This window comes from Strigops habroptila, chromosome 2 (genome assembly GCF_004027225.2).
Source record: "Strigops habroptila isolate Jane chromosome 2, bStrHab1.2.pri, whole genome shotgun sequence".
Classification (NCBI taxonomy): Eukaryota; Metazoa; Chordata; class Aves; order Psittaciformes; family Psittacidae; genus Strigops; species Strigops habroptila.
The window spans coordinates 16,105,726-16,249,904 of NC_044278.2; the positions used below are offsets into that span (position 1 = coordinate 16,105,726).

General features: G+C 38.5%; 1 protein-coding gene across 7 annotated transcripts; it reads right to left on the minus strand.

The window, feature by feature from the left end:
- Positions 1-13,211: 13,211 nt before the first annotated feature.
- On the minus strand, positions 13,212-81,163 carry NECTIN3 (nectin cell adhesion molecule 3). 7 transcript variants are annotated; one of them, XM_030471703.1, is made up of 9 exons: positions 80,825-81,162; positions 52,174-52,512; positions 45,087-45,383; positions 43,028-43,145; positions 38,062-38,213; positions 25,090-25,228; positions 23,634-23,715; positions 14,777-14,839; positions 13,212-14,258 (listed from the first exon to the last, which is right to left on the minus strand). In XM_030471703.1, the coding sequence occupies exons 1-9, from the start codon at positions 81,048-81,050 to the stop codon at positions 14,082-14,084; spliced, it is 1,593 nt and encodes a 530-aa protein (XP_030327563.1). In that variant the 5' UTR covers positions 81,051-81,162; the 3' UTR covers positions 13,212-14,081. The 7 variants fall into 7 exon arrangements, with proteins under 7 accessions (XP_030327563.1, XP_030327562.1, XP_030327564.1 ...); XM_030471702.1 differs by having other exon boundaries at positions 14,765-14,839; XM_030471704.1 differs by lacking the exon at positions 14,777-14,839.
- Between the last annotated feature and the right edge of the window lie 63,016 nt (positions 81,164-144,179).

Here is a 144,179-nt window from a genome sequence, read left to right on the forward strand (position 1 = left end):
GGTACTATAACAGCATTTCAAATAATTGAAGCCAGGTTAATTACTCTGCCAGCCACTGGGAACATTTACAATGCCACCACATGTGGCAAAGGAACCACATGAAGCTACGGAGCCCCATGCTGTTTCCCATGTGTCTGGATGGGGAAAGGAAAAAACCCCACTCTTCTACATTTTAGTAAATAACACTATTGAAACATGGATGTTACGTGTGGGATTTGATGGGGGATTTGGTATGCGGTTTGAAAGCCTAAGTAACAAGTGTTGACAACAATGCAGGACAGAAGGCGGCTCAGGAACTATTTGTCTCTTAGACAGTTACGTCCAATAGCCAGGCGTTACGGACAGAGTTCAGCTTTTTTAACCCAGCCCAGTAAAGGGCAATGGAGAAATACAGCTGCTGCATACAGATGCACTAAGAGGCAATAACCATGACACCAGAAAGGAAAAAATCAAACTGAAGACAATTCATCTTCAGTAAATAGGATGGATTTACTAAAAACACCTGTAAGCTGGAAACCAGGAAGTCCCCCACCAGCAAAGCTATCAGGTGTTTAAATAGTCTTTCACAAAACAATAGCTTCACAAATGAAGCAATGCCAGCCTGTGAAAGTGAATATAAGAGCAACTCGATGTGGTAGTGGGAGCTTACTTTCACAGCCTGAGGTATATATCCTTCTAGACCTACATTTAAGTTCTTAAGTACTCCATATGTCCCAGCAGATTTCACGGGGACATTTTTCACATACCCACCTCCCCCAGCGTCTCAGAGCTCAAGCATTTGTAAAAACAGGGAAATGATTCGTCTTCCAGGCTTTTGATCTAGCCATCATCTAAACCGGGAAGATGAAAGCATTTCAGCTCCCTGGGAAGCGTGGCCGCTAAAGTTTTCTACAGATAAAATATTTGGGACTACACAAAAAATTCAAAGTTGCACTAAGCATTTTATAAGACTTGAGAAGTACAATACTGTGAGATTGTTACACCTAAAGCAACAAGTAGCCTGTGTTCTCTCTGATTTCATTTGCAGCTTGGGTAATTCAGCAGCCGTGCTTTAATTTGCTGCTGTCAATTTAGACAGCATTTTTATCCAGGTTCACAAACATTACCTAAGTGAGGTTGCCGCAGAAGCCTGCTTGGACATTAGGATGTTTAACTAGCAATATAGAACTCACCCTTGTACCTCTTTCACTGTTCATCACATCATCTGAAAGCTTGTTTACACTGTCAGTTTCAGGCTGCCTTTGTAAAGTCTGGGCACAGCCATCTCCCACTGCTAGCACTACAGATGGGATCAAAGTGTCTGCTTCAGGCTCAGCCACTAGCCTGAAGTAGCAAACAGCACTTTTGAACTTTGTCTTTCCTTGCTGGTCAACACAGCAGAAGATCAAATCTTGTGTTTTCAGAAACAGCAGAGTGGATCAGCAGCTAAGAAAAGAATGAAAAGCACAGTTTAAAGCTATACAGTTCTGAAGTAGGCCATGCCTCCCCCTTGACGTATTTCTGAAGCCAAATAATACATGTTTGTTACCAAACCTCACCATGCTGCTTTCTGGGGTTGTTCTCAGGGAGCAGAGTATTTTTCGTTTGTTTTGGTTTTTAACTAAATCTGGCACACACAAAGAGGTACATCAGTGTTTGTTCTGACAAACAGCAAGCCATGTCCTTTCTCGCTCATAACCCTCAACCCTCAGCATGACTGCCTTTTCCATAATGCCTGAATGCCTGAATGATCACCCAAGCACCCAAAATCCCCCTGTGTCTTAACCTAAACCAGGTTACATTCAAGTTCTGCCAATAGGGAAGGATGCCTGCAGGACAGCAGAGAGAGTCCACTGTGTCAGGCTGCTTTCCCTTCCAAGTACCTCTCCCTTCCAGATCTGAACACAACAATCATCAAGAAGATTCAAGGACAGAAATATGAATGACGATTTCATTGCACAAGGAGTTTAATATGCCTACCAAGTTAGAGACAGCTTCCCCAAAACTGGGAAAAGTTCTGTAAAAGGTCTTCGTTACAAATTAGTTACCCCAAACCTGCAATACTGGTAAAAGACCAGTTAGATTAATATACATATTTATTAGAAGTTATCCCTTATGTTACAATAAACCACATTGTGATCACTCGCTAAAGTGATTCTGTCCTTACAACAGAATTTATGAAGAAACAGGGCCAAAAAGTGTGACTGCATCATTCCTTTTTCCTACCCACAAATATATATATACACACACAGATACATATATATATAAAAATACAGTATTTTAGCTGGAGCAGGTCTCCAAAGATGATAAAGTAGGATTAAAGTCACTATTAAGAGACTGAGCTCATCTCAAGCTGCACCTACCATAACTGCCTGGTTTGCCGGAAAACTTTGGTTCATTACTGTGGCAGCAAAGAGTGAACCATGTCCCTGCAGTTTGACAAGTAAACCGCAAAGCCACAGCGTGACCAAACACACAAAGCAAATTTTCACTTTATAAGAGAGTCAACGTTTTTATCAAGATCAAAACTTAGTGACCACTACCCATCTTACCTATATGCACAGTACACATGTATTAAACCATGTATGTAGCAGGATTCAATTCCTCAGTTACAGAAGCTTAACTTGATCCGTATGTTAAAAACAAACAGAACTGAGAAAGCAGAGAGCAAGTGTTGGCCTCTGCAGAAAAGAATCTAGGGACCCTGGTGAACAACAACTTACTTGGACATGAGTGAGCAGAGTGCCCTTGCAGTGATGAGCTGCCTACGGGGCCCTGTTAGTACGAGTGCAGTCAGCAGGTTGAGGGAAATAATTTCTCTCTGTATTTGTGAAGCCCCACATGGAGTACTCCGTTTAGTCTTGGCTCTCCCAGTACAAGACTGTGGTTGCCAAGTCTCTTGCAGTGACTAGGAGTGACAAAAAATTCCAGACTTCCAAACCGAAGCAAGCATACAGTTGAAGCTAAAGTAGGACACTTTTTTCAGAAAACCTTCCCATATGTAAATTCAGTCCATCAGTTCAGTCACCAGAGGCAATTCTGGCACCATATGTAATTCTATCCAAGTGCAGCATCCTATCAGCTTTTCCTGTGTTCACCATGATGATCTTCATTCTTTTTAAAGCAATTCCTCAAGTATTGAGGGCATTTTTAGTCACTTGGAATGGCAAGCAACTGCAAAAGAAGTAGTCCTTTAATTACATTTGCACTCCATATGGCTAGCTTCAAAGGCACAGAGGTGCTTTCAGGACTGACAGCCCATCTCAGTGCCTAGTAGGGACTTGAGGGATGAACAGTATGCATTCACTACAGCACACACTGGTAGCATACTAACCAAAAAGCACCTGCTATGCTATCAGTTTCATACAGAGGCACTTACTGGGTTGTCTGACAGCTACTATACCTGTGACAGACTACATCACACAGATGAGCATATCTCAATGCACAAAGAGTCAGTTGCGATACTATTCTCAGCTGCTGAAGGTGTCCCATACCGGTGCAAAAGGCTCATTTTCTTTCCCCAGTTCACCCTTGCATCCTAAGATGCACTCATACAAATGAATAGAGAGAAGCAGGATTATCAACAAATGTATAACTAAAGAGAGATCTATTATCTGGCTAGACCATCACTTCCATTTATCAGCAAAAAAGCCACTGAAATAAATCAAGAAAAAAATCTGGCTTATTAGGAAATATCACAGCTGAATGCATTTCTGAGACACAGCTATTAAAGGCAAAAGCACAAGTAAGGGAGGATACTGACGAAGAACACAAACCTAAAGCAGCATAGAAATAAAACTGAAAATTATTTCCCTTCTAGGACTTTTTCCCTTGTAATCTAATACACAGAATTTGCACAAAACTGTTGAGATGCAACTGGGCTTCACAATAAAACTGTGCATCTTCGGATTTCACAAAGGCTAAAAAGAAGCCAAGGTTCTCTTGAAAAAGTTTAATATCAGCTCAAATTAGAATTTCATCTGTGTTCTTCAAAGGTTTGCAATCTGCGAAACAAAAGGGTGTTTCAGTTTGGCCTAAGCACATTTGCAGTGCCTGCGATGTTCTCTCAAATGGGAAAAAGTACAGAAAAGCTAAGAGACCCTTGCACTTGAAAGGGTGCAGCAGCACTGCATCCTGATGGTTGTATCATTTTATACTCCTCTATACCTTATAACTGACTGCACAAATGGAAAATGAGTACTCAATAGTTACACCAGGAAATCACAGGCATAATATTGCTAATGTACCTGACAATAACTGTCAGCTTTTCTTTGTAACTGCCTGTAGAGGCCTACAGGCAAGGACACCATAACTTTGCCCTAGTATTTATTTAGTTTATTCCCTGACCATCTGACTTCCTATGGTGACTTTCTGGAATTCCAGCCTTAGTGGAAGAACAGCTGACCTTGCTGGCCTATAAGTTTGTATAAATATCCAGAACTTCTCATTCATCTGCATTTAAAAAATGTGTGCTTATGCTGGTATTAGAGTCCAGCAAGCATAAGAAATATCTGAGAGGACATATTTCTGTTTATTTATAGGAACATTCAGCATTGATGGCAGTTGACAGCTTTCTGAGGATTCAAGAACATTTCTAATGAAGAGAGGCAGATTATATTTTAATTATTTCCTGATACTAATCAGGGCAAGACACAAGCTCTTTGATAGAACTGAAGCTATCCTGAGATAGAGTGAGCGCTCTCTGGATGCACAGCAGTCCTCAATCACCATTCTCTTTAGCCTCACTTGTTTAGTGCTTCAGTAAAGCACAGTGGGGCTTCACCCACAGCCTTTAAAATGGGATTTTGACACTTGTATGGAAGTACATACCAGCTTCCCACTTGGTCAGTTTGTTTGGGTGCTTTTTCTTTTTCCTTCTTTTCAGTTTGCACCAAATATTGTATCATCACAGAATGGTTTGGGTTAGACCTTAAAGATCATCTAGTTCTGTCCGCCTGCCATGGGCAGGGACACCTTCCACTAGACCAGGTTGCTCAAAGCCCCATCCAACCTGCCCTTGAACACTGCCATGGACTGCAGTATCTTCAGAAAATAACATGCATGCCAGGAAGTCTAAATCAACTGTCATTCATACACAGACATCTAGAAAACACAAAGCTTAGTAAAAAGACTTCTGACTAAAGTCAGAAAAGGAAGGGGAGGGGTTATTAAAAAGCCCTAAACAGAGAGCTGTTGTTTAGGATTTCTTAATTATGTCAGTGAAGCATGGACAACAATGTCTGATCTTTCAAAATGAAATTCCCATCTCCAAGGAAATAAAACAATGCTTAGTTTAATACAGAGGAGCAGCGAGCCTATCTTTGTAAGAAGTAGTAGTAAATAAGTTTCGGGGAAATATTAAGAATATTTAGATTTCCTAGAGGATTCCAAAATTCCAGTTATAAAAGCCAGCAGATATTTCATGTTGGAGTGTGCTATTATTGATACAATTAAACTTGCAAAAAATGCAACGCTGGAGTTTGTGACAGTGAAGTGATGGTTTCCTGACCTACATCAACCAATGTGCACAAAGAAGCAAAGAATCTTGTGATATGCAAATCGTGCGTAGGAAGCTTAGGAGAATTTTCTTTCACTTATTTCCCCGCATCTTTAAAAAAGATTTATTACTGTGTGGTATCAGTGGATGCTGTGGATTATTTTTTGGACTACTTTTATTTGCATTAGCAGCAACTTGGCCAACTGGAGTTAAGGCGACTCCAAGGTACGTAATTTTAAAGAAGTGCCCTCCCACTTCTTGCTAAGTTTGGCATAGTTATACCTGGGCACATCATGGTAAGTTGCCAAGCTTCCCAGGCTCTTGCCTAAAATATCCAGAGAGTAGCTCAGTGAGCTCACATATAATCCACATTAACTAAATATAGCATTTAATGTGGCCATTTTGGATTCAATAATGTGTATCTCCTGGGTGGGTTTTTCCCCCCCACCTCTTTACTGGAAGTGTTTTCAGGAACCAGAAGACATGAATTGTACATATACAAATTAAGATACTGACTATTAACATTATGCTGTGAACTGTAATAAAATCAATAGCAGAAAAAACCCACTAATACCTTTATGACTCCGTGTGGTTTTGTATAGAAGCTCTCCTTTCTAAAGCAAGTCAAGACTATTTCAGATGGTATTTGACTAATAGTGCTGGAGTAGGTCCAAAGCAGTTCCAGACACTTTCAGGGCACCCATTAGTCTGCTAGTACATTATTCTATTTCCAGTTTACACAGATCCTTTAAACCACCATCTCAGAAGTGCACCAGTGTCAGTTCCTTTAACTCTAGAGCATTAGCATTAAAAAAACCTAACAAACCAAAATACTGCTAAACGTGTTGGAAGGGGATGGGGGCCAGAAGGGGAAAGGGAACAGGCAGAGAAAAGTCCAGAGTTAAATCTGGTACCAACTGCAACTGATGATGTCAAGAGAACCTGAATTGCAGCAGAAGCCCTTCTGCTGAAGTTACTCGGCAGCCTAGCAGAAAAGGAACAGATCGTTTATCAAGAGAGCTCAAAGTCAAAGGTGCAGTGAGCATCTATAACGTTCAGCCACTTACTCCATCTGTGCATCTCCCACTCCCCCAGCTTTGTCTTTAGACACAAGGCTGATGACTTTTTCAAACAAAGGCTTGCAAAGTTCTGAATCGTCTTCAGGTAAGATCATTTACATTCTTGCAAGAGAAAGACTTACCTGAAACCTGAAGTTTCCATCACAAGACGAGCCAATGTCACTACTTGCTACAGTTACTCAGTTGTGGTTTAAGTTGCTTTGTGCTTTAAGCTGCCACTTTGTGTGCTGGGATCTTGACTGCAGCTTCTTCTTCCCCCCATCTCCCGGTCTTGTTAAAGTGAACAGATTTTCTTAGTTAATTCAAAATTACTGAGTCATTTCCCAGTACAGTAACCCAACTACTTACTCTATAATCAACGCTTTTACAAGCGTACAAGTATCCACCAGGCATTTTATTTCACATAGATATCCATGGGGTCAATTACACTTGCTGTGCAAATCATGCACTCAATCCTGATCAGTGACACTAGAAATTCAATTATCTTTGGCTTTCTAGATGAATCTATTGACGGACTAGGGGACAACTATGCAGCTATTTAATTTGCATAAAGATCCGATCTTAAACAGATGGTGAAACTTGGATGTGATTTCATAGTAACACATTTGAAAGTGACAATTTTAAATCTCTCACTTTGTCTCAAAACTGTAGCTTTTGGATACCCTACAGTAACCTACAACAATCAGCTAAGTAGCATCAACATCCAAACTAACCAGATTCTTCCTGCTATTAGGACACACCTGACACTGAGGAGCTTTCTAGACAGTTGTTACCTTCGGTTTATTTAAAATTGTTTCAGAAAACTGAAAAGTCAGTCACTGCTTTGGCAGAGAATAGTATTTTTTTGTTGATTGGTAGCATTACTTTATTATACTAAAGGCATAGAGCTCATTTCTGCTATCAGGAGGTCAAGATATTTTACCATGAGATCCCACTACTGAACACGCGCTACCTCACACCATTACAGAACATGAAAGAGGTGAAAAAAAATATAATGATGCAACACAATCTCAACCATTTCTATAGAGTCAAAACTTAACTGTCCCAAGAGGCAGAGCAGCAGCAAGAGACAAATATGGTACAAAATAGAACCGATACTCCATCTTAGAAATTCATTAGATATTTTCTCCTTACTAAAACCCTAAGTAGATACATTAGTGGAAGATAATTAGCCAAGATTATCAAGAGAAAGGAAATCCTAGGGGAGAGACTGTTGCCTCTCCCTGCTGGAAAAAAGATGAGATATGAGATGACTGGGCAAAGAACCACCCTTTGGATGTAGAAGGAGCAAAGATGTAGGAAAGGGATAGGAGAGAGACAAGCTGCAGAATTAACAGAAACAAAACATGTTTTTTTAAGGTGTCTGATGCCTTTTCAATCTGAATTAGTTTAATTAATAACCCTGAATGGAACTGAACGAAATACACGGTGAATCTGTAAAGCTCCCTTTTAAAGAATATAAACGAGGCAGATCTACATTGCAGAGGGCAGGCAGAACTTGCAGGTTTTGGTTTATGTGAAGTCTAGTCCAGTCAGAGTACAAAGTCACAAGACACCAGGGCCCTTGCTGGCTTCTCAAATGAACAATCCCTCAGCGAGAGATTCTGTAAAGTCATCTTTCTGTTCAGACACAATCCTTGATAATGGCCACGTCTGTGCCACATGGCTTAAGGCATCGAGCCCAGTCAGGAAGAATTCCTGATCTCTAAGGTAAGGGGAAGTGTAAAGCAGATGGCTTGACTTTTTAGTTAAAAGTAGCAGGAAACTTTTAGGACCCGATTTTTTAGTAGCCAATTTTAAAAGTACTTGAAGAGCCAACACAAAACACACCCAAACACATGAGACTTTTTGCTTTACTCAATATTTGTTATTTTTTACTAATCCAGGTCTTCTATGAATATTCCTGGCCACAGGAAATGGATCCAGCTGACAGTGACACATTAAGCCAAGAAACAAAGCACCATACCCTGAAATGGTGCGAGTTTTCCTCCAGCAACCTTAAGTCTTTCGTCCATTTGCTTAGCCTACCTAGATGGACCAATCTACAAATGATGCCATCTAATCACTTTGGATTGTAAACCTATTTGGATCAATACAAAGGCATTTTATTTGCCCATAGTGATTTCTCTTTCCTCTCAATTCACATGAACTAAAGAAAGACCTGTTTTATTTGTGGGATTATAGTCAGGCACCTTCAGGTTTTTATGATTAATAGGAGCAGCCATAGAAGTAGCTGAATCTGGTCTTGAAAAGCCTATTTAGTCGGAAGACAAACCCAACTGCCCCATGTTTTCATCTACCATACAGATTATTCTTTTCATACAGATGCTAAAATGAAGTTACTTCGCAAGCATTTAGACCAAAGTCACTTGGCACTGGATTGGAACCAGAGGCAAAAGTGGCAGACAAGGATTTAGTCACAGACATCTAAATTATCAAGCTACCTTAAGAGCAGTGAAAGTATCTGAGATACTGTCACAGGCACCATAAAAAACTCAGAACTCACTAAAGTAGTTTTTTACCTGAACAAATTCAGGTGTGGTACAACAGAAAATGTTTAAACTTCTTCCTCCAGCAATCAGCATTAAAAAAGTTGTTTCTTGTAAATCTGTTCTCTTATAATTCTAATTTATCCCAGTGGAAGAGTACATTTCAAGTAGGAATATAATAAAACTGTGGCTGAATTAAAATGTCTTTTTATTATACACAGCATAGTCTATGCATTCTGTGTGCAGCCCTGCACAGTAAATTAAAATTCAGCTGGTGAGCAAGCTGGAGCCTACTTTGTCTCCAACTTGGTCTCAAAATAGTAAGCTAAATTCCAATTATACAGTCTTGATTACTAGTCACACAAAGGGTAGAAGAATCACAGCTTGTCTTGTAGGCTCCTAAGTAGAATTTATTTTCTACTGGCAATTGAAGGATCTAGATTTAGATACAGCATAAAATCAACTCAAGTAAGATCATAAGACTAGGAAAAGCTGCACTAAGGGGTTGCCAGTGCAGATTAAAATACCTAACACATCTTTACTTAGGTTTCACATTGTTTGAATAATTATTACTAAGATTCAAAAATCTTTTTTTGTGCATTTAATATCATTCAGTTACAAGTTAATTACCAAGAACAATGCCATACTTTTCAATAAATACAGAAACATCAAAACTTGATTCTCCGTCAGAAACAAATTCTGAGGTTTATTAGAGCTTTCAACCAGTACTTTGACAGGTAGGCTCGCTAACAAGTCCGGGTTTTGGCTAAGGCTCAAATCACAGGCCTCTACCTTTCAAAGCAGGTGGTGGTATTAGGCACACAGAGCTCAACAGCACAACCTAAAAGTTGCCTAAACTTCAAGAGCCAAAGTTCTTCCAGAAAGCACTCTCCACAGTTAGGTCCTTTCATAGATAGGTTTCTAAGAGAAATCACTCCTGCCTAGCAATTTTTCACTGCTCACAAATATTATCAAAATATGTATCAGTTACACAGCAAGACAAAAAAGGGGAAAAAAAAAAAAAGAAAAAAAAGAATGCAGGTTGGTAGGTTTTAATGCCACTGATTTTTCTAAGCCATCTACCTCCACAGGGGAATAAATTAAAAACTTTATTGTGTGCTATCCTACTGAGATTCAACCATTCTTCACCTTTTTTTTTTTCATTAGTTGTCACCACCTTAACAGTTTACCATAACTTTTACTTATCTTTTCATCACCTCATTAGAGCATAACTATCTTTAATTAACCACCTTCACAACAACTGGCCAGGTCATTTATGTCTTTTCACACCAAGCCAGTTAGGTTTCCCCAAGTATTCCAGAGATCTACACCACCAACTGGTTGCCCTCCCACTGGGTAACAAGGCAGTTGAGAACTACCAAGGCCGTTCTGGATTTTTTTGCCTGGAGCTTTAGCTCTGCCAGTCAGTAATCTCTGCAGTGACCTAAGCGGTCAAAACAATTTAGTATGTTCTGTTACTACTTGTTACTACAGCACTCATATGCAGAGCCTTCAAACACCACAGTGCATTCCTAAAGAGTAACTTCAGGCCTGTGGCATCCAAGAAGTTACTATACTATATTTTAAGCATTTATCTATACAACACCACAGCATTCTGCACCTGAATTTTTATCACTCAGAGAAGGCAGCAGTAACAGCAGTAACACTGCCAGAAAGCAGCTAAAGTTAAGAAATCTGAAGGAGAAAACCTTTCCTCCACTCTCTGTGAATCACACTTTTTTATTAGGCTTTCTTTCAGCTGAATACCCAATACATTAGATAAGTCTGGGACCTGACAGCAGTAGTCATTTAATAATCTTAAGTGTTTCCTTTTTTCTTTTTTACTTTAGTATATTTTCTTAGTTTTCCTTTCTATTACATCCACAAGCATTTTGGACATATGCCGAACATTAGATCTTATGTTTTCCATTATTAGAGTAGCTTGTATAAAGTAAAGATATTTGAGCAGATGACAATTTACATTTATCAAAGCTAGAGATGTCAATTCCTACTCTTCCCCTCCATTCCTACCTCCCTCAACAGTGATTTTGGGTGTTCAGTTAACAGACCCCTGTTAAATAAAAAAAAAGTTGAAAGGATATCTAATTTCAGCATCTGACATCACAGATATTCAAAAGTGGTACTGTTACAGAACACATGCTCTGCATATACACCAGAAAGGAGGAAACATATCACCAAGAAAATGGGTACATTTTCCATACGTTAAGCAATCTTAAATCTAAACATTATCAAAAGTTTGCATTTTAAATGTTTTTATTCAAATCAAAATACAAATACAAACATTTGAAAATGTACAAAAATACAAAAGGACATTTTCTACATCTTAAAAAAGCAGATTAAACTTCTATATGTGCAATCCTTTCTGTGGGAAACTCTAATCAGCAGACATTTAATGTTCTCTTTAGAGCATTCTATGCCAAATCCCCTCCCCCAAAATCCAGCCAGACTGAAGACTACAAACAACATTTCAAAAAACCCCTAACACACTAAATATCCCTGAATACATTACAAAGAAACCATTTCCCCCAGGTAATAAACATGATAATATATTTCCCTAATGACTTTAGGCTGATGGGTAGTTTGCAATTCAAGCTGTCTATAGTTTGTCGATACATAACTTGTGCAACACAGCTGGACTACATTTTTCTTTTTTGAACTATTTCTACAAATTCAGAAAAGCAATTATAGCTTTGTGGATAGCATTCTTCCTTCCTCCTTCCTCCAAAGTTTCAACTCTTCAAACAAAAATGTATTTGCAAATAAGAATAAAAAGCAGTAGAAGAGGTCTGAACCCCAAATAATTGGTTTTTACATCATCTGCCAACATAATAAGAACTGAAATTATCATCTGCTCAGTATCACATTGTACTAATGAATGTAGTGGAAGCATTATCACAATAACACTGTTTCGAATCACTATATATCCAAATATTTTTTGTATGAAGTTTTGCTCAGTGATATTATGAAGTTATCGCACACAGTATAGTTCACCTCAATATTCTATCATTCTATTTGCTTTAACATTTGTCCAAGACACTGTTTTGTTCTCATGTTCTGTCAGTAGATGACTTTTGCAGCTGCAGTAATGTAAGGACACGTTTGTGGTAGGGCAACGTTTGTGGAAAGAGGTAGCTGCTTAAAATGACATTATTGGAAAACATATTATGGGTCACACAATCCCTTCTTTACATCTCAAATACAGCAGGAGACTTTAAAGTTGAAAACAGTTGCTCAGTTTACAGGAACGTGCTCAGTCCCTAAGAGCAAAGCAAGCCGACAGTGGTTTGAATTAAGCTCATGAGAAGCAGGTTCCCTCTGATCTTTTTCTCTGCCATTCCTTCCACTGTCAACATCATCCACATCATGTAACAGAAAGTTGCTTAACAAAAGAATATGGGCACCTAACCCATAATCTAGCTGCTACCTGCAACAAACAAGAAATATTTACCTGGCCCTATTGTGGATAGGAATATCTCATTAACTTTTACTATTATGGTGATGAACGCAGGTTGAACACAGGTTTTATAATGGCATTCTGCCTGCAGCATACTTAACTATACCGGCTTTCAAGTCTAGCTTTCAATTCTATTGCTTCTACAGCTATGACTCTTCCCTCTGAAACTCCAACTACCTTCAGAGAAAACCCTAATATCACAGAAGTAATGTTTAATTATGTAACAATAGCTAGTTGAGTATGACATAGCCATTCTTCTCAACATTTTTTCAGATCATCTGACTGAAAATCATTATTCTGTACTAATATGTATAGAATACACAAGTCATTTAAGTTTCTCCAGCAAATTCTAGTCAGTGTCTTATTTCCTGGTGTCTTAAAATATGTTAAAATTGTCCTTGTAAGCTCATTTCAGAACTAATACATATTTTTTTACTTGTTAAACGTTTATTTTTTGCTCCAAAGGAAAACTTACTTTTATAAAAAGATTCTGAGCACATTTTTCAACCATCACCCCATACTCAAAAGTTTACATGGGATACTGTTAGCACTGGTAACACCAGGACATTCTCCAGTTACTGCACGCTACTAGTTAAGATTAAAGGACAGTGCTGAAAACTACTCGCAGTCTACTGAAGTTTTCCTTTTCTTGCTAAGATGTAAGAACACATCACAGGCAGTTTTATTGCAACTGAGAAGAAACCAAAGAATGTGAACTGTATTGATTACCAAGTCTGCAAGATTTAACATGGGAGTAATACTTAGAAAAATGGCTAAACAGCAATTTGTAGGTAAACTGCAGCTACACTTAAGACACTTTCAGGAAGCTTTGTCTGTCTAGTCATCTACTTCCTACAACTAAGTTTCATACAAGAGCTACTAAGAAACTAAAACCAGTAAGTACATTGAAAAACAGCCAGGATCAAGATAAACCAAAATAGTTTCTGATGTAAGGAAATTGCTTCACTTTTAACAAGGTGGGAAGACACACAACATATGTTACGAAACAAAATATGAGAGGTAGTCTAGTTGCTCATTTGACTGGGAGAGGTAGAGCTAGTTGAGAAATCAATAGCTAATGCCAGTCAAAATGATAATTATTCCAAGTTTTCTAAGATGCAAAGAGTGCTTATGTCACCACGGATTCAGCTGTCTTGCTCATATTTACTTACTTTTATATAGTTTTACATAGGTTATTGTAAAGTATCCATTCAGGGAGGGAATGCTCCCAGAAATAACCACGGAAACAGCTTAACTACATTTTGGTCTGTGTCAACCAATTCATCAAGTTTATACATCTTATGACTATAAGGGTTAATAAAGCTAAATGGCTCTCCTCTTTCGGCAGGCTGATATAACTACAAATGCATACGAAAGACTAAAAGCAAGTTAAGTCTCAAATTCCATAAGGTTTATCTATATAAAATTCTCCATGCAATTTGTTCCCACAGGAAAAAAAGATGACTTATTTTAGAGATGAAAGCCTACAGGACACATTGGGCATACAGTCAACAGGTATTAAACCCCTCATATCCTAAGAGTTATGACATCTGGGTACAGAATCATACATAATGTTCCCTTGGATTGATGTAGACTCTTCCAGGTCCTGAGTTTTCTGGGTATCTGCTGCTCCAATTTTTGTAGTATGTTTGCTGATAAACAGGATACATATGCTGAACACCTTCTTCTTCCTGTGGCTCTTCAGCCTCACAAGTAAGTTGTCTTCCATTCACAATTTTCTAAACACACACAAGAAGTAATCAGTTTCATAGTTCATGTATAGAATCTGCAGTTCCTATTTTTGTTAAAGTGTTAAGCAAAACAGAAGGTGCATGATCTCTAAAATGGCCCTATGAATCAAGAAATATGAACTTAAAAATTCCATTCACTAACAGACATGACAGAAGCATTAGTAACTAGTCAGAGTTAACCTCAAACGTTTGTTTCAAAGTCAGATTTTAAGGTTCAATAAATCTAAAAAGCAAATAAAAACTATGAAAACGTCTGTCGGCACTTCTGTGCTTTGTTATTTTATTCAACAAAAACTTCAGAGATATAGTGTTTATGTATTTAAATTAGTCAGCAGAACTACCTAGATACTTCCCACTTCATGGATAGAAAATCTACACATCCAACAGTTACCGACTAGCATGGACAAATATTTTGTTCTTTATGAAAGACATCCTTATAAGCTGCTTTTAAGGAACAAGATGAAATCAAAGCTTCCATCAGGAATTCAAGCCACCTTATTATTTACCATGTACTGCAAGTTTCCAGTATCCTTTTCTCTGTACTGGCTTTGCAAAGCAAAATGTTCTTTCTGAAATTAGAAAAGTTACAGTGGAAGTAAGTCAAAATTAGACACTGCAGAACAGCTTTAGTTTATAAAAAAATGCTACTCATCACAAAATACACTCTGCCTTGTGAAGTATCTTAACTGATTACTATTAGGAATACTTCTTACAAGCTAATCTCTGGTGGAAAAAAAAAGAACCTACTGTCAACTTAAGAAGTGTTATTTACACATTTAATTTTGCACTTTTTATTTAAGCATAAGCATGTTTGAGATAAAGTTAAAAAGCTTTATTTTAACATGACTGATTTTAGATAAGCCACAGCTTAAAAACCAAAGTAAAATCAAAAATCAGTTTATAAAGCATAAAGTTTTCACAAGCATTATATGGATAAATGCCAAGTCTGATATTGCACAGAAGTATTTAACAGAAAAGGAATTTACTTGTACACTATTGAGAGTAGAAGGGAGTACGTTTGTTTCTTAATTTGATAAAACTAAACAGAGTACTTCCCACTGAAAAATTAAAAATCTGTAATGAGAGTACCCTAAACAAATAAAAGTAATTGCTCTTCAGTACAATTAAACTAATTTTATTTTCCCCTTATTAATTAAAGCAGCATAGATTTACAGATTGTCTACCCAGGTTTGTATCGCTGATGGATTTTCCAACTGACAGTCCACATTTCCTAGATATTTTACCATTAACTTTTTCTGTGAGGCCTAAAATCTGTTCCTCTAAGTGTATCTCTCCAAAATATTGTTTTGGAGGTCCAGCAAGCCCTGATAGCTAGATGTACATCAGGAACTAACTGGCATTCTATCCACAGGACAGGATAAGAGCTAATATCAACCAAAATCCTCCCAGGCATATTGCATGAACACTCTACATCTTAATGTCAACTGCAAGTCTGCTCCTACTGTTCAGCATGGCTTGCTAATGAAAACATAGCCATATACACCAGGAAGTTCTTCTGCAACTCACATAGGAATCCATTGCTTGATTCATCAAGCCCATTAGTCTTTTGGAACATTGGCTATGCTAGCATAGGAAAAAACCCAACTTACCACCCAGCTGGGTCCTGCTACCCGATTCCCTCTCCTAAAGCAGTCTTAGAAAGTCAGTTTATTCTGCAGTTACTTGCCCTGTGTTAGTTCCCTAAGAACAGTCCCACCACCAAGATCAATACAGTTTTACTGAGTCCTTAACACTAAGTTTCAAAACTCATTAGCATCACACAGCTATTGGAGTAACAAAAGTCTTAAATCTAACAGCAGTCTAGTGATCAACAGCATTTGAGAGATCTCTACCACTTAACTCTTCAGTCAGGTCTTGCAGAAACTCCATAATAAAAAGCAATGTTCCCAGGTAGTCTCGGATGGTCATGGCTCTCTGCCCTACTTATACCTCATATTTTCAAACAAAACTGTGGCAGCTTTATGAGCTAATGCATTGAGCCTGAATGCACCAGCATTCCCAACAGCATGACTACGCTTTGGCTTGACAAAAATGCTTGTGTTAGCCCTCAATTTGAGAGAACAAATGCATATCAATAAAATTACAAGTATGTAAACGCAGACTATTGCAAATTTGGTAGCTGCTGAGTAATTCACCACACTGATCCAATGGGAGACAAGAGGCATCTAGATGTTGCCCAGATCTCTCCCTTGTGGGATCTTGGGACTTGCTTGACTCATGATCCACTAGCAGCATTTCTCAACTAAGTAGTTTCCCCCACCAACTTAAAGCTTATTTTGAAAAGCTCAAGACCTCCAATTCATTCTCCTCCCGCAGTCATCTTCCTTCTAAACGAAGAATCAACCCTCTGCAAACATTTGGGATTGGTTTGGAAAAAAAAGCAAAACTCATGGAAAACCAGTAATTCCCATTTAAGCTATGTAAAGAAGGTACGTATAAGAAGTTTTCTTCATAGTAACTTGCAACGAAGTATATCTGGGTCAAGAACAGGCAGTCCTCATTGACTAGGTATCAGATTTATTCAGAAAACAGACAGCTGCAGCTTAATACTGCTTGTTTTAGCTCCAGTCTGTCACTAGCCAATTTCATACCTCTACCGTTGCTTTGCCATCAGCAATCTCCAGGTGACCAAGTAGGCAAAAAACTGGAAATACCATTATAGCAGCTGAAGACAACAGGCTCTGGTATAGCCAAAAGGAACAAACATGTATCTTGGGGTTACATAGTCACTGGTCTAAGAAATATCAGAATGATGACTAGAAAGGTGCAGCTTTATTGACAAGTAGAACACAGCCTTAACAGTTATGAGAATATATGACAAAATGGAAGACAAAGAGTGGACAAACATATGGTGCCTGTAATTGTTTCCAAAAAGAGGACAACTGCACTGCATTAAGAGCAACAGCATGAAGAAAAATCATTGATCAAAGCTAGCAAAGACCCAATACATCAAGAAGAGTTCCTTCTGTAACTGGGTTCATATCAGAATTGAATACAAACAAGCTACATTTTATACAGTTCATAAATAACCCTATTCAGAGTAAGAATAGTCAGATATATTTTTTCTTCACTACTTAAGTCAAACAGGTCACCATTTTCATCACCTGCCTGCACACACAAATTGCTGAATTATTTCCATGCAATCAATAGTTACAGCACTGATTACCTTATATACTCACCTTGTACATACAAAATAAGTTAGAATTTGGCTAAGCAAAAGAGCCCAGGCCCAAACTGCCTCACCCGTTTTCCCCAAAACAACCTACCAAAGCACAAAACAAGAGCACAGCACTGTATCTGTAAGGAAGTTAACTTATTTACAAAATCATTAAAGAAAATAAAACTTTCCATTTTATGCATGTTTATATACTTACCTCTAATTTGATTATATCTGGGAAACAAATTTCTACTTATTTCATGAAGAAATGCTTCCTTGCCTTTCTTCAGAGCTCCATCTAATAAATACACTGCACACATTATGCAGAGCACGCTTGAATACATATTTTTCAAATCCCAAGGAAGTCAGTTCTTTATTAGACATTTATAGTTTTAAACTCTATAAAAAATGGTAGACAGTATCTAAATGTTCCACTTTCCCCCGTTCCCCTCCTCTTCTTAATCATGGTTTTGAAAAATAAAGACAGTATTGCAACTATACATTTACATCTCTGCAAATAAAGGTATTTTTTACAGGAAAGATTTAGCACAAACACACTTCCTTATCAGGAGTAAACCTTCCTGCAGTTGAGTCAGCTTGCTGTCAGAGGGGTCAGATTTGATCACAATTTTTAGATTAGAGAGAGCTATATATTATGTTGATTACAGTGTCAGTTACTTAACACAGAAGATTCAAACCCTCCCGTTTTTTAAAAGTAAAAAAAAATAAAATTAACTTTTGCACCGTTACGATGGAGTACTTTTGTTAGCGAAACAGGCTATTTCCAAACATGCAGTTAATCACCAACTGCCTGAGTTAAAGAATGGCCAATTTTAATCACACCAAGCAATGCTACCTGAGAATGATGATTTAGGATACAGCTTATGCTACAGAATCATCACTCCTAATTAAGTTTCTTCCCTCTATGCCACAGTTAGCTAATAGTATAGGGGCATAATAAGCTAAAGCAACGTCTTTTGCACAATTGTGTATTTGTTTGTTTTGTAATTCCTGCTTTTCCCAACAGTCTTACAGTGGTAGGAACAGCACAAAGTAGCCAAGTTGTTGGTCCTATAGCAGAAACTCCATCACCACCCAACAAGGGCTCATATAGGTAGGTAACATTTGCAGTGGTCATACACCCATGTTCTTACGCTCAAAAATGTTTTTAAGAAGAACTCAATCTCAGTAATGTTTCATTCTTTTCTCCTCCTTACCCTTAACTTTTTTACTTCTATACATTCATTTAGTTCAAGCTTTGAAGATTTCAAGTTATTTAAACATGACCTGAATATGCATTGTGAAACCAGCTAAAAAAAATAATCTCCACTTCTCCAGCAGTTCTTTTCCACCATCTTCACAGGCCTATGTTTCTAACTTTTGCTTGTCCTGCTTTCTCTCTTGTAATTCCATTTTCAAGTTTTATCTCCCCTGCCCTTAGTCATTCTGCTTTTGCTCCTCAAGTCTTAGAAGGCATTCTGCAGGCCAATTCTGAGAATATGTAATTTATTGCTTACCAGGAGACACTGGTCTTTCATACCTGAGCTAAGAGCATGACTTCACCACACAAGAAGGCAATACACATGGGGAAAAAGATCCTCCACATCATCACCAAAGGCGAATGTTCTGTGAGAAAAAAAATCTGCCTGCTCAAGAATTTCTACCGTCAGTGGATTTAAATGAGATTTAGGCAAACACTGGAAACTAGAACAAGGAAATTCCAGTAGGTTCATTTATTCAATTAAACATAAAGACAAAGGAAATCATCTCACATGGCATAAGAACACACCACCTTTTCTAGAGAAAGGTGTTTACTGCCATGGAGCAAATGACTGAACTAAAACCATCAGGTTCTGCCAAAGAAAACTGGTGGTCAGCTACAGTGTTTCTATGCAGGAAACTACAGTGTATTTGGGGGTTTGTGCTTTGAAACTTACAATAGTTTGCACTGTCTTACCTTTTACATTTTGCAGAGTTTCATAAAAGCATTGAGTTTTACTCTAAAGATGCTCCTTCTCAAACATTCATTTAAAAGCCTGAACCACTTACCTCACCAACATCTTCATTTTACATTGTCTCATCCATTCCAATTTAGAAACCCTATTACAAAAGTGTCCATTGACAAAAAGCTTGGGCCTCATTTTGATCCCTGTCTGGTTAATGTGTTTTTTGTGTGTGGGGGTTCCTTCCCCTTCTCCATCCCCAACCCCATAAGATCTTTTACCAATACTGATGAGCTTCCTTTCATTCAATTTTGTTTGCAGCTCTTCAGTCTAAGGCAAATTATAACAATAATGCTTCCTTTTTCATCAAGGAAGAGATGTTCCCAACTGTATTAGGACCATTAGGAAAAGAATTAGAAGAGTGCAAGACACCCATAATATAAAATGCATCAATATTATGCTAGGTTTAAGAGTACTGAGGGTGATCTTTTTAAATCTGTTTCAGAAATATCACCATTCAGTAAATGGCGGTATATGCTTTTAACTGTGCTAATACAATTTCACCACCATCTTTGTCCTAGTTTCAGATAAAGTTAATTTTCTTCCTAGTAGCTGGTGCGGTGCTGTGTTTTGGCTTTAGTGTGAGAACAATGCTGATAACACACCGATGGTTTAGTTGTTGCTCAGTAGTGTTTACCCTGATCAAGGACTTTTCAGTTTCCCATGCTCCGCCAGTGAGAAGGGGCACAAGAAGCCACGAGGAAGCAGAGACAGGACGCCTGACCCATACTAGCCAAAGGGGTATTCCATACCACAGCACGCCATGCACAGTATATAAACTGGGGGGAGTCACCTGGAAGGGACCAATTGCTGCTCAGGTTGGACTGGGTGCCGGTGAATGGGTGGTGAGCAATTTTATTGTGCATCACTTGTGTTTATGGTTTTTGTTCTCCTTTCCCCTTTAGTTTTATATCTCTCTGTTATTCCCCTTATTATTACAATATTGTACTTTATTTTCGTTATTAAACTGCTCTTATTTTAACCCACGGGTTTTACATTCTTTTGATTCTCCTCGCCATCCCACCCAGGGAGGAGAAAAGAGGCAGGGGGTGAGTGAGTGGCTGCATGGTACTTAGTTGCCATCTGGGTTTAAAACACAACATCTTTTCTGTTTTGAATAGGAATACAAATGTTACCATTAAAGATCTTTAGAATATGACAGGGTTGCTTAGCTAAATACGTAAGGTATTCTTACAAATCGCAAGTCTAAAGTCAGTCTTCTCACAGCTAGAATTACCTACTGGGCTGTACTTCTCAGTTAATGAAACTAATGATTCAAAGGATTGCCTGAATTAGTGCCTCGCCTTCCACTCCTTTTATAAATATTATGCAACAGAGGAATTCCTATTTAAGCCACTGGAATTGTTCCATTGTTCAGCTTCCTCTTGATTTGCCCCAGAACTCGGTTGCCAAGCAGAAATTCCGCTCTTAACAAAGACACAGCCTTCAGGCTGCTCACTGCTCTTTCATATAACATGCAAAAAGTAGTTCAGAGTAACAGAATAGTATTTCTATGACAGTGGTTATTAAAAACCCATCTGACAAAAGCTACAGATTTGTTACTGAAAAAATTGATAAAGATGAACCTACAATCTTCTAAAAATGAACCTACAATCTTGTAAAACAAAGTATTTACACTGCAATTTTTTCTTTGTTCCACTTAATATTCCTATGCTTTGGACTTCTGCCTCACTTTTAGGGCCATAAGTGAACCAGTTCTTCTCAATTCTTAAGTGATTCAATGAATACATAAATGGGCATCTGCAAATATCAGTACAGAGAAATTATTAGGAGTACTCAGGTGTGTGGTACTTTTACACACATGTAGCTTATGATTTAACATTAGCACATAAACATTAGCATATACTTAAAGTATACTTAAAGCTTCCAAGTTGGAAGGAGTAACTATAAATTACATCGGCTATCCAGTAATAGCAAATGTGTACGACATCCCCCTTCATTTTAATATCAACACCCATCTACTCACATATGGGTAAAATTTAGTTAAATATGGACTGCTGGGACAGGAGAATTTCAGCTTATTCAAGTTGCACCTGGAATATTTCACAAGAACCAAAAAAGCTACCGTGCATGATTTGAACAGTACCTGTACAGATGATTGGAATATTTGCACATTACATGTAACAACTTACCAGAATCAAATTAAATTTGATCAATCCACTTTCAACTCTCAGTTATTTGAGTATACAGAAGACACCATTTATAATAATTCCACTTTAACTTTACTTTGCACCTTTGTGCAGCCTATCATTTCCACTCAGGCTGAATTTGATCACCTATCGAGGGAAATGAGTATATGGTTCAGTCTGTTTAGGGTCTTTTCTCTATTTATAAAATATGTTTAGATAACAAATTTTATGTTCAACAAAGACTACAGTCTGCTTTAGCTCTTCTTAATTCTTAGGTACCCACTAACAGAAGTCACAGTAAGCAAAACCAAGAAAGAATTCAATGACAGCAGAGTTCCAAAGAAGAAAACAATAAGGTATACACTTCATGAGTAACCCAGTAAAGGATAACTAATTGCATTTTCTTTTGCTGTCATTTTGCCATACAGCAACATTACAGATGCACAATAACACAACAGTCCATATCTTCTGATTCTATGAGCAAGATAATCTTTTACCATAATAGCTAAAGCATAGGAATGTATTGGCAGAAGCACAATTCGTTGATACTGCACTTGTTGAGTACTGCAGTGACAGAAGAGTTACTACATAGCTAGCACAAGATGCCCAACCTGAGCACAAAAAAGCATTTTCTTTTGTGTTATCTAGGTGCTATACCACCTTCAAGATCAGAAAACAAAAACTTATTATACTTTTGGCCAACTAAATATTTTATACCTTCATAATGTTATAATTATCGTGTTGCTACTAAAAGCAGCAACAGATCTCAAAAGTTTGTTTCATTCAGCAACAATATAAGCAAGCATTACTCAATATAATATCTGTAATACACAATATTCTTTTCATGCATTACTTTCATGAGAAGGAGAAAGCTTTTATCAGCAACTGAGCTTTAGTAATCAGCAATCACATTAAGAAAATCTACAAGAATATTTTCAACATTATTAAGAACTCCATCAAAATCTGTCTTCAAGGTGGGTGAAGAATTTTTTTCCTACGGCATCCCTCTATCAGAAAAAAAAGGCTTCTATGGTCCATAAAGCTATGAAGGTGCACCTGTTTACTGGAAAACCAGTATTTATTATAAACAAATGATTGCCTGGATTATCTCAGTCTTTTAATTCAGCACAAGTAGTTAGAATTACATTATTTATACAAACTACTCAACGTGAAACAAACATCCCATTAAGAACAATTACAACCTAATTCTCAGTAATACTGATAGGTGATCAATGTTTCCTTCAGTGTAAGCAGAAATTAAAAAAAAAAAAGAAATCAGGCCGACTGATTTAATATATACAAACCCCCCCCCATTTTAGGGGCTACAGGCAGGATTGTAGTTTTCACAGCCAGACTGGTCTATTATATCAAGTGTAACAATCAATGCTGTTAACTGAAGCTGTCTCGCACAAACAGGTCTCTTCTGTGTTGTCTAATATAGAAGAAGCCTTATGAATTCACCTGGAGCTTTGCAAGCAGTACAATGCAGCACAAGACCATGCTGTAGCTAAGAAGGGCAGTCTTTTCCTTCCTTGTTCCCCACTTATTTCAACTTTCTCATTTGCCAGAATTAGCTTTCCAGTCTATCACCTCTATGATCCACACAAACCTTACAGCTTAAAAGAATGACAGTTGTTACTAGCAAAGAAGATGATGCTGCTGAAGTCACTTGTTAAGTTTACCAACTATATTTGTTCCCCCCATATGAAGAGTGTTTTAGAAAGCTATGTATATTCTTTTAATTGCAGAATTTAAACTACAGCTTTTTCTACTTCAAGAGGTGCACAGTCTGTCAAACACTATTAGAGATACACAAAGGATCTATCTACTAGTTTCCTGACCTTTAAGGACAACTAACATCAAGGATCTAAGATTCAGATATCACATAAGCAAGGAAATATCTTGGTTGCAAACCAATAATCAAAAGACTCCATACATGACTAGGAAAGCAAAATCAGACTAAACTAACACGATAAAGGAAAAGTAACACTTTACCTACCTCAATTTAAGATATATATAACCATTTACTCACCTGAAGCATGGCTTCTTTCTGTGGTACAGAGAATGCTCTCTCCTCATTTGAGGATGGTTTGTGAGTGGGTGGAAGATCAATCCTGTAACAAAGAATGATATATGACATGCCATGTTTGTGAAGTCCAATTGAATGGCCAGAGACTATTTATTTCAGCTGCCAGATCATCCAACAGACAACATTCAGGGACACACACCTTTCAGTCAGCAATGACACATACGAAATACTGTAATGTTAACACATCCACCACTGGCAATAATTCAGCTACATACTTTTTGTAGAAAAGCACTACCTGTAGTTTGTTATTTATCCTATGAGGTGTTAAGAAGACTGAACTTCCCCAACCTCCAAGCAGAATTAGGGACTACTGGTATCTATTATTATTTCTAGGTTATGAGACATAGCTTGACCAACATTTACTACTACACTCTTTCTTTGAAAAGCCTTCAAGAAAGCCTTAAAACTAAACACGACATGCAAGACTTCTGTATTGTAACTTTCTCGGGGAAAGCAAATGGCTCTAAAAGAATTAGAATGTTTAAGACTATTCACATAATTATGCTTCAGCTACAAAATATAAGAGAAACAAACAAGAAACCAGTATTTCTAACAATGTTAGAAATTACTCAGTTGTAGGAAAACACTTGACTCATCTTGCTAGCTCAAGAGATTCAAATGCTAAAACTTATTTTATGCTAACTGCTGTTATTTTATTATATGCTCCTCATTAAGTATATACATACTTAATGACAGACATTTTCTTCCTCATTCAGTTTAACTGTATACGGCATGTATGAAAAGACTTGTATTTACAGATATTCAAAGCCATTGCCTCTTCTTATGAACGTTCCAAACAGGGTCTAGACATCACCTACTTTAACTGATGAAACCTTTTCACTCTTTTTATTTACTTGGTTTTGTTTGACTATATTGGATGTTTAAAAAAGTAAACCACATGTCTGGTTCCACAGACTTCAAATAACAACCAACATACCAGAAAGCACATTGAGTCAGTCTTTTCTAAGCACAGATCTGTGGGTGCTTGCTTCATTTTACATATCTATCAGGATAAATCTTTGCAGACCTTCACTTCTGCAAAGCACAGTCAATCTGCTCCTACGTTAGACCTACTTCTATAATAAGCCAGTAGTCTGTGGCATCAGTCAAGATGACCTCTCCCGTGCCCTCCAATTCAATTGATGATCAGTTTTCTTTAAAAAAACCCAACAAACTTCTGAGGAGATACAGATTCGTATTACCTCTGAAGTAATTCCTAGCCTCATTATTTTTCAGAAATTTCTACTCCTAAAATACAGCCTGAAATTTTGACAGCTGAACAGCTGCTAAGTAAACTCAGACATTTAAAGCCCTGTATAGAACAAATGCTTTCTGATTATTGCTTTCAATTAAAAAAAAAAAAAAAAAAAAAGAAAAAGAAAATCCAACACATACTCACACTTTGTCAAGGTAAGATGGCCTTTTTTTCCATGGGGTCAGTAGCACTGTCACAAAGATGGTAATGATAAAAAGAGCAAGGACTGCTCCAATCACAGCCCCTGCTACAGCAACAGAAGATGTCTGCTTAAATGGCACATCTGCAATGTGATAGCATAGATTACAGCTTCAAGAAGTTCACATACTTTCAATACTCAGATAAACTATTTCAGCATTCCTCTGTTTCTTTCTTCCATGACTAAATAGAAAGCCTTGTCCTTCACTAGCACTCTTGCAGTATTGGCTCCGGTCACCCAATTAAAGAACTGGTTGTAATGAGAGAGTTTGTGAATCATCAATATAATCTCAAAAATTTCATTGACTACCTTTAATAAATACTACCTGCATGCTTTTTATTTTCAATTTCAGGGCAAGATGAAGTTACAGAACACAAGCTTTGCACTTACATAAGCAAATGAGGTGCTAATTCAAAAAGACAGACAACTACGGCTTTATTTGCCATCTTTCTTTAAAGCCACTGAAGTCTGCAGAAAAGAAAAAGGGAAACTTAAAATCAGAGGAAAAAAGATATACTACCAGGGGCAAAGAACACAAATTCACTAACACTTCACTTACAGTTACTAAAGCAACCCCTAAGACCATCTATCATCTCCAGGACTTCATACTTTAAGCCATAAAACCCAGTCATCTTTATAAATAAGTTTCAAGGGGGGGAGGGGGGAGGAAAGGGGGAGAGAAAGTTTGTTGTGTGGTTTATGTTTTTATTGTTGGTTGTTTAGTTGGTTTTTTTAGAAGAGGATTTTTCTTTTAACCTCAGCATTGTCAAACCTGATGTTTAATAACTTTTATGTAGACTTAACACATGTCAGTCTATAAAGATCAACCACTTTGCTATGCTAGGGATTCAGCAAGTTTTAAATCTTAACTGTGAAACCTACTAGCATTCTTTAATTCACTATCAATCTCAGTGTTTCAAACCCACACCAACAGGCTTATCAAAAAAGTTGCACTAAAACTTTTATCCATAAAATATAGGTAGCATTCAGAAATACTGCTCTGATCCACACTAATTACTGGATCAGAAACATAACAGCAAAGAAGTTTAAAATTAACATAGCTCTGTACTTGTAACATTTCTAATGCAGTTTACTTCAGCTATTTTCTTTAAGAAATAATCACACATTGCCTCTCTCCAAATACCACACACCCATCCTGTGTCATCTCTTACCAGATGAAATCTTAAGGTTAAAAAACTAACACTATGCAGTATGTTTTATCAATTATTAATAATTCTAATGCTGTTTCTGTTGTATGCTGGAAAGCTGGACAAAATCATCATCTTCTCATTCTTCAATTAATAAAAACCAAAACAACAAACCAAAACAAACCACCTTAATTCCAATCTGACAAAAAGGGATTTCTGTCCTCTTGCTGCATATGAAAGACCTGACGGCAATACTCCCCTGGAATCACTCATGCAGGTATGCTTAAGTAGCTTGAACAAAACTGAAATAAGCATTTTTTTGTGACTTTCTTAAGGGATAAAGTGATAGATTAACAACTTGCAGGAAGGTAATTTACTCTAGAAGATTAACGTAACATACCACCTTCAGTGATCATTGTCCTATTTTACTAAACAGCTTTCTTGACATAAGCTCCATTTGTCTATCAGATACTGATCTATACATCTAAGAACCACAATTCACATTCTCCTGAAAATGGGCACATGAATAAGTGGAAAGCTCACTTAACCACTGCATCGGCTTAAGTGTAGTTTACATAAGTGTCCTCTTGTTTAAATGAGAAAGTTGTGGGTAACTAATATACGTTGCCAGGTCCAGATTCATGAAGACACTTTGCTCTTGTGACTATACCAGACAAGTTCCTTGACTGCCTTGTACTAATTTTCAGAGTCTTTTTTTGCTAAAATGTTGAAGCATTACACTTTCACTGAAAGTTCAGCCACTGAGTCTCATTTTGGATGAGATGACAATAGCCACCTATTTACTTCTGAACACCAGGAAAAACAGCAATATCCCAGCAAGTGTAACAATGTACGGGAACTAAACTGCAATTACTACAGGGTTCACTTAACTTGCTTTATTTAATTACTTTAGGAAAATAATAGTCACAGAAATTCTATCAGTCTACCCAGAAGAACAAAGAAGAAACCCAGCCTCCTATGCCCAGCTAAAAAAGCCAGAGAGCACCAAAGATGCATGGTGCCAGCTACACAGCATTTAACCACCAGTTGGTTAGAAATAGATAGGGATGGATTAAAAAAAAATAAAAAAATGGGTAAAGCAGAGCTACAGCAATTTTTATTTTTTTTACTTTTATTTTAAAGAATGTTAATCCTAGACAGTGTATCAGCTGTGCTTAAAGTGAAGCTGTTTGGACAGCAACTATCCCTATTTATCATTCTCAAGTTTCATACTTTTGAAAATAGTTTCTGAAAACACCTGTTCTATAAGCTTGGGGTCTCCAAGGGGAAATGCTAAAAAGTCCATCTTAAACACTTCATTTGCTTCTACCCAGCCTCTGTTTTTATTATGCTTTTTCATCTCCAATTTTAAGAGCGTATCTGTCAAACATTTTTGAGCACTACCTATGTTCCAGAATGTAACAAAAAGTTTATTCACACAACAGCCATTTGTACTTACAATCAATTCTTTTTACAACAGACATAATGTACAAAACATTGCAACACGCGTAAGCCCTATTCCTATTATCAACTTCAACTCCAAAACATTTCAACTTCTTAACCCATATGAATTAAATATATATATAATTTTTAAAAAATCAAAACAAAAAAATCCACAGAGACAAAAGCAAAATATCCCATGTGGAGAACAGGTTTATGGTTGTTTATTTCTAAGTAACACCATCTTTTAAAGATGATACATCAAGTATTTTTTATTTGAAGAGAGGTATGATCTCTTTATTCCAGAAATAATTTGGATCAGAACCTTCTGCTAGAAATTTAACACCTTTCTTTGTGTTTGCACTCAAACTACATACACACAATATCTTTTGCTATTGTTCTTGAGACTTTGGTCAGTCATGTATCTGTACTCCATTAATCCAAACATGAACCTAAGTTGTTTAGGGATGCTTTTCCACTTGATTTTCAAATAAAGCTGTTGTCAATCTTTTTTTAAAGACATGCAGTCATAGGCAATCACAGTGTATTGTCTACAATGCTCAATGCAATTATTTTTGCGAAGCTCTAAATGCTCTAAGCTACCAAAGACCATGAGGATAGAAAAGACCTTCCAGCATGAATGCTCGCGAAGTAGCCGTAATTATACAGCCTATTTAATTTCAAAGGTAGCAGAGATTTTTCCCTTTTCAGGTTTCAAATACTAATAGCCTTGTCAGCTTCATTTTCCTTGAGCTAAACCCTTAAAAATGGCACTTCAAAGGACCTACTATCCAAATTATTATTTATCATTGGTGTGTAATTCATCTAAAGTTATTTCCTCAGTAGAATTAGTTTGGTGAACCTGCTCAAGACAAAGTAGAACTACTTCAGATGTCAAATGAGATGTCCTACATAGAATGCCTACAATGTCTTTTTAAAGAAGAATGCATTGTTCAATAAGTATCAATTATTTGCAGGGAAAACAAATCCACTGTGGTACAGACTGCAAAGATAAACTCCTGTTTCATAGATTCTGTAGTTGCAGCATCAGAGAGTATGTTTTCACTATATGAAGTAGCAATGTGAGTGTCCACTTCCCTACTAATCATCTGAAATTCTAGTTACCCTCTTCAAAGCAAGCATTGTAACTTATTCAGAAGCAGCGTAAAACCACTGTTTTAACTACTGGTCACAAAAATTCTAGCAACTGTTTATTGGCACCTGGGTAAATAAGCAAATTCACATTAGCCTCCAGCTCCAAAATCTATTAGACTTTTCTTCTTAGTTGTGTCCAGTTCTTCGGCTTGCAAATTCAGTGGTAAGATTCCCACAAAGCCTCAGAAAAAGGTCGCTAAAATTGTACCCTGTGTACTTGCAAAGAGTCTTGTATTCATTAATGAATTTTGACATCCTGCCAATTACAGGCCTAACAAAATATCTTAAAGTATGTATATATACAGACACTAGCATAAGCTTTAGAAATCAAAGACTATAAAAAAATAATTTTTCATCTTATTCGAAGACTAGCCTTTGACCTGTTTACACAGTTACTCCTCAAATTTTTGTTCATAAGTTAAGTTTCAGTGCAATGACTTCTTTTAAGTACATAGTTACAAGAAGGCTCATTAAAATGCTAAGAGGTATTCATTTTTGTGCAGAAAAAAACCCTAAAAATAAAGCTTTGATTCTGCTGTAACTCATTTTAATTGGTAAAATATGTGCTATACAGAAGCATTAAGTTCACCATAGATGGTATCTAGATTGGAGTAATTCACTTAATCTGTGAAGTAAAAGCCCCAAAAGATTATATTTGATCATTGCCTTAGGTAAATTTCTTTTTAAATCAGAGAGCCAAGACAGCCACTTTTTATTCTTAAACAATTTGAATGGCAACTTTAATTTAGCCTTTTTTACCTCTGACATAGACCAATATAAGCACTCTGCATTAAAACTCAAACAGTAGTACAGCATTGGGAAAGAAAGCAGCTCAAATACATTTTCCCCAGATTCAGCATTTCCATTGTGTCAAGTCACAATATAAAAACCTTTGGGAAAAAAAAAAAAAAAAAAAAAAACAGTTTCAAAAAGTTTATTCTTCCTCTTGTGTAAGTATAAACAATCTGAAAGTGATCACCCAATGAAATGAATTGTAGGTACACGTTTAGTTTTCAGTGGTTACTACACATACCACTCCCTCCGAGATATTACCGAGCCATCTATGTGAGAAACAAAGTCTTCTTCATTGTCATCATAACATTCACCACCCATATACTTCATTCCCAATGTTCCACCTTCATAATAATCCATCGGTCTTTCATAACGTTCCTGGTACCTGTTAATATTGTCTATATTGTTCCACTCTGGTTTTTCAGGGTCTTCTAAATAATCTTTAGATATTAGGCTGTTCATTGGATGCTTTATTTCTTTTTTTATACTGTCAGGGTAAGAATCCACATCATCTGACTGAAGAACATCTATTTGAGACTCTTTCTGCATATCTGATGGTGGAATGTAGTTCTTAGCAAAGTAGTCACCACGGAACGTCCGTCTTCTCCTATAGCAGATAATTCCAACCAGAACACTGACAAGTATGAGGAAGAGCGCCCCACCCACCGCACTACCGATGACAGTACCCCAAGAGTCTTCCTGCATGGCTGGCAAGGTTGATGTTGGGAAATCTATTATTCTAGGTTCTGTTGCTAAACCTGTGATGCCATCAGTCGAAGGATGCCAGGGAACCGTGGGCAGTCGAGTGGTAGTAGTAGGAGGATCTAATGGAAAGAGCAAAGAAGTAGACAAGACACAGAAAAGGCACAGAATGTCAATGCAAGCTAAATCAGTTAAGGGTTTATAAGAAAGCAGTTGATGGGTATGTTCTACAAGAATAGTTTTTCATTCTCAAGTTCACAGCTCTACAAGAAGTCCTATACTTTCTGCAAGATTTAAACTAGCTTTGTTACTTGTGGTTTTGAGCTACGCTGCAGCAGAACAGGAAGTACGCGGAGAAAATAAAGTCAGAATAATCTTTAAGTAGACATCTTGCCCTCCTCAAAGTAAGGAAATGCAGCTTTTCTTAGATGTTGATTGTAGTTCATTATTTACCTCCCCCATGGAAGAAAGCTGTCTATTAGGAAAAATCCAAGCAGTTCTTTACCTTTCCAGCCAGCACTTAGGAATACTGAATTAAAATAATTTATAATGCCACAGGGTCAATTATCCCCACTTCAGAAATTGTTCAGGGCTCTGAGTATAAGAATGAAAAACTATGAGTTTTGTGCTCAGTCAGCAGTACATGAACTACTGATTTTTAAGCTATTCTCTCCAAAAACATTTGTTGCATTAATACAACTTACTCAGCTTCACCTGGGGATTAGTGAAAGAAGCATAGTTAAAATGGCATGTATTAATCTCAAAATAACACTTATGTTGAGCAAGGAGCTTTCAGGATTTAAAAATGAAAACCACTGAAACATCAGAAGCAAATTTTTTTCTATGCATTCCTCCTAAAAGCAATTTAATCTCTCCTGCACAAATAAATTTCCATATTAGTTACTCAATATAAAATATCAACTGATTTCATGTCAGGTTATGCACGTAAACAAGAGATTGCCAGATACCAAGCTTCTCCAGCATTCAGGTTTTTCCTTTGCTCTTTAGGTCTACTGGAGATGTATGCATCTGTATTGAAGACAAGATTGAAGTGAGGGGCTGAAGACACAGAAAGCCTCCTGAGATTATACCAATCAATCACAATGTTACATGCAACTCCAGTTTCTATTTCTGTGCTGCACTGAATAAAACAGGCTTTTTGCCTTGCCCAATGCAAAGTAATTTTAAAGTCAGTAGAGCAAACACTAAACATGTTGTTATAGCTTGGATCTTTTAGAGAGAATATTACATGGATAGCCAAGTAGCTCATTATGTCATATTACTTAGTTAAATGGCCATAAGCAAGATTCATGGAACTGCTACTACCACATTGTAGAGGCACTCTAGATTTACCACCACAAAAAGCAAAACAGATAGAACTGGAGGTATGTCAAGTTTCCAGTTATTTGACAAATCATAACTTTAAAGATTCATAAATATGATTTTTAATCTCAGAGACAGCCATACAATTCTCTCACAACAGACAGAATTGCCACATTTGTCATGATCACTACAGATCATACTTCAGACTGCACTTCACTGCTGAACACAACATTTTAGGCTTGACATAATAAGTTTTGCTCAGATTTTTGAAGCACATAATTATATTACTTGACTATGTAAAAGTGGTGATTTGTTAGGGAGCTATACATAAATGAAATTAATTTGACAGAAGACAGGAAACTGAACAAGGAGGATGCACTACCAAAATGAATAAGAGGAATTCAGATTATGATTTTAGTAAAAACTGATTTAAAGTGAGTTTAATAATTTAACGAAGAAGTAGAGATTAAGGAATCCAAGATTACCAGGGTTCCCATGTCACAACTCCATAGGTCAAGAAGTTAAACTCAAAACCCCTTTTCCTTGAAAATGTGTTTGCTTTAGACACAAGATTTGATAGCTTAAGATGCAGTTTCAGACAGTATCAGCAATATTTTCTTCCAGGCTATATACACTTTGGTTTTTTTTAAACTGACTTTGTAATTGTTTATCTATTTCCCTCTGATATGAGGTCTTAAGTCCCATCCTCCACATCCACAGTATAAAATACACATTCACAAGTATGCAGTATTTTTATCCTGGCAAGTTTAACCATCACATATGTGAAATAAACACAGTGGCAATTACACTCTTATTATATATTAATACAGTGTTTTACAAAAAGCTTTTCCTTCAAAACTTCTGTTTCTTCCACCAGTTGTCAGGTTGTCCAGCTGCATTATCTACAAGCACTAATTAACATACTGCTCAAATTCATTGCAAATGTAGTATCAATTCAGTGTTTGCATATATGTATTCCTATAATACACAATCATGAATACTTCTACCACTTATTTTTGTCAGTACCTTTTATTCTTGAAGAATGACAAAATTAGAGCTGTCCCTCCTTGTTTATAAAGCCAGTTACAACTAACCCCATGTGAAGTTAGCTTCTGAACTTTCTGAATGCAGTCAGTTTGTTGTGGTGGTGGTGTTTGGTTTCTTTATTTTAGTTTCTGGTGGTCATCCCCACCTCCCTTTCTTAAAAACAAAAAAAAAAAAAACAAAAAAAAAAAAAACAAAAAAAAAAAAAACAAAAAAAAAAAACCACCAAAAAAACCCAACCAAAAACCAAAAAACACCACCAAACAAAAAAAAAAAACCCACCAAAAAATCTCAAACAACTTTCTGCACCTAGTAAGTTTCCCAATAGAAAACATCAAGACTAGAAAAGACAGAGTTCCTTACCTCTCCTCTGTAACATTTTGCTTGCAAATCACATCTCAAATATTACCTCCAAATTATGGAAATGCCACTCTTGTTTGTTAAACAAACTGTTCAATTTTAACATTTCACGTCGTCACCAATACCTGAATTCTGAATGTTCTCCACAAAATATTAAGCACATCATTTTGATATTAAGTTGTTTCAAATGGCACTTTGTTCAAAAACGTCAGTCTCCAACTAATTATTTTCTTCAATATTTTTCTTACCATAGAGTCATCTTTTTCACTAATATAGGTTTGTGTTGCTGCACAAACCAGAACAACATACCCAAGCAACCATGCAGGCCAGGGAGCTAAAAGCGGCAGAAATGCTGAAAAATCTGGTTTTAGATTAAAAGCATCCATTCTATTTCTGTCCTTTACCATGTTCCAGGCCCTGTCCAAATCCTTACTACATATATCCTGTAGTGATGATGAGAACAAGTGAAGACCCACAAAAATTTTTTTGTACTATTATGTAGCTACCAACCTCATTAAAACAAGAGTAGGAGACATAACTAAAGAAAGCAAAGACCTATTTTCTGGTATGAAAGAGTAAACCCATCAGCTCCCTCCATACACAAAAAGATGACAAGTTTTCCTAGTTTGTTTCAAAGCCCTTGACAGTTTTCTACCAAGAAAAGCAAGATTTGCTCTTTACTTCAAATAAAACTCTAATTCCTTCTCAAAGTAAGCACTGTTAAGTTTTCCTTCTATTACTTATTTTCCAGACATTTCGATGAACGTCAGCACCAACTTTCAACAGGTTCAGCCTGGTATGTTTACTTTTTCCTTAAATGACTATTTTCAATACAGTTTTCCCACCTCTTGCAACACAAACAGCTTGTCTTGGGCATATGAGTTTCTACAATTAAGTTTAGTAGAGACAACTGACGACATGGTATGTCTCATGTCCCCAAACACTACATCTATCCACCTCAGTCCCCCTGCAGTATATCCTCATTCATATGTCCAGGACCCATCTTTGCTTCCATGGGAATTCAAAGCCAACAAGAAGCCATATGTCAGAAAGATGAATGGGCAAGGAGATGGATGGATCATCTTTAGAACCAGACCATTAGCTTCAAAATTTTAGTCCTGTCTTAGTATCAAGAAACACACCATTGTGAAAATCAACTAGAGAACACAATATTTTTAAACTACAAACCATTTTTCATTTAGCCCACTAGGAATTATTTCAGGGATAAGGTGACCAGCTCTGTAATAAGGAAGAAAAATCAATACTGGCACACATCTCCTTTGGCTAAAATCTGTCACGAAAGCATTACAGAAACAAAAGTTTGGGAAGGGAAGGTGCGTTGGCAAGTTTTTATGTATTAATACAGTCAAAGTCTATTATGGCTTTTGAAACTAGACAAAGCCTAGTTCTCCCCATTTTAAACAAACAAAAAGCCACACAACTTAAGATCCAGACTTCAACCCCTACATCCCTTTCTTTGCCTTTACAAAACAAGGATCTACTATCAATTTCATATAATCCACAAGTGAGTTGGCTTTGCACAAATTACAAGATCTCTCTCTTTGCAGTTCTTATTTTAGTGAGTGAAAAGCATCTGCCTGTATACGTATTACATGTACGTTTATACAGGGACATATCTACCTCTGCTTCTTAACCTGCTGTTATTGCTAAATTTCTCTTAGGTGCTAAGTACCTAAAGTTCTTGATAACTACATAGCTGGATATTATAAAAACAGCCCTTTCAAACCATCACCGAACAAGTAAGAAATATCTGTGCCTTAAAACCAGTATTAAATAAGTCTCTAACTTCAAACACCATTTTAGTGTTTCCCTACCCATACAAGGATGTATCATCTCCTGTAACTAACAGCTGTGAGTGTACTATTTAGTCCCTGTCATCTACTTCTCTATATATTTCCCTATTCCACTTCAAGAGTATTAACCTAAAGGTTAGGAGCAAACAGAATTTATTAAAAATACAGCTTTTTTTACCAACACATATTAGGACCAAAAGCAATTTTTGGTCAGCTTACATTCAAATCTTACAACAGTTTATAGCTATTTTTTTCTAGCAGTTAAAAAGCTTTACAAGTACCAGCACCATGACTGTTCAGAAAAATTAACTTCATGAATGCTTTTTGACAGCTTCATAATTAAAATTTGAAAGATGGTGTGATCATACAGGTTTGTCTGCTAGCTTCCAAGTTTCGCTTTATGTTTTTACCAAGTTTTATACAGTGGAAAATAGCTAAGATAGAAAAATAATCTAATTAAATGATTGCTCTATAGTACAGCACTGCCACATTCACCATTACTAGATATGTGCTCAGTTAAGTAAAATGTTAAGCTGGTAAGCAATTTGACATAAATTTACTATTTTAGTCCTATTTTCTGTACTCCTGGTATCAGTCTCTATGTTCCCTATGTTATTTATCATAAATATGATTATTATTTAAGATGGACATTCTTGCTATTCGGTTGTCACTTACCCCATCCTGCATAATTTTAAGGGCATTTCAGTTAAAGAACTAGTCACACTGAAAAGTTATTCTTAGAGTTTTAATAAGCCTTGCTTAGTATTAATGTATGAAAACAATACAGGTGTTACACTTTACAATTGCCATACCTCTCTCATTTTAATGTAGTTAAAAAGTTAATCACAGTGCTTTTAATCTTTTTGGTATTACCTTCTCTAAGGTATCTAGAGGAGAGTGCTGGATGCTCCTCTCGACGTTAAACTGATGCGCACGACTTGCCTGAGCAGTAGTTGCAGAGATACAGCACCAGATTTATCGTAAACTGCCTAAAAATCACCTGTGTTTTTCTTAGCTGTTGATCACGCTACACACACCAAGATTAACATGAAGTTTTAAAAAATGAAATTAATGTCAGCTAAAGTAATTGTTTTTACTGGTGCACACAACTTTTAGAAGCATGACTCTGTATAATCTCTAGCCAGCTGAGGTTCAGTTCTGGCACTCCCTAAAAACATGTCAGTTTTGTTATTTGCAATAAAGTTACTGCAGCAAAACAAAGCTGCTGAACAACTGAAAAGCAGCACACAAGCAGTATCCACCAGTCCACACCAAAGACCAACTACTGCAGCTTAACTATTTCTGAAGTTATGTTGCATTTGCCATAGAACATGAGCCATCACCAGAGCTCAACTAGCATGTATGGCTATTCTGCTTTTTCAAGAGCTTGATTCATTTAAGGAAGTATCATATATGATTCCATAGTTAGTCCATTTTAGTCTGTTAGTCACAAACATAACTTGAGTGATAGCCTTGTATTATCATGCATGACAGTCATGGTAAAAAGAATGAGTTACATGCTTTTCTAACAGTGGACTGTATCCATAGAACTGACAACTTGAGAAGTGGAGGACTTGAAAAACTTTCCCCCTCCTTACAGTTAGGATAGGGCTGAGAACAGAGTTATAACCTGTAGTGTTACTTTCTGAGTAAGTGTATTTAAATGTTACATTCCAGAAGAATCTCAACTTATTTCATGATGATATTCTATTTATTTTTTTTTCACTTGATACTTCTTACCATGTGACAGTCTTTGTAATTATTTTGAGACTCTTACACAGCCATGAGTTCTCCACAAAGGAAGCATTAGAACCAAGCATCTCAAAGTAACTTCTTGCAGAAGTGATTTTTGTATTAATTTGCAGCTTGTAACAGTCTTAATAGTTAGGATTTTACATAACTTGTTACAAATAATTCCACTGTCTCAAACTATTTAGAAGCTTCCAGTTAACTAGCTCATTAACTAGTCAGTTAATTAGAACTGATGAGGTTTTAGCAATGGCCTGCAGCGTAGTTATGTCAGTCTGACTGAAATGCCACCCTTTGTTCTAAACATGCAGAAAACTATCAAACATGAATTCTGACATATGTGGCTTCAGACATCCCGAACTTTCAGTTTTCATCTTAAAGACTGAGATGAGAATGAAAACTAAGTGTTCATATTTAGTTTTAAGTTCTTACAAATAGGTCATGTGTTTGTATCCTGTAACTGGCCAACATATACTCTAACAATTCGTATTGTGGAATAACTGACATCAAGAACTTATTGAAGAGCAGCAACACCATACAGCAGAATGAAGTTTTACTTTTCATGTCTTTTATCCTCCTTAAAAAATGATAATATATTAGCACTTACTGATCAAGCTAGGTATTAGCTAATTTAGCTAATCCATTATGAAATCTGGAGAGCTACTTCACACTTGTACAGCACTATTCAAATATACCTTAAGTCGTGCCACTCTTTCACAAAGAAAGTGTCATAGTAAAACATCAATTACACTGTGTTAATAGACATGTGATGTTTTCCAGAGGCAGTGGTGCTAAACAGACACATGGATTTGCCATATTACACTAAGTAAATCAGCAAGACTTCTTCAAGAGATACTTAACTTTACGATTACTAGATATCTGCATCCCAAGAAAAGGAGACAATGAGTAACTGGAGTACGATACACACATTCAGAAAATAACCATAACAAATAAATAACAAGAAAATAACCTCCTTAACGCAGAGCCTCTGACTTTTTCTAACTGTAGTTGTTCCCTTCTCACTAACATCTGTTTTCTCAATTTATTACAGATAAATTACTATTCATTCAGGTCAGTATGCCTTGCCAAACACAGGTTACTGCTGGAAAAAAACTCCACAAAGTTCACATACCAAGAGAAAGTAGTAACCGTAGAAACACTACGGGAACTACCTCAACCTTCAGGATTTCCACTGTTATACTGCTGTTATGGAAGAGTCAGTTTAATCCCAAGTTTTATTATATCTCAAATCCATCCTTTCAATAGCTTTTCATGTAATTAAAACCTGTAAATATTTTACAATTCAATTGGCTCTTCAGTTTGCCATTTCAACCACTGACCAAAAAAATTCCAAGGTAACATACTGTCTTTCCTGGAAAGTAAGACTTACCTAATATGTAGATGGTCTTCTGATCACTTCTTTGACCAAGGGCATTAGTCACTCTACAGATGTAAGTCCCAGTGTAATTGTAAGTCAACGGGCTGCTGAACTGCAGAGTATTGTTAACAGTTAGCAATCCTTCAGGCCATTGTCCATCCAACCTAAAACAGAACAGTTATATTTAGTCATAAAGATTCACAATTGAAAGTTTAACTAGTTTAAAATATTTGCAATAGTCTAGAGATTGAACTTTTCATTTTGCTCCAACAGTCAGTGGGCTTTTATTGGATATTCTCAGTGTTCTCCCAAACATATAGCATTAAATTTGTGCCAAACCCTTTAAATGTCAAATCTGCTGATACTAGCAAGCTACAAAGTCTACAAATGAACGCTACTACAGCTAAGAAAACACTATCTCAGAAGAACTTGAATGGACAACCCAACTCAAGCTCTAAAAGTAAGAATCAAACTAAGAAGCACTTCGACTGTGCTCTCAGAATTATATGCCTGCTCTTTTGCATTCAGTTTAGCTATCACAACGAATATGCAGGAAGGACTGTTCCTCACGCAGACATTAGATGTGCCAACCAGGAATGAGGCCCTGCCGGACTTGCTACTCACAAGTCAAGAAAATCTGCTTTGTAATACGTTGGCTAGTGATAACCCTGACTATAGTGATCACAAAACTGTGGAGTTTGGGATCCGGCTGGTTAGTACCAAGATGAAGATTTTAGAAGAGCTAACTTAAGCTCACTCAGACCTCAACTGGAAGGGATTCCATGGTAAACTTCCAAGAAGGATAAGAGAGTTAGGGAATGTTGGAAGATTTTTCAAGAACGCTCTCCTGGAAGCACAAAACCAGTTCATCACAGGTAGAGCAAGAGAACTCCTTGGATTAAGTGTGAGCTTCTGAGTCTCCTCAAATCCAAAAGAGAAACATACCAGAAATGGAAAAGAATATGAATAACCATTGAGAGAGGGCATTGCCAGGGTTAGAAAAGCAGTTAGGAAAGGAAAAGCTCAGCCTGAACTGAAACTGGCACGAGATGTCAAAAACTACAAGAAAGGGTCCTTCCGGTATGTGAACAAGCAGAAACAAAGAAATTATTGGCCTCCTGTTAAGCAGAAGATAGTGACCAACAATGAGAAGGCAGAGTGGTTCTCAACACTTTCCTAACCTCTGTCTTTACCAGCTCTGCTGGGCCCCAGGGCTTGGCAACAAAAATCCAAAAAAACCCCACAAGCCCACCATCAGTGAAGGAATAGATGTTATATAAACTATTACAGTAGCTTGACCCCTACAAATCTATGAGTCCTGACAATATTCACCCAAGGGTGTTACAAGAACTGGCTGATGTCATTGTGAGACCACTCTCCCTAATCTTTGAGAAGTTGTGGAGACTGGGGACATTCCAGAAGACTAGAAGGTGGCAAATGTCAACCCCATCTACAAGAAGGGCTTAAACAAGGATCTGGGAAATCATAGGCCCATCACTCTTACTTCAGTCCCTGGGAAAGTTATGGAGCAAATCCTCCCAGGGACTCTCATAAGTCAAATCACCCATGTGATTGGGAAAAGCCAGCATAGACTCATCAAGGCCAAATTGTGCTTGACAAACCTGATCACCTTCTATGACAAAGTAACCTGATTTCTCCAAAGCTTGTCATTTCCCACAGCCTCCTCATAGAAAAACTGATGTGTTATGGTCTGGACAATTGGTCAGTGCAGTGGGTGGGGAACTGGCTGACAGACTGCTCCCAGAGGGTGGTGGTGAATGGCTCCTTTTACAGCTGGTGACCTGTCACTAGTGGGGTCCACCGGGGATCGATATTGGGCCAAACCCTTTTCAATGTCTTCATGAGTGATCTGGAAGATAGGCTCAAATGTACCCTAAGTAAGTTTGCTGATGATACCAAACCGAGTGGGGAAATGGACACTTGGGAAGGGAGAGCCGCCCTGCAAGATGACCTGGATAGGCTGGAAGAGTGGGCTAACAAAAACATTATGAAGTTCAACAGGACAAGTGTAAGGTCTGGCACCTGGCTACACAATCCAATCATGCAGCACAGGCTGGGATCTGTTCACCTGGGCAGCACTCTGTGGGAAGGGACCTGGGGGTCCTGGTAGACAGCAAGCTCAGTATGAGTGAAAAAGGAGTCACATGGAAAAGACAAGGGCTAATGAGTACAAGTTACTACTGGGGAGATTCCAGTTAGACACAGGAGAATCTTTCACAATGAGAAGATTCAACTACTGGAACAATCTCCCTAGGGAAGTGGTGGTTTCCCCAAAGTTGGATACTTGTAAGAATCATCTGGACAAGGTGCTGGGTCATCTTGTCTAGACTGTGTTTTTGCAAAAGAAAGGTTAGACCAGATGAATTTTGAGGTACCTTTCCAACCTGGTATTCCACAATGATTCTACAATTTCTGTCAGTACACACTTCATTTACAGGACATTGACTAGGATTTCTAAGCCTAAGTTCAAGCAGTTCCTTCCCTCTCAACCTGCCTTTTCTCATCCCCCATAATTTTTCACCTAAATTATGTCAGTGAAACCAAATTTGGTGCTTGGTCATGTATTTGGGGAAACAACTGTTTGGGGGGGGGGAGGGGGAAATAAAAAAAAAAAAAAAAAAAAGAAAAATCTTGTTTCCAATCAACTGGCTCTTCCAAACCTGTAATGTTCCTATGGCATTCTGCATGTGACTGCAGTAACAACTGTGTTAACACAACAGAGAAAGGGGATGGGCAAAGGCATTGGAACTATGTTAATAGAACTGCCAACTGCCCATTAAACACCTGTGTAATTTCATGTCATTGCATCCCATTTTGCTTTAATTTAAATATCTATTAACAGCTAAGCAGGCTTAAGTCAGTATTAAAAAATGTGATCCCCATGTCTCAGCATCTTGGAAGCATTTAGCAAGCATGATTTTAAGTAGTATCAAATGAAAAAGCCACTTGACACTTTCAAATAGGTACTCAAATGGAAAATAAACCCTCACAGTTAACAGTAAACATGATGAACCAATGTAGGTTCAAGGCAATATTCCCGCTGCTTTGCTGACAGTGATTACTGCCCAGAATTACTTCAGCTGTATAAAGTTGATGAAAGTGATTAAGCATATACTTCATAATTCATAGTACCAGAAGTATTTATTTCAAAAAACATTACCAAATAGTCAATTGGTTTGCAAGCTCTATTCTATTCAAGTTCTCACACAGTCAACATTTTTAAAATATTATTGACCATGAAAATATTACTATCCTAGCAAATACAATGTCACCTTTGCTTCCAGTGGATACAGATATTTTTTTTTTGGTGTGGTAGTTCTAGAAGCTACTATAATTTGAAACCAGTAAGATAGCACACAATTTCAATACAGCTAGTTTCCATTTCCTTAAACATTCATGCTATCCTTCTTTGCATAGTATTTTTCCCCTCAAAGTTTATCATTCCCCAGTATTACTGCTTCTTGGATGGTTTTTGTCATTTGACAGACAAAAAAGGTACACAAGTTTCTTTTTTTCCCCAGAAAATTAAGCTTTCTTGTAAAAGCTGATTCACTTTTAACCTTAGAAAGTTTAAAAGTGATCTCTAAAGCTTGAAGTGCTTTAAATATGTTTAAATGTGTATTTCTTCCAAAATTGGAAACAGGTTGCATTGATTAGTCCTTACATACATCTCAAATTCAAATCTGAGAACTGAGAACCCAGATCATCTGAAGAAACAAGTGGTACTCCTGCATGCTTTTTTAAACCTAGGAATTATTGTGTGTAGAGATCTCTCATCACACTGATTTTGAGCTAAGGACAGAATGGGGATGGCAGCTTACCGTAGCACATAGGTAAAGCATACATTTTACTAAACCTACTTTAGCACAGCCATGCCATTCTGGCTAGAGTTAGCTGCAACTGATTTAAGATTTCAATGGCTGCTTTTAGGATGGAGTCAGTTGTTTTGTTTTCCTGTGAAACTGCCATTAAGCAATCCCATACTTATCAATACAACATTTGTAAACCACATTATGACTACTGTTCCTATACACTAAATTATATCTACCATTGAGAAGGTAGGGAAATGAATTACAGCTTCACATCAGCAAATATTCCTGTGATTTTTATCAACAGAAGGACTGCAACACAGCTTAACTGTCCTTAGGAAACTTATTTCCTGTGTTTCTACATGCAACAAATCAATTTAAAATACCTTGGGGATATTTGATTTTTTTCTTCTTCACAGGACAGATTTTGATCTAAACTTGCTTTTATTGTCTTTCTCTGTCTCGCCCAAATTACATCCATGGTTGCAGAAGCAAAGCAGTAAATTTAAGAGTAGGACAAACCCAATCCATATATTCATGAAATGTCGCTCTTGTGTTTTTTTGGTTTTTTTTTTTTTTTTTTTTTTTTTTTTTTAAACTTGAGACATGTTCAATACCTCGTTTCCATCACTACGCAAAGCAACACATTTATCTGTCTTGGCAACTGCTTGAGCAGTTTTGAAAGACATGACAAGTTCTATAATTAAGCAAGCAGTATTTGCCATCTCAACTCTAATTTCCAGATTTTAAAATGTAGATACAAAGTCATCTGTTGAAGTATTTACAATCTACTTTAAGTGATAATTAAAAAGAATTATTAATAATTGGATTCCTACTAGGTCTGTTGGGTGTTGCGCTCTATACTGCAACATGAACCGTTTAGTCTACTTTATTAAGTAACTACAAAAGATTTTATCCTGACAGTAATGACAAACTGTTCAGGCTTGTAAATTTAAAAGATATCCACTCACCCATATTGATACATACACATACACATCTTGCATCCTTTTAAAAGGCTTGATAACACCATTACAAAATCAAGTCAGATACAAGTCAGATACTTCTTGTTCTCAAAACAGGTGTTTACTCTAAGCTAAAAGATTATACCACTTCAATCATGTGGCAAGCCCTTTTTTATAGATATTTACCTGGTCCACATAAATTCCATAGGTAATGGATTTGCATCAGCATTACATCTGAGCTGAACGTTCTCTCTTCCAATGAACCAGTTCCCATCATAGCCAGTTACTGAAACTTCTGGGGCATCTGACAAAATGAAAGATTTAACCTATTAACAATCACAGTATTTTCATTAAACATGAACTGCATATTATGATCAGCCCAGTGGAGCAGAAGAGCAAAAGGTTTTAGTTTTGGTCATTTTGTTTGTTGAGAGGTGGTTCGGTTGTTTTTTTGACAGGTTTTTGTTTGTTTGTTTTTATTTTGTTTGGTTTTTGTGGAGTTTTTTGGGGTTTTGGGGGGGGTTTGTGGTTTTTTTTTTTTTTTTATTTGAAAGCCAACAACAACAAAACACACAGAGAACATCAACACTGCTCCAAACTATGGCACAGTATGCAGCAGTGGAATAGACAGGGAACAGTAAATTGTTTTAATCTGTGCAACTGCCCAGCTGTGTTTTCCACAAACATGCAGCACTTTGGGGAAGTGAGAGGACTTCAGAAGAATCAGTTTACTGTGGGTTTTTTTGGAAGTGAGGAGTGGTAATTTAGAGCTACTTCTCCCTAACAAGATACAGCAAAGGATCAGAATCGCATTTTGAGAAGCCAGGTAATTAGGAAATCATCAAAAAGTTCACAGATGCCAGTTAAAAAGGTTAACAGTTATCCACTGGCACCATAATGTAGAATTATGTTATGGCTCTAAAAAGCAAGAAAACCACTTCAGATAAGCCTGAGACACCTAGCTGAAACACTCTATGGTTCAGAACTTAGAGAACAGAACTACCACTGTGATCTGGCATAATCTCCTATGCAGAGATAGAGTAGTTGTAAAATCTGTAAGGATAAGGGAGGGACTGAAGGAAGACTACAGAACAAAGACATATAATCTCTGCTTCTCACTGCTTTGTTGCTGACTATACAATTCTGTCAGAAGTTCTGAAACATGCTTTAGCACTCATTTCAGACAAAAGTAAGTTTAAGACCAACCTGCCCCCTCATTTCACTTTAAATATGGAACTTGATTCTTTTATTCAGTTTGAGACAATAATGGGAACAAACAATCTTTGCTTCCATTTCTGTATCAATGGCACTCCAATCTAAAACTTCATTTCAACACTGAAAACTCAATCAGCACTACTCACTATTTTATACCCAAATAAGTGATTCTTTAACCAACAGAAAAACCCCAAACCCACAAGAGATTCTAGTCAAACCAAAACAGCAAAGTTGACTTTTTTCCAGCCACTACATTTCTTCTAATTGAAGTGACAGACTTCTGTGAGTTAATGATTTTAAAGCAGCACACAGCTGAGATGAGATACCAAGAAGGAAGAAATTGTAAATAGGTTGCTTTGGTCACATAAGCATTGTCTAACAAAAACCAGATCACATGCTTAAAGCTTATTTGTCTTAACTGGTTTTAGCTAACTTTGTATTCATGTGTTTTAAAGCCACAGATTGGTTAAACCAGGCTGGTATGGGTTTGAATTACATGAGCAATCTGAAGCTGAATAACAAGTGTTAGGAATGTATACATTATGTTCTTGTTTCCTTATGCAAATTAGAGTGGAAAAAGCTTAGCAGTTTGAAAATAACTTACTGACCCCCATAAGACCTACTCTCAACTTATCTCAAAGGTCAGTCTTCATTAGAATTCTGTTTTAGTACTGCTCAAACTGTAAGGCATTATGAGCAGTTGACAGATCAACTGAGTTTGTTATTTTGTCCGTAATCTTTTCAATGTTAAATATAAATGTGAATTGTTTACCCTTCAGCCAATACCCAAAACAAACAGTAGAAACAATGGTATTCCATCTTTGTGGCTAGATTTTTTTTTCCTTAATATACAGACCCTAGGCTTCTACTCCTACCTGACCTTACCACCTGCTTTTCTATACAGTTTTAATTTCCTTTTTTTTTCTTGCCTTGTATTAAGTGCTCATCTCCTTCTGTAGAAGGCATACAGCAATAAAAAAGGTGGTTATAACATATAAACCAAGCAGTAATTACCTTAGAGAATACTTACATTGTATGTCCAACACTTGAGGGTATCTTATCTCTTTTTCCAAAGCAGGGTGCCTTACAACACAAGTTATACGTCTTCCTCTTGCAAATCTTGTAGGGACAATCATGTACTGACTTACAACTGTCACCGTTTCATTTGGAAACAAAGTAGAGCTGGATTCCATTTCACCAAGACCTCCTTCCCAGTCAATCTCTGCAGCAGGTTTTCCAGTGGCTGCTGTACAAGTGGCTGCTACTGTCCTATTTGCACCATCTATTAGAGGGTTTGGTCCTTTCGTTAAGCTCACAACAGGTTCAACTAGGGAGGGGAAAAACAGGAAAATTAAACAAGACTCCACATCTTTTAAAATGTTGCTATGCAAAGAGTTAGATAAATCTAATCCATTTGCAAAAGCCCACGCTAATCAGATATCCTAGAAGTAAGATCATGTCATATATCAGAGATAACTCTATAAAGCTTTGGCCTGCTGATATGGTTCACCTTTGTCCACATTAAAAGTTTCATGTTGCTCATTCACTACAGATAACGCACTGACAGGGAATTCCAACATGGTTAGGTTCAAAATGCCAGCTACAGTGCTTTGGTTGTAGTGTCTGATGACAGCTTAAGATATTAGGTTGAAGCTATATTGTGATTTAAAAAAAGGGGGGGGGGGCAAAAAAAGAAAGCAAAAGCTTAGATTCTGCTGCATTTTAGGTATTAATCTTTACTATCAGTTTGGGTCATTTCAAAGCTAAAACACTGAATTAAGTAACACCTGACATTAAGAATTTAAGTTTCTGATGATCAGTACAACAATATAAATCGATTCCATGCTGAAAAGGACATTTAACATCTAAAAAAGTATTATATATACACATATAAATAAAATCAAATACATACAAATAAATATACAGATTAGACACAAACCATAAAATTCGTATGGTTTTGAAATACAAATAAGTTTTTTCTATATATAAATATATATATTCCTGTCTATATATGTACATTCTTGTAAATGAATCCCTAGAGAAGCAAAAAATTTGAACTTAACACTTGTATCCAAGACTCAAGAGAAGGATCTGACCCCCTTGTAAACCCATTGCTCACCCCAAAATTCTGGGGGCTTAGAGAACACAATTTCTTCTAAAAGGAAAGTTGAATTGCTGATGTACAAGTCTGCTGCCAAGGGCCATAGAATGAAAAGCTTCTTTAAAAAAAGATTCCTCCTTGAATAAGAAATCTGTTTCAGCCCTGTACAAGCCATCCACAGTTGCAGCCTAAGTCAGAAATAGCCTGTGGTGCTCCAGATACAAACCAAGGATGGCCCATTTCTATAATAAGTATTAGAAGATATATGTTCCCCAGTAGCATACCAGCCTATTACATGATCCTTGTGTTTTGATTTAAGAAGGCTGAGTCTTCTGAAGTGAAATCATCACTACATACCATAATGCTTCAGAGTCCACCTCAGTGGACCAGCCCCTACTAATTACAAATCAGACAACTCTTGCAACTTCTGTGGCTTTCAGTATCATATAATGAGAAGTTTAGTTCATAGATTTTTTTCCAAGAAGCTGAAATCTTGAAATGGATTAGAGTTCATAACACCTGGGAACATACTTCAACTACCTATACTTTCAAGAGGTAACTCTGCAACAAATATTTTCAGCTTGAGTGAATTCAGTGCCAGAATCACTTTCTGGTTGTTTTCTGCTCAGTTTCTGAACATTGCTCATGTCTGAAGAAGGTTGTTTATTATTTGCTCACTAAAAGGAAAGGCAACTGCTAAATGGATACCCTTATGAAAATAAGTGGTTTCTGCTCTATGCTTAGAAGCATTTAAAGAATATACCTCATTAGCAAACTGAAGGTTGGTAAAGCAGATACTGAGTGTGGATTATCTTCTGCTTTGTTTCTCTGAATCCCTACCCTCTGTGATTTGTTAGTGACCTTACTGTAAATAAACCAACAGCAGGGTTTTTCTACAAAGTTCTACATTTACTCTTCTAGATCTGAGACATCTCTAACAGAACTTCTTTCAAAACTTTATTCCCTGCTAGCAACAACTAAGCCTTTCTGCAATAAGCTTCAATATTTAATCTGATGTACATATGAAGCATTCTATCAATTGAAAAAAAGCCTTTAGAACCTAGTGTGGAGAACTTGATATTATACAGCTTCGTAATTTGACCCACAATTTGTTTTCCCTGATTCAACATAAACATTACTGCCTTGTTCCCCCCAAATCACTAGTAACCTTTTCAATAGCTTCTTCAATAGCTTTCAAGATGCAGAAGCACCCAAATTTATACTGTGTCTTACAAGCATAAAGATGCAAATTTTTGATATATCCCTCTCCCCCCACCCCCCCAAGACCTCCATAACAGTGAAATCAGTTAAAACTAACAGTACCATTACCTTTTCAAGCCAGAACTTATAAACCTAAATCACTTCAGCTGGAAATAAAGTTTCATATATTTTTTCCTTTAATTAAAAATGAACCAACCAAACAACAAAAACCCCCCAACAGAAGTATACTATTCCAAATTTTTTCCCCTACCCCTTTATGAAGGGACCCATAAGGCAACAAGAAGTCTTAACTAAGGTAGCAGAGATCTCCAGACCCAAGGCAGACTACTCAGTATGCTGCTTCACTTACCATACTTGAAGACGTTTTTTTCTAAAAGCATTAATAGTAGCCAGAGAACAGGATATAAACTCATTTAAAAGCCTAATTTCTCCTAAGATTTTCTTCTGAAAATCTACTTATTTTCTTAAGTATTAGGAAAAAAGCCTACTTTGTTTTCTCAAGTGGTATCTGAAGTTCGTGAGATTGGCCACTTCCAGTTCATTGTGTAATTCTTAGTTTTATACTTGTCAGAAAGACACAAAACTGAATTATTCAAAACTACTCCATTTCATAATATGCTTATTCCCAGTCCAATGTGTTTTGGTGTTTTATTTCTTTTATACTTCACAAATGGTTAGGCTTCCACTGTCACACATTCCTATAAATCATGATTCTTAGACTGCGCACCCACTAGAAGATAATCAAATAGCCACATACTAAGAAGTAACAATCAACTGCTATTATGATTCTTCTTTCTATAGTCTATTCAGTACTACTTTGTCCCAGCTACTGAAGCAAAACCCCAGCTAGTTATTTCTAGTCTTTCCGGCTGTTTCACTCACCAATTAAGATAAGTATCTAGTGAATGAATCCCTAATAACAAGGGGCCACCGGTGTCTCACCTCTCACAATGCAAAAGTTTTACTTTTTCAACTTGGAAAAAAGATTACCCAAAGAGTGCAGTTTGGAGGGTTTTCTTGGTGGATTTTTGGCTGGCTTTTCTTTTTTTCTCCCCCAAAGTATAACTGAAGTGTGCCCTACAGACTTTCACAGATCAAAGTGGTGGTGGTAGAAGACACATGAAGTTTGGGAAAGCATTAAAGAACCTGCTTCACCAGTAGAAGCATTATGCTCTATTCTGGTCAAATGAAAAAGATGGTGGGGACGATGCTTAGTCTGGGAAACGAAGCCACCCAATCCCACAAAGATCCAAAATCAGAAGGGACCTGCTTCCACAACGTAAGAGTTCAAGGGCAGTGCTGGTTTCCCCCAACCCCTTTAAATAACCAAACAATAGATGTGCAGTTATTTAGGAAGCCTCAACTAATTTGCACATCTGTGCTAGCCCTTTTACTGATTCATGACCACTATCGAATTTAACCCTATTTACTCTAGATTTGCCTTTCATTCACATGCACAGAGATCTCTTGTTGCTCAAGTCCTTGTACTTCTTTATAGAAAAATAAAATAAAGTATCCAGAAAAGCAAGAGCCTTAAATCCTGCTGCATTAAGTTTCCAGGCCTTAAAGTTTCTCTGTGGTTTTAAATACTTCATAAGCCTTTTTCAACTGCCTGTTAGTTTTAGAACTAATTTTCTTCTGCCATTGTGCACAGGAGGTCTGGATGAAACTGGCAGGATTACAACACAAACAGTATTATTTCCACTTACCATTAAATTCACTAATTCCTTGGCAACAGCATGACACTGGGAATTGTCAGTCCCTTCTTCATCATAGGTGACATTTACTTGAGTAACTTCTTTCCAAACCAGTATTTCTACTTTGTTTCTTTTCCCCTCAAACCAGCAACTTTATATTTCTGTATAACTTATCCAGCCCACTAATTAATGCTTTATTATGGACTTTGGTTTGTTTCCTTTTTGTAAGACCAGTCAGTTCACTAATTTGTTATCTACTTGGTATTTTGGCCCTGAGTATTGTACATAAAAAGTGTATACATTTAATCAACTAGCATTTTTCAAACACCATTACTTCATCAGAACTGAAAGTATGCTTTTTCTATACTGATATTCATCTTCAATTCTTTATTGTAAGAATTTCTACATTAGTGTGTCTAGAATCTGTTCATGGTGACAGACCTACACTTTGACATTCTCATCTGTGCGGCTCATTCTTCACTTGTAGCACTGCTAAGAGCTAGTCTGCAGAACAAGGTCTACTTTATCAATACCCTCACTGAGAAATCTAGCTTAGCAACACAGTGGAGTCAAACTGAACCAAGTATTTAAAACACTCATGTAAAGCGCTCAAACTAGTAACATAAAAATTACATTAGCTCTGCAAGCTACCCTGTCACACACCATCTCTTCTGCCTTCAAACACCATTTCAGCCATTTTAGCATCTTGAGAAACAGCTTGGCATAAAATTCTTTGTGATTTTTTGCCCTCATTTAACAAGGTAAGTTTTAAGAGCCAAAGTTTTAGACAAGATCAATACATCTGTTCGACGCAAAAAGATTTTTAATATTTTAACTGTCTTAACATCTTTAACGGTGCTTTTCATTAAAAAAACAGGAAGCACTACATGAAGCAAACTAGGAGTAGCAAAGTCACCAAACGAGGGTGCTTAAGTAGCATAAGACAGAGGTTCTAAATATGGTCTTAAGCAATCAGTGTACTGTGGCAAAATACAGAACATTTTACTCTGTAGATATTTTTTTCCCTCCATTTGTCTTCAGTGTCTCTGCCCTGAGGTGTACAAGCATAATTAACTATGTCTATTACACATAGGAAGGAAACATATTCTTCGCTAAATAGGGACAGGGACTACAAAAAAAGGCAATGCTGCTTGGGCTGGAAGCAGTTTCAGCCCTAACACATAAACTCTTCTTCTTTCACTTAAGGGAGAGTTTTTTAGAACAGTGGGAGAAAGCAGTCAGAATAGAGTTGATTTTAAGTTACATCAGGTTTTAAGTTTTGTTTGGAGCTATTCCATGCCTTTAGACTGCTGAGCTCAGGCCAGAAAAGCTCAAAAATTACTCAGTTACATGCATATTCTGAAAACCATTACTTCCCCAGTATTTTTACTGTGTAAGTCTACATGTCAGTGTAGCAAAAAAGTTTTCAGAAGGACAAAAAAATGTGCTGCCAAAGCCATTAAACACAGTGAAGTCCAACAGTGGGTTGGCTACTCAGTTATACCCATGCAAGCCAACTAGCTGCTATGATGGTAAGGCATCTTTGCAAGTAGCAGTTGGGTTTTGCAATTCAGAGGTTGATACCAAGTCACTGGGAGGCTTACAACTATCAGCAACCATCTACATCCACTATGAAAAAACCTCTATGACTAGGACCACCATATGCGTGACATACTACTTTATCTATTCAAACTGCAATTGCTTTTAATAGATATCTTATCAAACAACTTGTGGTCCTTCAACCTTTTCACATGTAGAATAACACACAGGCCATATATTTGTTTTCCAAATTCCTCCTCAGGTTCTCCATAAACCTAAAATTTGCAGAGCAAAAAGGACATACCTACTAATGTGATATGAAAAAAAAACCCAACAAAAAACTTAGAAATAGGAACTGGCTGGAAGAGATGAGAGAAAGCAGTAAGAACCTCCCACTGTATGTTGATAAAGCACAGCAGCTGAAACCTTAAGTCAAAAGACTGCTACAATAGCCTCTGACATAGCCATTTGCAGTACAGATGTAAGACATATGGAAAAGACGACTATCAGGATACATGCTTAGTAGATCACATAGAACTTCTTTGGTCAAGTTACTTGTTTCAAATTGGATTAAGCCACTTGCTTTGATGCATCTATTTTGCCCCACCTTGTGGTGAAAACCAGTTTATGTACTGTGCTGTAGCCATCTGATTAATCTCACACTGTTCTACTACTGTGGAAATCAGAGATCTAAGACCAAGAAGATACTAAAAAGCAGGTTAGTTTACAAAAATAGAGTCACTGAGGACCACCTCAGCTGTAGAAAATATCACCTGACTACTTGTGTTTCCACTGCAAGTAACTTACTCTATTATAAGAAGGTATAATACTGTAAGGAGAGGGTGAGTTATCAATAGATTTTCAAGTTTCAGACAGAGTAATCATTTTACCTCATGCTGCACTACCACCTAAATCTACCTGTGCTTCAGTACTAGTCCTTTATGACAGCAATACTGAACCCTCAACAAGATAAACAAAATTAGTTTAAGTGAAAAACTGAGTTTATATAAGCTTCACATCATGACTACCCACAACCGGTCAAGGGTTTAAACTGCCTCTTTATTGCCGTAACTCCCAGTAGTAGACTAGGCAGTTTTACTTTACATTTACACTGTGCAAAGAACAGTTTACATCACCAGCCCCAAGCAGCTACATTAGCTTATCATATTAGCAACACATTTATGAGGGAATTTAGCCAAGGTGGTAGCTGAAGCTGCGTTTGGCAGCTTCTCAGAACACATACACACAGGTCCCTAATATCAGCACTGCCAAGTCTAAGTTCTAAAGCACTGCCTAAATGTTTAGATTAGAACAATGCCTAAATAGGAACTGCTTATTTATTTTTAATATCTGGACAATCAAAGATCAAGTTCTAAAGCAGCAAGGGCCAAAAGAAGTCCCCTTAATGGTGTTAGTAACAATACCAAGACACCTGTTATGCAAGACTGGCAAATACGTTTTTTGTATTGATACTGGGTTAAAAGGTAAAATACCGCTTAAGGTTCATTAACAATTTTGTGCTATTAATTTCATCTCATTCCATAAAGAGGTTGACTTACCTAGTACTGTTACAGTTGTTGATGACTGCGTATTTCCAAGTGGGAATGTAACTGCCTTGCAAATATATTCTCCTGCATCAGAAAAGCTTACATTTTTTAAGATGATTGTTGCATCAGTAAGTGAATAGTTTTTAAATGACACTCTTCCTTGGTATTCTCCTTGAACAGATATTCCATATTCAGGATGATGAACAGCAATAGTCTGTGAACTTTTACCATGTATCTTCTCCCAAGAAACTTGTGCTATTGTTTCGTTTACATCAATAATGCATTTCAGTGCAACCTTCTTCCCCCAAACTGCTGTCACATGTGGATCAACAATTGGTCCAGCTAAGGCACCTAAAAACAAAAGAATTATTAGTTGCTACACAAGAAGGTTATGCCTCTGAGTCTTCACATTAAGCCTTCTTCAGTAATTGCCTTGCCTTTTTCAAAAGGAATTCATACTCTGTTCTGAATAACCGTATTCTAGCTGATTCACAGCAGTGTGGAAACATTACAAAAGTGTGCTTTAAGCAGAAACAGCAAATGAACCATTCTTCAGAGAATACTATCACTAATATACAACTTTTTATAAAAATGACCTGACAATTGTGTAACTGGTGTATCAGTCTTTTGGGAATTTAACTAGATATGAGCAGTGCGTGTAATCAAATCTACTGAAAAAACAACCAAGGGAAAAAAAAAAAAAAAAAACCCACAACAAACCACCACCAAACCAACCAGTAATCAGACATGGTACTTCAGCAGTCTAACTGCTGATCCAGAGCATCAGGTAAAAATTTAATTTAAATTACTACACTTTCAAAAGATATGATTCCTAATAAAGATAACTGAAGGAGAAATGCACAAGTGAAACATCTACCACTTACCATACCAGTAACTAGTTAAAAAGCAAACAAACAGTGAAAAAAAAAGGCAAAACCCCACAAACTACTCCATCTTAATAGTGACAGTCAATCTAAGAATTCAATTTTAGTTTCAGTATCCTAGTTTCCAATAAAGATATGTACCATCGCACATATGCAATCCTTCTGCCATACTGTAGTGCGGTGTCTTCAAACCAGAACTTCTCTTTGTATTTACACAGTAAATAGGCAAGAGTAGGTATAGTCAAGTGTTTGCTTAAGATTCTGTACAACTCCATTTAATACCTAGAATACTTTCCACAGTAGTAACTACATTCTGAGCTCAGCATTTTACACCACCTCCCTTTCAAGAAAGGAAATCCACCAGGACAAAGAAGTTCATTAAACCACCAGTTCACAATTTCTTTTGCCAAACAGATGCTCCAGCAACTTAAACCACTCCTTCTCTTGGAGTAAGCTGCCTAAGTACTAAGCTTTAAGTACTAGGTTCTTTAGTTATCAAATCAGTACTCAAGCTGTTACTGAGAAAGCTCACCCATGGAGTAGGATTCAAGACTAAATTTTAGTAGACCCATTTTCACACACATGAAAAGGTCATTCAACTTGAGACATTAACTGTGTTTTCAGCCAACAAGTTCCTACAAAAGAGAAACCATGTGTTCAGGAAAAATAATTCCCTACCTGCCTTTATGTGTAAGTCCATTGTTAAAAGCTTTTTGTTTCCTATCAATTGATTTTTCAATGTTCACACCATAACTAAAGTCACTGAAGTCACCCAAACAAGTGATTTAAAGATTTGGCTATGGATTTCTTCAGTATCAATCTACTGACTAATGTCAATAGTATGCAAACATTAAGTTGCACAAATAAATCAAACTAAGCCAGAACTTCATATCAACACTGTTGATATACCAGTCACTAAGAGGGGGCTGGTGAGGGGGAAAAAATAGCTAAAAAACCTTAAGTTTTATATAGACAATATCTACCATGACTAATCCATGAGTAATGCAAGAACATTTTGTCCAGTCTGTTCATGCCTCTTGAACTAATAATACATATTGTTGGGACAGACATTAGAAAGGGGGCAACTATTTGCACATTAACTGAGATGTGCAGATTTCTGCCCAAATTTTGTCTCCACTTGCCACTGCTACATTTAGCCTAATAAGCCTAAGGTAGAGTGTTCTTAAAGAATAATTGACTATTATGTCCTAGCTTAATGCTCACAAGTTACATTTCTGGAAAGTATTTCAGAATATACATATTCTGTAACACCATTTAAGTAAAGAAAAACATACTTCTGTTCAGAAATCAACAACATGCAATATTTAAATCTACTGAATCTTAACCTGTACTGAACATTAACATAATGATCAGCTGTATACCACTCCTACAAACTTCGTTCAGAAAAGCCCTACAAGTAAACTTACACAAAAGCTGCTCAGACTTTTAAGAAGGTAAACTGAATTGCAATGTTATCCTAATTAGTAGAATAAACAAGCTGGTTTGTTTCCTTTCAATGTTTGGTTTGGTGGGTTTTTTGTTTGGTTTTTTGACAACTCTACTCCCAATAATTAGAGACTTTAGCTACATAAAGATGACTAGAGCACATTTGAGAAGTCAATACTCCACTAACACCCCTTTTTTGAAGATAGGAAAACAAAACATTTTTTCCACCAAGAAATACTTTCAACAGCTCATTTGTACCATGAAACCATTAGGTTCTCACACAAATATTTTCAGAAGTCAAACTTTTTTATTGCTGCTACTTTCAAGATTCACAGACTGAACTGAGCAGGCCTTGGATATACCTATTTATATACATATACACACTTGCAGCTATAAAACATTAATCAGTTACATCTTGTTCATTGACATTCTCCAGTGAAGGAAGTAGAGCCAACAGATCATTACACTGCATTTTAAATGCTTATCTCATCTTCTGAAACATGTTCAAGCTCCAAAGACATACACCAAAAAAAAAAAAAAAAAATCAACTCATCTAAGCTAATCATTTAACTTGAACTTACATATTCATATAGTTTATACAACAGTATATACATACTCCAAAGTGTTTAAAGTTTTAAAAATATTCTAACACTCAAGTGAGAACAACCACACCTTTAATTTGCAATAGCATCTCTGTTTTTAATCTTCAGCCACTTATTATTTAACTAACTTCTTTTGGTTGCTAAGCAAGCAAGATAACGGTTCAAACCAGCAGGTTAATTACCATGCTGATATTCAGGGCTCTAAGGCGCAGGACTAAGATAGATATTTCCTTTGACAGAGACTTCCACTTCAGTCAATATTTTACTCTAAGGTGTTATGTGAATAATGAGTTAACAGCTATACATGTACTCCTTTAGAGGCTTACAATGCACAAAACGCTGAAGAACAAGACACTTCAAGGCCACATTATTCATCTCCTTAGCTGATCCAAGATACTGATGAATAGGACATGTTTATTCTTTTAATAAAGCCTGGATCTCCTCTTCTTGAAATCTAATACTGAAATCTGACCTTCCTTGCTTGCACTTTCACAATATTGAAGTCCTTGCTTACCATCATTCTCAACATCTCTTAAGGAAACAATCTGTATTCCCTTACTAATCAAGATCTTATTTTGTTACTTCAATGCAAACCCAGCATAATGAAGTTTTCTTACATTTTTCGTTAAATTTGACCAAGGTTTTATGGCTCTTTTATCCCTTTTTGCTCACTTGAACCACAAAAAATAGCTTATGTCTTCGCTCTCATTTCCTCAACCTCTGACAGGTTGCATGTTCCAGCATGGCTTTGAACCATGAAATGAGGTTCTTGCATAACCCACTTAATTGAAGACACTATTAGATGACTTTTATTGGAGGATTACAATAATTCAGTATCATATCATGATACGGCACCCAGTCCCATTGATTTTATAGCTTTGAACCTAACTGTATCATTCAGCCTGTACAAATGTTTTAAAACTCCTTGTCTGTACCAGTCAGCTAGACTTCCTCCTTTAATGGAAGGGTTCATACTACTGCTCATGTTTCACAGGCAACAGCTAGGGGATTCACCTTGTTTGGATGAGCAAAAGATCATCCAGTACTGTTCCACATGCAGCCTGGTATTATTGTCACATCCAGTACCTTTAGATTGTTCCAGTTTTAGCTTGGTCCCTATGCACTAACTGGTTTTTTGATCACGCAGTGATTTGATCCATGCTGGTAATACTTTGTGTTCAAGTCTATCACAGAACTACCTCATGTCTAAAGCTAACAGAAGTTAAGAAAGTGGATATTCCTCCTAGTTGATCTACTTGACCCACCAGTTTTCCAGTCTTTTTTTTGTTATACTTTGCAAGTATACTAACAAGACTTTCAACCTACATCACAGGTAACAGTTGCATGCAGACACTGACAAGCCACATACCAGTTTCTCAAACTGCAACAGTTCCTCTCTATCTCCAATTTTAACTGAGATAAATTTAAAGAAAAAAAAAAAAAAAAAAAAAGTCATTTACTATTCATGGCTCCACGCCATACTTAATACCATAAGACTGTCCTACCTCAACTTAAAGTCTCAGGATAAAAAAAAAAAAAATTAAAAGCTGAACACTGAGTTCTCATTTGAGTGTGCAGGGAGGGAAAGTATAAACCTCTTGTTCTAGTATTTTTGGCCAAATACCTTCAAGAGGAACATGTTTTTGGCCTTTGAGTTCTGACACCTCCTACTTCCTCTCCAAAATAAGCTCCAGTATTTCATCATTTTTTCAAATAAAATTATCAAGTTTACATTGTGTTCACTAGCTTTCCAGTTTCAGACCACTGCAAGAATCTTACCAGCAAGACAGCAAGACAGTGACCATTCCCACTTAACTCTCAGAAAGCAGTTTCTGAGTAAGCAAACAATAGAAAATGCTTACAACTCACTTCAAGCATTAAAAGCCACAGAATTAGGAGCTATCAAATACTGACCATGATTAAAAACTACTCCTGAACAGCTTCTGATATCAAGCTTTTCTCACCAACTGAAAAGAGATACTAAGGAAATATGCAGTCTTGAAAATATAATGACCTTCTTAATACACCAAAGTACTCATGCTACAAAATGAGAGAGTACTCTCCACACTTCCAGGCTTGTTAGTTGTTGTAATAAAGAGCACATTTAGGGATTTTTCTACATGGAACAGCCATGCACGAGGCTAATTACAGAAGCAATCTATTCCGTTATCTACTATAGAACTGTGGTCTGCTTAACAGCACACCACTGGCAAGACAGAGAGACCACACTGACACTTCCTAGCCACCTATTTTGTACTAGCTGTCAACTGTTTCCACAGGACAATAAAGCCAAACTGCAGAAGAGCAGAAAACATGAAGTTTTTCCCTTCATCAGCAAGTTATTCATGGGTGTGTCTAGCCTTAGCAGACATTAACAGAGGGATCTAAGAAGAGTTTCAAGCAAGCGTAGAGCAAAGCAACAAGAACATCCCATTTTGGTGACAGTAAACTGCTATGTCATCACAACTTCCCAGGAAACATTCTTAAGTCCAGGCTAAGCATTATTGTTAGGTCAGTTTAATTTTAGCTGCCATCAGAAAGCTTAGACTCATTCTTACAGCCCTCCTGCATCAGCATTCATCAGGTACCTAAGAGAGCCCAAGCTACAAGAACTCACTTGTTTTCTTCCTGATTTAGCCTTCTGAATTGGCTCACTCTGTGCTCAATCACAAGTGGCAATGCAAGAGAGACAAGAGCACAGCCACACATTCTAGTGGCATTTTCAGATTTGCTTTAGCTAACAAATCGAAACACATAAGGACACTGTAGAAACTAAGTGTTTGAAACCTTAACTTGAGGCTTTATAAAAATATATCCTTAAATTACGGGGAAGAAGTCAGTGTGTGTCTTTTGACTACCACAGCACAATCAAATTACTGTGTCCAAAAAAAGATCAGAACCAAAGAATGGAAGACATTCAAGATTTAGTACAAGATGCTTCAACACTAGTTTCCAATTTGAATTGTTAAGCAAGTACTTGGAGAAAAAACCTGCACTTTCATCAAAGAGACAGCATTATAACCTAGTGTTCTCACCTAAGATCTGCTTCATCACAACCCTTGCTCAAAGTGGAGTGCTAGTTTGCCCATGAAGTTTTTTCACAGAAGTGGGCTGGGAGCAGAAACATGTAATGAGGTTGGCTTCTATAAGCACTACATTTACAAGACTCAGATCAAGTTTGCTTTCTTGCATGGCGCTCTTTTTTTAAAGCAAACCTGAGGTGCATTATTTCCATCTTAGAAAAACAATTCTTATAACCTTGTTCAGTGTTTATCGCAACAGTATAAGATGCATACGAAAGCCTACCAGAAGGCAAAAAAATTTGGTGAAATGAGGCATAGCAATCGAATAGTCTGAACCAGAGACTACTGAAATCCCCAGCCTTTCTCTGCATTTGCCAGCTACTTCAGGCTGCTTTTTCATTTTATTAATGTTCAAGGGACTCAAGCCTTTGAATCCAGAGGTCAACTTCACCTGATACCAAAAGGAAACTAAGAACATTACGACAACAATTGCTTAAATAATGACATTTTCCTAGATTTCTCCCATTACATTGATATATCACTACTGTGGCTCACGCACATTCATCACTTGGAAATCCATCCATTAACTTCCGAATATTAACTTTTTATACCTATGAATGGACCAAAAGCAGCTTCCAGTCTTATCTAATATGCAAGCAGCTCTCCTCTAGGTGACTATAGCCTACATGCTTAGAATGACTACAGTAAGGGGAACATGATTTCTAGTTTAAAATTGTAAAAAAGTTGCACAAAGGTAGATTTTTTCAAGCAACCTTAAGAAGTCTAAGACACCAGCCACAAGAACTGGTTGCGTTTAGGAATACATGAAAAGGTCAGTCTCGATGTCAGTACTGTCTCAAAACTTAACTGTTGGTGAAGCAGGAGCTTTTACTCAAAACATCAAACTCAAATTCTCACTTAAGTGCTATCATAGGATGTTCTGCAGAATTCTTAAGATATTTTGAACCTCCACCCACTATTCCTAAGGGTAGCACTGACTATATAACACACCATCTTGCAAGAAGCTTACATTACTCAACTCCTTCATTCCTCACAGCTGACGGAAGGGACAGTCTATCTTCCTCTAGCTGCTGAAACAACATGTATATCTATCTCTCTATATATAGATAGATATCAAGGAATACTGATATTTGTGAGGGAACCTACAGCTACCATTCACAAGATAGCATCCAGAGCCTACAGAGAGAAGATTCATACTGCCTGCTGAAAGGCCAGATAATGCAGTACTGGACAAAACACACTCATCCCAATACAAATGAGTCAAGATGATAAGTATGCAAACCTCTACAGTGGCACAATAAACACTTATCAGCAAGACTGACGTTCTCATTACAGAAAGCAAGGAAACATTATTTTACTCTAGAGCAATACAAAGTCAAAGAAACAAGTAGTTAAACTCAGAGTTTAACACTAGCATAGCTTGAGCCCAACTCATATAAGTAATGACTTGGAACTTCAAAAAAGGTCTACACCTCTACACGTGAAGTCAGGCATGGCTATAACCCACTATTATTTCACAATGGCATTTTCTTTACATGTTAACTGGTGCTTCTCTTCCAGTTTCACTATCTTCACATAGTGCAAAGACTGTGCCTTTGCATACTCCACTTCCTATTATGCTGCAAACACCTTTAGTATCAAGCAGCAAGAAACTAAATAGTCGAAGACTCTAGAGGAATGTTTAAAAAAAGGTTAGGCTCATGATTCAAATTGAGTTGTGAAGGACACTCTTAGAAAGCCAATTTTATAAGGTTAAAGCTTTAAATCTAACCACTCACCAAGAATGTTTACAAAGTTCCATGAACTTTAAAACTTCATCCAGAATTCCAACTTAAAACATATTAGCATTAGTCTGTTTTACACGCTCCTACATCATCTTTTATGTATGTTAACACATAGCAAATAAAGACATTCACATTTATGCTCATAACTAAGCATCCAGATGTTTACAAGACATGTTGAACTAATAAGTGAGGCAAGCTATGAGGCAGCTGGAAGTTCTTCCGCAATGAACATTCCAACCTTAGTTTAAGCAGACAAATCTCCCAGTCCCACTCCCTCTAAAAGGAAACAAGCAAGATGATGTGCTCTTTTTCCAACAAATGGGTCAGGCTCTAAAGCATTACTGGAGAAGAACATCTTTAGTCCTACTCCCTCAAAAAAATAGTAGTAAGAATAAACAAGTAGCTCAAAAGTTATCCATAGAAATATACACCACTTCCTCTCCCTAAACACCAGAAAACGCTTCACATTCCCATCCAAATAAATTTAAACACCCAAGTACTAGAACAATAGATACACTAAAAGAAAAGCAAATTATTTTTAAAAAAAAGCAGTTGCTCATGTAACTCAAACCTTTAATTGGAAAGTTTGATAAGGAGTTCCAGGCAGCATCCAAAATCTTTTGGAACACAAAAGATGAGTCAATAGTTCTGACAAGTCAACCTATAGGAAAAGGTTAAACTCACCCTATGTGTCATTCAGTTTAAACACATAACCAAAATATCTAACAGATATAGCAGGAGGTCAAAAGGAACATTGTGCTTCTGTTCTGTATCTTGGCAGGGCTGCCAACCAACTGCCTTAGACATAGGAAAAAAAAAAAGACTGAAGTTATACATAACTTTATATAGCATTATATTTATATAACATTAAAGCATAATTTTTTTTCCCCCCAGTCAGTCTGAAATAAACGTCAAGTACTAGTTGTGCCAAATTAGAATAGTCGTCAGCAGGAACAAGTGTAAGTCACAGATACAGGATGTCAAATAGCTGGTTAAGAGAGCTGAGACTGTTCTGGAAGTTACAGCAAACCTAAGTATATGGTGATTATGTTTCAAGAATTTAAAGTGCTATTCCAGAATATGCAGATATAGAAGTAAACTCTCTGCTCTAGCTAACATGAGTGAGGTTCCATCAGGAGTTATTCAGCTTGAACATCATACTACAGTTATTAGCCATCTAGAGTCTGAAACAAAGTGTGCTCAAAGGCCCAGAAAACATGACCTACAAGGAACAACTGGAAGAACTGACTGTTGTTCTCAAAGAAGGCAATCCAATAAAGGTCCTGAAGTACTTATACTGCAAAAAGAGAATGCCTGCACTGTCGAGTATGCCAGTGGAAATTAGGAAAGAGATAAGCTGAAGCAACAAAAAAAGCCAAGCAACAACAAAACCCACTGAAATCAAGAAAACCTTTGATGCTACAGAAAGTTAATTCCTCAAATGAACACCCTGGTCAAAACAGTAAACCTCCATGACCTTCAGAAAGGTTTGATGTTTACTTTTTAAAAAAAACAAGCACCCAAACCAACTTCAGCTAATCCTGCGCTGCGGTAGAGACATGATCTGCTTCTCAAGGATTTTCCCAGCCTAATTACTGTAAGATTATTATCAGACATTTTTATCACAGTAATAATCTGGTATTCCTTCAAATTCTTGTTAGTTGATATGATACACATCTGATTGACTCAATTACAAGCTCTCCTTTCAGGAGCTTATTTCCAACAATCCATTCAATACACTTATATCACTTGCTCTCTCATGACCATTGGGGTTCACCCAGACCTCACTACTCTGAGATTATTTCAGACTACATTGCTTTTAGACATCTCATTCCAAGTCCTCTTACTAGCAACCTGCTGATCCACATTTTTTTCACCTGTGTTTCAAGACTACCCTCACTTGCTTTGCAAATCAAGGAACTGACAGTTATACATGAAAGAATTACCAGAAACATAAAAATGAAATTAAGTCAGCAATCCAGGATGGCAAATTAATTTTATTTTTAATGCTCACTTAGTAGTACTTCAAAAATTATGAAACCAGGCAATCTGTGTTTAAGAGCACCAGTGCTTTTAGCTACCACATATTTACTTATTAAGACACGGTACTTTCAATTACTTGTTTCATCCTCAGGTCTACTGCGTTTGGAGTTTAACTTGAATGTTGTATTCAACCTGTCCAATTAGGTAGCTGTTTTCTCACCAAATGTTTTTCACCATTTGCTGCTTCTATTTGTATCGTTTCCAGTTACTTTTTCAGTAAAGGTTTTCTTCTTCAGATGGACAGCCAGCTCACAGCATGTAATCAGTCTTCTTTATTACTTATTTCTTATATTTGGACCCACAAGCATCATATTCAGCTTTTGTCATAACTTTTTTAAAAGCTTTTAACTCTTCAAAGCCACATATATGAAGTCTCATGAAATCTCTATTAACATCAGTTTGTCCTCAACTGAGTCACTGTGAAATACTCAAATCGCTCCTTAGAGATGAGTTTTTGCATTCTTGGCTGCAAATAAGAGTTGGAGAAATGACAGACACCCTTGAGCTTTGAGAAAAGTAACTCAGGAGATAGAATAACACCTAATCACTTAGTTTTAGTCAGCTAGCGCTTCAGCTTTTCTGCCTTCGATGAATCAAGTAGACAGAACTACATCTGCTTTTAAGTCAGCCCCATCACCTACTACCAACTGCCTTTCATGATACAAAGAGACAGTTACGTACATTACACAAAACCCTACCATCTTCTGGACATCGATTCATTCTTAAAAGGTTTCAATTAGCAACAACTAAAACATCGGTGTGTTATCAGCATTGTTCTCAGCCTAAAGCCAAAACGCAGCACTGCACCAGCTACTAGGAAGGAGAAAAATAACTGTTCTGGGTAAAACCAGGACAGCTCTTCAGAGCTGTTCCACAACTGGCATTACAATGCTTTAAGTTCAAAGCAGATGCCAACATAATATCACGACAGAGTACGTGCTTCAAAATAGTACGCTACCTAGTTCACACCTCTATGTGCAGCTGCTTTCATGCAAGACCTCTGGCAAAGATAGTAGTCTTTACTCTTAAGAGTATAAAACTGAGAAGACCACACAGCTTTGTCCACAATCCAAACTTCAGAGCTAAGCGTGAGGCATTCAAGCTTTTATAAATCACATTTTTCTACCACATTCAGAATTGTATGCAAGATGCTCAGCTGTGCCAGTGAAGAACAATCCAGTGGAGGCACGGCTTACTGTAGGATCTTCCTTCAGGTGAGAGTAGCACTTAAGTCAAAGACACACACGACTTGAGCACGATTGCCTATACAACTGACTGACTATACAGATGAAAGGAAGGCATCAAAAGATATTTGACTACAAAATAAATATGTGACCTGAACATTTAAGTTCCTGTAGAATGGGGTGGGATGTTAATCACTGATACCACCTCTAGAGCCTTACCTTTCAATAACACTTAGATAAAACGCTTTAAAACTATGGCAGTTCTAGATTGATATTCCTTCCCTGCATGCCACATATACTGGAAACCTAGCAGCACATGATGTCAGGATTTGTGCTCCAAGGAAAAAATTACTAAGAGTAGTCACACACAGAAATATAGGCAATAATGTGCAGGGGGAGTCTGTCAGGACAAACATTCACTCCTAATAGTTTCAGCTGTCCCAAGCCTTAAACTTAAACAGGGGAAGTTCAGGTTAGATGTAAGTTAGTTCTTTACTGTGAGGGTGGCGAGGAACAGGTTGCCCAAGGAAGCGGTGAATGCTCCATCCCTGGTAGTGTTCAAGGTCAGGTTAGACAGAGCCTTGGGCAACACAGCTTAGGATGAGGCATCCCTGCCCATGGCAGGGAGGCTGTAGCTAGATGATCTTAAGGTCCTTTCCAACCCTAACCATTCTATGATTCTTTAAGCCTGATCTGACCTGTCAACTTAGCCCTCAGTTGACTTTTAAGTGCTGATCCATTTCCCATTGACTTCACAAGCTTTCTGCATCCACGGCATCCTCTGGCAAGGAGTGCCACAAGTCTTGCCACCAGTTCTAAAAGCACCTTCTTTGATTGCAACTTGCCTCCTTTTAGCTTCATCTGATGAACACCTATTTTTGCACTGTAAAACTTAATCTGCATACACATTGTCAATATCACTCATTAGTTCACACATCCCACCATATTCCTCCCACTCCTGCCCTTCTCCTAAGGAGTCAGCTCTCTTCTCAACTGAGAAGTCTTAGCTGGCTTCACCTGGAAGCCCACTTTCATATTTTTGACCCTTGCTGTCCTCCAGTGAACCTACTTCAACCTTAAGATTTTGTTTTGCTTTTATGATCAAGGGACCAAAACCAGACTATTTGAAGAACATACGAACAACCCATTTACACATTAGCATAGCATGTTCCATTCTTTGACACTTGGTTCGCCCCAAGATAACATAGAAAATCATCTTGGAACTGACTATTGCATACTCAAGGCCCTGTTTCTAAGTATACAAATATATAATATGAATAATATATATAAAATTTACTCCTTCCCTTCATAAAGGGGACATCATTGGCATCACTGAGCATTTATCTATATGTCAGCTTGTTTCATTATTCCATCACTCAGCTTGATAACATCCTTCCTTAACTCTGTGCAATTCATCTTTATTCCAACTTGCTACCAGGAACAAGTAATTATGTGTAATTGAGGCATCTCCTACTCCAGGAAATGCAATAGACAAGATCCTACTACCCAGAACTATAGCTTCCATCATACGACTTCTCTCCAGAAAAAGGTCCCAGCGAGACCTTTCGCCACAGTGACTGCTAACAGAAGGTTTGGTCAGATGAATATCCCACCAAACTTCTCTCCAGACTCCAAACCTCTCCACTCCCTCTTTGCAAATGTAATTTAATGCTATTCAATGCCATCACAATATCATTAGGGGTTTTTTGTTTGGTTGGTTGGTTGTGGGGGTTTTTTGTTTGTTTGTTTCATTGGGTTTTTTTTGGAAAAGAGAGAGAGAAACAAGAGGACAATTGGAGGTGTGGGATCAGACATTAAATGTTACAAGTCTGAAGAGTTACTGCCCATCACTCCTGCTTCATTTCAAAATCAGGGAGTTAACATAGCAGCATAGTCTCTCCCACCTAGCCACAAACTTGTAGAAATGTGGGCTGGTATTCCAAGAGATGCACACTAAGCCCAACAAACAACTACCCTTGCAAGTTACATGGTTGTTTTTTCAGCACTACCATATAATAAACTTGCCATTACAGAGACTAACAGAAATACAAGGCAACTGCAATCAGAATCCAGCTCCAATTAGAATCCAAAAATACAATAAAAAGTCATCGGTATAGGAATTTTGTCATTGCTGTTTGCTGTCTTTCATTGTAAGGTAGAAAGCCACTAGTGGTGTCCCTCAGCGCTCAGTATTAGGGCCAGTGTTGTTTAGTATCTTTATTTATGATCTGGTTGAGGGGATCGAGTGCACCCTCTGTAAATTTGCAGATGACACCAAGTTGGGTGGGAGTGTTGATCTGCTGGAGGAGGATAGGAAGGCCCTGCAGAGGGATCTGGACAGGCTGGATCAATAGGCTGTGGCCAGTGGTATGAGGTTCAACAATGTAAAGTGCCAGGTCCTGCACTTTGGCCACAACAACCCCACGCAACACTAGAGGCTTGGGGAAGAGCAGCTGGAAAGCTGCTCATGGAAAAGGACCTGGGGGTGCTGACTGACGGCTGCTGAGCATGAGCCAGCTTGAGCCCAGGCAGCCAAGAAGCCAACAGCATCCTGGCCTGTACCAGCAATAGTGTCCCCAGCAGGGCCAGGGCAGTGATCATCCCCCTGTACTCGGCACTGGTGAGGCCGCAGCTCGAATCCTGTGTTCAGTTCCGGGCCCCTCACTACAAGAGAGACATTGAGGTGCTGGAGTGGGTCCAGAGAAGGGCAACGAAGCTGGTGAAAGGCCTGGACCACAAGTGTGATGAGGAACAGCTGAGGGAACTGGGGCTGTTTAGTATGAAGAAGAGAAGGCTGAGGGGGGACCTTATTGCTCTCTGCAACTGCCTGACAGGAGTTTGTAGCGAGGCGGGGGTCAGTCTCTTTTCCCAGGTAGAGTGACAGAACAGGAGGTAACGGCCTCAAGCTGCGCCAGGGGAGGTTTAGACTGGATATTAGGAAAAATTTCTTCACTGAAAGGGTTGTCAAGCATTGGAGCTGGCTGCCCAGGGAAGTGGTGGAACCATGTAGATGAGGCCTTAAGTGACATGGTTTAGTGGTGGACTTGGCAGTCCTGGGGTAAAGTCAGACTCAACAATCTTAAAGTCTTTTCCAACCTAGCTGATTCTATGATTCTATTCTTCTACACAACAATACATACATACACTGCCATACTAATCGTAAGGGTAACTGCAATGTGTATCTTGCTAGCTTAGCTAGAAAGCTCATGTCTGTCCCAAGAGTATACATTACTAGAAGCAAGACATTCTTCACTTAATCATCCCGATTTCATCTGTGAGACCCAGACATTCAGAATGCTCGAGTCCAAGGAATCACTATTTATCAGTATCAGCTCATAGAGAAAATGCATTCACAGAAAGCCTGTGATGTCTCCAAGGTGTTCAACAGGTCATCTCTGACACAGGTATAAGCTATATTAATCATTTCCAACAAGAACACCTACCAATTACCACAAACACAAGTGAACTCCTAGGTATAGGTTTTTCATAATGCATTTATCATTGGAAAAGGTAAACAAGCTCTAATATTGATGTCGAGAATAATGATTTCATGTAGGTAAGAGGCAAGGGACCTCTAAAGGTCAGTTAGTCCTGCTCAAAGAAGATCCAGTTACATCAGACTGCTTGAAGACTCATCCAGTCAAGTTCTGAAAATCACTATAGAATGAGATAGATTCCTCAACCACTTTGTGCACCTCCTCCATTGTCTAGTCTCCCTCAGAGAGAAGTATTTTTCCTTACGCTAGCTCTGAATTTTCCACATGCCAGCTTGTTCCTAATTCCTATGCCACACCTCTGAAGAAAGCCCTGCTTTGCCTTCCTGACACACTCCCATCAAGCAGCAATAAGGGCTCCTTCCCTTCAGCCTTCCTTTTTCCAGGCTGATCAGGCCCAGCTCGTGCAGCCTCTCTTCACATACCCCATGCTCCAGCCCCCAACCAACGCAGTGGTCCACCATCAGGCTCACTCCAGTACCTCAGTGTCCCTCTGGTATTGGGGACAACCAGACTGGGCACAGTGCTCCAGTGCCAAACAGAGGTGAAGGATCCCTTCCCACAACCTGGGGTCACGCTTAAGAGAGCCCAGGATAAGGTCATCTTTCTTTGCTGCAAACTGGATACATGCTCAATTTGTTTTTCACCAGGACCCTACATTTGCACCTGCCAAGCTGCCTTCCAGCCCAGTGGACCACAGCCTATGATGCTGCATGCAGGTTATTCCAATCCAGATGTGGAACTTAAAATCATACCATCATTTAGGTTGGAAAAACCTTTAAGGTCATTAAGCCCAACCATTAATGTAGCACTGCCAAGTCCACCACTAAACCATGTCCCTAAGTGCCACATCTACACATCTTTTAAATACCTCCAGTGATAGTGATTCAACCATTTCCCTGGGCAGCCAGCTCCAATGCTTGACAACCCTTTCAGTGAAGAAATTTTTCCTAATATCCAATCTAAACCTTCCCTGGCACTACTTGAGGTCATTTCCTCTTATCCAATCACTTGTTACCTGGAAGATGAGACAATTAGCCACCAGTTGGACTTTGTACAACTGAATGCCATCCTTCAAGCCATACCTAACCATCTTTTCTTGCTATTCATGTGTCTGGAGAAGGCCTAGAGAAGGATTTGCTCCATTATCTTTTCAGGGACTGAGACAAGCCTGCCCACACTTCCTTTCTTGAAGATGGGTATGATATCTGCCTTTATCCACTCATCAGGAATCTCCCCCGTCACTACTGACTTTTCAAAGGTGAGAGGACACAACAGAAGCCAACACTGAGCGCTCTCAGTAGCATCTTTATAGCTCCATGGTCAGTGGCTTTAATACTCTCACACTATCTTTACTGTAGGTTATGCTGCATCCCACAGATTCTGCTATTAGACTCAAGGAACTGGAAAGCCACAGGGCAGACCTTGCCAGTGGAAAAATCAAAGCAAGCACAAGATATTGTACACATCCACTTCTTCCATGTCCTTCCTCACTAGGTCCCTTGCCTCACTGAGCAGTGAGCACATATCTTTAGTTTTTCTTTTGCTGACAATGTCATCCTTCACATCCCTCACTTGTTGCAGGTGCAGTTGAGCTTGAGCTTTCCCAGCTCTTTATCTACGCTCTTTGATCCGTCTCATGTTCCTCCTGCTTTAACCTCCCGTGGGCTTCCTTTGTGCATCTGAGGTTCGGTGATAAATTCCCTGTTCTTCCGCACCAAACTTCAGCCAAACCCGAAGGACATCCCGTACACTGCAGGAGACACTGCTATTTCAGGAGGTTTCTCTTGAAGATCAGTCAGCTTTCCTCAGCTCATTTGCCCATCAAAACAATTTCCCCAAGAGAACATAACAAGCAGATTCCCAAATATAGCGAAATATTATCTTCTACAGTCTGGGGTTTTGATTTTACTATCAGACCTGACCAGTATCCTCACTATTTTAAATCCCAGCCTCAAAGCTATTTCAGCCAACACTGACTGTTGTATCTTCAACCATTTATTCTTTGTTTATTCATAACAGATTGAGAAGAGAATCTTCCTTCGTCAAGCCCATGATCACCTGCATCAACAACTTGTCTTTAATATAATCTTGACATCTCCTGGATGGCTTGTGTCCAGCCTTATCCCTCTATCAGCAGATACCAGATAGCTGAAGTCTCCCATGAATGCCATAGCCTGCAATTATGAAGCTTCTCCCAGGTGCCTGAAGAAGGCTTCATCTACTTTTTGATCAAGCCAGCAGCAGCAGACACTTCATAGTGTCTTTTGATCTGTCCTCCAGCAAAGGTATAACCATCCACTGCAACTAATGGAATACTACAGCTGATAATCTTCAAGCCAAGAGCATTGTATCAAAGTAGTTGGGCTGGGCTGTAACTGTTGAAGTCTTAGTGATCATGAATTAATAATACCTGATCTTTCAACCATTTCACAGCACTTACACCAGTCAGCACAGGAAAGCTGTAATGGTCAGCCAGAATCTACGTATTAACTGTAATACTGCATGGCACACTTGTTGGAATGACAATCAACTCAACTGGCTGCAAGAAGCAATAAAGATACAAATCAAGAATTAGCCTATTTATAGGCTTGTGCAGTACTATAACAGTATTTAATTATTTTGTTACACAGTAACTTAATTTTCCATACCTATACTTTCTATTCTTCCCATGCTACACTAAACTTCCCAGATTCCACTTCTCCATTCATTATTAACAATGTCTTAAGTTTGACTTAATTTATGGACTCTGAGAAACAACTGGTAGCTTCTGAATTTCACAATTACTGTACAAATATATAGTCTAATAAAAAGTGATCATATTTAAGATACATTTCATAGAACTAAGTCATATTTTACCTGCTCAAAAATAGGAGAGGGAGGGAGAGGGATTTCTGAACTGTTTAGTCAATGCTAGACAAAAAAGTCAAAGTGAAGAGTACACAGATTGTTTCACATGTCTTAGGCAAGTAAGTTCATTCAGTATAAACTTAAGATAGTTTAAAAAATTTACAAAAAAACCCAACAATTTTGTAGCATATACTACCAGAAATGCTGGCTGGTACTGACAAGCCTAAATGATGGTCATTTAAAGGTTGCCATATTGAAAAGCAGGGTCTATGAAATTCCTATTAAACTTAGCCAAGAATGAAGTTTTAAACACAAATAACATCTCCTAACCTCAGATAACTGGAGAAAAACAACCAAAAAACCAACAATGTAGGGCATTTCAACCATTTTTGGGGAACAAGACAAAAAGGAGAAAAATACTGTTGTATTAATATCTTTTGTCTTTAATAGGATATTATATTTACATAGGAAGATAAAGGCAGAAATTCAAGTCAAGCAAAACCCGAAATCACTCCAACTTTAAACGTAGAAAGTAACATGGCATACTCTGACTACTCAATGCATTTGCTTATTCGAGTGTACACAGTCCTTACAGTATGTTCAAGAATAAGCTAGAAAAAAAGCTCTGTACAACCAAAATTCTGAATTGCTTATAATAAAAACCCAGGTATCAGGATCTGGGGCTTGGGGGGAGGCTGGCTTGGGGGTTTTGTTTTTCGTTTTGGTTGTGGGGGGTTTTTTTGGTGAAATTTTAAGGAAGGACCTGAAATTCTGCTAAGCCCATAGCAACAGTTACAAGTATTCAGCATTCCCTGTCCTCAGAACTGTACCTCCTACACTGAAATTAGAAAACCTTTAAATGCTGGTCAGGAATACTAATGTGTGATGTCCTTCTAGAGGAAGGGACAAGACCTTCAATCCCTAGGAAAGCCCTGATGCCTTTAAACAGACCACTCCTTCACTTATTACAAGTTGTCTTCCCACATATCACCTACTCTTGGAAGAGCTGAAGTCTGGGGGAGAAGGGAGGTTGTACTTTGCACTACGTAAAGCAGCAAAGTCAAGGAAGTTCAGAAAGACAGCTAAACATTAACTAACATTTTCCATTTCTTGTAAAGTTGGAATGTTATCTGCCAATGTCGTATGCAGCCATACAACAAAACATAAAATAAGCATATTTTGTCAGGAGCAGCAAATCATCAAATACAGGGCCTAAGCCTCAGCTGTTCGTGGCAGGATCTGGTAAGTTACCAGTAACATTACAAAGTTACGCAGATGCCTGCTGCCCCCTGCATTGCTGATGCTGCTGGCTTCTTTTTTTTTTTTTAGCTCTTAAGGCCACCCTCCACTGCAAGCTATTCCAGGAAGTTAACTCTTTTTTTGCCCAGGAATTGCATCAAGACAATAAGCTTAGTAACATATTGCCCAGTATACTAATGCTGTGTAATAGCTGCTCAATTTACCGCCAAACTACATTTTCAGTAACTGTCATACTGCTACTCAGCTCTATACTGTAAGGGACTAGTCCTATTGGCTACTTACTGAAGTAACAGAAGAAATGCAGGCAAATCTTTCCTTAAGTCTCTAAAAGTTATTACTTACATTAGGAGTTAACAATCGGATCCAATTTTAAAGCCAGCTTTTAGCAAGCAAATTATGGAAAAACAACTCACTTCAGACTACTTGGACATTTTATCCTTAACAGAAAGATACTTTTCTTTCAGGGATAGCAACTATAGTATACTAGCTCCTGCCTACCCATGCTCAAAAAGAGGCTCATTTAGACTGAAAGGGACTTCTGGAGGTTACCCAATCCGGTCCCCAACTGAAAGGAGGGCCAACTTTGAAGTCAGCTCAAGTTGCTCAGGGTCATACCACAGTCAGGTTCTAAATATTTTCAAGGACAGAGATTCCATAGCTTGTTTCAGTGCTTCATTCTGTGTGGGAAACCATATTGCTAACATGTTACTAGAATTTCCCTTGTTGTAGTTTGTGTCTTAGCCTCTTTTCCTTTCCCTGTGTAAAGCCAAGGAGACTCTGTCTTCATTTTCTCTCTCACCTCCTATTCAACAGTCCTTGCAATTAGGATACTCACTTTAGACTTTTCTCAAAGCTGAGCAACTCATTTCTGTGCCCCAATTCATACATCATTGCACTGCTGACTCCCTACCTTAGTGGCTTTCCACAGACACCTCAGCATCTGCCTTGTATTAGGGAGCACAAAACCGGGCACATTGCCCCAGATGCAGTCTCACAAGCTCTGAATAATAGAGAATAACTGCCTTCTTTAAATGGATTACCATGCCCAGTATGCTCTTCTACACCAGAGGCACTTACAGACCCACAAGAAACCCTATGTTCTTTCCTGTAACACTGCTTTTTACCAGTTAGCACCACATCTGTGCTGTTGCATGGGGTCACTCTACCCTAGAAAGACTTGCCATTTACTTTTGTTCAATTTCATGAAGTTTCTGCTAGCTACTTCTCCAGACCATAGACATCCCATTCAATTAGCCCTGGTCTCCAGCATATCAAATGCCCCCCCCCAGTTTAGTAGCATCCACAAACTTGCTCAAAGTGCACTACTCACCTGGAAGAGGGGCTGAAATGCAGACAAACTGCCCCTGCACTGATCCCTACAGGCATGCCACCAGTAACAAGCCTTCCAGGTGGACTATGTACAGCTGATCAGAACCTTCCAAATCTAGCAGTACACACGAATTTTCACCCATTTAACACTTACCTAAACACCTCTCCCCAACTTGGCTACGAGTACATTTTAGGAAACCTTGTTAGAAGCTTCTCAAGGTTAATAACACTCAGTGTTCTTCCTTTCCACATCTTCGTTCTGCCCTGTGTACTTGGAGCTGTACTTTTTAGAGCAGCCTCAAATTGTGGAGACACCATATCTCCCTTTTCTCACTTCAGTTTTCACCTTCTCTGCAGCCACATCAATTTATCACACCTAAGCCACACCTCTCAAGTCTTGGAAAACAAGCTGTAGAGTTGCTCTCAAAATACATCACCAAGGGAACTTTCACTAACAGCTGCATTGTCCCATAGCCCTCCCCTCTTCCTGTAAGGCAGAACACTCTCAGCAGAATGTATAAAAGATCTTACATGAAGCTAACACAAAATATGTCTCGACAACAGATTACATTCTGATATGCCAGAAGGTAACATAGGCTATTAAACATTCACATGAAAACACTGATGCATCAACTGTGATCAATTAATCTGGTTATAGTCAAAAGCCTTATTATTTTACAGCCATTGAACTTAACAGTTGTCTTATAAATATAGAACCACAGAATGGTTTGGGTTGGAAGGGACCTTAAAGATCATCTAGTTCCAAACCCCTGCCATGTAAGCTATGTGCAGAAGCTTGAACTACCTCAGATACCACAAACTGCTGAAACAGAGCTGCACTGAACTTTGTACACTTCTTCCTATACAAGATAGCCTGGATAAACGGTTATATTGCACTTGCTATGATTATATTGCACATGCTAATTACAAGAGGTAGACTTTTATGCTACCTCAGCTAGCAGTAACACATTGAAACTTTCAACAGGATGCATTTAAATCTCCTAAGAGGTGATTAATGGTATGGTCACAACCATCACCTCATGGTTGATTTCTTTAGATCTATAGTGCCTCTTCAAATGTTAAAGTACCTTAATGAAGTCATAACAACATCACCTCTGTTTCAATAAAATTTACCTTTTGAAGTCAAAAGTGCATTAAAATGTTTAAAGCACAGAAGCAGCATCACTGGTGAAGGGCTGAGCAGTAGGGTCTTATAATGCAAATACTAGCAATCTTCACAAATATGTTCAAAAATGAAACTAAGCTTAACAGCTCTTGATCTTTTCTCCTCTGACCTCTAGTAGTAATATTTAGTAGAGTTGAATAAGCTTTTTTTTTTTTATTGTGGCAAGTGCCAACACGTGATCTAAGAAATTAGTTTCAGGAAAAAAAAATCACCCCAAGTTAACACAAGTCAAAAGTTTTGCCCCCTCAGTTACTCTGTTACAAGAAGTTCCTTGCATTTGATGTAATTTAACTTATGCTTGACTAAACTGACTATTGCTCTATCAGATTATGTACACTGAAAAAAAAAAAAAAGGAAGCAAAGCTAGTTACCCAACTTAACCATAATCTCAACTTCATAACATTCCATCTCCAGCATTGCTTCATTGGGCTGTTGTTAAGGGTGCTTGCCCCAGCAATAGTTTTCAGCTTAACCATATGCAGCATGAGTGGTATTGCAATTAAGAAGTAACAGAAGTGAGCAAAGAATGTCCACACAAAACAGGATTAAGACAAATTTAAGTCAAACACTAATTTTTAATCTTCCAACTCAAGGGCTAGCAAAAATAACAGATCCAAAAGTAACTAATAAATTCATCAAGCTAGCTCAGTTTGCTTTTTCCACTCATCTGTATGCACACGAGCTACTGAGATCTGTTTGACTAGCCTTTACGCACCTTTTAGCAAGTGGGTTTTTTGGCAGGAAACTGCCATTTCAATGACCTCAAATTCTGCATGTGCCACTGCATTACAGTGCTAGAACTGGTACCTTTCAAGTATTGAAAACAGTCACTTTAGGAAAATCTTCTGTTCCAACTATTTCCAGGAAGATACTACGGACAAGTTTAAAAACCACCATGTACTTCCAGCCTTGACTAATAGACAAGGAGAAAACAATGATCCCCTGTAGACATACAAAGATATTTTACATGACAGATAATGAAAATCTGATGGGGGGAATGAGGGATTAGCTGCAAGAAATCCTAGTACACCAGTCAACTCAAGACAAGCTACACTTCACTAGCCCTCATGTTCAGAATGCTGAAGCATGCTATTTTAATGTATTACAAATTTAATATTGCTTTTACTTTCATACACTATTGAACTGAAAAGAAGCAAAAATATTGAACAGAATGCAGTAGTGCAGTAGTGATAAAAGGATAGACTGGAAGCTTGTTACTTTTCATTACTTGAACTAATACTGACCTTGACAACATGATGATGTTAAACTTTACCTACTCAGTTCCCCACACATGGGAAAACAGAAGTAAAAGGACAGGAGATGAAAGTTTCAAGACTTTGAAAGCTTTTTATTCTTTTGGCTAAGTTATTCTAATGTTATTCTATTGGCAATTCATGAACAGAAAAAAAAACAATTTTTGAGTTCACATTTGGAATGGTTCCAAATCTAGAAGTTAATTACCTGAAAAGAATGAGGAGAAAAATAAGCATTCACCTATTAGATAATTCAGAGTTTACTTGTTTGGTGTTTTGACTATGAGTTGAAGTTGCACTATGCCTTGAAGCTCTTCATCATGAGCCTGTGTACTCAGTTGTGTAGTAAGCAATCACTAGACTAGCTTTTCCAGAACCAAGCCAAATATTGGCCATAAGCCCCCTCAAGAGTCTTACTTTTACATATCTACACCTCATTTCAACCCACTGTTTTACACGTTCACTATCTGTTCACAGTCAGGGGAGTAAAACAAGCTTTCACCTAACAACTTTTTCATCTTTCCTCACTTTATAGGCAGAAACACAAACTATTTTCCCTGACATCGTCTTTACCACACATTTCATTGTTTAATGGCTTCTCATCTATTTCCTTCTATTTTATCCACATTCAGCTTTTCCCATCTTTTCTTTCTTAGCTATTCTTGGGATTTCTTCCCAAACTTATATAATACTCTTTTCTAGTCAATCTATCTGCTTCTAACCAGAAAGAGACAATAGTGTTAATGACCCCTTGACCTCTAACAAAAATCTGGATCAACTTCTCATGCCTAATCCATTAACTCGTCATCTTCTCCATCCTCTCAATAAAAACACATTACTGCATTTCAAATAGCTATAATGTGAGGCACTGAATACAACTGCCCTTCAAATAAGTACTTTTCAAAAATCTTGTTTTAGATAGGCTAACCCTACCAAAAGACTCCATACAAAACTGCACAGGGAATCATAAAGTGGCTTGGGTTAGAAGGTACCTTTAAAGATCATATACTCTGCCTGCCCTTCAAGCAACAACTACAATACCCAACAACACATGACATAACAAAATAATAATAATTAATTGCACCTATAGCTGTTCTTCACTAAGAAAATATGGCCATTCAGTTACTTTCAACTATCAAGTCCCTAAGAAAATTCCTCACAGAAACTTCTGCATTTGTATCTATACACCACTTAGCATAGTAGTCATAAGAATTACAAAAAGTTCAAATAATCCAGAGTCAATACAACAGGTCCATTCAAAGTTGGAAACAAGAAGCCCAAGTACAAACAGTGCTAGAGCAAAGTAATCTGTCATCACATAGGTCATCTTTAAGAGGCAATGTATCAGGACTCCAGAGCAGGCAGACAACACAGCACTCTCACTTGTTTTCAGACTTACCTAACCAGTCTGCAGCCGTAAGTTTCGATAAAGAACTCTGGACAAAGTTGCACTCAACCACAGGACAGCAGGTCAAGCTACCTCCACAGCAACAAACTGGTACAACACATGATGGAAAGTAATATTCTTCAAGTTTATTGCTCTTGAACAGATAACTGAACCAACACCAAAAAAAAAACAAAACATTTTCTAACAGCACTGCAAGTAGTTGGCACTTAGTAAAATTACCTTCTACCGGTTTGTATACCAGGTTTTGTATTTCTCTTACCCTACTTCCATTCACTACTGATTTTGTTTCTGAAAATTGAGATTTGGACTTTCAGTCCTAGAGCTTCTAACTCAATTCTTCTTTGAGCTCCACAAATGCTACTCATTAACCCCACACACAGCTTATTGAAGCAACACACTCCTCCTCCCTTTTTCACAGCAGATGCATTTACACCTGTGATTTTGCATACCTTAAAAGCTCTGCCACCAGCACCTGAAAGGTAATCAGCTGGTACAGATGCTCTGTAAAGGCAATATATTTTTGCTTCTCCTGCTACAGAACAGTCCTTTGTTTCCCAAGATTATCCTGGGAGAGATGCTACATAAAGGGGATGAGAAAGAGAACAACCTAGATTTGACCATAGTTCTAAATAGGATACTTGACTCTAATCTTGCAAGAAATAAATCATGCTAGAGCCTTTTTTTGTTCAGTATCAGTCTTCATATTCCATCACAAAGTTATTTAAGGAGGCAAGAGAGAAACACATGGCTTAACAAACTGGTCAACCTTTATGTAGCATAAGTGGCTAAATCATCACAATTCCTTTATAATACTCCAAGCATTCATATCTTAACACAAACAACATTACACTTCCACATATATACACACAGGAGTTCTTGCACACCAGAAGCTAAAATGTTAGTTGGCACCCTCGCTTTTCATTCAACCTAAAATTTATGATTCCTGCAACCTGCTTTCACCCTGTCCACACTTTCATATCAACTGCTTTCAGAGCAACTCCAACTTGCACTACTTCCATGCAGCACTACAGATAAATTGAAACTCTCTTGTCTAATATTTAAATAGCAGACAAGAATTATGAGCCTATACAACATGTTCTATTAAAATTTTAGCATCTACATTTTGTATTTACGTGAGCATCACAGTTTAACAGCGATCTTGAACACGACAGACCTACCACAACAAAACTGAGCCAAGAACTACTGGGTGTGCTGTTCCAGAACAGCACACTCCATACTATACTGAGTTATCTTGAAGCATGAGCTTGACAAACTTTTGGCTTTTCTCTTTTTTTTGTTTTGCTAATTAACAATCCATGTTTAACTCTCCCTGTCTTGGAAGTTACTCTGATATTTCCACCAGTGCTCTTGCTTTGTTTCTTCATGTGATGGTTCCATATCCTGCCCTACCTACCACACAGTTCAACACTTCATTCTTTCCAGCTTTGCAAATAACTTGTATAGCTCTCCTACTTTCTCTTGCTTATTGTATTGGCTTACCTAACGCCATTTTAAAAGTGCACTTATGTCCGTACCATTTTCACAAAACCTGCCTATTCAGACCTCAATTTCTGAACTATTATCATTGCCTTTCACATACAATGAGGAGAAAACAAACAAACAAACAAACATTGTTGTCTTCTTAAACACTCCAACACACTTTCACACTTCTAAGGTAGTAACCTGGTTTGCTTGACCTCATATTGTTGTTATGACTTGACCAGAACAGACTATTCGACTAGAAACTTTATGATTTTCAGACTAATTGTTACCATTCACTTGCAACTCCATTTTTGTATATGGCACTCTATATACTTGTATTATCCACATCTTCATAATCCAACTCTTCTAGCTCCAGTACAGTCTGGAGTTCTATATTCCAGGCTGCTTTAAGAAATGGGGGGGGGGAGGGGTGGGATCAGTGGGAATTTCAAGACATGTGCCCCACACACACTCTTCTTCTAGCCTTACTGAGAAGCTTAATGTAGTCAACAATTCAAACTGGAAAAAAATTCCCTCAACAAAGTCCCTGAAAAATGCATCTTGTACATTTTTCCTTTCTATTCACCTTATGTTACAATTGTGCTTAGTTTTTAACTCATGCTTGTATTCCAGAAAACTTAAAAAAACTGACCCTTTTCACTGTGTGCAAACTAATGAGGCACAGAAATTACAAGGAATTAGTTACTAAGTAGTACACATGTCCTCATGTACAGTATAGCTGATAGTATTTACCACTACGCATACTAAGCTATTTTATGAAGGTTATGATGTTCCTTATAGATGGCATACATCTCTCCTAGTTCAAAGCTACACTAATTTGATCATATTAAGTTTAGTATATGCTTCATCGCATCATGCACTGTTCGACTGAGCAGTAAAATTACTTATACATGTAAGCCTAACCTGACAGTCTCACTTTTCCAAGAAGAATAGTAGTTGAAGCAGGTCTGGTTTTATTTAGAAAAAAAAAATAAAAACATAAAAAAATTAAAAAATGGAGGTTGCTGTTGTTTCAGATACCAAATAAATTTCCCCCTCTTCATTCCCTCTGCAGTTTTTTGCTTTGAATGTTCGAGGGTTTTTTGTAATACTTCTCTGAGGAATTACAGATCAAATAAAATATCATTTCCAGCTGTCAGTCAAAATGATTGCATAAAAACTGATTTGATTTTATAGTGAAGTTATTTTACTGGTTTTCTGTTTGTTTTGCTGGGATTTTTTCTTTTGTAGGTTTTTTTTTGTTTGTTTGTTTGTTTTGTGGTGCTTTCTTTTGCTAGCATTATCAGAATTGACCAACTAGTAAGAAGAATAGTGACCAAAAGTAGTCAGCAATCTTAGGTTCCATTAACATCTAATCATGCTCAAAACGTATTTAAGAGCACTTTTAAAAGCCACCGACATTACATTATTTTTCTTTCACGCCCACTTGTGACAGTTTACAAAGAAGGAAAACAATTGTGGGGAAACTTGAGGGGAAAATAAGTGATCTAAAAGCTAAGACATTGATGAAAACCCATCGTCCCCTAATCCTTACCTCACAGTCCAGGAGTCACCAGTAGTTTGAGTTTCCCCTTTTATTCATACGTTACACTTCAAAATGTTGCGCTTGAAAAAGAACATTATTTCAACAGAACATTCCTACTCCTGGCAGATGTTCAGAAGCATTATCAGTCAAGTCCACGTGTGCCAAAAGGAAGCTGGGAAGACTGACATCTGAATTACACTCATTAAGACTAAAATAGTAAGCCTCCCCATGACACGGCACACGGATGTTCTTAACTTCATTGTTACTATTATCTTCACATTTACTTGTAAAAATAGCTTGGCAAGGTTATGGTGAAGACCACGACTTCACCTTTTTAATCGCAAAAGGGTGGAAATCACCCTGCAAAAAGAGAGGGGAAAAAGTGCTAGTGCAAGAAGTATGTTAACCCTATGAAAACTGAGTCTTCAAGCCTTAAGGTTTTCAAGTGTAGCCCCTTCACAATATTGAAAAATTAGTAATAATTATCTATTATGAAAGCTACATCATTGCCAGAGGGGGGAGACTATTACATGCAAGAGCACAATCTTTCAGCAGCAGTGCCTCAACTCCCTCCCAGAAAAAACATTTCTCTGATACTCTACAACTGCTTTATGGTGGCATGCCTTGCAAGTTCCTTGGTATTTTTATCACATGAACCTCCAGAGACTACCTCCTCTAACTTGTTCCTCCTTCCTTCAAGAGGAAAAGGACACAGCGTATCACATAATAAAATATCCTTGCCAACTATTCATTACTGCCTTGGGAATACAACAGCAGGATGATGGTTTTCGACGTGCTCTTGCCCAAGTCCACTTTTCTTTTCATCTTCCACTACTGTAAAGATGACACTATGCACACTACATTGCATGCAGTTAAAAAGAGAAAATACAGAAAGGGAAAAAAAAAGAGGACAATAAATCCTGCTCTGATTTAGTTCCCAATTGCTACGTCGCTTGTTTTCCACAGGAAAAAGCACGGGGGGTGGGGGCGATGGCATTTTCCTTGGAGCGGTCACGCCAAGCCACAGGGGGGCCCCGCGCCGCCGTGCCCCGGCAGTAGGTGCTCGGGATGAGGGTGATGCACAGTACACGAACCCGCTCTCACCAGGGGAGATAAGCGACCTCAACCCCTAAGCCTACAGTAACCAGCACCGTTTTCACCCTAATTAGGAAGGGACAACGACGCAAGCCAACAGCACCAGAAACAACGAGCGCGTTATTCCTCCCGCAAAGTACTCCCGGAGAACAAGCAGACCCACCCTGCTGCCCTTCCTGCAGGCTAGGGGCGGGGGAGCACCCGTGAATTCCCGCAAACAAGCCCAACCCCGCCGTTCAGGACGGGAATCACGGCGGACGACCTGCCGCCCGCCACCGGCGATAAACTTCCCCGGGGCCGACGAAGGCATCAACTCCGCGGAGCCGCACGGCGGGGCGGCTCCCGGCCTCGGCCGCTCGAGCAAGTAACGGTCCCCGCCACGGCGAGCGAACACAACGGCCCTCCCCGCACCCGCTCCTACCGGCCAGGCCGCCGGCGGCAACGAGGCGTGTCCGCGCCCCGGCGCCAGCGGGGGGGGGATTCTCCGGGAGAAAGAGCCCTGGGGTCTCCCCGGCGCGGTGCAGGCTCCGGCTCCGACCTTCCCGCACCCTCCCCAGTCGTTCCGGGGAAAGCTTCCGCGATCCTGGCCACGTCCCACCCGCCTGCCCCGTCCGCAGGGCGTCCGGCAGGCAACCGCCACCCCGCCGGGCGCGCACACAAAGTTTCCCTCAACTCGGCCGAGTCCCCCGGCGGTGCCTGGGCTCGGGTTTCTCTCCTCCTCCACCCGCCCCCTCGCCCTGCCCCGGCCGACAACGGGAAAAAGTTTCACTTACTGCAGCAGAAGCGAGAGAAAACCAGCCCCAGCAGCCCGAGCCCCGGCCCGGGAGGCACCGCCGAGCGGAGCCGCCGCCGCTGCTGCCGCCGCCGCCGCAGCCACCACCACCACCACCGCGGGGAGGCACCGCCGCCGGGCGCTGCAAAAAGTTCCCGGCGGGCGGGAGGAGCCGGCGAAAAGGGAAAACCAGCGGCAGCCTCCGCAGCGGCTTCGGCCCCTGCCATGCTCGGGGCTCAGGCTCTCAGCCGCCGCCGCTACGACGCCCGCCGGCTTCTCGACCAGCCGCCGCACCGGGTGTGTGTGTCACTAAGCAGGGAGGCGCTGCGCGCCGCTCCCCGCCCTCCTCAGAGCGGGCCACACCACCCCGCCGCGGGCAGGGGGGGAGGGAGGCGTGTTCCGTGCTCGTCTACCCCGACCCCCGCTCCCCCCGCCCATTTCCACACGCCCCGCGGCAGGTCTCGCCCCCCTCCTCTCCCGGTCCGCTCTGCGGACCCGCAGACGCGCCCGCGCACCGGGGCGGAGGGGGGGGTGTCCCCTTGGCAACGCGTCGGGCGCGGGCGGCTGGTGGGAGGGGGTGCTACAATGTCCTCCCCCGGGGGGCTGTTGGTACGTCCCGGCCCGCCCCCTCCCCCTGCCCCGCCCGCCACCGCCCCGAGCGTGGTCGGGGGCGCCGTGCTCCCCGGCGGCTCGGCCTGACTCACCGCCCGCCGCCCGCCCCCCGCCCCGCGCCCGCCCGCTCCCCGCCGCGTCCTTCGCCTTCCGCGGCAATCCCCCCGGCCTCTCTCGGCCCGCTTCGCCCCCGCGGGGAAGGGAGGCTCCGCCACGCGTCCTCCCAGCCGCTATCCGGCACACGCCGGCTGTGGGGCCCGCTGAGGCGGCGGGAGCTGTGCGGCCGAGAAAGGATCTTGCCGGGCCGGGCCGCGGTTACTCCGCGGCCTGGGAACTGGTCAGCAGTGCCTACCCCGGGCCGAGTCCCCCCGGGTGCGGTGGGGGACTGGCCGTAGCCCGCTCCGCCATGCGCGGCCGTGGCCGTTCGTATTCACCAGGCGGGAAGGGGGTTGGTCGGGGCCGCTCCCGGGCTCCCCCGGAGGCACAGAAGGGCCGGCCGGCGCGACTCCCTCCGCGGCGGGACGGGCCATTTCTTCCCGCTGCGGCGCCGTGAGGCGGCTGGTCCTGTGCCGGATGGACCGCCGGGCCCCTGGCAGCGGGCGATCGGCTTCAGCCCCGCGGTGCTGCCGACGGGAAACTTTCCTGTCGTTGTCCCCTCGTCGCTTACTCCGCCCGCTGGCAACCCCCCCGTGAGAGGGATAGGGTGCCGGGCTGGGGCACCCGCTGCCCAGCACCTCCTGGCTAGGCTCGCCTCGGCACCGCAGCAGCCGAAGGGGAGAATTGAGCACACGGGTGCGAGAAGTTGCGGGCCTCCCCCCCGCACCCAAGGGGCCGCAAGAGATGACCGCACCCCAAGGCAGGCTCCGGCAGAGCTCGGGGGTCTGAAACCATCTGGGAGCAGTGCGAACCCACCGAGCGCAGAAACCGCTGAGGAATACCGAATATGGCCCTGCGCAGCCCTGGCAGCAGGGCCTGCGGGGGCCCGGGGGGCAGCGGGGAGGGCTCCTGTCACGCTAACGCCTGCGGGGATTCTTGGCTGTGGCACAACACATAGCTTTGCTCTGGGTAAGGCTGTCATCCATGAGGGCAGAGCAGCTCCGAAGGGAGCGGTGATGCCCCAGCCGCGGGCAGAGAGCTACACTGTAAATGAGGTGGCAGGGCAAGGTGGCCGCTCTCCAGGCAAAGAGGGGATTTGTGTGTTTGCCCAAGGTCCCAGGAGTCCAGCCAAGGACTGTCTTGGAATTAGAGCAGGCTGTAACCAGGTCACAAAATTAAAGGTGACTTTTCTAGGAAATACTGCATCTCAGCACTGATCTGAATGCCAGTGTTGTGGGCACAATGTCAATGGATGTATCCCCCAAATCAGGTTTTCGACAGCAAAATAAGGAAGCTTGAAATAATTGAGAGTCTTGCTTCTTTACAAGCTATGTGTGCTTTTTCATTTCAGATGCACTGTCCTTGCAAAACTTCAAGTAAAATACTGAATATATCCTATACCTGCTACTGAGACATCTACTGGGAGCAGGTCCCATACAAGCCCCACATTTTCCGCAATACAGGGTAGTATTTGATAATTTCCTTCAATGGTGGGCATGAACAGCAGTTTCTTTCAAAGCTACGCATGGCTAAGTTTATCAGATGCTCACAATAGTATGTTCATCCAGTCTTCAGCTACACTGAATGTTTGCCAATTAACTGGCCTCATTAATTTGTTACTGTGGTAAAAAAGCCCCAGAATTCAGGCAAAGAGTTACTAGAAGCAAACTGCTAGCTGTGATGGATGTTGAATGTTGATCAACATTTGGCCATGCAGACCAGCATAACTGAGAGGACTCTCAAAGTTTTGTGAAATCAATGTCATTCTGAAAGTCTAATCATCAGCTAGCACGAAACTGTTCTTGTGCCTATTTGCTCTGGGACTGGGACTCGGGATTGCTTGAGTGGTACCCAGGATCTTGTCCAAAAGTGTGTAAACAGATTTGTATGACTGTTTAAAGGAAAATAAAAGAGGTTTTCCCACTCTGCTGATACTTTTGAAGCCTGGTCTTTTGCCCTGCTGTTAGACTCTTTGATTCAGTGGAAACCAGAATCAAATTCATATATATTCCACTATGCCAATAAACCTGGATAAACATAATAATTAATCATTAGAGCCCAATTTTTATTTATACTAAGAGCCTTTTTACACAGGAAAATTGATAAGCATAATTATAGCAGAATAATTTATACTGGTATGTCTTTGCCGATGTAACATTCCAGGAGGATATTTTAATTGGATGTAATTATTCCATTTCCCTGAATGGATGAGTCCTATATAGATAAACCCCCTTTTATAGTTAACAGTCGAAGCAAATTACATCTCATAATTACATTTACACCAAGTTTAAGGCCCTCTTAGGATGCGCAGGAAATATAATGGGGCCATAGTGTAATTGAGAGTGCAACCCTTAAAATCCTATTTGTGACGACTATAATCAAATTGTCATCTGCTGTAATATTTTCATTTCTTCTCATTCCAAAACAACAAAAGGCATTAAGCCTGTTTAAAATAAAATGTTTTGAAGGTCCAGTACCAAATGTGTATATCGATTCATGAAGGCTAAGGAAGCAAATGCATTTTGTCATATTTAAACAGAACTGTGCCCAGTCTGTAGGTAACATCTTCCAGTGCCAGATTCAGCACTGTTGTAATCAGGAATCCTGGGGATTCTGTGATACAAAAGGAAATTCGACTACATGATATCAAGGCTAAATTTGGCTCCCCAATGCTTAGAACACTCCTGAAGGCATGATGCTCCAAACAATTAATCTTGCATGATATTGAATAAATGCATATAGGACACACTGTCTCAGTTCTTGTATATCCGTTGTAACTGGCATATTTTTTCCATAAAAAGATGGTTTTCTGCAGTTGGCAGCAGTCCTGTTCAAAAGCATCCTTGAGCTGTAGAAACACAAAAGACTGTACTTTATTTCCAGTCCATATTTCCCTCTCTTTCTGGCCATTGTTCACACACACCATCCCCCCTCCTGAAAAAGAAAAAACCCTTGCCCTTAATTTAGACCTGGGGTATTTGGCAAGCATTTGCTTCTCCGTTCTTAACCCTTTTGGTCATTTGAAAACAAAGTCCTGAAGCAGTGTGAAATTAACTTATATGCATAACATTTGAAGTGACGGCACAAATTCCCGCTGGAATGAAGGGCTATTCACTTCAGTGCGAATCGGCAAATAGATCTGTAGAACAATGTGCTTTTCTCAAAACTCTCACTTCCATTCGAATGGATGGGACGGGGCCTCCCTGGCGATGCTTGCGCGCCACCACCCCTTATGACCCTTTAAAATAAACCCACACCAACCCAACCCCAAACAAAACCTGCCTTTTTTCCACGTGCTTCCAGCTAGATGAGATATTTAGCCTGTTATTACACAGAGTTTCTGCTGTTTGCGAACAAGTGGTTGTGTTTCTGCATCATTCCTCCAGCTGAAGTCAGAATAGTTGTGCCACAGTGAAGCTGCAGCCAGAGTTCCTATTTTTTGTGCTGTATGGAGAAAGATACTTGTGCAATTCCTTGTCTAGAAAGCCATGGAAAAGCATCTCTGCTGGCTGTGCAGCATGTGTGATTGACAGCAGTTCCAGCAGGACCAAAGAACGTGGGCTGCATATTTATGTTCATGCGTCTCCTGACCCAGCAGTGGACTCAGTGCTGTGGTCGTCTATGAGCATGTTTGGGAAGGGCTTGGACAACATCCCACAGTGCAGAGTTTGGCTTATCGCTGGTAAATTGTGGTTTTAGTAGTGTTGGATACACTTAGCAATTTTTGGGGGAAGTATGCTCTATAACCATGACGTTATTAAGAAATGACTAAGATTAAGAATATATTGTAAAGTTGGATTATTCTCATGTTTCCCAGCATACAGTATAATGCAAAATTATCTGGGTTGTCATGTCATAGAAAAATCTATAATAACATTTTGATTCAAATCGTAAGCAAGCTTAGCCAAGAATAACATACATACAGTCACATGGTATATGGTATTTTCAACTATTTATGTATGTTTATATTGAATTATGATATTTCATACCAATAAATACAAAACACCCTTGATTCTTATGTGTCTGTATGGACAAATGCACAGTTTGCTTATTTTGTTCTAAAACTTCCACATTTCTTTCTAGGCACAAACATTAGATACTTAAGATGAGCAGAATGTGAGCATAGGGAAAAGAGAGAGAAAAGTGAAGAGGTGAAGAGAGGGAAAAGAAAGAACGAGAGAGCGAGGGCTGTCACCATGAGCTTTCAGAAGCAGTTTAGTCGTACAGTTAAGAAGAGAGGAAGGAGCCCAGAGGACGGCACCCTGATCTATAGCTGGGGAGGAGCAGAGGGAGGATGCTAAATCTTGCTTATTGTGTCACTCTCCCTTGGGCCACTCCCTAGCCAAAACCATTAGCCAGAAGCCAAGGGTGTTGCCAGTCTGCTTGGGTGCCAGCTGGACATCCCTATACTGTGGTCCCTGCTCTTGGCAGTGGTCTGTCCAGCAGCCAAAAAGACACCCCCAGGCACACCTGCATGGTCTGGCTGATTTCCTTGCAAAAGAGAGAGATGCTGACCTGCCGCTTCATTCAGTCCCTGCATGGTATAGTAATGGAGATGGGATAATTACCCAGGGTAGTCCTGGTTCAGGTCTGCAAGAGGATTCTCGCTGCCCCAGTAGATATTTCTCTCACGGCTAAAGAAAACCAAAATGAATCTGCTTTTCTACACAGTCAAAAAGAAGAAAGATGACATTCAGGAAAAAAAAAAAAATGTATCCCATTGAGGTCACAATTTTATAGTGCATACCTACATTTCATGACGATATGTTCATTGTACCAATTCACTGACATGATCCCAGCCCCAGTAGGAGGTTAGTTCTTGACTCAAGGAAAAGGGAATTTTAACATTCATTTTAATGGGAACCTTTATTCATTTTTAGTATCAGCACTGTTACACCAGCTTCATTTAATTATGGGAGAAGAAGCAGGTTTAGAATTCCCTGGAGGAACTTGCTGGTTTTTTTCTTCTCAGACTTACTCTTTACATCTTCTCAACTGCTCCTCCCTTAGTCTTTTCATTTTCCTTGAGAGTGCTTATTCTTATCATTAGAAATGAGCGCATCTCGGGATTTTAACTACTATAAATGGTGTCATCTCACTACTTTGCTTTTCTTCTTTTCCACTGTCTTTTCCTCTGTGGGATTGTTAAATGCATCAGGTTTTCTTCTGTGGGATTGTTAAATGCATCAGGTTTTCCACAGTATGATGAGTGGAGTGCATGAACCCAAAGGTTGTGCCTACCTGTGTCCTAGGGATACAGCTTGGATATGTAGTTTATGAAAGATGCATCAAAGTAAAGTCACACAGTAACTTTAGTAAACGTGCTATATTCCTGCTGCTTATATCTGTTTTGTACTTGAAACCATATTAACTTCTGTGAATTCAAAAGCCAGCATAAGACTGAAACATGTCATGGTTCACTAGGAAAACTTGCCTTATTATACCTGTAGGTTTCTGGTGTGTGAAGCCTGCGTACATTGAAGTTTCTATTATGCCATTTTTATATACGTACAAAAAAAAAAATCAGTGTTGGCCTGAAACTAAATGAAGCTTTCAATCTCTGAATGTTTTTTGAGGACATTTTAAGTCATTTACAGATCAAATCTTTTAAAATTTTGAGTGGCAAAGAGGCATGCATATTAATTTTAGACAGCTATTTTTATGCTTTTACATGTATAATTGAATTCAAAATTTGCCCTTCTACTTTCTATCTGAAAAGAGTAGCCCAGAATACACTTACAAGCTGTTGACCCTTTGAAAAGAAAATTTGAAAACTGAAGGAGCCTTATTAAACTTTAAAAACAAGTCTCCGTGCTTCATTTCTATACAGCTTTTAATAGATAGAGTTGGAAGCATACAGAAAATCTCTAAATCTCTGCTATAACCTGAGCATTCATTGGTTTGTCTCAAGGTGTGTCTTCACGTGACCTATACATTGGTGCAGGTGGAAAGTGTTACTGAGGTCGAAGTCTTCATCAATGGAAATACCTTGCACCACTTCCAGTATTCCCATATACAAGAGAAAGCTGCCTTTGTAAAGAAATTAATACCCTTATTCCTGTGAGGGAAAAGAGTGCCTTTATTGATAACAACTATGCCTGAAATTGCCATTATGTAACCGTTCTACCTAGGAATCTCCTCATGATCAAAATTGTTATATAACAAGGACAAAATCTGTGTAGATTAAAGGCACACGTATAGTGATTTTTTTTCCTTTGGTTGTCTAGCCAAAATATGGGAAAAATACCCCCACACACACCCCCCAATTTGCTCAATTTTTTAGCTTTTATAAACATTTCTGACCCCTTCAAATAAGGTCAGTTTATAATGAAAAAATCATTTAAATGTTAAGAAGCAATGTTTCATTTTTGAAATATTTACTGTTTCATTGTTTCAGTCCTCCAGAAGGAGACATTCTGCCATTTGCTGGAAACTGTCCCAAAGTCGTAAATGTTTTCAGGCTGTGCAAAATTGAGGTTTGGAGTGATATTATTTTTGTCAGGGGAAAGGGGAAGAGGGGAGCAAGGGTACAACTACACCTTATCTAAGAGTTCACAAGGCATGAGAATTTTTTTCCCTTAATTTATAGTAATCCACTCAGAGAGGATAAAGTAATCCACAGCAGGCCACCCTGCAACAGAAATACAAAAGTCCTCTCTTCAGTTTATACAAAATAAATCAGTGTAAAGGAATATTTTGTCTGAGGTGCACAATTCTGAAACACCTGACATTCTTCTAATGTCATCCTTTAGCAGACACAAACAAGGAATAATACAGGCTTAACTAGTAAAACACACACCTATATAACTTTAAGTATGAGAAGAACTCTATTAAAAGAAAGAAAACTTAGAATAAGTTGCATGTACATGTAAATACCTTGAGAAACAAAAGTCTGTATAACGTATTTCTCCTGCCCAAAACTCACACCTGCTAATGCCTCATAAAATTAGTTGCATCCTCAATACTATCTTTCAACAGCAAGTTCCAGGGCCTAATTATATATTTAATTATCTATTTTTTGTCAGCTCATTTGCATCCAAGTACATTCAACAGCATGTCATCTGGGATCAATTCTTCAACAGTGATTTTATTATAGTTTCTGTATAATGTTACTTTGGTATATCCACCCTGTTCCCACCCGTGAGCATATGGTGTCTCTTTTTTTTAATACATCTGAATTAGAGAAGAGTACCAGCATTAAATATGAATCTCTTGGCTTTTGATGGTTGCCAATCCTAAAGTTGTTTGCAAATGTTTTTGATATCAATTTCACTTCTGCACCACAAGTGCTTTGTTAACATCTGCCCTGCAGCAGATGATTATTTTTATTTACTGATTTATTCATATATCTATATTTTGGTGTGAAAACATAGTCATAACTATTGGGCTTTAATCTGTGGAAGGAATAGAGCAAAATGAAACACAGTAAGTCACGCTTTGCACTTGAAAGGAACAACGCCGTTATTTCTTTGTTTTCTGCAGTAATCCTAGGTATAATAGGTAGAACGGCAAAAAGAAATTGAGGTCTTTCTTGCAATTCTCCCTCCCTCAGCCAGAGAGCTATGCTTTCTCTCACGTACATCGTCTATCAAATGTTGTTTAAGGATCTTTTTGCACCAGCTGCTATCCTGTTTCACTTTTTGCTTCAGCCAAGCTCTCTAAACAATTTGATGAGCATGAAGAATGATGCCAACCTGACAAATCCTGTTTCTCGGATTTTTCTCCCAGAGCTACCCATTCATGAAGCACCTCGGTGGTGGCCGTATTCATTTTTGGGGCAGTGAGAGCTGTCAGCCCCATTATCTCCTGGTTCTGCAGGGGCAGAAGCAAGTTTGTGGAACAGCATGATTTTTCTGTTAGGCTTTTCATTTGCTACCTTTTTATAGTTATATGAACACAAAAAATGTTAATATTTACAATTTGGCCATGTAAGTGACTTCTGTGGTTCAGGAAGGGCAGCATCCAGTTCATGAGCTGCATTTTCGGAGAAAACTCCACATTCCCACTATAGACTTCTGCTGTTAGCCTCGAGTGGGCTGGATATTTAACTAAGTCATTTCAAGCTGAAATGGCCATTTTATGTTAGTTTTAGAGCTTCTTTAATTTTATCAGTTGTGTTCTTCCTCTGCTTGCAATCTATTGAATGAAACTCAATGAATTAAATAGTTCTTACAGAGTCATAACAGCTAGTCCTGATCATCCTTAACCCCTGCCACCCGAAGTCTGACTCTTTTGAGCATTTCCAAAACTGATGCTTTTCCATGAGCTGAATAATGGTGTAATGTTTTAGAAAGGTTTTACTAGCATGGGGTTTAAATAAAATCCATAAATAGTTCTGAGGCTAGGAGAAGGATAGTGATTCCAACAGATCTTGTAGAGGAGAGGGGGCATACAAGAATAAAGGCTGACATTAAAATTAGCCCTCCAAAATATGTAGAATTTCAGTGAGAAAGCAAGCACATTTTCACCAAAACAGAAAATATTCACACTTCAATAGCACGAAATGTTTAACCAATTGTAATCAAATTTTCCATGGATCCTTGGCTGTGACTGATCTAAAATACCCAGTCGAAATCCTGACAGCCATTTTTAGCTGCATCATTTATTGGTTGTAGCACTTCAGCTTCCCATGAGAAGCCTTCATCAAGGTCGTAAGCTCTCAGAAAGACAGATGAATAAAAAACCCTCTCCAAAATCAGAATGACTTGTATTCTTATTGATGATATTCTTACTAATAATCTCAGAAATGGGGAAGTAAACTGACTTACGTGAGACAGTAATAAACAAATTTCACTTGTAAGGATATGAAACTTGCGCAAGAACTGGGGTGTTGGCATTCTGGCAGGTTGTATGAGAAGAAAAGGTGATTTTGGTAGTGTCTCTGCCTCTCTCATATGTGGGAAAATAGTATAAATTATGTACTGTGCAACTCCTTTCCAGGAGGAAAAATGCTATAGTCCTTAATTTCAGTCTATTATGAGCAGGGATTTATGCCATTAAATATTTATATGTCCCTGACCAGTAATACATAAGTATTTCTTGTAAGAGTTAAGGGCATGAAGGTAGAAGACAGGCGGTAATTTATGGTTTTCTAGTTACATGTTACTAGATGAACATTTCTTGTGTTGTAAGCAAAATAGAATTATGGTTGGAACCCAGTTATCTGCCTATGTATGGATATATTTATCTAAATAGGTATATTAGGTGCAACTTGTCTTATGAGTGACAAGATCCTGCAAAACTTATGCATACACTTTATTTTATATGGCTGGTGTAACCAAAACAATGTCACTGACGTATGTAGAGTTCAATCTGTGTGTTAATGTTAGAGACATAGAAGCCCTGATTCGATTTGATTACAGTGAGTTGGGAAATTTCACCGAAATGAATTTTTTAAATTCTAAAATGTAGGTGAATTTGAATCAGTCTTTCTCATAAGAGTACACACCGTTTTCAAAAATGCTTCGATTTCTGGTGCGAGTGAGAATCTCCAAGACTAAAAGTTGGCTGAAACACATAAACACCTATTTACTGTTACGTTAATCATACTGGACATCTTCAGTAGGCAGAGAAGATGGCATGAGCACTAATAAAGAAAGAAGTCACTAAAGTACTGATGCAGGGATATGCTGTTGGAGACTCAAATGCAGAATCTAACTCTGGCAAGAGAGGAACCTCAACCTGGGAGACAAAGGAATGTTTTACATGAGGTGCTAGAAGTGTAGACAGCTTGGAAAATGCCTACTGGATTACTTTCATGAAACAGAAATACTGTTTCTTATTCAGCTGTTATGACTGTGTCTATTGTTCCTGCTCCACTTTACAGTGAATATTTTTACATCCTTTATTGTTATAACAGCAGGGATAGATAATTTTTTTCCAATTACTGGAAAAGTCACTGCAAGTACAGTTTTAAAGTGACCGAAATTGTTCACACCAATGAGTGTAATTTGGCAAATAATTACAACTGAAAAAATATGGAAGCAGTATAAAAAGACCTGAAATCTTTCATTTCAGAAACACCAACTGCTTATTTTGACATTTTTTTAATGAATCATTTTGGCTTTTCCATTCAAACAACATTTTTCATTGGAGAGTGGTCTGAATTTTTTAAAGGCGAAATAATTAGAGGTACATAATCTGAGAACAAAATGCAACATTTCAATGAAATAATACACAGAAGAAGTCCATTTCAATTTCAGTGTAGCAGAAGATTTTTTTCCCTTTATTTTTTATTGTGATTATTTAACTAAAAGAATCACAATTTGCTCTGCTGTATTAGTAATGACTGTAGGTGTCAATAACCTGGTACATGCATATCAATTTAGATCCAGTTACATTTTGGAAAGAAAAAAAGACCCACATAACTGTGTGACAATGCAATTAATATGGTTTTTCTACATTCACAGCTAACACAATGAAGTAAAGGTGGCTATACCAAGTGTGAATGTATAACTAGCCTAGCTAGGTCCTGAGAACTGAAGTATATTAGAGCAAAAAATGAGGCCAGGGGTCTGAAGAGGCCTGGCTTAACTCACTCCGTCCTTTGAAAGATGTACACGGTATGATGAGGCAGCTTTGCAAGAAAAAGTAGTCATAGTAAGGACCTCATCAAGAGCCCACAGAGTTCATTGAAATACTAGCTTCAGGCCAGTATAGGTAGATATAAGGGAATGCATGGGCTTGCTTTATTTCCTCAAGTATCAGAGATCTGCTGAAGAAGCAGAGCGGGACAGCAACAGGAACAGAAAGCTTGTTGCACTTAGAAGTGGGCATCTGGAAGACTTGTTTGAAACAGACCCCACTTCAGAGCTTTGGCATGGAAGCGCAACACGCATATGTCATAAACTGGTCAAAGAAGAGTTAAGATGCATGGCATGATTCCAGGGTGTACAAGTGTTAACTATTAAAGAAGCTGTGCTGATGCAAAAGAAAAAATTGTTTGGACCATGTTCTTTCACTTTTTTTTCTTTTTTCCTGAACTGATGTAAAGCTGATCCAGTGAAACCTCACCCAGCATCTGTTGGCTCCTGGCTGCAGCACGGAAATCCTCAGTGCAAAATTCTCCCAATGAAATGATGAGGTTCAGGCCTTTGTACGAAGACCTCTGTTCCACCAGTCACTTAAGAGCCACCACACTGCAAAGTTTAAACCTTTTCTCCTATATTATAGCAAAACTATAATGATATTGTAACTGCTTATGCAAACACTTCTGTAAGTTGAAATGACTCTATATCCCCTTGAGTTATCACTAGTGAATTAAAGTTTGCATGTGCCAACTTTTTTCACATTTGTGTGAAAGGAAAACAGAGGGGATTAGTCTTAATACCTTTGAGCTAATTAAATATTTACTAAGTTTGATTCTGCCATCATTTCATGGCCAATGCTAAGTACAAGGTGACTGCAGAACTGCTAAAAATATACAAACAACATTAATCTGCTGGGTTTTTCCCCGTTCTGAAATGTATCATAAAATCCAATTTCATGGCATACTTTGATTTTATATGTATCCCTTCCCAGGTTAAATAACCATTTTTCGTCACTTGTGACTCTTTCATTTCTCATATGTGTTTCTAAAATACAATGTTCAGTTTTCCCATTTATGTATGCTTTTATGCAAAACTCTGGCAGAGATTTACTGCTACTTTTTGACTCTATCAGGCATCCAGCTATTTTCTACAAAATCCTTCCTGTATAGGAATCCATACTACCTATAGATCACTCCAAACAAGAATGTGGACAAAAACAGTCCTCCTCCTAGCAAAAAGAACTTCATTGTTGCTCTCCATATTAAATTCAGCTGGTAGTTAATCAGATTCATTCAGAGTAGATAGCAAATTATATTAAAATACCCATGTAAATGCAAATGTGTAACTTTCTAATATTTTATATAAGTAAAAGTCACTGGACTAATTAAAAAAAGCATAGAAGAACAATTTTTGCACCTTTTACCTCCATGTAGGGTTGCTATAATTCACAGAATTTGCAGCTGTAGGTGAGGATGACAAATTCAGGTTTTGTGAAGTGTAGCACCTTCTACCGACTAGCTTCAGACTTTTGCAAATTAAAGAGGTTGACAGTTCTTTCCTTTTTTTGGCTCCAGACCATTTCCAAAGTCAGCTGAAGGCCTTAGACATAATCCTTGGGGTAGTTAATGGATGGAGCCCCGGTAGCACAAACAGATCTGGTTTCAGTCTTTGAATGGCTGAGACAGCTTCTTCCTCCTGGGGTGAAGCAGAACACAGAGCTAGAGAAACTGCACTTGCTCACGTAGCGACTGCATCCCTACAGCATATCCAGCTGCCACTAAGAAACCTTACAAAGGTGCTTGGCAATGTAGACGCAGCTTATGGCCAGCCTCCTTTCAGAAGTTTGTGACAATCTCTCTTGGAAGTATATTATATAGCTTTATGGAACTCGTGTAACAGGTGATAACTTCTTAAAAAGTTTAGTAATTTAACGAGGAGTGTGTGTGTGTGTGTGTGTGTGTGTGTGTCTGTGTGTGCGCGCCTGTCCCCACAATCTTCCAGGAAAAAAAATCACAACAGGATAAGAAAAACCCAACTAAGGTCACTAAATTGTCACATGGATTGTATGTAAAGACTCCAAAGTTCAGCATGACACCAGGGACAACTAAAGGAAGTGTCTTGTAGTAACAATCAGTTGTCTTTCCATGCTGAGGTGTTCTCTGACATGAATCCCAAACATAACTATGTATATGCATCTTTTAAAAATGACACACCTTCAGGGGTGTCAGGCTCTAAAGGACACACAGGCTCATTTAGATGTTGGTATAATGGTGTGTGCTGTTTCTATTCTCCCCATGCGTATGAGGACATAAGTGTACACGTGCACGAGTTAATGTTTAAAATCACTCTTTCCTGAGATTTGCCCTTAACTAATTATAAAAATGGTACTACAAACCCATTTTCCACTCTGACACTTCTCCCTTCAGAGGCATCCATTTCAAATGTGAAATCTAGATGGTATTTTCTTTGTTTTGTGGCACCCCACTAGGGAAGTAATTTACAAAACATTCCCCCACACTTTTATCCACATGACAAACCCTTTAGTTCCACTGGAGGATGAAGTTTAGAAAAAGTTAACATTTTGAAGACCTATGCGCATTGATATACAATCACAGTAATTTTTTATTGACCTCCTAATGATTTCTTTTCCAGCTTAGAGCCATAGAAAGAAACTTCTGGCAGGACACTGAGATGTAATTCCCAAACTTGAACCATGTAACACTTGTCAGGTCATTATGAAAATTTTGTACCCATATCAAACAGTGGCGATTCAATATCAGCTGACTTCACTGACTGTTTTAACGTCTTTTCTGGATTTGCCAAAAGTGGGCATTTTCCCTATTTTACAACAATTAAGATTTATATTGAGATTAACAATGTTGTGTCTTGACATTCTGATAGAATGCAGATACTTTCTATTGAAGAAAAAAAATAAAATGCCAAAGAAAATAACAAAAAGAAAAGTAATAATTAAAAAACTTACCAAACTACAATTAAACACGATGACATATCACAGGTGTCTAGGTTCTCAGCAGTTATGAGATCAGCTTCACAGAGTGTGAAGGGTGTTTGGAAGGGGTGGCATGGTTGAGGTTTTAAAAGAGATAGATAGTGAAAAATAAAAACCCAAGGGAAAATTTGAGAGGACTTAATGGAAACATATTTTTCTAAAATAGGATTTGACCAGAATATTAACATTTATGCTTGTAATTAATGAATTAGGTACTTTTATGATCATTGGTGGCAAGAAGATTGTGTTCTTCAAACAAGCTTGTCTGGACAGTATGGCAACTTAAGCAAAAAATATAGCCTGTTGCCATGATAAAGAATTAATGAAATATTGACCCAGAAAGATGTCTTGGTTTAATATCTTACAGCTACTTAAGTATGCCCTAAAATCTCTTATCCTGTTACCATTTATTGTCACTGCTTACTGAGGAATCTAAAAGATAGACCTAGAAAAAAAATAATTAGAGAATACTGATGTTTCCATAGATGTTATATTCACCTGAGAATTCATGCTAAATCAGTATCTTGACAAGGTACATTAAAATCATTCTGTATGTGCATCACATCAGATGCTCATTTTCATTATTGCAACTTGGGTCATTACTTCGCACGCAGAGCAGCTAAAATCTTTATTGTGTAAGTGATATTAATTAAAAAAAATGTTTTCAAAATGTTGTTTTACTATTCAAAGTACTGACTGTACAGAATTGCAAACTTCCACATACTGATGGTAAGTGAAACTAAGAAACTGTTTTAATCAGGAGTTTTATGGTGAATGCCAAACTGTGAGTCTAATTTGTGTTACTCATGATGAAGTAGTATGTGACCAAATTACAAAATTACTGATTTGAAAATGAAATTCAGTGTCTCTTACTGCTTAATGTCCATATGTATGAAAGAAAGAAACACAGTTCAAGAATTCAGTTTATGTTCCACTCGCAATCCTTGTGCTAAAAAGCCAGACCTAAAAAGCCACTGCAGCTATTAGATTTTCAGTATTAGTCTTGATATTTATCATACCTCTGAAACCATATTGATATAATTTTGAAGCTGCATCAGTCATGAACATAATCTCTAACTTGGATATTTTAAGTTCGATCCAGCCTGTAATTTACATTGCCATCACCATCAATTACATCTCAGTTGAGTCCAAGACTTCAGAGTAAGTATAGGAAATACTCAAGCACTCTATAGAAAAACACTTTATTATCATGCCATTCACCAAGACCCAGGAGATGTACAAAGCAGCTCGTGCAGTGTGCAGCAGCAATAATATGTGCAATATTTCCTGCAGCATGGAAGCATGGGAGTTTGTGGTAGACCACCTCACCCAGTGATGCTGGCAGGGAGGAGGGGATGCCTGACCCTCCAGGGCCAGAACAGAGACAAAGCTTAAGACTTTATCCTTTGAAACTCTCCTAGGAGCCATAAATTTGGGAAATAAGCAAAGTGGAGAGAACGCAGCCTGATGATGGACTGTATTTTTTAAGCACACCTACAACTTAATATAGTCACAGAAAAGACAGTGCTCCTCCTCTTCTCCCCTTACCATTTGAATCATGTTTGTTGCAGAACTGGTGCCTATAGGAAGTAAACGTTTTGGGTAAATTCTTTGCTAGATGAAAATCACTTCTGTGCACCATTCAGTTTAATGTGACCGGATTTTCTTGGTGGAAAATCCTTTTCCATCTTTCTGTGGGAATTGGGGACAGGGGGGAGCACAAAGTGACCCAGCATAAGAAAAAGTATAAGTAAAAGACTATAAGAAAAAATAAATAATGTTTAAGCTTTTCTGTGCTAGAAGTCAGGGGGGAGGGAGGCTGCACATCATGCGCATAAGCACATACTCTTATTTATTCATTTATTCGTGCAGATAATGTTGACATAATTTGAGATTTTTCTTTCATCTAGTAACATTTGTATGTAATTCTCACATTTTCACTATCCATGTCATTGTGATACCATGCTAATTTGTACTTGGTCTCTGTATTATGAGTCACTTCATTATATCTTACTGAAAACCAAGACTGACCCGTGTTTGCATTCCCATGACTGAAATAGCTTTGGAATCTGCATGCAAGCTTCTCATTGTCTTTGCTTGCTTTTGTCTTCTCAGACTCCTGTGTTTCCTCTGTGCCTGTACAGCATTGTACCAATATTACTCAAGAATTGCAGACAAGTTTAGTGAATGCGTATGTATAGACCAATAGGAATTTCTGATCTTTGTCTTCTGTTGCATTTTGAGCCTGTACAAGTTTGTCTGACATATGAACAGTGCAAAATCTTTTCTGAGCTTTTTTAAGCTCTGGTTTTGTCCATGGGAATGCACGGCATTTTATTGCTTCAGATGTGAAGATGTTTGTTATAACAAGGACAGAAAAGCAGAAACCAAAAACTTTGTGAAAGAATTTTAGTGAAGACAACTAGCTAGCTAGGACTCTGATCTCCTTCACTTACACCATTTGTGAGTATAAAACATATAATAAGAAAACAGATATGTTCACAGAATATAAACATCAAAATAATAAAAGCATGTTTTCAGATACACAGTAAGCTCTGCTGTGTTTTACTGATATCGTGTTTGTTCTTTCCAGCAAACTTCATCTGGTTACCTGAAGTGATTTAATAAATCTCTGAATATAATTTCTTAATAGCTGGACAAACACAGACATGTTTAGAAAGTGAGGTATGTAGCTTTAACAGATTTCTTCTTGTATGACTATATTGACAATGATTAAGTTAAGAATCACTTCCAATAGGTTTGTACTTTTAAGTGAATGCATGGATCCCATCGTATGGTGTTGGCAATAACTAAAGGCAAGAAGCTGATGCTATGTTCTGTGAAATCACATGTAACACTGTACACAGGCTGGTGTACTGTTCAGAAGGAAGAAGGAAGTGAAGTTATTCCTCCAGAACTATATCAGGAATCTTCTCATCCTGTCAAATGATGTACTTATTGCTGAAGCATGTTCCCCTAGACAACTATTCTTGCTTTTATTTTGCATTCAGCAATTTATTTAAATGCTTTATTAGCTAACCACAGAGTAAAATATCACTAATCTTCCAGGAAAGCTATTGGACATTCTGATGAACATTCATGTAAAAAGACAAAGCTGTCTGAATACCTATGGTTAAGACTTTGTAAGTAAACATTTTACGTTATTTTGATACAAATCAATCATATAATTTGGAATTAGGGGACATTATTTGGCTACGTGTGCATTACTTGAGCCACTTTAACATTAAAACAAGGTATGTGACTCTGTAAGCCGCAGATCATTTCCAGCAGGAAACTGAGTATTGTATGTTCTTGTATCTATCTGTTAATATCAAGGGTGCTCAAGAGTTTGCAGAATCTGGATCCAAGGGAAGAGTTTCATATTATTTTCCCATTCACTTCCTCTTTCCTAAAGCTTTGAAGATAAGAAAGGTTACCATGGGAATGTCATTATTTCGAGAGAAAGATGTAAATGCATTGATGTAAAATAAAAACTAAAAAAAAAAAAAAAAAAAAAAATTGTAAAAAACTTTACCAATTGTTTTACATAAAAAGAAAGTACCAGGAAAGGTGCTCAGCTTTTTCTGGTTTTAGGTGAGTAAGGGGTTTACATACTGATTTATTCACATGAGTTTAGATTCTCATTTAGTGTAAACCAGTGTAGTTTTACTGGAATAAGTGTCACTAAATTGAAATATCTAGAAAATGCCTTGTCCCCTGCCTTTTTAGAAATGTACCCATTATGAAACGAGTATCAAAAGTAATAGACCTTATAGGATACTGTAATTCTTAAATATGAAGAAGCTAAATTCATACTAATAAATCGCATCTCCAGCAGAAGAATGATCAGACTGAATTTGAGTTTTCTTTCAGCCTTGCTGAGAATTGAAAGATTCAATATGTTTTTAATTAAAGCAGCCTAATGGAAGCCCACATCAAGCTCTTGATTCCTTCTTTTCTCAAAGTAGAGGAAAGAACAGGTATGCTGCAACTGCTATCTTCCCTCCAAAATAGAGGAGTCAGAAACCATATTCCAACTTGCAGCTCAGAGTTCAGTTCCCCACCACTATTTAGAAGGAGGGCATACAAATTCTGCAGCGATCACCCTCAGCTTTGGCTGAGAATATTATTTGTAGCAAGAAATTCTAATTCAGAAAAGGATGTACTATCAAGAGCAGGAAAACTATTCCACATCTTCTCCATCCCACATCCAAGAACAGCTAAGTGTGGCAAGAGCTATGAGACTTAAGTCGTGATTTATAAATAGGAAAATCAAGCTTGTTCTTTAGTCGCAATTATGGTCAAACTTTGTAATACAGTAGACTGATTTGTTACAGGAACCCACCTAGGAGGAATTTTGGACAGTTCTAGAAATTGCCACAGAAGAAACTCCTGCTAGTGTCTAGTCTAATTTCTATGCCTAAATGTATTTATTAACATCTTGGATGTAGTGTCCCAAAGTGTTCTTGCTGCAGAAGTAATTGGCTTGTAGATGAAACATTTGTAAACAGACTGTAGGAACCATTCCTCCAGAAATGGCCATATGGAGTAGTCTTACATCTGTAGCTAGGATACTTATGAGATGTTTTTTAAGTAGTTAAGGAGTATGAGTAGTGATGCATATGCTGTGCTGGTCATGTAGGTCCATGGCCTGCTGGATTATAAGAACTGAGCAAAACAGTGGTTTGAGAAGTCTCTCCTGATCCAGCTGAAAATGCTGCTGCAAGGACCCTTTCAACAAGCACCCTCATTGTCTCTGGGCAGTGACTGGTTGTCCTGCTTGGAAGATTTGATTCCCCATACAAACCCAACCCTATGCCAACATCCAGGTACATATTTTTTCCTTTTAACAAGCACACTGTCCAATGCTCTGTCTGTGTATTAGTCAGGGTCTGACTAAAGAAGGAAAGAGCTGATTTCCCAAAGTCTTCTGGCTAGTGAGGACTGAAAAATCCAAAATACGCATGGCTTCCAGCTGCACAGAACACAAAATGAGTGATCTTACGTCAGAGCTCCTCTATGGCTTCCCTGCTAGTTCAGCTGGTTCCATTCTTCCTTCCCTCTCATTACTGCTTGCTGTTTCCAGAGGCAGTGGATTTTCGATAAACCCCTATTGCAGGTCCTCCAACCCTCATGCCAATGTGACTTTGGAACCAACTGTAAGAGACCTTATTTGATTATACAGGATCTGCTAGCTTGTAAATCTAGGACTTTGACCACTAAACAACTTCTCCAACTTAACTTTTTCTTCGCCACTTTGATCTTTGCAGGCTTTTCCCTTTACTTAAGGAACTATGTTGTCCAGAGATTTATGTCTATTTGTAAGGTTATCTGTTTTCAGTCTTCAAACTGAAACCACAAACATGGTATTTAATGCAACACCAGGCATTGTCTTTTTATTTAAAGAAAAAAAAAAGGAAAAAAAAAGAGGCAGTGAATGCAAAGTGGTCAGAGGGCATAGGCTCTGTTAAACCACTTTCATCTTTTGGCAGTGAACACTCACAGGCCAGAACTCCAGTACCTCTGGCTCATATTGCCTCTCAGGAGCCTTGCCACTGCAATTGCAGGCACTCGTAAAGAAACATGGTGTGTGATTTTTCACAGCTGAGGGCAGACTAGGCCCCCCTGTAGATGGTGATTACAGGTTATGCATAACTGCATTTGTCAAGTACTTGAGGCCGTTGTGAAGTGCTTTAAACATCTATTTCAGGGTCATACATTCCTTTCAGACCAATCTTTAAAACACAAAAGTATCAAATAGCCAAAATCAATAATAGGAATTGTTCTTTCCAGAACCTGCAGCGTCACGGAGATTAACTCGGTTTGGCCTCTTTTTTCTGTGTGGATCATAATACTGTGGTATATTACAGTGCTGAAAAGGTGACTGAAACTGAGAAGATGAATATGGTAGCAACTAGGCTGAATCCTAAGAAATACCAGCCATCTAAACATCTCAATTACACACTTTAGAAAGGCAAATATCTGTAACCCATGTTGGTGTCCCAGACTTCAGCATATTGGGTCACTATTGGAGAAATGAGCCAAGGGAAAGCTAGAAGGTTTGCTTTCTGCTCTGCTGGAAACTACAGGCATGCTAGTGCTGAAGACATTGGAGTTTTGGCACTTATTTTAGGAGGAAGTAGAGCAATCATAAAGAACTATGTATCTAAGTCACAGGAGGGATTCAAAAGGCTTGCCAGAAAGACATGAAGTCAAAGCAGTAGTGCTTCCTCTCCACCAGCTTTAGACACTGACACCATCTGTACTGGGGGCATTATAAAGCAATTGCTGTAATCTTCCAGGAATTATATAAATAAAAAGAAGCAAGGAATAAAATAAAAATAGAGTTAAAAACAAACCAGCTAGGTGAAAAATCACAGGAGGCTTGATTTCCATTCATGTGCATATTCCACTCCCTAACAGCGTAAAAGGTCCTCAGAGTAAACGAGGCTTCAGCAAGAACAGTGCATACATCACAGCTCACGTGTATTCTTTCAGAGCTGGTCTTATGGTCTTCTCTGGCCAATTTAATAAATAGTGAAGTGCAGAATGCTTGGCATAAAAAGCAGCACCATCTGTTCTCAAAGCATGGATCTTTGTCTCAGGGAAGGGAGCTGCTGTTGTTTCTTGTGAGAAGGTAGTTGCCTCACTGGAGGTGAGGCTGACCTGGAGTTCTCAGAGTATCAAATACAATAACAGTTTTATCAATCTCCACACCGTTCCTTGTTTGATAAGCCCCAGCAGTTATTTACAGTTCAAATCACTCTGAGGTTGCTGGCTGCTACAGTATGAGAAAACATTGTGAGGCAATGCAGATTGCACAGTGTAACAGCAAGTTACTGCAAGTAGATAGAAATTCCTCGAGGCTACTGTCCTATGCCCATTAAAGTGAGGCTGGACCAAAACTCCTATGGAGATAGGGGTCACAAGCTGAATTCAATGGTGGTATAAATGAAGTAGTTGGCTCTCTTGGAGAAAAAAAATCCTTTCCTGCCACTGCTCAAGTACTTATCCCTTTGTTGGTACTGATCTAATCAGGTTTCATATAAGCAGTCCCTCCACTGAGAAGACTTCAACTAGTCGGCCAATTTCAATAATCTTCAGTCTTGTCTTAAAAATAGTTCAATTCCTACAAGTGTAAAGAAAATAAGTGGTCCCAAAGGTGAACAAGACCATTTTGGTGTCTTTTAATGGTAAATGCTACCATTTAAGCTCCTACCCTAAGAACATGAGAATGCACACATCAGGGGGTGTGATAAATGTCCATCCATGGCAGAAATTTCACCTTGAGCTTGGAATGAAAAAGCCAAAAACAGTCAACCATGAGACAACACTTTGCAAAAAATAAAGCCTTACCAGTCTGGTGCTTGTGGAACCTCCTGTGTGATGGATTTCTCACTGGGGACCCTCTTCTACCACTGTAAAGTTCATCCAATTGACCCATCCCATGGGTAAATAACCATGAATACACAGAAAGATTGTGAGACAGCTGGCCATATGTAAATGCTGATAACAACAGAATAATAACTAGTGCTAAAATTTATCAGTTCTCAAGCGTTTTTTTTTTTTTCTTTTTTTGTTTTGTTTTGTTTTTTAACCAGAAGCCTCAGTGCTGCCATCAGTATCTACACAGCATAAGTGAGTGGGACTTGTTTTGCCACCTAGAGTATCAGAGGGGCTGCGCGTAGTGTTTTTTATAGTCTTCAGAATGTACCAATTACTGTGGTATCAATTGCACTAGAAGATTATCTAGAGCCTTCTATCCTGAAGTTCTGAGCAAATTAATTAAAAGATCTGAGCCCTTATGAGTCCAAAAATTCTTTATTGTTTAATACCATAATCTTCTTGTTATAAATAAGAGGTCCAGTCATACAAAATAATCCAAAGCCTTTTGCAATGCATAATCCAGTGAAAAGACTCGGTTTTGTTCAAAGTTGGCTAAGCTATTGGTAACAGGTATGGACAATAGCAAGATTTTAAAGCAGTCAGCTGTTTGAAAGATCCTCTGGTAGAAATTTGTGAAGGAGAGCGGTAGCTCACTGTCTATGGAGGACTTTGTGAAGAGAAAGGTTTTCACATTTGTGCATTTAACAAGAAGCATCTCTGGAATGAGGGTTTTATAGGCTGCATGTCAGGAACTGCAACACGGTGACCAATTTGCACGTCTATTTGCATAAGTTTAAATACAAATAAAATCCCAAATGATCATAACAGCAGCAGCTGAGGATGAAGCACAGATAAGCCAAGGATGGGCAGATAACTGTCATGAATATTCATTTATCTGTATTGCCAAATCACCACTTTTAAAATAAGGATGGAAAGTCAAATGGAGGTCTTTAATTGGGCAAATAATTTCACTGCTTCCTTATGCTGCTGACAGGAAACTCAAAGGATTTCCAGACAGTAATCTTTTAATTAATCCAGAGGAAATCCCTGGATGATGGGAAACGGTTACAAAGTGGACCTCAGGGATTGCCTCGTGTAAACTGAAGTACTAATCTAGGGATTTGAACATGGATATTGTGTCCTGGCTACCCGTTTTTTCAACTGGTACTTAAATTCATCCTGCAGCTAGATACACTGAAGAGTATTCAGCATGGCTTTTAACGCACTTACGTGGACAATGTCTTTATTAAAATCCTCTATCAGATATTTACAGGACAATTATATCTACTCTTTGGACTTCTTTGTTTCCTTTTTCTGGTGCTCTTCACTTTCTCCTGGCCCTTTCATGAAGAGATGTTCAAATACTGATATGTAAAAGCAGTATGTTAATCTGGACCTTTAAAGGATCACGGAAGATGTGCCCAGATGCAGCAACACCAGTGTAATTCGTAGTATGAAGCTGCCAGCTTTTCATTGATCAAATACATCATGCTCAATAAGGCAGTGCTGCAGCTGGCTTCATAACTCCCATGAGGTCCTTTATAGTGTTGCTAGGAACATGTAAGTAAGGTATCATCTCATAATTTGCCAAAGAGTAACAGTGCATACAATGCTCCTTGTCTCCTAAGGAGTAAATTCTCTTTTTTTTGCTTTGGTCCCTCAGCATACTTGCTGTTAACTTTAACTGGCTGAATGTTCTTTGATGATTTTCAGGCTGATTAATATTAAAAAGTGTTGAACTGGACACTGCTTTCAGATAAACCTTAGAAATACCTATAAAAAAAGCTTCATACATTTTTTTTCAACTGAGAGCTTGTGCCAATGATGTGAAAAAGTCATGAGTCAACAAGGAGTGATAAGTTAATTTTTCTCACAAATAGATGCATCCTACGTTTTTAACAAGCCAAAGTTTTAAGGTGACTTAGCAGGGGGGAGAGAAAACCCAACTGTTCAGGACTGTGAATGGTTAGTTTTGCTGCATACCACGTACTGATAAAATGGTGTAATACACGCATAAAATATCCGTCTAAATCAGTCCAGCTAGTTCAACAACAAGCAAAAAGTTGTTGTATTGTAGTTTTCTCCAAAGCATTGCACTAAACTCTTAGAGCACCCACCCGGACTATGACAGTAGATTTTGTGGCCAGACTTTTTGTTCTTGACTGACTATCGCTGGACTCCTAAATCCATATTTTGGCAGCTAGCTGGGAACTGACAGAGCGCTAATAAACCTTACTGAAATCATCGCCTTTGAAAACCAGGCCTCCTTCATTTCTATGCTGAAAATGGACTTAAAAGCCTTCATTTAAGCACCTGAGATTGAATATATTGTCTGAAGATTTTACATTAACCATAGATTAAACAGAACTGTCAGCCAGCAACGAAATAAATGAAAGTAATTCCCTGTCCTGACCAATATTGCTTTTTCGGACTTAAAAAAGACCTGATTCATTGTTTGGCATGTGCCCCCTGAGCAGTTCATGTGTTTTGAGAGCCCAGCCTTGTTTTCCTCCTGCACCTTCACAGCTGCATTGAAGCTGTGCTGTTAAGGGATCAGCCAGGGCTTATGCACTCAGTGGCAAAGACAGGCAAGTAGAATACAGCATTTTTTTTTAAAATCCTCCTGCCTTGTCATCAGTGTTGCAGCTTTTCCAGATCCTCAATTGTCTGCGTTCCTGTGGAAGGTATAGCATAATCAGAAATCACTTTCTTTCCTTCTTTACCTCAGTCCAAACAAACTCAGCCTAGCTGTTCATTTTTCTCTCCTCAACCAATATTAACTTTAACGTACATTGCTGCTTCCTCAAATCTTTGTTTCACGTATCATTTCCTTTGTGTTATACCCAGAAATGTGAACTTTAATCTACATCTTGCTTTAATTCTGCTACACTTAACACATGTGATCCTAATTCGGTTCCCTTATTTTTGGAACTTTCTAACTTTCCCATGCAGCTCATTTAGATGTCATTCATCATTTTCTGACTAATTTTGATTTCCCTCTTTCTATCCTCCTTTCGCTACTAAAAGGAAAACACAAAGAAAAAAAAACCAAACTACCATTTCAATCAAAAAAAGCCAGTCGTTTGTTTTCTAGTAGGTCTTCACGTGACACGGTCAACAGAAAAATGTCTGCTGTAAGTGATGGAAGCATAATACAGCATTCATGTAAGTGAAGTGGCATATTTGCCTTGCAATTGCCTAATTTTAACCTTTTCTTCAGTCTGGGAGGACAAACAAAAGGCTGTATGTGAAAATGAGAATAAAAAGTACCTTTTCCTTTAAAGTCTTGTGCTGGAATGAATGCTAAATGCCAGTTCCCGTCTCCTAAAAGCAAACTTCGAGCAGGCAGACAGCCATTACAGAGCGCTGTGCACTTTGTAACAGCAGCAGCAGCAAATCCAGGAAAGTTCCCTGCAGCTCAAAACAAAATAACAGAACCTCTATCTGTATAGGTTTATGTTAAAGTGATGTTGTTGAGAACAGCCTGTGCCACCTTTAGCTTGCAGGGTAACATGCCTTTTCCACTTGCTGCATAAAGCAGTACAAAGAATGAAGCGGTGACACCAGACTACAAACAAAAAGACCCGGCAAAGCATGGGAAGTGACTGACTGAAATTTTCAGAAGCGCCCAAGGATTGTTTCAGCAGAGAAACACGCATTGAGTGTGGTGACACTTGAAAGAAGTGACTAAAGGTGAAGCTGGTGCCCATCTTCTCTGTTTTCTGTTGGACTGCAGGGAGCAAACATCATTCCTCTGGCAGAAATACCTATCCTAAGGGCAGCAACAAATTAGGCCTCCAGTGCAGTGACTGCTACAGGACAACTCCAAGGTGAAGAATTGCTGGAAAACAGCCTCTGCATGGACATTTCCCTTGATGCTAATGAGTAATTATGCCCATCCGCCTGGCTGCCCCAGCCTGCTATCACAGCCTGCTCTGAAGCCCCAGCAGGAGGCTAATCCTGTGGGAGCCGCAGAGCCAGCTTGGCACCACTGCTCCAGCAGCAGGGGAGATGGGGCTGTTTCCTCTTGGAAACATTGCCTGGGAAATGATCATCTCCAAAGTGAGTGGCATGATGAAACAGAACAGCACTTCCCCTCTCACATTTATTTCTTCCAGACCTGTGGATTCATCAGCTTCATGTTGGAAAGCCTCTTGGTACTCACTGGAGGTGGTACTGTGCTGATGTGCCTCCACGCCAAATATGCTGAGAGAATTCCTACTGTGAGAAAAATGAGCTAAGGAGAGGACAAAGGAGCACACATATGTATTCATAATATTAATATAAACCCCACAAGTCTGTGGGCTGATACTTTTCAATCATACTGATGTGACAAATTCCTGCTGGCAGTGAGAATGAAAGAGAAGTCAGTGAAGTCGCATGCACTCAAAAACCATTTTTTTAACCATGTCAGATGGCCTCGGGCTTGTTTTCTAAAGACAATTTCTTTTTTAGCTCAAAATGTGACCCAGAGGTTTGGCAGAGGGGATCAGATTAATAGCTTCACAACTTGCAACTCTGCTAACAACTGTCAACGTATTCAGCAATTTCAGTCATAAACAGGAGTTCTTCAGACTTCTTGCTTGGTGGGTCACTTGTCCTGTGAAGACTTACATCTCCTGTACTTGGACAGAACTGTTTCTAGGACTCATTTAGGTGTTTTCACTCATACTTGTTTTGTCCTGCTGAACTCAAACTTGCTAACTCAATTTCTTAACAAAACTTACAGTCTTGACCCAAAGCTCAGCTATTTAGATCATTACCAAACCATTTACCTGACTCATACGATACATTTATTTAACTTTACAGCTACTGAAGACCAAATTTCGAAAACTGCTGTAATTTCCCGATCAGTTTGAGCTCCCATAAATGAGCCCCACAGCTGACAGAAGCAATCCAACTTTGCTCCCAATATTAGTGGTGTTTCTGGCACATTGAGGCAGCGTTCATAGCTCTGCTGTTCTGGGGTAAGGAGTCCGAGTCTGAAGCTTATTTGGGATATAGCCTTGGGTTCAATGATGCTGACACCTACTTTACAGAATTCCAGACATGAAAGCAGACGTGGGGGTGGACAAGATGAAACCTCTCAGGTTTGGATTCAGTTCAGAATCTACTTCAGATGGCAACCGATACAGAACTAAATTTCTAACTCCAGACTTGGATCTCCATGCAACTAAGTGGCATGGCAATATTCCTTTCTATATTTATCTCCATTTATCCTTTTGAAAGATTTATTTACATTTACCACTAATGTATTTCATGTTCAAAATCCTTTGTGATGACATATCACTGACACAGACAAAAATAATTTCCCATAGCTGGGTTCAAAGCTCAAGTGTAAATCCCCTCTCCAACCTCAGAAATGATACGTACAGTCACACAAAATTTAGAAAATCCTGTCATGATTGGTTTTGTTAATTTTCATCTAAGCATCTCAAGGAAGCCATCAGCCATAAGCATACAAATACTTTGCAAGTCTAAGGAGGGAAAAGTGAGGAGTGCCATCTTTCTGATGTCTTTGCAAAAGCCTCACCAGCGGATCCAGAGGAGACTACGTCAATACAACTGGTTTAACAGACACTGAACATTTTGCAGGTGTTTGGTCTTTGTTAGGTTGGATTTTAGACCTCTTTTGAGCTTGCTGTGAAAGAACTAGCAAGCTCAACAACTTGTACAGCAAGCGTTAAGCAGCTAAGTGTTATTTGCTCCAAAAAACAAGCTTTCTATAGGGAAGTCTTTGGTAATGTATACAATTTCCAGAACTCATGGAACAGGATGTGCTTTTGGATGCCAAATGCAAGTCACTGGAAATGACAAGTAGGCATTAATTACTCTTGTTAGCATACTGAGCACATCTACTACATTTTACAACATAAACAACAGAAAAATAAGAAATTAAGTAATGCTAGATGAAACCTGACAACACATTACATTTATATGACATTTTTTTAATGAAAAATTGTTGCATTACAGATTTATAGCCCAGATACAGACTGTTTTGCAAACTTCTGCTCATGACTCCCCTGTGTTTGTGCCCTCAGAGCATCTCCCTCCACTGCTGGATTTCCAGGTGATCCAGAGCTACCACACTGCTTCCAGATTTTTTTTCTGTCACCAGCCCAGTGGGCACATCTTAAGTTAGCAGGATGTCACCAGTGAGGGCAGATTCACTCCTCTCAGCTGTGAGCAGCTGATGTTAGCAGCTCTAAGACTATTCTGACGCGCTAGGGTGGAGATCAGCATCTGGATGGGGCAGGTCACAAATCTACTTCAAGCACACTGAGACTATTTTCCCCTTCCTGCTGTTGTCTTTAGCACTTTGTAACTAGTGTGGAGGAGTTCTCTGCTCAATTTTTCAACCTCTTGTCCCCATTAGAGTAAGTACAGCTTATTTTTACTGTTGGCAATATTACTATTCATCACATTAGAGAATGCTGAATAGTAGATTAAGATATGTATGTGTAGGCAATGTGCAACTATTTGGAATTCACAGTCCATAAATGATTCTGGTCTGGCCCTACAGATAATCCTACTTCAGACAGCTGGAAACAGCTGCCCTGAAAACAGGACCTCGTCTGACAGTGGTTGCTAACTGGTGAGTCATTTAGTGGATGGTGTTACATCAAAATGGATTGGGAGGAAAAAATCTAAGGTTTGCTGATAGGACTGGAGATGAAAGACAGCAATAAAAATGGAATAGACCAAGAGAGAATGGATATCAACCTCTGAAATACTAAGCAACAGGCTAGCCAGGCACACTGTAAGAATTAGCAGGCTGGCTAGTCTTACAGCTGGGAGGTGTAGAAATCCTAAAGGGATTAAGGTAAGGCAAAGTAGCTAAGATAAGACCTTGTCATATTTGGTGTTTCTGTAAAAGAAAACAAGTATGTGATGTTGCTTTGCAGCTAATAATGGTTATGAGCCCTACATCTACCCCTGATAAAACACCATCGAAGAAAATGAAGTCTGCCCATGCAGCTGGGTTCCTGGTATAGCTTTATTATTGGGTAAAGGACACCTCCAAAACCACACTTCTTTCTAATGCCAAATTAAGGACTTAATTCAATACTGATTCAAGGAAACGTGACACCTACTGAAGCAAAAAGACTGTATAACATGCATTCATAAAGATCTCCCATCCAAGCTCGAATCATGCCCTAGTCTGCCAGACTTTGAGATCATAGCCCATCTCACTATGAGGCACAGACAAAGCTATTGCAAAGCTTAATGCTGCTGCACACAGCAAATGAATCACACATTCTGGTTATTTGAGTGGGCTGAATAAGGTTTGTTACGTCAAGATATGGATCTCATTCTTCTGAACAAAGCAAAACATTTAATGAAAAACTGACGTTTTCTTAATATAAATGAGTAAGCACAGGAATTTGCACTTATATAACTCCTTTCATCTCCTTCAGAGCTTCTTAACAGTGAAAGGTGATTTTTTTCTTTACTTACATTTTAAAGGAAAAATTGAAGCACTTGTAAATGACTTGCACAGAGTTGAGTCAGAACTCAGGTCAGTCTCCTGCTGTCATTGTCGTACATTGATTCTCACTGACAATTTAATAGTTTATTGTTGGTTTTTTGTTGTTTGCATATAGAGAATAAGTTTATGGCAGTTGCAGAATAATTTGTTACTTTATTATACAGATTTATCCTGCAAGCTTTGGGGTGTAAACACAATTCCTGTACTATCCAGTATAGTTAATTTAGAAATACTTAGGACCAGAACTAAAAGAGGAAGAACAAAGAACATGGTAGCACATATTTGTCTCTTGGCATCAGCATTGGCTTACGAAGGTCTTGCTTTTTTCTCTCATATAATTTTTTTCATAGCACTCCCATTTTTAAATCGAGTTCACTGCACAAAGAGTTGTTGATGCATCATGGAGAGAGTAGGATGTAAAGGGGGAGTGGCAATAGGCAATGACAACTGGCCTGGCCAGCTTGGTACTGAAAAAAATCCATGAATATATCACTGAATTCGCTGTGCCGTGAACATACTGAATATAAAACAAATATGTATTTTAAATGCTGAACCTGGATATCTCAAAGGTTCAATAAAAGCACACAAAGTCTTTAGGTCACTAGTTTAAATGACAAGTAAAAGGTCTGAGGTCCATTTCTTAGCAAAAGAGTGCTAATAGCAATGATATTCACTCTTCTTGCTGCTCTGATTAAAGAGGCAACAGCAGAGGGAATGCATTACCTGCTCTGCCCTAGAGGCGGGCCAAGGCTAAGCACATTGGCATATCAGTGTGCAGGATGCTGTTGCTTGCTTTGTCCCTCTTGAACAACTAGGAAATTAATCCCTTGGGGAGTGAACATGACACCCTCTGACACCACAAATTCACACAGGCAGATGGAGGGAAAGAATGCAAAGTGTCTATAGATTTGCACTGCGTAAATCAAAAGCCACTCAGAAATAATTTGTATTGGACAAGCATAAAACTGATGCAATCCAGAGTCATGCCAGCTCCTAACTGATCGATAAGAATATTCAGTAAAGCCATTGCAAATGTCCAGCTTTTAAGTGCCACATAAAGTTTTATGAAACCAGATCATCATATAAACAGTAAAGCATGTAAAAACTGCAACAAAGACACCGAAAACAGCTTAATAGTAATTCTGACAGAACATATTTCATAAGAACCTGTTTACCACTGATACCCTTCATGAACTTGTATTGGAAATAAAAGCTATTAAATCGCAGTCAACCCATGAAATTATTACTACAAACATTCATTACTTTATGAAGCAGCCTATTGACATTCCTTAGCCTGCATAAAGAATGATGAACTCTTGTTACATTACTACACTGTAGCTTGGCTTTAGATTATAAATTTATTACTGTGTTCATAAGCTTTCTCCAGTGTTTCATTGCTTATGTGTAAAATGTGTACACATTTACCAGTCTTGCTAAAATCACAAGCAGATAGAAACGATTATGCTAAAATGCCAGGGCTTGGCATTTGTTCATGTGCGAAAACAAAGCTGTAGTTCTGCTGAAGATGAATTACAGGACTGCATGAAACAAGATATACTTTTCTCACTGTGTTAACAAATAAAGTGAAACTTGGTGCACAAATAACTGTACCATGCTGGTAAGTCAATGTATAGTCTCATCAGTTTTATTCATTAGTTTTATAGCCTGTGAGCTTAGCTACCCTGAAGGGTTGAACTGCTGAAGCCTTGTCTACAAACATTCACGTAGCTTCACTGAAAGAACCCCTCGTGTAGACCCAGACCAGGTAGATAGGAGATGCTTACTGTTGGCCAAACGTGTCTGGTAGCTCCCTGAATTATATAAAGGTCTTTTTGAACAACTTCCCACAGTAATGGTTTTGCTAGCATTGAGACATCTACCATGTCTGGTTTCCACATTGACTTTAGGGTATCAGCAGAACTTCCATATTGTAGACCTAGCCTGACCTAAAGTACTGTAAGATATGCATGAAGGTGTGAACCAAATTATAGTGTAGATTTAATTCACTCATGTTCAGTTTGGCTTGTTTTCACTTTTTTTCTAGTCAATGGAGTTACCACTGTTTCTCTTGGCTATCTATTTCACAACTGCACTTCGATGAAGGAACAGGAAGCTTTTCCTGTTTGGTTTTTTTTTTGTTTTTTTGTTTTTTTAGCTTAAATTTCACTTTCTGTTATTTGAAGATTTTCTTTCCATGCTTCAGCAGTTCTTTGGTGTCCTTGGAGTTTCAGCCTGTGCATACTTGTATGGGTCTCAAGCCAGTGATGTTAAGCTTTCCAAAGTTCTCACAGTCATCAATAAACAAAATTACTGCAAATATTCATAAGTGGGAAGACAGAAAAAGCCCAAAAGATCAGAAAGAGTCAGACCAGCTTTGGGAGTCACCTTGAAAAGATATGAAGAAAGAAACTAACAGTAATGGAGGCTCTGCCAGCATGGAGATTTTCCCCTGGGAAAAAAACCCTCTTCTTGGAGCTTGTGAGTAATACCACAAGGAGTTCTTAACTTTATCCCCTTTAGATGAAAGTATTATGCTCTGTCATACACCTCATCACTGAGTGGCAGTAGATGGTCTGACCATTGTGTTAGGCATTTTCCTCTTCTACAAGTTGTTTGGTTATACTTTTCATTAAATAAAAATTCCAAAATGAAGTCTGCTTGAAAGAGTTTGTTTTGTTGAGTAATCTGCCACACTCTTGCTGCGAACAGATCATCGGTGATGTACAGTGGTAAAATACTTTTCTCATCTCGAGTTTTGTGAGATACCATATGTACTCATGCAGATAATAAAAGACAACACATTATTCCAAGAGTACTGGAGACTTCTCTGATGTCAACTGATAAATCAGTCCTGATAAGATCAAACAGAGCTCCAGTACAAACAGAGATATCCAATTACATGAGATTTTCACTTGTGAGTGCATTCTGACAGACCCATTTAATATGTCAATATCTTTTCAAAATAGAGTTGGACATTTCTGACAGCATAAATGAAATTAAAGCTTTTTTTCTGATTTATATTGCTTACTTGGTCTATATAAGTCTTGTGAATTTGGGGAGCTCTGCTTCTGCTAATTTGGGAAGGATATTTATATAATATTTGCTTTTCAAATTGTTAATCTGGGACATTAAAACATGATTGTTAATCTGCCTGGGAGATTTCTACATTGTGTGTGTTCAGACAAGGAACGTGGTACGATCTGTGCATAGATGAAAACTTGCAGCCAGTTCAGGGTTGAGTTGAATAATATTCCTCCTCATTCAGACTAATTCCAACAGAAACTTGAAAAGAGGGGTCTTTTGCTGTTGTCACTCACACTTGACCTCTACACAGTGTAAGAAAGTGAATTTCTCTAGTGTGACAGGGGAAAGCAGATCAGCAGCACTGGCAGTGGCAGCTGCCCAAGTTAGCCACCCTGAAGCCTGTAATTTCCAGTGATCCTCAATTCCAGCTCCAGCCTCTGGCAGGATGCAAAGTTGGTCAAAGCTGTGATAGGAATCTCTCTCATCCTTCCTTCTAGCACCATGGAAGAGCCAGGATGGCTTGTGAACTCAGACAAGAGCATGAATGAGAAAACTGGCTTTCATTTGAAAAACTGAGAAACCCTGAAGTTAGCAGGCAAGACAGTATGGAAAGAAAAGAAAGAGACAGACATCCTGTGCTTACTGTGATAGGGAGGAGTGGGTCTGCTCACTGAGGCTTGCTCTTCATCCATCTACATTTGGGTAGCTTCCAGGGCTGCAGCAGTGAACCCTGGGAAAACCCTTCTCCATCGCCTCCTGCCCTGCATGCTGTGGCTGTCTTTAGGGAAGCTGCTCAGCCTCTCAGCCCAAAGCCCAAGTCTCCTTTCCCACTGTGCCCACCACCCCAGGTGCCACGCAGCTCCTCCTTCCCAAGGGCTGCCTCATACACCCGAAGGAAAATTACTCTGCACAAACAGATATAATTTTGGATCACATGGGTGAGATATAGCGTAAACATAAAGGATAGCTGTCCACGCTTTGGCAAAGAAAACTTTTTAGATGGGTGGAATGATTCATTGCAAAGTCAGAGGTTTTCCACAGACATAACACAGGGGATTTTGATACAAACATATGTCTCTAAATACATGTGCAAGTACTCTGTGAGTACTTCCACACAGACCTATACATACAGGTTCAACCTTCTCCTCATAACCTGGGCAGCCAGGCATGAGACTCTTCTAGTCTCTCCAGTGGTTTGAGCTAAGGCCTGATGAAAGGTACCATACAACTGGGTTCAGTAGTACAATGTGGACTTGATGCATCTCACTACATGAGAAAGCAATCTTCCATGTGTTTTGCTTGAGGGCAGGGCCAAGTCCTTTCTGTTAGCAAAATGCAACATTGCTATGCCCCCACTTATTAAAAAGGGAGCCAAAAAACTTTTCTTGCTTACAAATAATGTCCCACATACAAGGTCAATTTTTAAATACTAAGGTTTTACCCCGTTCTAGATTTTGTTTTAAACTACCCCTTTTCATCTCATTCTCCAAGAAAGTTATAATTTTTGTTTGAATGAGGTATCTTCCTCCCATTCTGAATTATTTTGTGATGGAACAGTCCTCTTTCCAGTTCTTAAGTTTTGTACTTTTTTCTTTCAGTCCTTTCAATGAATGTAGTGTGTGCACTGGTTGAAAGAATCTGTTTCCCAATTATGAAAGGACATACTGCCTATTACACTTGTGCTCAGGTGACTTTCTGTAGTTGCACATTTTTAAGTCCAGCCAAATTAAAGGAAAGCCACATTTGACAGGTAGAGTATTTTACTAATTAATATTTTATATACTAGCTTTTGAGAGATAACTGTGAATGACTCTTTCTTCAACAGCTGAAGGTCACTGGCACAGTGCTACTGGCTTGCTACATGAAACACAGAATCCCATGGTGGTTTTGATGTACAATTTTCCCACCTATATCTGGGGATAAAGAAGCTGTTCTTCTCCTGGAAATCACTTTGAGGTACTTGTACAAATAAGTACCTCATTAAGATGTTGGCTTATAAAAGTTTTAAAGAAATTCGCATGCTCTTCATAAAAAAAAAAAAAAAAAGCCTTTATAATGTATTTTAATTAAAATTTAACTCACCATTTCATTTTACAAGCAAGCAGAAAATTCAGGATATCAGAAGTGTGAGGTGTTTTCTTGTGTATCATCAAGACCCTTGGAGTTTGGAGTCGAGGTGGCTAGCTTAACAGTGCTGGTAGTGGGGACAAGCACAGCTGCCATGGCTGGGGTGGGCTGCCTGCCATCCCAGTAGCACCCCGTGCCGGAATGGTCCTTGGGGTGCTGCAGCACAGCACCTTGCATGTGGTACCCAGCCCACGAATGACTGACACATCTGAGTTGGCTGATGGAGACAGCAGACATGAAATCACTGCTTTCCCTAGAAAAGCAAGTCAACTAAAATACAAACAACTGGCAGAGAAGTCAGTGATGATATATTTGCAGAATTATTTTTAATTGCTGCATTAATCAGGAATGCAACTCAGTTTTCTGACTTCACTTATTAGTTATATAGAGATGTAATATAAACTGGAGGTGAATTGGTTGGTTCTATAGTTTGGCTTCCAAGACATAAATGTTTTGAAATTTTGTGGTGAAAACCTATATTCACAGTTTGAGTTTGTTTGGAAGGTGTGTGCTAGTTTGGGAAATATATCCTTCAAACAAACAGTAATGTTATTAGAATCAGAAACATATGTAGATTTTTGCCCTGAGTCAAGCATGTTCTTGGGGGTGTGTGAGTATATTTCAAAGACTGTCAAAAAGGCATTGTAATTTATTTCCTTCTAATACATTTAAAACATTTTCTTATGCTCTGTAAATTTTCCTGTAAGAACAACAAAGCTTCTGGTGAGCAGAAGATGATAACCATATAAAAAACCCCAAAAAGCATTATACTCCACTAGAATCAGAAGGCGAAAGAGTACATGCACAGTTAATTATGAAAATATTGTGTAATTCTCATTAGAAGTCAACTGACATTAGAGTTACAAAGTGTATCTCAGGATGTGCTCTGGGAAGCTGTACCTGTACCATAAAAACCAGACACAAAAAGAACATCTCTTTTTCATCGAGGACAGTTGCAAAAAGCTTGTTTAGATATAGCAGGGCAGAAATACACTGATGACTTCTTGTTCCTTTCTTTAAAAGTAATAAAAAGAACTTGTTTGTTTCCCCTTACCTAGAAGTTTCAAAGCGTCAATGTTGAAATCAAAGCTGAGCTGTGGTGAAGAGATTTGGGATAGGATTTTATTTCTGGCATTGTTCATTTACTTTTCTTAACATTCTTCCTCCAGAAAAATGAGATGCATTAAGTTTGGCAATGTGGCTACCAAAATCTTAGGTTTTCACCCTTGTAAATTTTACAAAGCTAGACTGTGGTGGCAGGCCCCTCTAATGAAAGATGTCTATTTTCCTTTTGAGGAAAATTATTTTCTTTCATTTTCTCTTTCTCTGGGGTAACATACAAGCCAAAGGTTCTTATTGATGTATATCAACATTATAGTGCAAAGAATGAAGTGAAAATAATTCTATTAGAAAAATAAAAATTTTTTTATCTGTTAATTTTTATTGTTGCATGTAAGGGAATGCTAATAAAATATAAAACCATGCAATTGTTCTTTTGAAAGATGAGGGACTAGGCGCTTAATGGAAGTCTAATGTGTAGATTTATCTAGTGCTTCTCAGAAATCTGCTGAGATAACAGAAAGAACATTGCAGTTCCAGTCCTATCAGCTTCCTAAAGTCTTCAAGCAGTTCCTCATGAACAAGTTTGCAGCTTGAGTTCATCTGGTATCTCACACAGTGTCATATTGGCTGAGCAAATACTTAGCTAGTAATACAGCTTCATTTGGCTAAAGGGAAAATGATGCCTATTTTCACTGTAAAATGCAACTTTGTATATTATACTTCAACAACTGAAGCCTTATCCCACCACCCCATTAAAAGGCTAGAGAGGTACCAAGCCAGACCTACAGAGTTAGCTGTATATTTTCTGCAGAGTTGAGAGAATAAGACCAAAAAGTGGGTTTCCAAGAGAAATAGGAAGAAAAAGGAAGGCATATACTTTGGTGTCTGGTTTTTTTGTGGCTTTGACAGGGAATTATCTATTGTAATTTAATTGCTAGTTGTTTTAAAAGCGCTGATATAATACCTCAAACTTCAATACTTTCTAGAATAAAAAATAGAATTATAGAGTTGAAATTACACTTTGATTACACCTAGTTAGCACTGGAAATATGAAGAGGACTCCTGTGGTCTTACTGGTGCTGACTCTTACTTACTCTTACTGTGAGTAAGAGTACTGACTGAGTAAGCGTACTAAGAGCCTACTGACTCTTACTGTGGCTGACTGATAGATATGCAGTTTTACAGCATTTAGTTCTAACTCACCCTCTTTATGGGCAGAAATTTTGATCCTGTAAAGTAAAACTGGATGTTAATTTTCCTAGCAGCTGATCAAGACAAAATATATACTTAACCTGTTTAGCCTTTTGTTGAGTTGGCAAGACAGATTGCTTAGAGGCCTGGCTTGGTCAGAGGTCAGCATCATAATGTCGATGCATAAGAAAATACAAACTCATACCACTATAAGCTACAGGGCATATTGCATTTACCTGTATGCATCCCAGGAGTATGGTCAGTAAGCAGCACAAATAAACTTTCATTAGTAAACTTGTAATATGCCTTAATAACCTCCCTGAAATTAATTTAATCTTATCTATAAGTAGTCAAGCGTCATTCCCACAAATATTGCTGTTTGCATTTAAAAGAGAGACAACTTTGCACAGGCCTACAATGGACTGTGGAAAAATAAAAAATATATTTCCCTTTTGAGGTTTGTCATATAAGATGTATGTAAACATTTTTAAATATAGTTGACCATTGACATGACTGTCTGAAATTCAAGGACAACTTTCAAAACAGCTTAGCTCAAGGTTGGTTTATGAATTAATATAATATCATAAAACTATTTTAGGATAGCTTACCAGTGACCTAAAAAAGAAAGTTTCATTATTCTCTACCAAAAGCTTAATAAGCTTCCAACTATGAAATACAATGAGAATTTAACACTTTTAATATTTTTTATTCTAAGATTACATCCTAAGTCTGAGCAAAACCTCAGTTAAGTTAATAACTGTATTTATACCTTCTGGAAGAAACCCCCTAATGATCTCCCTAAACAGCATGGTCATATATACACCTGCTACTCCAGGTCTATGGTAATTTCACTGTGAAATGCAGATGCCAGAGGCTGTTCCCAGAGCAGGTTTCCAGGATCCTCAGTGAGTTATAAGCCTGACATAAGACATCTACCGATGCTGCATAAGATGTGCCTAACTTTCCTGCAATCAGATTTTGTTTGATTTTACTGTGTAGACCTAAATTCCATTTATGTAGGAAAGCCTGTGGCAGGGAACAAAGTGACCCTTTCTTCCTCCCCGAGATGTTTTTGGTTTTTTTTACCCAGTTGAGAACTGTGGCTCATCTGTTTGGAAGGCATTGAAACCAATTGGTTTCTTATCATGCTTCTCAAATGCAAGAGCGTGTAGTGATCAGGTAAAATGTAAAATATATACAACTTTAAATTTTTTCTTTTTTGTTAATTATTAGTAACATACATCTGGAAAATAGAGATCTACCTGCCAGTGGCCAAAGAGCTTTAGAAGACAGTACTCATCTTTGTCTGTGCAGAAAGGGTACCCTGAAGCCACTGATGGGAATGAGCCATGAGACAAGAGATTATCAAATAGAAGGGGGGTAGTATTGGCTCAGGTTGGGCTGTGGTTTAGGAGTACAATGTGCCTGTTACCAGCCGGCCATGGTTAATAACTTAATGACCTGACGCTGCCTCTTCTAGGACTAGCAGGGCAATACAGCCTTCTCTTGCTTTTTAAATTTTATTTGTACTAGGAAATCAGCTGTAAGGTAGATTGGTTTTATTAATAGAGGCATGTAATTCTTTGCTAAAAGGCTTACTTCAGCAAAAAAACATATTACAAATTTAAAGTAGCTTCAGCAGAAGACAAAAGCATGGTAAAGGGATGATACATCCCAAGTATGAATACAATAAAATACTCTGGTTTTAATATAGGTAGTAAAGAAATAAATGTCACAGCGAGGTCTTCTGCAAGCATTAAAGCTTAGTAGTAGATAGAGGTTCATGTTCTTTTCATCTAAGGTTTTCTATGGCCAGAGAAGGTCACTGTGATTAAGGAGAAATAGGATGATGGATAAATTACATGGAAATGATGTAAAATTTAATTTTGTCAATTACAACCCTGATCAACCCTAGTTCAGATTCACTTGTGGTTCAGTGCCCACAGTGGTGGCTTTGGTGTAGAAAAACAGGCTTAAACTTGCTCATTTCAAGTCTGAATACAGGGAGACAAAAAACCCCCCTGGTGCTTTCCAGTGCTAGAGCTACTCTAGAACTCCTACCAGTGCAACTCAGTGATGGGAGAAGGAGAGGGTTCGTCATAAATGAAGATATGGTTGATTCAAGTATTTGAGCTATAGTATAAATAAGGCAATCTTTTAAAGACAGCATAGCTATTAAACAGTAATGAAGAACTGAAAAGCAACTCTGCATAATCACCATTCAGCTAAATGATGATTTCACAGATGGGAGAACAGATGAAATTCAGCCAAACGATTTTAGGGGCAAATGAATAGGCAATAATGTACTTAGGAAGCATTAGCCTCTCTTCATTCTCAGAGACAGTGTCCTATTGTTCACAATTAATAAACCCTGAGGCACAAAGGGGACAGAGATGGTGGCTGCCTAAGATCTGTTCAAATCCATGCAATAAAAGAAGCATAGAAAACCATACATTATACTGCATCTTAATATAAAACAGAGCCTCAAATTATTTTCATATATTCAGATTAAAACACAAGCCCTGCTAAATTATGATGAGTTACAACTCTCCTCCTGGATGTGATGAAAGTCACTTTTGCTATAAGTTAAAGGATCATTGGTTAGGTAGCAGTTTAGCTTTCCTTTGCTCACAGGCTTTTCCAGGGCTGGCACAAAGAAGCATGAAAGGAGTCACCAGCCCTTAAATGCCAGCTTGCCCTTGAGAGCTCGAAACTCAGAAATAGTGCATTATTGTCTGTTAGTAGTAAAGCAAGTTAAAAATGAGGAATGCATTGCGTGGCAAGCACCTGAGCCAGTAAAAAGCTGAACTGATGGCTTCAAGAAATGAGTGACTCTTTTCATTTTGAGAACTACCCTATCAGCAACTTCGAAAACAGAAGAATGTAGGACTCTAAATAGATAATACTGTGAGGAAAAGCAAATGCTAATAATTCCAGTAGTTCATCTTCATAGATGAGCTCAGAGACAATTGTTGCATCTTTTTTTCTCTTTTGCCACATAATAGTGTAACTATTACTTTTGTCTTGGAAAAATATATAATTATATGCTTTTTATTTTGAGGATGTTTTACCCTCTAGTACTTATAAAAAGCTAGTTTCCACACTAAGGCATTCAGGTTAGTGGTCTGAAACCTGCAATACAAGAAAAGGACAAGTAAACCTTGCAGTAGCTGTACTGTAGAAAAATTTGTATTTGTAAGTGACTACCTTTCAAAATGTTTTACATTTCTGTGTTAAATTTGATGCTGCAGGACATAATCAACGTAACTTTAGAACTGCTATGATATTCTAACACATCTAGCCTTGACAAGCAGGATTTCATCCTCAGCAGCTCTCCACCAGTTGTCTCTGTCCTATCTCTACAGAAGTTCAGACCTGTAAAATTACAGATATAATGGAGAAAATGAATAGGGAATTGGGGCTTATTTATTTGTTAAATACCAGAACTACAGGTCACCTAATTAAATCATCAGGCAGTGTGTTTAAAAAGCAACCTGGAGGAAGAACTTTGTGCCACGATACAACCGATATATGCAAGTCGTTTGCACAGGATACTGTACATAATGAAAATATATAGAAGTGCACGCAGAAAGATAGCCAAAGTCATGGAGGATGACTCTGCTGGAGAAGGTTAGATCTTGAGATGATCAACTTGTGCAACTGAGCTCTGGGGGACCATTGCTGATCTCAGTTTTCTGGTTAGGGACTGAATGTAGGAGGCTACAACCAGAGGGAGTATTGTGCTGCACATGGCCTTTTATTATGTTCTTTCCCTCGGTGTTTTCTACTTGTCAGTGTTGGGTGGTATACTGTGTGATGTGTTGTTCTTCGGTTTTTAATCCCATCTTAAGACAGGCTGTCCCTAGCTTTGGGAGTGTGTCATCTTGCCGGTGACTTTGTGCAGCCATTGCATTCACAACACAGTACATGATGTCTGTTTTCTGAGAGAGATTGGTGCCATCTCCTCTCCTTAGAGGCAAGGAGAAAGCCAAGATCTGCATTCACATTACACTGTAAGTTTGAAAAACATGCACTGGAAAAATTGTACCCCACTCTCCTAGATACCTAAGAAGTACACCTGGGGCACAGGCAAAGAGCCAGAAAATAGTGACCTGCATATACTAGCCTTTGAATAGCATGCGATATCCAGTCTCTTTCCAGACATGAAAAATCTCTACAGGTAAGCAAAGCAGCTTAGAGGATGGGGATGGTGACAAGGCAGTGTAGGAAGATGACTTGAATTGCCAATACAGGAGCAAAGAAGCAACAAAACGAGTGCATCATTGCAGCCATTGAACCTGACTTGCCTCTAGCAAAGCTAAAATATCAAAATACTCTCTGAGTATTACTAAGACCTGAAATCTGATCTAGAGTTGCAGAAGGCTCATGCAAATGTTCTACCTTTGTGTAGAACATTGTGTATCTATGGTGAGTGGCAAGCCTATGACTATGAAAGCTTCAATGTGCTTATTGTAGTGCTTTAGATGGATCATGAACTCCAGAAATTTTCCAGAAGCGAATGATTAAAAGAATTTTGCTGGAAAAGGGAAGAAGGTCTTGAGGAAAACCTGTAAAATAATGACTTAAGAAAACTGAACACTATAGCTAATTAGCTTTATTTCACATGCACAAAACAGGTTTCTGAATAAAGTACCCTTTCTTTATATTTTCATAGTGCCAAATATAGTGGGCCATAGTGTGGGTGCCAAAGATGGAGCAATACTGAATGTCAAGATACTTAATGTATGTAAATTTTCATGTTTAAAAAAAGGGAAAAGCATTGTTGGTGGGAGGGAAAGGTACAGATATTTTTGGCTTATAAACAAAGAGGTGTCATTTTTGTAGGACTTCTTAGAAAAGGTATGTAAGTAGAAGCAGTATGGTCATGCAGATGAAGAAAAATATATTCTTTTCAGATATAAAACCAGTGAAATGAACATGACATATTAGGCATATTGTAGTCTAGTTAGCACAGCACTGTATCAAAGATTACCCAAATGTGTCAGTACATATTCAAACTTTATTAAAAATTCTGGTGCTGTGCTGTAATGAATGATCAATACCCGAATAGCAGACATTTCATAAATAAAGATTTCTGTTCCTATTTTGGTAATGCTAGCATACCTTATGTTTTCTTTGTTAACTTCTCCAACAGAGAATGTCTGAACAAATGAAAACTTGAAATTATTGTGTTCATAATGATTTTTTAAAACGTTTTTGCAACTTAATGTTTCCAGTATACTTGTAAAGAATATTCAAATTACAAATCATAATTTCACCACTAAGCATCAGGAAGAAATTAGTCTTTGCCTCCCCCAAATGACATGAAAAACTAGATTTTTTTTCTGTGTTCTTGCATCTCTAGAAGTAATAGCAGAACCATATGGTTTGGCTTTTCTATTACTTAATAAGAGCAAAAGAATGACTGCTGTTGCCCAACAAAATGTCATGAAAAACATGTCGTGATGCTGTAAAAGAGGTTAAACTGAAAGATTAACACACATTGCCTTCCCATCCTATAGAGCTCTGAAACTTAAATGTGACTTTTTGTGAAGGTAAATTCTGGGAAAGGTTAAACATAGAGCTTTGCGCATGTAACTAACAAAAAAGTGAAGCAAATTGACCATATTTTAAAGAGCAGAATAGAACAGGAAAGGGCAAATATTTTAGACTTCAGGTGACAAAGGAGGAATTTTTGTCAAAGATGAATTGCCAAATTTTAACTCTTGAAAATGACATTCCTGGTGCAGTGCACACTTAAAAGCTGATAACTCTGACAGCCCTAAAAGCTCTACAGGGGAAAAAATATGTTTCTATCTTTTATGCCATCAAGCAAAACTAAAACTCAATTCTTCAGTAAAAACTTTGTTACATATGAATAATAAAACTTCTTTAACATGGCTCAAAGGGTGATAAGAAATCTATAAGGAAAAGTAATAAGTGTTGACTACTGATGGGGGTAGGTAGCTGACTGTCTTTGGAAACATTAATGTCTGGAAGCATTGGAATGGAAGAGATGAGGGAATTTAAATTGTGGGTCCTCCTGTGTAAGCGCTAGTCCAGGCTTCTGGGAAGACATGGCTACACAGATCTAGAGGGAAAGGAGTTCAGAGAGCTTGCCATGCCATTTGTCTTCATGCTTCGAGTGTCGTGGAAGCACCTTTGTGCAGTGCCAGCATCCCAAGTTCAGCTGCAGTCTTCCATGTCGCTTGTTAGCAGCTCGGACAGAACCCTGGTGCTACGGCATGGATCCAAGTCGATCCCAGCCTGTCCCCTCTGGCTTGGATAGCAACACAGCCTGGCTAGAAACCTGCTCAGAAAAAAGGGACAAGTAAGGAGTCAGGCTGCCTGTGGAATGATTCCATATTGTTCAGGTGTCCGGAATATGCCGATTATTGTCTTTTAATGCTTGGCATGAGAGCTGTGGACTGGAGCAAAGGAGAAAATTAGACAAGTTCCAAGATGGTATGTTAAAATTTGCACTAAAAAGTACAGATCTATGTTCTATAAGGAGGTATCACCATTTATTCCAATTCGAATACTAAATTCATTGTCCTAGAAGATTGTACATGACTGTAGGGAGCTTGAAACAAAAAGAAGGCATGGTCAGGTGTCACACCACCAAACAATGCATATTCCACCATTATTCTTCAGTTTATTCAAATGTAATCAATCCTATTGCAAAGTTTAGTGAGCAGGAAGACAGAATAACACTGCCAGAAAGCAGGCTTGGTCCTGGCTTAGTAACAGAAAAGTTAATCAATCGAAGAAACTGAAAAACTAGCTGAACAGGTTTTCTAGGACACATTGTAAACAGAGAAAAGTGAGAATGAATAGAAGGGCTGTACTGGGAGTGGGAAGGACAAGAGGACTGGAAAAAACCTTCAGTGTTTTATCACACCTAGAGACTGTGTGATATACAGTATGATACTTAACCCATAAACTATAGTATCTGTGCACAAAGTACGTAGATGAATACGGCATGCCAGGCAGCAGGGAGGAATCTGGCAGAGTGTATCAGGGTGTTTTCCTAGCATGGCAGCTGGGGTTACAAGAAGGGAACCCCAGCTGCAAGCTGTGCCAGGACAAGTGGTCATCAATGGCACAAGGAAGCTTGCTTTAGACCCCCAGTTCTGGCATCTTGAATAATGATAAAGGGTTTATATATGCTGCAGGGTCCTGAGCCTGCCACCATCCCTGGATGAATGAGTTGAAGCCTACAGAGGTGGTGACAGTGTAGCCAGATGAAGACCCCTCAGTCAGTTCTGCCATACAATGTTTAGAAATTCAGTAAAAATTTAAAAGATGCTACAACAAGGAGGAAACAGCTTATTTTGTTTCATGTTTTCTGTTCGAAATGTGTGGCTCCACTTTCATCCTTCATACAAAATGCTGAATATATAATCCTAATATATTTATGGAAAATACACTTTTATTGAATGAGTTCAAATGCAGACATATGTTTCCTGTCAAGAACAGGGATTTGTTGCTCAAAGGTAGGCTACTTTTCATTAAGTTTGAGAACACAAAAGGATAAGTAGGGAAAGTTTGAAAAGGAGGTTACAAACCATGTCATGAGCTTCTAAAGTTGTACCTGAATTTGTGGAGTCCAAATGAACTTTTATAGGAATCTTTTCTCTTTTCCTCTTTAAGGAAAACATCACAATTCTCATTCAAGTGGAATCACCCATTTGATTTCTGTGTGACACTTCAACAGTTAACTTGTTCAGAACACTGTTTTGCTTAACAAGTCATCATGTAGGTGAAGTCCATTTTTATGAGGGATACAGAGAACTGATGCTATAATAAACAACAGTTGTACACAAAACTTTACCTCAGTTAGTGGAAACAGGCAAGGTGACTCATGCTGCAGGTTGGGATTTAACAGGAAACTCCAATAAGGACAAAATCTTGATAATAGCCAAATATTTGATACTGGATATGCAACTGGTATTGTTTTTTTAAGAAAATGCAGAATTTGAAACTATACACTAACATATACACCTAACACAGTTTGATTGACTAAGTATCACTGACTTTTGACAAGGTGTGAAGTGTAAGGGATTGACAGAATGAATAGTTCTTTAGAAAACAGCTGCTTCATAATTTAAACTAATTTCGTAGCTTAAAATCAGGGTTTGTATTTTAGTGCTTAACTAAAGATATGAAGAAGGCAGCAAATGGAAGAATAGCCTGACAGTAACCTTCATATAGCCCTGGACTATGGAAGGCATTACAGTGTCAGGCAATAGGCCATGCAGTGACACTACACAGGAACATGAAGTCAAGTTTCACTTCTGGATACTTCAGTCCTTTAAAGACTGAACAAGTGATCAACATTAGAAGTTTTAAATTCACCTATTGAATTCCTATTAACTCTCTAACAGGACACAAAACAGTTTCTTGGTGTATTTGAAAAGGAATCATTGGACATTTGTTACTTCTCTTGGGAAACACATAGCTCACTTAGAGGATTTGCTTTTTTACAGCACCTTGATGTTGCTGAGTTGCATAAAGATTTTTCTTCATAGGCATCAAAGACCATTAATGAAGTACTTTTTTGGTGAAGTCTTGTATGAAAGGAATATAATAGCACTTTTTTTTTCTTTTAAGAATTACTTCTATTATAAATTAGAGTGCTGTTATAGACAGAAATTGTAATTCTTTCTAAAGAAATAATAAAGGTTAAAACCACCAAACCTTACCAAATAGCCCATTGTCTTTCCAAGCTGGGTGAGAAATCAGGTGATGAAGCTGAACACTTGATAGGAATTCTTTTTCAAGCCATTTTTCTGCTGTGATAACAATAGAGTGGACATAGGTTGTTGCTAGCACAGGGCAGTTGTCAGTGTGCAAGAAGGCAAAGCAATGAAATCAAAGTTGTAGGGCAAGAAAAGATAGAAATTAGTAGAAGAAATATTAGATAGGTAATCCTGACTGATGAGAAAAAAATCGAAAGTGTTAGAAATGTCATCAGGAGTTAACTAATTAAGTTCTGCAAAGATCAGTCATGGGACCTTTAGTAAATATGTATATTGGATTAATCCAGCAAAATTACTAGAAACATGGTGATGAAATGCACTAAGACAAAGCTTGGAGGCATCTTTATTAGAAAACATTAGTGGAATACTTTGGAGAAAATTGACGTAGCGAAAATGGAATACAATTTGCAGTACAAAAGGCAAAGCCTTGTACTTTCATGATAGGCAATATTGTAAGCTGATAGTCTCAGTCTATTATGGCACAAAAGGATAAAAACCTGGCTGTAGCAAAGGTTTATAGACAATTTTGGAATTTGCCGAAGGTGTTCTTTGTAGAGAAGGAAGCAATAATGGCACTATATATTGCAGTTAGGAGACTTCTTCAACCTCATTTAGGAAAACTTAGGCACTATTGCTTCAAAAGGTTGCTCATTTACACAAGGATAGGGATGACCAGCACAATACTTGGGAGTTTTATTTCGTATACTAATGAAACCTTGCAAAAATAATAGAATTCTGTGTCTCTAATGCACAGGTATATTTAAAAATATACCACAAGAGAGAATGGAGATGAGGAGAGAGAATAGAAATGTTTTCTGTCATGTGTATGTGATAGCATAAGCTGAATTCGATGCCTCCTAGGTTTTTTTGTTTGGTTGGGTTTTTTTATGGACATAATTTTTCCTGCAGTTTACAAGAAGCATATTGAAAATAATGGGAACACAGAAAACATACCCTTAATGACAGAACATCTAGTAACCTGGATGCTACTCTGATTAGCAAATGTACATTGGTATTGCTTATTCCTTAATTAATTTCAAAAACCAAAACCAAAGAACCCCCAAACAACCATGATTAGTATTAAAATTGTGCTGGTTTAAACACTGGAAATTTAGAGGACTTTTGCCGTTTAGCAACATCATGTTTGTGCTCCATTTTGAGGGCAGGGGGGCAGATCTAGGTAACTGAAGCCTTCGGCCCCTTACAACGGTCAACTTTGGCTAGTTTAATTGCAAGTGTTAAAGATGCATTTTCAAAAGCCATAGGCATGAACATGGCATTCAATAGCACTGAAGCAAAATTCTGTAGTTTTATATTTTATTTCAATTAGGATGTGATTAGGGCTGAAATACACAGAATAAGTTGAAACAGGGTCCCATTTTTCAGACAGCTGTTTGTTCTTTAGCATCTACATTGCATACTCCAATAAATATGAGGTTTAAGTTGATTGATTGAAGTGTTCATTTGATAAAGTCCAATAGAAAATGATATTACAGGCATCAGAAGGCATTTAGACACCTTTAACCGTTAAGTCAGAATTAACACAAGCCTGTAAGATGAAGATAGGAGAACAGTGAACAGAACAAGAGTAATTGGTATTTCTTGAGAGGGAATAATAACTAAATTTGAGTAGCCAGAGTAGACATGTACTGAGATGTGCCATAACAGCTAGGATGGAAGTACGAAATAACAAGCAAGAAAACAATTGCTTATAAGGAGGATTGTTCTTTGAGAGGTGCTTGTAACCGATTACTTAAATGTTGAGTGTCCTGTTGAATTGCCACCTCTTTGCTGAGGATTGACAAACTGGGAATAAAGCAGAGTGAATTTAGGGAAAAGGTAGATAAGTTCCTGGAGGGAAAGTGATGATTAGAAAGGTTAAAATACTCCTTAAACAAATATGTTATACTGTCGTAGCTCTATGGTAGCTCTATGGTATAAGATTCAATGTTGTGATTACCATGTTCTTGCAGACCCCTATGGTGGAAGTAGCTATGTAAACACAGCAGCTTAATGAACAGGGAGAGGAAGGAGATAAATATCAGGGCAGGCACTGCTGGTGTGCTGAGAAACTAATTACATCTTGAGGGGGATTGTAATCCAGAATGGTAAAACTCCAACCTAGAGAATGCCGGATAGTCATAAAAGATGTGCTTCATACTGGGATATATAGGAAAGAAAACCAGACCATCAAGGTATGGGAAAGGGTTATAGCCATATCTACCTGAGACGTGAAAACTGGGGATCACAGTTGTCAGAAATGGAAGTATAAAATATTTAAGAGACAGCTGATAAGAAAAAAGAGGAAGTTACTTGAAATACAGCCTATTAAAAGTTAAAGACTTCATGGTTAGTTAAATTACTCTAAATTACTGAAAGATTAAGAACCATGTTTAAGCTGAGTATTTGTCTTTTGCACAAATACATTAACTATAGCCAATTAAATTTGCTTAATCAAGCTTAACAATGCTACATGCTGTTTCTCATTAGAAAGTCACTATTTAAAAAAAATCGACTACTTGAAATGTAATGGTAAAGAGGTTCTGTATGGATCTCCAAGGGTGCAGCCATCTGACTCTCTGGCTTAAGAGTAAGTTGATGTCACTGCATAGCATTTGTCCCAGGCAAAAGAAATTTTTGCTGTTGTTATATTCTTTCTGCAACTGAAAAGTATAAGGAAAAGAACATCCACTTTTTGTAAAACCATGAAAGTAATGAAAGTATCTCAGGTAATACTACAGCACTTCTGCTCATGCTCAGTAGAATCAGGTCTGCAACTCCAGCCTTCTTATGGTGGGTAATACATACATAAGCCTCAGAACAAAACTCTGCTTGGAACATGAGGGCTGGACAAATACTGCAAAACTGAGTGGGAAATCCAGAGAAGGACTAACCAGGCTGAGGATTTATGAGCTGAAATGAGCATGACTTAAGGTGGTACAGAATTTACAGCTCTTTTTAAAAGTATAGGATTCATTATTGTCTTTATTTCAAAGTGCCCCACTGCAAACACTTATGGATTAAGACTGCAGAATGCTTGCTAATGGCCTCCCTCAGGTGTGACACTCCTTCCCAAGAGCATGCCAAGTTGAAGAAAAATCTGTACTTATTGCTGAAATACAAGTTGCCAGAAAGGCAGGTAGCTTCTCAAATACTCTTTAGGACTTTTACTGTAAATATATAATATACACTGCTGAAGTCAGCAGAACTTGTTTTACTGTCTTCATGTTAGGAACGCATCCATGTTGCTTCCCAACCCCACTGCATGAAATTACTCCAACTATAGACTCCATAGCTTCTGTGATGCAGGCTGGTGAAAGGCAGGGGCAGATCTCTCAGGAGCAGCCTGCCACTCTTTACTTGTGCCCTGCCTATTCAGAGCAGTCAAGAGCAGAGATTTCTTTGAATTCAGCCACAACAGAGGCTGCCTGGAGACTTCCTGGCTTAAAAGTCCAAATTTGTGACTAGTCCTTTCAATCTGGCAGCAAAGATAAGGAGGTGTTTTAGGGACCTGGGAAGGTCAGCTGCTCCCCATGCCTCTTCGGGGATCCCTTTATGGTGAATGGCCAGAGGGGATGATGGAGAGAGAGACTGGCTGAGGGCCCAAAGCAGACCTTGTTGGCAGGTGTACAGGGAGGTGATCCCAATAGGAGACTGGATTTTAGGAAGAAGACAGCTAGTCTCCATAATTTGATGTAGGAAGGATACACAAGGGCTTTCACAACCATGCATATGAGCAGAATGTAGATTTACAGGCAGTGACAATAGCATAAATTAGCTCCCTAAAATCATAAATAAAAGCCAGTCCTGGCTAGGTTTTTTGTTGGTTTTTTTTTTTTGTTTGGTTGATTATTTTGTGGGTTTTTTTCTTTCAGCATCAAGTGCCTCTTTCAATTAAATTACAAACAAAATAACATAAACCAAACTCTAAACCCTGTCCATCTTCACCGACCCCAGCACAATCCAAGATGCTGAAGATATACCTTAGGTTGGACTCTACAGAGGCAATAAATATGGGGCCCAGAAGACTAATAGGTAGAAAATCCTTCCTCGCTGTCTCACTACTTACAAGCTTCTGCTGTGCTGGCAGAAGTTACTAGAGCTGATACACTAACACTAGCAAAAACACGCTTGAACTAGGAGGGCTTATTAGCATGAAGCTGAAAGGTATGTCACCAGAAACAGCTTCTGACACTGGAAGGTGGAACCAACAAACAAGTCCTCCATGAATGTGGTGCAATTCATAAGAACACATTCCCCCTCAACACATCTGCTCCTCTGCTCCCACATTTTGGAAGATAATTCTGCTAACAGTCCTCAGCAACCTTTTCTATCCTACTCATTCACTGGGAATTCCCAAGCTTATGCTGAAGCACCAACTGAATGCAAAGATCAGGGGTCACACAGGTGTCTAGAAAGATCTGAAACGTGGAATCTGAATCCTAAAATACAGCCTTCCTGGATAGCTTTTAAGCACTGGGCTAAGTCAGATGGGGTGCACAAATATGGTTTTGATGCCTAAGAAGAGGAGAACCATAAGTGTTTTTAGCTGTGCTCCTGGTTACACAGCAAGCATGTTCAGTGTGAGCACATGTAGGCAGTCCTTTAGGTGGTACCTAAATGAGCTGCAAGATTTAAAAGTTAATATTTTAACAATTAATATTTAAATAGTATTCTAAAACTAGTGCTTACTTTTTGAGATTTTGCCCAAGTGATGAGTAAATAGTTGAGCTGGAGATAAGAATTATTCATGAACTTTTATTTCAAAATGATTCTTGTCCCTTTCTGGGGAGACAAACAAACCTTTGAGAGCCTCTAATTTGTTTTGAGTTGCCAGTCCTTGAGGGTTTGCATTTTGTAGTGTTGGGAACACAGAGAATACTTACTGCCTGTCAGTTTTACTTTAGTCTGTTTTATACATTTACACAAGCTTAGAGTGAAAAACCTCCCATTTTATAGTAGCAAAGAGAAAGGATTAGACTCTTGATTACACAGATTAGAAAATATTGTCCTTCTGTTATTGTGAGTAAAATCATCACCTGAGGCTCGCCCTTGGGTCTGGTGAGAAAATTAATCATTTTCTGACCTTTTCCCTGCTTGCTGGCCTGGTGGACACTGGTATTTTTCCATGGCTATTTTTCTGCAATATAAAATTTACACAAAACTTTTGACTATGCTTGAATTGCAGTAATGTCACTGAGCTTCTTGGGTAGCCTCCTGCAGTAAATCTAAAGATGACCATCCTACTGACTGTGGATGTGAGGTCCCTTCCTCAACCCATGCAGGTCTTCAGACCTCAACCATCTTATAACCTTTTTGGATAATTATCCTGGTGCACCACTTCAGAAGCCTTGCTTGTAAAACCCCTAAGATATTTCTCTGGAGCCAGTGTAGCAAAAATGACCCTGTTGACAGTGGTTGGTTGGGAATCAGTGGTAAGCTCAAGTGAAACTTGGAAGTCTGCTAATGTGGAAAAAAGTCAAAAGAGCCAGGAGTTGTTTATTGCCAATTAAAAGCTTAAAAGCTTAAACTAGGCCTATAATCTGTACTTTTCATAGAAAGCACTGCAGGTCATACAAAATGAAGCACTTGTTTAACAAATTGAGGATAGCTATCAGAAGCAAAACTTGGAAAGCTATGAGTTCGCACCGCAGTCACGGATGCTTGGCCACTTGTATCTTTAGCCTAGGCAGCCTTTCATGATAGTTCATAGCCTTTCTGAGCTTTTATAAAACTCACTTTGGCAATTGAAAGCCAAATCTGGATATTGGACATGTCTGAAATAAGCTCCATCTGCTTTAGCTTTATGCCCATGTTGTTGAATAAAGATAAATAGGTAATTTTTTGTTAAATAAAGAAGCCTTAAATCCATCTTATTATACAAACCAAGCCAACTAAACTGGATTTGGAAAAGCCTGAATAGTCTTCATATAAGAAAGCCAAGGGCAAGATCAAGTTCAATTGTTCTAGTAGTTCTAGAAACATCCTGTGATGAAACATGTTCATATAGAAGAAGAGCAAAAGAAACTAACACGGAATTCCCTATTGATCCTGATCACCTTCAAAAGTCTTTGGGAATATGAACTGCCCTCATAATGTGCTCATCGGATAAAATGAGAATGCTTATACTAGACATTTTAATAGCTTTCATTTAAAAACCTGTATTTATTAGATGTACCAATAAAAATGTTAAAGTACTGGAAGCAAGTAAATAAAGTACATGTAAAGAATTGAATATTCAGTCTGTGAATTGTAACATATAAATAACACTAGACTGAGAGAGTAGGCACAGAATTGAAACTAAGAAAATGTTGACAACAGCTCTGTTTGTGCTTTTATATAAATATAAGCAGGCTTGACTCAACTTAAATTTTTAATGAAAATCACTTTAAAATCGGTTTCTGTTTATGCTTGCCAATGTCTACTGTTAGTTATAATTCCTGTTAACTTCAGCTTCTCCCTTCCTCCAGTCTTCTCAATCTGCAGGATTTTCCAGTGGGGTAAGGGAAAAAGGAGGCAGACTGACTTTGAGAAAAGCAACCAGTATATCATCTCACAGCTCTTCATTCAAATGTTTTAATTGTTTTAGTAGTGGAGTTTTAAGAAACCCTATAAACAGAATACTACCAAGTGTTAAAAGAAAGAATGAAATCTACATGCAAAACCATTGCGTGTGGGAGAGACCATGTCCTGTATATGCCTTTTAATGATGAATTGTTTTAAAAATGAGCTATATAGCTCTCATTTTTTTGCTATAGTAGTGGTGAAACTAAAGGTCATTTGTTGCTTAAAGTGTTTTTCTCTTTAAAAATACTGTGATAATCTGGCCCCCTCAGAATATGACTGTTTTCATCCCTGCTAAAATAAGCAGTAAGGAGAACAAAGGAGCTAGTAACATTTGTAGAGTACAAGTGAATCAAAGGATACCTTGGATCAAACCAATTTTTATTACCTTCACTATTAATATATAATTTCTTTGGAAAAAAGCTGGAGTAATGAAAGGAAACATTAAAATTACAGACAAGCACAATACAGAGCTATGTGGAAATGCACTTTTGAACTTCTGACTTTTCTGATGCCTTTTGTCTGCTAATCCATGTGTCAGAACTGCGTCCAGGATTTCTGAGCAATCCTGGGATTTAGGCACACCTGACTGATTTTTGGTCATTGTGACCACATGCTTTGCATGCACGACAAGCCTGTAACTCAGCTGTTATATTTACCACTCCATTTCACTGTGTGCAGTGGTCACTGGAGGAGTAGTCAGCTAATTTGGTGTTGGTTACCTTCCGCATTCCTGACAATCCTTGTGTAACAGTACACAGTGCATTGCAGCATACCTGCAGTGATTGATTTAGGCAACTCTATACACCCACTGTGCTTGGATCATTTTGATAACATGTGCCTTGTTTTAATGGTAGGGAACTGCTGATAATATCCATTGGGTGCAAGTAAGTAATGGACCGATAACCTCCGTAACCAAAACCAAGACACCCAGCTGTCCATCAGGGCTCCCTATGATGTGCACACCAAGGTACTTTTCTGAGGAGAAACTGGAGCAGTCGCTCACACAAGTCATTCACCTCTGGCATGCTAGCAGGAGATTCTTTTTTTAAGGTCACTTTTAACCTTTTCTTCTTCTTTTACTCCTATCATTCAAAAGATTGCAACAGGACCTTTAGCAATGCTTTCAGTACCAACCAGTACTATAAAATGCTAGGATCCGTAAATGATAGCCAAAGTTGGAAAGCAACAAATAAAAGAGGTTGCTTGCTCTTCTCTAGAGTGGTTATGCTGCATACGCAGTTTCTTTACAGACAGTACCCGCAGTGCTTTAGTCCCAGAAGCCAGAAGTGAAGCCAGCTATGTGCTGCAGTGCAGTACAACTAAAAGCAGCCTTGCCATGGCTTGTTTGATACTGTCAGGAGCCTGCAAATAGTCAAGAGTCCCTTCCCATCTGCTACCTCCTGTATGACGTACATGGCACCTGTATCAAAACCTTGAAGCCATATAGCTTTATTTGTAATACTGATTCATTTATAGCTCATCCTGAACAGCATGAGAGCTCTTCTCCTTTCTTCTCCTGACACAATACAAGAGACTCTCATTAAAAATGCCACCAACAGTGAAAACTGTAAAAGAGTTTAAAAGCAGGTAACATGACACTTATCCACTGCCTGATGGGGTTTTTTTCCCCACACATGTTAGCAGCTCAAGGGACTATCTTATCAGCTAGACACAGTCTCCCTGACTGGCCCATTACCTTCCTAAAAGGAATCATTCCTGTCCAGAACTCTTTCATATTGTGTTGTCTCCTAATTTCCCTTCTTTTTTTTTTTTTTTTTTTTTGTCCTGCATTTACAAATTCAGGGAAGAAATGGAGAGAGAGAGAGAGATATGTAATAACTTGACACTGCTGCTTTTCAGCTGTCTGAGCAGAGTCTCCTCACTTCAGCAGCTTTTGTGCAGCTCTGCAAATCTGGAGCATATTTGTGGAACTGATTTCTAGGTAAGCTCTGCAACAAGCCTGTTCACCCTGACTTACTTACATTTCATTGCATTGTTACTCTGAAACAAAACACTAGGAGGTATTTCTGGGTATCACCTGACAGTGTATTGCATTCCTCCAGCTCCATGTACTTACCCTTTAATACACTGTGGCTGCATGTGCAGTGGCACATCCAATCGCTAGCCTGAGGCTGAGCAAACCTTAGAGTAATATTTTCATACTCAGATTTTATTCTATAATTGACATACAATAGAATGTCATGAATAGACTGATAAGTAAATATTCAGGATCTTTACTTTTTGTTGGAGTGGGAGAAACAATTTAAAATTTACTGGTGAGGTTCATTTTTAGGTCTGATACTTAGCAGTTTTCACTTAAGGACCCAGCTAACCTATTAGTCCCTCAGTCTTGTGGAGAGATTTAATAAGAATATTTTTATGAGCCTGTTGTGGTGACAGCTATAATCTCTTGGTTTAATTTTCCAGCTAAGGATATTTCCGCTACTGGGACCCCACTGATCAGGTATCTGATCTTCAGCATCAGCATCATTTGAAATAACATCACATGGGCTTCTTTTTCCTGAGTCGTAAATGACAAAGAGAGAAATAGAGCTAATCAGTTATGTGAACCATGACTCAGCTTTGTTGCCCAAATTAGAAATGTGTTAGTTCCATTAAACAAACAACCAATTTGACCAGTTTTCCTGAGCCTTCCCCATAGTTGAAGACATGTGTAAGGGAAAAGATGAGGAAAGAAAGCATACTTTGCTTTCTAAGGCTATATGCATAATTTCAGGCTGTGTGAAGAGACACTTTGAGTATCAAAAAGGCAGAAGATATTCCCATCCTTTCTTCCGAACTGTAAATAATCTGTCAATCAGAACCTTAATAGGAACAGGCTGAAAGCTCCTCCCATACCCATTTACGAGGATTATTTTTCCATTAAAACGGAAGTTTTAAATTGGAATGTCAGAGTAGAGTAATACTACCCTAGATTTTTTTTTTTTTTTTTTTTTTTTTTTTTACATTCTATATTAGTACATCCCCTGCAGTAGCACATCTATATCACCGTCTGGGAAGGATTTGTGTGGTCTCACTATGCCAACAGATTTGACAGACCTGTTGCACTTTATTTCTAGGGGTTCCTTCCTTTTCCGCATGCAAAAAATTTGTACTAAACCCCTCAATTTTTATTCAAATAGTTTCCAAGTAAATCTATGTCCTTGTCAAAATCACTGAATTAACCTCATTTCTACATTAGATTTTCCCTATATTTTGCTCCTGACTTCTGTAATTTTTATTTTTTTTTAAAGGTAAAATTTAATATACATTTTCCATTTCAGAACAATTTAAAATAGCATAGTTCTAAGCAATGGTTGCTTGAAGTTTTGTGAGTGTAGAACTAAACAGGTTTGACTAAGATTACCAAGATGAGAGAGGAAGAAGTGCCTTATATCTCCAGTTTTAATTGCTTGTAAATCAGGAACCTGATATACAACTTCAGCTGCTACTTTAACTTGTCTTTTTCATTAATACATAAATATAGTCGCTTGAATTAAATGAAGAGTTCTTTCATTATGCTTTTCAGACACTTTTATAATTGGTTGCTTAGACACTGGAAATAAGAAGACTTTGTCCCAGTCAGGAAAATTTAATAGGTTCTGCTAAGTATTTCTTTGCCTTCCCTTCATCTGTTAAGAAATCAAATTCTTTGCTACTCATTCTCAAAAAGCAGTATCACTCCCTTTTTTCACAGGCACAGTTAGTTACATGGCTCAACAATCCACAGAAGGAAATGGAGGCCACAAATTTTCCATTCCACTTTTGAGTCTTTTGAGGACATCATGTAAGCTTTTTATCCCATTTGAATATAAGGAGGTGAACCTTCACTCTTGCGTGTTTTGATATGGAGGACAGGTGCCAAATGGAGGCACTGGAATCCATTTAAGAATGCAGCAGAAAGGACATCTCAAGAAGCTGAAAAGAAAATCCTTTTTCTGGTGCTCTGTCTCTCCTTTAATTGCAATCACCAGTCAAGATCATAATCAATGCACATAAATTGTCACAAGACTACAAGGGCTGAATTTTTGAATCTGCAGTTTGGGGATTACACAGGCTTTATGAAGAATTAGCACTTCTGGTTATTAATTCTTTTTCTGATTTTTTCCATTAACATTCCACCTCAAGGCCACTCAAAGTATTCATTGTACTAAAAAAAATGAAACACTAGTCTGATAAAACCAGACAACCTGTGTGTCTATTCAGAATCTTGTGCTGCCTTTCTAACTCCTTCCTAAACGACCTTTAAGTGAATTCACTGTTTATTGGTTTCATGGTTATGTTAGCTCTCCCTTTCAATAAGCAAATGTTTGTCATCTGCTAACCCGGACTTGAAAGCACAATTATCTTATTCCACTTCCTTTCCACTTTCCTTTAACTTTTGGCTCAATTTCAGAGTAAAAACTGTTTACCCAGCTTTACTCAAGTCTATGTCCCTTCAGGTTGATTCAACTTGCCAAATCTTTACTCTATTAATTTCTATTTTCCAACTTGAATTCTCAGTGCTATGCACGTATAAAAACTTGTTTTACAGCCAAGATCTATCAGTAGATGTGTGATTCCTTTGGAATTTGAAGAATAAAACATTTTGGGTTCACTGCTGTACTACTCCCACTTTGAAGAAACAGCTCTCATCTCTGGAGACCTAGAGTTTCAATGTATTATTCTTATTTATCTCTCATTCTGAATGTATTACCAGATTGTTATTGCATTAATTTTCATTGTGTTGTCCACAGTCATGCATTCTTTCAGGAAAATAGAAATTATAGGTATGTTGATTTCAGTGTAAATAGGTAGCTCTTTCTAAATGTATCTTATCTTCTTCATACTAAGGCAAGCGCATTACCTCATTTAGGAGTGTTTAATACGTGAGGACTGTATAGTCCATTTGAATTAGATATTTGTGCTTCCCCCCTAACTAGATCAATTATGCAAGCATATGAAGGCAGTGCCTGCTTACAAAAGCTAGTTAATGAAATACTGATATTCAAACTCCCAGAGAATAAGCAACAGGAAATTCCTGTCAGAGCACAGTATAGCAAAATTTTAGTTAAAAATCTTCATATCAGCCCATTCCTGAATAAAAGCCTTCCTTTATTTCAGCGATTCTTGTGTAACCACTTTAAAGACTACTTTAAAAGACCATTCTGTACTTTTCCCTCTACAGTATTACCTTCATATTATAGCCTTTATGTTCTGTACTTTTCATGCTTGAGAGAGTCATAGAATGACTTTAAGAAGGTGACCCTTTAGAAAGCTAGTAAACTTTCAGAAAAACCTTGTTTTATTATGCTAACTTCGGCTGCTAATGGAGGATTATAATGGTACTTTAGCACCAAGAAGGATATAAAAACCCCACACATTGTTTTCCTACTGTTGTGTTTAATTATTCATCTTGTTTCTTTATAATATTGATTCCATGCACTTTCCCTCCTCCTCTCACAACACAAACATATGTGCACACATTTTGTCTGCTAGTTGTTCAAGATTTTATTTTAAAAACTGTAGGTTGTAGGATGAAGGATGGATGGTTAGAATCAGCCATCATTTATCAACAGCCCTTAACTATATGTGTCAGGAACACAACACTTCTCGAAGCAGCTAGATTTGCAGGAGGTACCTAGCCTTTATTTCATTAAAAGCTGGCAGTGTAACATGCCAGATGTACAGTTTTGCACTTACAGAGGCCCCTCATTGTGGAGAACAGTAGTGCTCTTGGTACATGAAAATCTATCAAGGGCTGAACCAACCAAATATCATAAATGCCTAATATAATCTGAACAGGTACTGAAATGTCCTTGTGGCAGCATGGACAACTTGGAATAAAGGTGTAATATATTCTACCATAGCTGTGAGGGTACCTATGTGGCTATTTTCCACTCAAGTAGTTTCCACTTCAAGCTGTGAAGGTCTAAATTAATTAATATCTATTATTAATTCAAATACATTCATTAATTAGATACACCCTCAATACTTAATAAGACTTGACACTGTGAAAACCAGCTGTTCATAGCTGATCCATAGTATGTACACTACCTGGTGCCATACCTACTCATTTATTGTTTAAGATTGGTAAATTAGCCTGGTGAACTGAATGTCTGAAAAGATTACCACTGAGTAAACACATGCTTTCCTAAATGAGGAATGCAGGAAAACCAGACAGTGAAAATAGTGGCTAATAGCCTGTCCAGAAAGGAAGAGAAAATCTGTTCAGTGACCAAGCTTTCATATAGTAAAAACCACACACGAGTTAATGCCTTTTATAAACTGGGCCCCACTATTTTAACTTACACTGTTTTAGTTTCAGATCATTAACAATATTAAGTAATACTGAAAGACTTTGTTGTTAAGACAAATGCCTTAAAACCATTTGGCTATTTATAAAGAATGTCCCAGAAGCTGCTATTTTTCAGTCAAATAAAATAAATAAACTTTTGCTTTCTAGCAAAAAAATGTAACCTGATCTACCTGTTGCTAAATGTTACAGAAGTAGCAAGATTTTAAATGCTGTTTATTAATACATTAAAATGACCTAAAATAGAGTACCTATAAACCAGATAGCTATAATAGGTATAATCAACTGAAAGAAGAGTGAAGCAATCCCAGGCATGTCATTAATAAATCATGACTTCAATTTTATTGTAAAAAAATAACTCATCATTACTAGTTAAAAGATCTCAGCAGAATTTGTGGAGGCTTAAGATAATTCGATTGCCCACCAGAAAGAGAAGTTTTCAATCAAAACCTCTTCTTAGGTATGATTACATTGATTTATAACCAGTCTGGAGCTGAGAAGAGTTCAAGGTAGGTCAGCTTAAGCTGTGGATATGAAGGAAGCCATTGCAAAACAAGTTAAGCACACTACCTTTGGACCCTGTTATCTCAGGCATGGGCTAATTGAATGGCAGCTTCCCTGAGCTCTAAGGTGCTCAGAAAGGTTCCCTTTCTCTCAGGTGGATGAGAAATAAATTAAGAGGGCAAGGGTTCAGAGAGATAATAAGTTATTAGGTTTCAGACAACTGTAACATGGAAGTAAACGAGAAAAATTACTAAGGCCATAAGAATACACAGCTAAGAGGTGGAATTTTAAGAGAAACAAAGAGGAGCCAAGGCCAGAAAAAGAAATCCAAAAGTAAGATGAGATCTATAATACAATAATTTTGGAATGAAGTATTCATCATTACACTGTTATGTTTTAATTCCTGTGAAAATTAGTAGACAAAAGGACCAAATCTGCTAAGAAATGTACCATGCAGCTTGCACACTGTTAATTATAACTGCAATGTTATAGTGTCACCATGTTGTAGTGTCATCTGTCTTCCTAAAAGAAGGTAAATGTGGGAAGGAGTAGCAGCATGACAAGCATCCCTCTCTATATGAAATGGGAATCAGTCTCTGACAAACTTTTAAGAGTATTTCCTTGATATAACAGCGAATGCCAAGCAATGTTTGAAAATTTGTTTGCTGCCATAGCAATGAAAACCTATGCGCCTGGACAAATGGAGCTATAAAACTGGAGCTGGGGTCCTATTCTAAAAGTAGCCCTCTGAGGAGAGACTGCAGTTGAGTTGATCATCTGTTTCCATGGCTAAGGGATGTCTGAAATGGAAATGATAGCTGGAGCTGGAGATTAATGTTGGCTATATATTTAGGTTTCCCCTAAGTGAAAAAGCACTTTGAGGAACTTTTGTAATGTTTCCAAGCTGTGATCAAGAACTCAGCCCCTTGTTTCCTAGAATAAATGTAGCCTTAAGCTTGCCTGGTGTCAAATCACCTGGGGTAACCTGGCAAGCAGAGTACATATAATTTACATTAGCTGTTTCTGGAGAAACATGACTTTTGAAGAAATCTACTTTGACTGCTTATTATCTAGGAAAACATGAGAATGACATGACAGAGGAGTTTTCTCACTCAGCTATGAGAATGAGTGCATCAAATGCCAGGATATGGAGCAGTATTCTTCCAGGTGAACATTGTCTTGTGCCTTCTGATAAAGGCAACTAGTCAAGAGGATTTCAGGAGTCAAGGAAATCTCATCTTACACTGTAATGACTGGAAAGCTTCATGCCTCTAGAACTTCAAATAGCAGTGGTCCATAAATAAGAAAACAAATGGTTAATTAACTCTTGATTATTTCTTGATGTAGGAAAGTGGAAAATCCTATCAGCCTTTGACGTTAAAGTAGTATACTATCTAGACAATGAAAGTGAAGAAACTACCCAAGTTCTGGCAGCTGTCTTGATTTCTGAAAAACATTGTCCATGTGAAACATTTAAAACAATTGCCTTTCCCAATTAATAAGCTGGGTTGCACATCTTACAACTAGGTTACTAATCGTTCTGCTATTTTGCTAGAGCTGAACATTATGTGTTATATGTTAGATCTTTGTCTTGATTTAGTCTGACAATTTTAATAGCAACGCAGAGCTTAGTGTACCATACCCCTTCATGAGAATATAATACGGGCTACAGGAAAGGAGGTCCCAAGAAAGTTGCTTATGCCAGAAGAAAAATCCCAATTAAAATCTTCATATTTTTGTCCTATTATACTGCTGTGCTTGTTGTGTATGTGTTAATGAGATGTTGGCTGACAGAAAGTTCCAATGTTAAAACGTTACTTGGCTAAACAAGCAAACTCCTTTCTAACTGACAAATACAAGGTTCTTCTTATTAGCAAAAGGTACTACCCTAACAACTGCAAGAAAGAACAATTTTTAGATTAAAGAGATTGGAAATCATTCAGATTAACAGAAAAGAGGTATAGCTGGAATTGCCTGGGGAATAATTCATGCATGTTCGCCTCTATTTCTGACAGTTCAAGTTCATTGCTTTCAAGTCATCCTTAGTGATCTGTAATCACAAACTCTTTAGTAATACAGCAACTACTTTTTTCCCACAGTCTTGGGTGAGTATAGTTTCAAAACTCAGTCTGACATCCAAATTATTTTTCAAATTGTGACTATGAATGAGAATGTAATAGATGATTGCTAAAAAAGTCTTGAGACTATTGCAACTAATGTTTTCAACTGCAAAGGCATTACAACTAGACAAACCACATTAAATTATATCTTATGTTGCTCTAAGAATGATTACTTTTAGAACAAACCAGAGAACATAAAAACGCAATTCATGAACAAACATTAGGAGAAAAGGTTAAGATAAAACATATGATGTACAATGCCTAATTTTTAAATGTACTGTTTTTCAAGCATCTCCCCCTATTCTTTATGCCCCTGTGAGGGCACAGGGGAAAACAAAATTAGAGGGAACACGTCAAAACTTTTAATCAAAGGGTAATTTTCCAATACCAACAGCAAATCTTTGACATTTGCAACATAATATAATAAAGTTTGAACTGTAGTTCTTGAAAGTGATTTTTAAAAATTACTTTTATTGCAAATACTTGGACAAGGAATCACATCAATGGAGGGAAAATCTAACCTGAAAATGTTTTGATGAAGTTTATTGAAGACTTGGAATTGCTAAGCTTTGCTTTGTATGTACTAGTTGAATAAGAAAAGTTTGTGCCATTCAGCTAAAACTGAGTTTTATGAGGTTTATAATCCAGGTTTAACGAGTGAAAAGCAAACAAAAGTAGTGTATTAAAAGGCTGCTTCCCTCTAAAATCAGCATTATGTAAGAGCAGATGCTACTGCCCTGAGCATGAAATAAGTAAAAGATGTCTCATTAAAGAAATGTCTGCTCAACCGATAAAGTTGCCTTTTTTTTTCAAGAAAGAAGTTCAGTTTGATGAAAACATTACACCAGGTAGAAGCCAAATATTCACCTCTTGCAGCACAGCCACATATCTCAGAGACTTTATGCTCCATAATATCCCAGTGAAATGAGTGCAGTGAATAAAAATATATAGTGCATACTTAGTAGCTGTAGTAGCTTTGGACTATGCAGAAGTTACAGGAACATCCATAGCAAGGAATTGCTGAAGTGGTTTCCTTCCAACTTTTGCTCATTGATAAGCAGAGTAAATGAAATATGAAATAGTTATGATTCTTGGTTTTGCCCTGTTTTGCCCTGTTCTTGTTCTTCCTTTGCATTTTTATTGCTTTGGTATCCACAAACGACCACTGTTAGAAACTGGATGCCAGCTTAAATGGATCCTTTCTCTGAATTACTATAATCATGACTGTGTTTGTATGCTCTCTTGACTCATCTCTGTTGACTCAGCTCTAGTGGAGTCTGTATATCACAGGGCACAGACTTTACATCCACAGTTAGGCTTATGAAAGTTGTATGTTTTTTCAGAAGCACAGTTTCAAATAAGCCATTGAAAGGGTTAAAGGTAATAATATTTTAAACTGAAGTGTATGTATAATTTCTGTGTAGAGATTCCCAAGTCTGTCCTTATGCTAAATTGTGTCCCGGCATAACATTGTTTACATTTAGATTTCCATAATTTGTTGGTTCCTGTCAGGAGAAACATCTGCATTGAAGAAACTTTGTTTATGAGACATGGAAGCCACAGCAAATCTCCTCTGGTACATGATTTTTCTCATGTACACTCCTAATAGTGTGAACTTTCTGCAATTCAGCCATTTGTGAAATCTGTAAGTATGTAAATATATGTAAGTACGGCTTTGGATTTGTTTTTTTCCTGTAGTGACTGTTATACATGCTGAAAGTGCTTTAAGTGGAAGAATTTCTGGATTGGTAGGCAAATAGATAGCTATGAGTTACTGTCACTATGCAAACTAATGAGACTGGGCATGTTTTATTTTTATCTTGAAGAAGCTTGCAACTCTATATCCATGGAATAGACTAAGAGATCAAAATGACCTTGTGCCTGACTGGGCACAAATAATACTCAGAAACAAAAATGTAATTAGCTTGTATGCTTCTTTTCAAAGAAAACCTGAATTAAGAGTTCATTCTTTTTAGCAGCAAGAAATTACTGATGGAAGAAGTATATGCAAATACCAGGGCTTTTCAAAAGTAGATTTCAAATCTGAAAGTGTAGTAGGCCTATAGAGAAGCTGGAAGGGCGGTGAAGTTTCTACTCACAGTCAGGTAACTAGAAGACAACTGTCAACCTTATCTAAAATTAGTTGAAATCTCTGCTAACAGAGGTTCTTGGTAATGCTGGAGATGAGCAAGGATAGGAGCTTCCTCAGGGCCTCACAAACAAAGATGGAATTACATTCTTGGCCCCAGCTCTGCTCAGTTATGTACTGCAGACATCACTTCACATGTTTGGCACTAGAAAGCCTTTTTTCAGAGCAGCCAGGGCAATGATACTACAGCCTCGCCAGCCTGTGAGCATGCACTGCAGTCTCCACCATGGGGAAAGTCCATCTCTATTGCCCACGAGTGCAACAGATTTGCTCAAGGGTGGAATCTTACTAACACTTATCAAAAAGGCGTTGTATCATCAGGTCTGTTGGAGGTCCCGGAGCTATCCTGGGCATAGCTGATCCAGTCGCCCAGTCCTCATGCAGCTCTGAGCATAATTTCAGCCTGAGGTATGGCAGGAGACTGTGTTCCTTG

Excerpts from the sequence above, each read along its gene's own strand:
- NECTIN3 (XM_030471701.1), bottom strand. The coding sequence starts at position 81,050 with ATGGCAGGGGCCGAAGCCGCTGCGGAGGCTGCCGCTGGTTTTCCCTTT. Across the intron at positions 45,384-52,173 it reads AACAACTGTAACAGTACTAG|TTGAACCTGTTGTGAGCTTA; the intron begins GTAAGTCAACCT and ends TCCCCTCCCTAG. Across the intron at positions 43,146-45,086 it reads TCAAGTGTTGGACATACAAT|ATGCCCCAGAAGTTTCAGTA; the intron begins GTAAGTATTCTC and ends TCATTTTGTCAG.